Below are 144,179 nucleotides of genomic sequence, written 5' to 3' on the forward strand. Positions count from 1 at the left end.
AGATGTTACGCCCTTTCGCCTGTAGTTACACTCGCTCAAACCGGAATACAACAATAATGAGTATACAACAAAATATGTTATGACTCGATGGGACCACCTAAGCGAGCCTACACAATCTGCTACCACCAAGTAAAGTTTAGTAGTTAATAGGGAAAAATTGTGTTTATTTGAGCACTATAATATAATACGTCCTGCACTGCTGACTCGTCTCCGCTGAGAATGGTCGCCGCGTGTGAAGTCGGTCAGGAGGTCATCAATCAATAGCTTAAAATATATATTTGATAACGTATACGTTTGCAACGTGATTTATTATTCAGTGGTTGTGACGTTCATACGATTAACACAAAGAAACAGCCTATGTTTAAAACCTCTGTTACTCAATAACATGGTGTTAGTGATTATTTTGTGGGGCAATATTTATGCTTATGCCACAGGATCCCTAACAACAGAAAAAGATTAAAGGTTAAATAACACAAGGCTCTGAACGTTTTTGTTCCAAGCGATATTACAAAACTTACAATTTATAAGATAACCTTTGGAATTTTACGATCTACGTAATTTAAGGTGAAATGGTCTCAGAAACTCGCGATCGTGTCCACCCAGATTTACTTTTAATTGCATTTTAAATACGAAAAAAAAAAAAATTTTTAATACACACAAAAATAAGAACTGGAATTCTTTAGGTTTTATACAATATTTTTTTTAGGAATTCACGATTCAAAATACTTTATACGATAAATAAAGTAGCAATTTTTTATGCAAAACCATCAGACTTTGTCCCCTTTATGACGCTTTTTATTGCTAGAGATTAAAAAGAATTCATTGAAAAATATGTCATGATATCAATATTCATTAAACCAAGTCTTTTAGGAATTAGATTTACTGTCTTACAAAAAAAAAATACAATCTTATAATATGCGCTCAAACTGAACTATTCCAGAAGTCTCATATGCCGTTATCAGTCGTGTCGTCGCGACACCTTTCAGCGACGGATTTCCTTAAGAAATTGATATTTACTGTTAATTAACAAACCCACTGAGTTTCTTTCGTTGGTTCTTTTGAGAGCTGAGGTATTCCTTCCCGAGCCGGTGGTATATTTTAAAAATATTTTTATGTCACATATCAAGATTTCCTTTATAACGTTGTATTCGTTTAGTACTTTATTTTTAATAAGGCGTTTGTCTAATTACCTTTATTGTCACTGATAAGCTGAATTAAAATAAACGATAACTACAAACAAGTTGTTCTGCAATTTCACCGAAATTATATTAATATAAGAGTAGTAGTAAAAAACTATAAATAAAACAAATCACTTTTATATACTTACATAATACATATGTACTAGATAAAACGAATCGTCAGTTGCCCTAGAAACTTCGATACAACCGTTTATCGAGAACGCGATGCGTACTATCATTTACGGACGCTAGATTTTGTTTAATGCGATTCGACGTGTATCGGCTTTTGAACATCGACATCGACGAAACTACCACAAAACGAACCCGTAGTCTAACTGTATAATGTTATATTATTTAATGTTGAAACTGATTTTAATTGTACATGAAAATGGATGTGCTTAACATTCATGTGATTGAAATGGAACACGTAAACGTTTTTAATATTAAGTCATAGCGAACAGTCAACAATTATAACGAAGTTTACTATATTCTGATATATTGCTGATGTACTATATTTTAATACTAATTTATAAAGTATAGCAAAATAGTTATAAGTATAATATAATCTATATTTATGCGATATTGTCTGACGTCGTCGTAAAAGTTGGATCGGATTTTGTTAACATTTTCATGGGTTTTCATTTTAAAGATGAAACCCTAATAATTTTTCTAAAACTGACTAACACATACTTAGAGTAACACACACTAACTTAGAGAATGTCCCGTCAAAATCGGCCTAGCCGTTGTCGAGCCGAAACAATTGGACAAATATACATTAAAGTTTATTGAAAGCAAGTGCTGTCGAGGAATTGTTTGACAAGTCAAAGTTATTGCTTGAACGGTAGACATTTGCATTATCTATATTAGGAATGATATATTTTTTTATATATTTTGTATCGTACTCAATAATAACGTCCGGAAATAATAAAAAAATTCTCTATATCAGTAGTTCCCAAACTTATTTTTCTCGTGGACCACCTATTGTCATGTGTCTGTAACCACAGTTTGAGAGAAACACTAAAATATGAACTAAATTTAAATTTGTTTGATATAGGTGCTTTTAATTCTATCCTTAATAACCCTACGAATATTTCAGCAATTAAAATCTATGAATTTGTTTGTGATTCTCTCAAACTGATGACGAAAAAAAAAAAAGGTAGGTACTTTTGGCATCAAGTATTTATAGTGGTGATCAAGTTCATGTCTGAACAAGCATTAAGTATTGTCGGGCGGATAGAGCTTTGCAAGTCTGTACACGAAATTGTACGTAATATCGAATACGCAAGTTTCGACAAGTAACAGTCGCTTGCCTTATTAAAATATTATCTGCTTAGTTAGGTACTTAAAACAATGAAGGTAGGCCCTTATAAAAACTATGCTTACATTTTTGCTCTTTACTATCAAAAGCAGAAAAATTTTCGTTGACCCCAATTAACATCTTATGGACCTCCATTTTTTATTCACGCCTACGTAGACCCCCAGCAAGTCTCCCGCGGACCCCTGGGGGTCCACCTGGACCACTTTGGGAATCACTGCTCTATATAATAATAAGTATGTCAAGAAGCGTAAATACTTCTTCTCAGAAAATTGCACGTCAATTTTCATCAGCAGTTCGAGTTCTATAAGAATTCACTTCATATCTCACTCGTGAAATGTTGACACGTGTTTCTCGGTGCGAATGAATCGCGAAATGCTTCTTTTTAAAACTGTATACAATTTGAAATATTTTGCAAGGTTTGATTAAGTATCAAACAGCCTTCGGATTGCTTTTCAATTTATTACTTACAACGGACGGCCTCGGCCAGCCTCGCCATCAACAGTAAGCTTTTACATAAGCATAAAATTACATAGCAGATAGCAAGTCGAGATCAAAGGTTTGGAGTGTGTATGTACCTAAACAACGCTACTCAAATTCAAGTTGATGGTTACAAGTGTGGTAATACCCAAGACACAGGTTTCCTTCACCACCAAATATGATTACTTATAAACCCATGAAAACATCGTGGTGCTCGCCGGATTGAACCTGAGATTTTTTTTAAGTCAATCGTTTTAACGTAACCTAGCTATCCCAACTCAATAATCATACTACATTAAGACTACAATATTTTAATAATTTGTATTCAATATTAAATATTTGTACTACAATTATTCCGTAAGTTTATCTTGTATAAGATGTGAAATTAAACTAAACTACTATATAAAGAATTAACGTTACATGTTCATTGTAATAAAGCAAGAGACCGTTTAACCTCGCTCACGGAGTTCGCTAACAAATAATAATGAGCTAATTCAGCCGTTCTGCTCTAGGATCAAATAAACCTACAACGTGATGTGTTAGCGCTATAAGTCTCCTCTCCAATGACTATTCGTTAGCGATCGAGCCGCCGCGATCTAATGTTACGGTTTATTTAGGGGTTCGCAAATTTGACCATTTATTGGTAGATGAATAAGCTGATCAGCTTATTCATCATCATTTGAATATTTTATATATATAAAGTATTCAAATTATGCTTTTAAGTATAAATATTATATGAATACAATAAAATTAATGCGAAGTTAGACTACAGTGTTATACTGGCTCAGACGCCCTTTACTCGGAAAACAATAAAACTGAGTATTGCTGTTTAGCAGTAAATATATGTGATTATTCGGTGGAATCTACCCAGAAGGGTTTGCATAAAGCCTAACCAAGTTAAATATTAAGCAATTTACTTAATATTCAATTTAGCAAAGTAAGAAATATTATAAAGAAAAACAAAATAATTTACTTGTTTTTTGTTTTACATACATTAGTAAATTGTTATCAGAGAACTGGATATATAAAATAAATATTATTTAGATTGAAATAAAACTCGTCGCCTTCATTCCTGAGGGAGAGAAATTTCCCTGACATGTCTAACTTCGTTCCGAAAATAAAAATATCTTCCGTATAAAACGTCACGGACAGAATCTGTTTATGATTGCGTTAAAAATCATGCCCTACGTAAGAAAATTACCAAACATGAATAACATATTTTTATTATTTTCAATAATATTTAATATTTCACATTTCTTTAATATTGAAAGCCGATATAACCCAGTGACTCGATAACGTGAATATTAACCGAAGATCGCGAATACAAATCTGGAAAAACAATTCTAATTTGTGTTTTTTTTTATAATTCAGGTAGTTTGAGGGGTGATCCTCACGGTAGCACGGTATGCGAAAGCGATCCCCTGGCGCCCACCGAAGATACCGAGAAACTAAAAAACAAGAGGTGCCCCTATTGTTTTTAGTGGGTATTCCGGTGTACTAGGCGTCCTGGGCACCTGTGAGTCCCATATTCCCCCCTGCTTCACGTAGGTGAAACGCGGAATTCGTTTTCCAGAGAAAAAAATAGCTGAGTTGATGGGAAAATAAGCCAACTGTTGGTAGGAGGTCACAACCACTCATAGACATAAGCACTGTAACAAATTTTAACCTACATCGTCAACGCGCCACCAACCTTGGGAACGAAGATGTTAGGCCCCCTGTGCCGGTAGTTCTGACTCACTCACCTTTCAAACCGGAACACAACAACATTAAGTCTCAGTAACATAGAATAAATAGCTAATCAATTATAAGCTATCTAATGCGTTTTAATATCGAATAGCGATGCGCCCCGGCTTCGCACGGATGCAATTAATAAAATACATGATTGTAGTAGTAACGGGTAAACGCGATGACGTCATTTGTTGTTGAAGTCACGTGGACAGAGTCGTATTGGAGAGTATGAGGACTGTATAACGACACTTGTTTTAACGTTTAAGTAACCGATCAGCCCACACCTCCAAGGTGAAACTGTCGGTTTACCTATTTAAAACTAATTTGTAATTCGTAATAAACCTTTGTTACAAAACTACTATTTTTATTTCGATTCATCGTGATGGACCCCGTACCACTGGTCACCGAAAAGGACAATCGTAACGCTCAGCCATCGCTGCCGCCGTCATATATATAGTGAAAAATTATCACATACAACAAACATACAACAAACTATCACAAACAGTTACATATAAAACAAACAACAATAATATTAATCAAATCAAATCAAGTTTATTCAAGTAAACTTCACAACGAAGCGTTTTTGAATCGTCAATATTAAAATACTGCCACCGTTTCGGAAAGCAGCCTCCAGCGAGAAGAAACGGCAAGAAACTCGCATAGTTGCTGTTTTCAAATAAACAGATTAACAATGCTGTTTTTTTACAATAATTAGTGTCCTGTGATGGAACCCGAGCCTAAATCCAAGCATTTTTTCTAAAAAGTACTCTTTTAATGAATAATAAGACTTATTTATTAATTTAGTGTTAATAAACTTTTTAAATTTCGTAAATGGTAAATTGGTTACATTTCCCGGTATCTTATTATATATGCGTATACCATTGCCCAAAAACGTTCTCTGTACAGTATGCAAACGGAAAGTAGGGGTTACAAGTTTATTCTTATTTCTTGTATTAATAGTATGTATGCTTTTATGGAATACTTTTGTATATTCTTCTGTATAAACATTATATTATCATAAATACATTGTGAAGCAGCCGTTAATACACCTATTCCTTTAAATTTTACGCGTAATTATGTCCTAGAGCTAATATTATAAATAGTTCGGATAGCTCTTTTCTGCAGAATAAATACTATTTCAATATCTGCTGCATTACCCCATAACAACATTCCATATGACATAAGACTGTGAAAATTACTAAAATAAACTAGTCTAGCAGTACTTATGTTCGTGAGTTTTCTTATTGTTTTTATTGCATAAATGGCACTACTTAGTTTCCCTGCTAGGGCATACAAACGGGTGCCCCACTGAAGTTTGGCGTCAAGGGTTATCCCTAGAAAGACCGTCGACTCAACAAACTTCAAGCCTTTCATTATTCAAAATGACGGCAGAAAAATTTGATTTGACATTTGGCAGAGAAAACAAAATACATTTAGTCTTTTTTGCATTTAGTAACAAATTATTTATATCAAACCAACCAAGAACCCGCGACAGAGCACTGCTTACAACGTCATAGTTGTTTATTTTTCTGTCGAATGTAAAAATAAGGGATGTATCATCTGCAAACAGTACAATGTCGCAGTAATATATATAAATGATTTACCTTATTTACAAAATAAGGTAAATTGAGAGATCCACAATGTCTTTTCGGTCTTTTCAGTTTATATTCTGCTTTGTGTATATTAATGATCCTCCATGTTTAGCTGATTTTCTAAAGAACGCACTTGACAATTTATAGTTGTTAATACTAGGTGGTAGTTGATGTAACAAGATCCAATGTTCTGTTATACAAAATATGTCAATATTGAAGTACTTTGAAAATAATTCTATTTCATTTTATTTGCTGGATAAGCTCTGTATATTCTGATGTACAATATTAATAATATATTTACAGTGCTTTTCCGATATAGTTTGATTGATCCGGTCACAGTTTTTCGATTGCTAGATTTATTAAATTTCATTGATATTAACAGATATTCACGTCCCTATGATACAAAATTGATTAAAACAGTAGAAATATAACCCTTTGCCGAAGTCGGTAGTTCGGTAAAAGTTGTTGCAATCACATAAACCTAATTTAGATCGAAGTTCGACGAGTGATAGCATCATCAATCTGTTAGGGATGGTTCGGTTGCGCCGCCGACGGGGAATGGATCGCCATGGACACGAAGATGTATGACCGTCACACGTCACCTCGACCGGCCCACGTAACGCTGGCTACGGTATTGCCATACGACGCGGATTAATATCCGTTAAACTGCGAACACGAACGTGTATTCATTTATTTATTCAATACACTAACTTACAAAACAATTGACGTTTCACGTGTCTTCTGCATTCATCACGTCTCATAAGGTGCAAAAAAAACGAAAATAATAAACCGATCAAAAAACTATATTAACGAAATATTGAACTCATTGTATTGATTAATATTTGTACTCAATCTTCTAACTTTGTAAATTTGTAATATTATATTACAATAAAAGTAGCTGCTTCTCACGTCATTCGCTTTAAACGATGTCACGCATGTGCAAAAATAAATACTTCGTGTGTGCAACTATATACCAGGGCATATCCGACTTAACAAATCATTCCTTCTAAATCCTCGTCGTACGTCTAGTGTTTGTAAACAAATAATCTATATTTCATAGAAGAGTAAACTACTAGCTACACTTTTTAACTTTATGAATGGGACGAAAACACACACAGACACACGCACACACACTACACTTAACTTAACTTAAGACATATGCAGATGTAGTTAACAACAACTGATTGATATCGGTATATATTCCAATAGAAACAATTCGCGGTTGATTGAAGGGCAACTGGCTCATCGCCTATATGGCCTTGGTCGTAAAGGTAATCCTTATGGCCATTAAATTGGAGTTCAAGTGGTACGTGAAGAACACTGTGAATCTTTCGCGTGTCACGTTTTCCGGTCATTTACAAATACCGATACCATCGTTCGCACCTTGTAATCGGCGTTGGATGTGTCTAGCTAGCCTCTCTCTATCGTCAGCTGCTATCTTTTTGATGGCAGTTATAATGATATAATTTTCGCTGTAGCACCAGTATTCACCATTGCTATGGCGGACTCGTGAATCCCGTTGACCCAACCGAGTTTGGGAGGTGCTCAAGTTTCTCGTTCGTCGGCTTCGTCTATCTCTGCCGTTTGCAGGAACTTATCTTCCAGAATATCACAACTACGTGGAGCCGGTCTTACTATTGGATCATTTGCCACTTTAATTTTTGAAATTGATCCGGTTTCTAAAACTTATGCTATTTTTGACAAAGTCATCAGCCCAACATCACCGTTATGTAATATTTTCTTGTAGTAGATGGCGTCAGCTTTCTGATTTTATTAAAGTATGTGTTTTCACTATTATATGAAATGTTCATTTTTATCCGTCAGTAAAATAATGTGCTGTTACGAATAAGGATGTTTTAAAAGCGGTTAACGTCGCGTCGAATTATCGGCGGAATCGATTCCGTAAGTGATGGCCTTCCACGGAGAGACCTCAATAAATACACTCGATGCGAAATTGTATTGTTATGATACGAAATTAATACATTGAGGTATTAAGCGTTTCCTATTAAAATATTAAAGCCCTTATTGATCAATTAAGAGATAATATTGAATTTAGATTTTATATAGATTTTATTGTATGACTTATTATATAATATCGCGTAGTTAGGCCACTAGAATTGATCCCCTCTCAACCTGAAATTAATATTCAGTCTATTCTAAAGCATTCTGTATTTTAGGTTTTAAAATTGTCTATTTGATGTTTGATTTGTCTATTTTAATCGAATACTCGAAAACAGCTGTACGTTTTTTTGTATGATTTAACTGTTATTCTAGTGAGATAGTCCAAATAGTCAGAAAGCCTTCGCTTCTAGAATGCGTATCGTACACAACAACACCTGAAATCAAATCGATAAATATTGGAATGCTAAGTCCTTATTGCAATATATGTTGTATATTCTAGTCGGTACAAAGAACCAGGCATACTAAATCCATATCTTGGGATAAACCTCTGTACACATTAACCAAGCTTTAGTCGTAATAATCGATTATTTCTTTTAAATATTCTGTTATTTTTTATAGTCTTTCAAGTTTTCTGTTTCGATATAATGTCGAAAAATTTAAACCACTCATAAGTTTACTTTTAATTGTAACAAAATAGTTCCACGTATTCATTAACATCGGTTTTAATTAATTGGATTTTGTAACGAAACTTCAAAGCGCGAAAACAATTTCAATTTATGTTCTAAGTTCTAAGGAATGTTAGAAACTTGTACTGGGACACGTATCAGATATATTTTTTATGTTTGTTCTTTTGATATGTATTAAACTATAAATATATAAAATAGAAGCAATGTTAATTAGTTATAAACCTCAAATGTTGCTTAGCTAAGTGAACCGTGAAAACAGGCTACCTGATGGGTTTTTAGTAAGCACCAAGTACCAAGTATATAAATATACTATGTAAGAATAAGAATAATAATATAAGAATTTATGAATAATTAATAAAAATTAGAAATATTGAAGATTTTATTTTTTAAATAATTTATTTTTCACTTTAAAATAATATCGCTCAAAACACGTTTGATTTATAAAACCAAAATTTCTTCCAGTAATGGGGTTATTCAACTTACCCTGGTAAGCCATATCAATCTTCCTCAGCCTTCCATAAGCAATATTCCTCGCCCATGCCTTGCACATTTATAAAAAGGGAGACACGACAAGTTTTAGGCAGTTATTATAAATCTTAGTTATAGATGTTGAAAAATCGTAATGTCATAAATCATGGCAGGGGTGGCGCTGAGGAATTGCAATCCTCCCTAATCACCGCCGCACCAGACGGTAATGTTGCACCCGCATTTATCTCGCGCATTTGTTAAACCTACCCACTGGCTTCTGTCGATGCTGTACAATCTCACAGGGGAATCTTCAATTTTATTTAATTATATTAAAAGAGCAATACTTTGAGAGAGAATAACCGTTTCACTTTGAAGAAGTTTTGTTAAAACTTTGTTAACTGTTGTTAGAAAATGCGGTCTAATTCATTATTTATGATTATAAAATCACTGGTATCACAGTATAAAATATCAAAATAAATTGTAATATTTTACAAGTAATCGACTTGAATGTATTATTAAATACATGAATATTATAATAACAATTTATTATAATCCAAAGGCAGCTTCGAAGATTATATTGCGGAGGAACCTCCCGAGAGGTGACAAGGTAATTACATGAGGATTAGATTACACAGAATAGACTGTTCTAAGAACTTAGTCCACCGCCGTAGCAAGTTAACATCCTAAGTAGCTTAATGCTGATTACTTATATTAATAATACTAACTGTTCCTCGTGCCTCTGTATGGAATTATCTTTACTTTTTGTACAAAAAAAATTATCCATACTTTTTGATTATGTTTAATCTTAATTATAAAATTATTTTTGGAGTGGATCTATTCAAACTTAAAATTAACATCATTTTAATCATTATTTTATTAAAAAACATAATCTTATTTGATTTTGTTTTTCTGTCTTTACTCTAAGTCGTTTCACGCACACTAGGATGACCGTCACTCATACCAATACACGCCAATAATATTCGAACGTGGACGGGCGAGCCTTTGAAAGTGATAAGATCTGTAACTTTGTACCATACGTAACAAGAGTTTACAATTTGAATCACGAATGTGTCATATTATTTTTTGTTTTAATTTTAATTGAAAAGGCACATATAAAGCATATTCCAGCCAAAGGACGGGAACGAAAGGAAGAAGATCAGATGCATGTAGCAATCCCTTACATGTGATACACCTCATATGTCTAACCTGCAAAGTTAGGTTACCTTAATTAAAATCAATAGTACTACTGCAGCACAAATTAAGTTGCTTAGAATGTCTTCTTGAAGATGCAATAAAAATCAATTGAAAGGCCGCTGTTAATGCGGATACACTCGCTAACAAACTAACTGAATTCGACTCTCTATTGACTCAGCTACATTAGGTTATATTTATAAAACTGTTAAAGAAAAAAGAAAGCGGAAATTTTGTAATTTTTGAAGGCACTCGTGGTTGGTAAAGCTTGTTAAGGTATTGATTCCCCTAATTTAGATCTTTATCAGCTCAACTCGTGGTTTTCCTCTTCTGTCCCCATCGATAGTGACACGAAATTTCGCACAAAAAATCAGCATTCATCTTTGCCGACTTCAGCTTATTCTTTTCCAGTCTTTTTCTTCCCGTATGACATGATATACTTTAGGTTTCATGCACAAATTAAATAGCAATTTTAAAAAATTAAAAGTACGAAGTACACATTCACGATGAGCTCTTTTTGACGTAATTGGCTTACGAAACGAAACTGAATAAAAATATATTTAGCTGCCCTTTCTACAACAAACCTAGTGCTGTACGGTGGAGATTCAATTATTTTAATTTTTATTGATCAATATATTTTTAGTTTCAACTCAACTAAGTTATAATTTTGATCATAACATTTGTTGTTTCATAAAGTGTGGATGGGGTCCTATTCGTATTTGCCCATGTCTTCAATTGATAAAACCAGTAAGAATATTTGAAGTTCTCGAGCAGGAACTATAACTCCTAAGCTAAATCTATATCACAATGATACCCAAAATTGCATTAATTTGCATCAAGAGACAAAGTCCAAGTATCACATTAAAAAGGTGGTCGTAAATTAAAATGGGTAACTTTGCGTAAGTTATGGAATAGTTAATAAGAATACTTATTTACAAATATTACTAGTAAAAAAACCAATTATGTATATTTTATAAAAATCAAAAGACAAATGTATTATTTTATAATTTTTTATAGTCTTTTCATGTTTCAAAGAAGCGAAACCCATCACTAAATTGCAGACAGTCGGGTCACGTAAGCGATGGATCTTGAGGCGATCTCCTGTAGTCGTTCAACACTACAACTGTGTTTGAATAGGGATGCAATTTATCTAATGGCCGTTTTTACTGAACTACAGAGAAAAGCAATTTGTGAATTGGTTTTATTTCATTTACTTACTTTAGATCTTTGGTATTTTAAAGAAATAATATATATGATAATGTTGGAGAAAAATCATACTCTGAAGCAAAGAGAAATACGAACAGCACCGGACTCTTTTGTAGGAAATATTGTATAATAATATTTTCTAGTTTATTTTACGGGATAACATTATTTCTTTATAATGCATTCTCTTTATAACGCGCTTATTATGTGATATGTATATTTTTATGGTTAATTAGTTTATACTATTAGGTTCAACTTTTTAAGCAAAATAATAACACTAGGGGCTTATTCCGGTATTTTATTCGGTTTAGATAAACATAACCTCACGATATTTGCCTTCACTGCCGAGCACGAGATGAATTCACAAAAGACACACATGAAAATTAATTTACTATTACTTACTTGGCCATTTCTGTTATTTACATACGTTTAATAGGAGAGTAATTAAAAATTGTTTGAAGAGAATTTAGCTTCATACTTTGAGAAACTGGCTCTTAGCTGGTTTTGTTTAATTTGGCCAGTAATTTTTCCACATTTGAGGAAGTCTCTCTAAGTTTTTTGCGCATACGTGTTTTTGACAATATTTATACTTTTCAAGTTCAATTGTCTGTTCTTATTTATTTTAGAGAGTTTAAATAGTGAATGTGTCGGTTTTAAAAATGCTGAAGGCGTATTAATTTCACCAAGAGTCACATGTTAGGGTAACCATGAATATCTGTCATCTGCTTTATTCACGTAACGAGCATTTCCTTCGAGTCCTTTTTGACGAAAACAATGTATTCTCTTTTGACTATAAAAAATGATACTTAATTGTGATGCTTGGTTTTTCTTTTATAGTATAGGTTGGCGGACGGGCTCATGGTCCACCTGATAGTAAGTGATGACCAGCTCATAGACATTAGTGCTCTAAGAAATATAAACCATCGCTTACCAATCTTGGGTACTAATGGGTTATGTCTCTTGGCTCATTTACCCTTTAAACACAAAAAATACTAAGCATAGTTGTTTGGCGGTAGAATATTTGTTGAATGGGTGGCCTAACCGGACTGCATAAGATTCTACTACCACATAAACTACTGTTCATCCTTAACATTACCTGGAAATAAATGAATCAACATAATAAAGTGACAATATATTTCTAACAATATTCAGAATATCAAATTGTGTATTCGTAGGAGGTCAAAGTCGGCAATTGTATTGAAGAAAAAAGTGCGGAACCTTTTTTTTTGTCTTCGTCTATTTCACTATTTCCGATTTAAATTAAATATTATCTATTTGATGTCTTTAAATCCATCGTTTTCAATATCATTTTCAGAAACTATTGCAATATTCAAAGCCACAGGTGGTACGAAACAGAACTGGTTCGAACAATTTGCCACGGCGCTTTGTAGACGGCGTGTGCATCATAATTTGTGTTACGTAAACTATTACAAAATGACGAGGTATTTTACAATTTGCCTGAGGCAATTCATAACCCAAGCGATTTTCAAGCAGACGATCTTTGCTTTGCGAAAATCTTTTCTCATTTTCCTTTAACTTAGGAGATACAAACCGATTATACCTAATTCATAAAAAACACTTGAACAATTGGTATAAATGCACAGTCGTTTTATTTCATACAATATCAGATGCTAAATACGAAAGTAACCACAAAGTATGTTTGTCAGTTTTTGCCAATTAATGCATCAAAACAATGTTTATTGTAAAACAAATACCAACAAAATTTGGTTCATAAGGCAGCCAACTTCTGCAGCTTACTACTTCAACAGCTTCACTCTATAAATGAGGAACTCGCTACTGACTGATACAAAAACCCAGAAACAACATTATAATTGTGCAACGTCAGATTGTTCAATTAATATCACAATAAATTGTGAAATTGTAAATTTAAGTAACAGCCTATATTTCACTGTTGGGCTCAATATTGTTATCCTTCTTTATTCTGTATGAGATGAAATATTGGCCGAAATCGAAGCCGCAATATATTGTAAGTTTAGACCAATGAGTTGAATACACGGGTATATATATACGGCCAATTAAATGAAGGCACTCAAAATACATTTTCGAATGCACCTTAAAACTGTTTTTCGGTTGACAGAATATGACACTTCAATGTACAATTTTATAGTAAGTAATATATTCACGTATCAGTCTTTTAATAGACACAATTTAGATCTACAGATTTGATCGCAATATCCTTAGCGAGTGATATTCAAGATAATGTGAGCCGCGAGAAAATTCCCTCTTGTAGAGCTATTCTATAGCAGTCTATATGCCCTCTTACACTAAAAAACATACAATATTTGTATAAGATCATAACATATAAGATATTGACTAATATGTGTGTTGATAAAACCCAAATGGTTTGCCTGAATCACGCATGTAACTAAATCATGGACCAATACTGCTAAATAAGATAAACTTGAATCGAATATTATTTAACATTGCTCCAAGAATTACAGACAGGTAGATAGACGACATTATAATACACTCATCAGTTATTTAATTGTATATGCCGGTCAGTTAGCCGCGACGCCTTGTCAACGGACCTCGCCTTAAAACACAACGAAAAAAAAACATAATCATATGAAATCATAGATACATTACGTCTAATTTATACTAAATATCGACAAAGCTTTTAAAATGTTAAATATATAACGAATTAATAGAAAAATATGTAGGCACTATCATCGCTCGCCCCTATCCCAAAGGACTTGACATATTTTAGGGCCAACTGATTCAAATCTTTTTGGAGCTGAACTGATACCAACGGGTATTACAAAGTCTCTCAATCGTCACTTACGATGCCATCGGGTTTCACACTGGTTCTATTTATGACAGAAAATTACACGATTAACAGACAAAACGTATAGATCATTCACCGATAGCGAATACGTCGATACTTTTGAAGTTCTTTTGTTTTAAATCTCTTAATTTCATGCAAATTTAATTGTATGTAATAAACTTAAGAAAATAAAAATGTACAAATGTATTCCATAAAGAAGTCTCTTCCAGCCCACCTTTAAGATACTGTGAGGAGAATATAATATCAAGAATATATATAAAAAGTGAACTCAAAATCATGCTCGTTTCAATACAGGATGCAAAAATCAGGAATCTTGGACGTCGGTGAGACTCCCCAGGAAGTCTCTGAAAATCTTTTTAAGGAGGATAAGTACTTACAATTTTCTCAGATTGTAAGTACACTACCTACGGTCGGGCTTGTTGTGATTGGTGGGTTTAAAAGATAATTCATACATAGCTGTATATATCTAAATGTATTATAAAAATAACATATTAACCTTACAAATTAAAAATACAAAAAGTTACATATCGAATTCATCGATCAATTTTAATTAAGGTATCCTGCAGTGGCGTAGAATAGGTCACGAGCACCCGGTGCGGATTCCAAATTTGCCGTCCTCTTATTTTTGCAATCTATTATAAAAAAATTGTAAATAAATAATAGTTATTGAGAAAGCTTGCGCTTGCATCACCCATGCATAGAACCTGCATAGGTACCTGGGTATTTGGTATTTGGTAACAACAAAAAAATGACGAAAAAAACACTGAAAGAAATTTACTTTTTTTTCTCTAACTGCCACTTCCGCAGCGCCGCCCCCGGCAAAGTGCCGCCCGGTGCGGACCGCACCCTCCGCCCCCCCATGCTACGCCACCAGTAACCTACCAATATTGTTATCTGAATAAATAATAACGCTATTGTTTGAATTAACTTGATTGATCACGTGTTCCAGAATAACAATTGTTTCCGATTATCATAAAAAGATTGCTCCAATTTTGGTAAAATTACGAGGAAAATTATTTCTATGGAATTATATGGACGACTATATTGTTTTCTTATCAAATGTAATAAGTCCTCAAACCATATGAAAAACTCGTGGTAAATTTGGTGAAGTACAATATTATGAAGATCTTACGTTAAAACTTAAAACTATAATATAACATAACTGTTACGTACTTTCCACTTAACTTACAATGACTAAAATATTTATCTACTTAAATTCAGACACTTGTGAATTTGACATTTGATTGAATACCGTATTCAAATCGTGAATAATATATCATACTGTGCTCATATTGTAAACACACGTTGATAAGATAACAATTTGTATTTAACAATTTATTTACTTTATAAATACTATTATAAAATTATTGTAAATATAAGAACTAAAGATACAATAGATGTATTCAATGACGAAGCGCCTCCCCGTGTTAAAATACTGGCATGCATTGGTGTGAGTGAGGCTCGGGCCCACAAGATGTCCAAGGCCGTATAACAGAACGATCCAGTATTAGTGTGCGTGAGATGATTAACAAAAGCGAATACGAATTGAATTATATTTGTAATAACCAAACGATAGTTTGGTAAATAAATATACTCTGCATAAATATAAAATATTTATTACAAAACTATTATACACATAGTAATATGAAAAAAAAAAATTTAAAAAAGGAATAAAAAAAATAAATTGTTAAAATAAAAATATAAGTTGTGGCACATCTAGTTTTTTATCGGTTTTATATCGTAACAAATACGACGGTCGCGAAGACGTTGAATAAGTCGTGCTGGTCGGACTATATTATTTCAGTTCTACCCACACAATATTTTTATAACTATATTATTTCGCCTTACCCTTCAAATATGTAAATACTGAATGTTTTAAATGTTTTATGCAATCTAGTGAGTGTTTGGTTATTTCCGTTTTGTCCCAACAATTTTTGTATTTTTTTTTATGTGTTTCTCATGTAAGTCCTTTTTTGTAAATCTTTTTGAGAAATAAAGATCTTCAGACCAAAACCAAATAGTTTGAAGTGGACGGGCGTGCCTTCGTGATTTGGTCTATATCTCCAATAGTATGCGTATTCCATTAAAGAAAGAAAATAAAATAAAACGTTAAAAATTCTCGTATCTAAAGCAGACAATTTTGTCATTAAAAAAGAAACGAATTCATAAATATTTACAAAATATCATTCACCTATATTTAAAAGGGCTTTAATATTCTAACCAAATATTTCGTCAATAATTATATTATCTATACTCGTATTGCCGCAACTAGAATATAGAAAAAAGAGTTTGTGGTTTTGTGGGGAATTAATTTAATGGATTTATTACAATTACAAGTGTGGCTAACTAATTAGGACGTGTAATGTCAAATGTTATTTTGCATAAACAAATAGGTCCCTAACATTCACTACGTTTAATAGTATAGACATCGTTTTTTAAATATATGTTAGGCATTATTACACTTTATATAAATAATAATAAGTACAATTTAAATTATACTATACAGCTCATGACCGCGTGGAATAGTCGCAAGAATGTTAGCACCATTTAACTTTATATTATAGAAATATTGCACATTAAATGTTAAGTAGTCTCCACTAACCATAGACATTAATGCCGTTAGAAATTTTAGTCCTTCCTTACATCGCCAAAGCGCCATCAACCTTGGGAACTAGTTTCAGCTAAATCGTTTGATGTACTTGGTTTAAATTTCTATTGCCAGTTTTGACTAGTAAGTCAATCAGTAGATAGACTTACTTCAAATAATATCTTGCAAAATAATAATTATCCCACACTTAAGTTAAGTTACGTATCCTGCTATATCCGGATGATGCTGCCTCAGGTCATACATTACATACATTAGCAGCCTGTAAATTTCCCACTGCTGGGCTAAGGCCTCCTTTCCCGTTGGGGAGAAGGTTTGGAGCATATTCCACCACGCTACTCCAATGCGGGTTGGATGAATACACATATGGCAGAATTTCGTTGAAATTAGACACATGCAGGTTTCCACCGAGCACGAGATGAATTATAAACACAAATTAAGCACATGAAAATTCAGTGGTGCCTGCCTGGGTTTGAACCCGAAATCATCGGTTAAGATACACGCGTTCGAACCACTGGGCCATCTCGGCTCAGGGTGTCAGGTCAGGGTGATGTTATTGTAATATCAATGACGTCAAAGGATGCTCAATTTTTAATCAATCAGACCAGGATAAACTGTTCATATCAGAAATAGAAAATATGATTGATTGTTGATGATCTTCTAGAAGATGAACATTTTTTTAATCCAGGTTAACACTCTACCAAGTCAGCTTTCAAACTAAAAAAATTAAATCGACATCGAAAGATATTGAGAAAAAATACATTATAGTGCTAATATGAATTACTAACAGTACCCGCAACTTCTAGAACCGGTTTAAAACTCTTTATCTGAAAGTGTAAAAATGTAACCTTTGTCTGTCATTTGGAGTTAAGCTTGCTTCTTAACTTTCATCAAAATCAACTTAGAAACTTAGCTGTAAAAGCGAAACAAACAGGCAGAATTTTGTATTTTGTATTTATAATTTTAGTATTCATTGGTGACGACTGAACCCTGAGATACATAATCAGTAAACAGAGAAAATGCAAAAATAACTAACAAAAAGCGAATGTCACGCCATAAAGTGTCAAATAATAAAATTGTATTACAACATAAATATTCACAGCGATTGACTTTAAATAGAGTCGTAATTTCGTGGCCGAGGGATTGACGACTTAAAACCACATAAACTCCATTGCAGCCGTAAAAAAGGGCGGAACGAAGTCATACAATATGTAATGGTAAATATAAGAATTTAAAGTGCGTTCAATTAAAACTTGATAATCAAAAAAAACTATTTTAATATCAAAATATACATTTTTAAAGATATCCATATATATTTAATATAATGCAATATTATATTATTTATGTATAGAAATGAATGAATGCTTAGTTTTTCCATTCTTATTTATCACCTACTGGTTTCCGTCCGTGGTTTCGCGTTTGAATTGGTACGCAAAAATCCATGATGATTGGTTCGCGCGTAAAAACGTAACAAACAAAGTCCTAAGTGGGAATACAATCTTGTATCAATTCGATGTTTTTTAATAATTAAACTTTATAAATTAAAAATATTAACGGTATTTTAGTATAGAAACAACATACATTATATTGCAATGCATTGCAAAGATTATCTTTACGTGTCGTTCGTACACAATTCGGTGAGCAACGCAATTCGTTACGTTCGAGAAATTTGAAATGTCGAAACTTTAATTTTGATACTTAATTATTACTTGGACATTTCTTCGACCCCTGAATTCGTATTATCGCTTTGAATTGACAAAAAAAATCGTACGACTCGATAACTGGTAATCCACCTTTGTAGGGCTTAAAGCGGCCGTAGCGCATCGACTGGCGAAAATATTCAGCGTAGTATCGACGCCAGCGGTTAATTACTCCTGAATATTTATTGCTCGTTTGAATAAATCGCTCGCAGCGGATAAACCCTTAACTTGGAACTCAAACATTTTTCTGAGAGCATCAATTTTTATTAAGGCTGTTCGTAGACTGATCGTAGACCATTTCTTAATATATTTTTATTTAGTTTTTATCGATTTTCCTTTCTATATTTGCTACACCGAAAGCGATATGAACCATTGGAATATACTGTCATTAAAATTGAAACAACAATAATCTATTACATCAATAAAGATTTTTTTTTATGTCACCACCGCCCATATACAAAGGCGCTGTAAGAAATATTAACAATTGGACCTTGGGAACTAAGATGTTATGTCCCTTGTGCCTGTGATTACACTGACTCACTCACCCTTCTAACCGGACAACAACAATACAAAGTACTGTTATTTAGCGGTAGAATATCTGATGAGTGGGTGGTACCTGCCCAGACGGACTAGTACAAAGCCCTACCACCAAGTAAAGAATTGCTATCTTTCAGTTTTATTATTTTAAACAATTTGCATTAGTAAGAATTATTTTTTAAGCTAGAAATATATTTAATCTACTTTTAACCTTAAAACCAACCCTGCAATGACAAGTAAGACTAATTAAAATCAGCTACTTTTCAAATGGATTAGCAAACGGGAAAATGATGGTAAGTAGTCACCGCCATCCATAGACTTTGGCACTGTAACCAAAACCTAACATCGTCAATGTGGCAAGAACTTTGAGAACTAACATGTTATATGCTTTGTGCCGGTACTTTTGACTATCTCATCATTCAAACCGGACTACAACAATAATTAATATTACGGTAGAGATTGTGACTAGTGGGTGGTACTTACCCAGAAGGGGTTGTACAAAGCCATACCACCAAATATACGTTCCAAAAAAAAACAACGTTAGTTAGTACTTCGTTAATGTAAATAAATAATATTCCTCATAAATCGTGAGTGTAAGATTTAAACAGATACATTAACCTACTTCAAGATACTCAGTTCGCTGTTGATTAAACGTGCCCTTGTGTAGATAATTGCTCTCCACCATCAACGACACTTACCGTGACCTCGTAAAATCTGTTTGTTAATATATTTCTTGGTTGTTACACACAGTTCCGTATTGATATAAGACCGGCAAGATTATATATTCCCAGTAGATACTCTTCCTCAATAACGGAAATGTTATTAAAATATAATTCGACTTTTACATATCCTGCCCGGATATTTGCTAATACTAACTTTACTTTGTTTTACACTCATATAATCTTGTATTGATTAATAATTATTTTTATTATAAGATTTCTATTAATTCATGATTTGGCTAAATTAACAATACCTGAAAATATATATCAAGGAAGGATTTATTGAAATTGCGAAGTTGGAGACTTTGGTGATATGAGTTTATATTTACTTCAGGTGTTTATACAGCGTCGTTGATCCTTAATTGTGTATATACAATACACATAATGATGGTGTACATAACTAATTTATATTTAAATTAATATATGACGTAATCAGTACCGAGTCTTTTACGTCTACGACAAATTTTACCGCACGAAAATGTATCACGCGAAATGAATGCACGAAAATTATCAAAAAATGTAATATGTTGTTGTTCCTATATTCTGAATTGCCGTTTTCAGTATTTATATATTAATATGTATAAAATATTTTTTTTGTATAAAATAACTTTAAACATTGAATGTTCAAAGGCATCAGGATAACATCTTACAGTATCTACATATGCCCGTCAGATCGCCCATGACGATCTCACACGATCATTTGTTTATTTTTCGAATATCACAACGTAGCCTTTTCTCTGGAAATTCAAGATCAAAAATAAGCATAACAAGCACTCGGAAGAGTAGCTTCTGCCAATGACCAGGGTGCATCACAACAGATTAACGACCCTCAAGTTAGCTCCGACCGACGACGCTCACAACGAACAGTAACAGTGAAGTGTAAAATTCGTATCTATAGTTGATACGTGAGCTTTGTAAAATGTGTACATCGAACTAAGTTCGTATATTCACACTTTTTCTATTTCCGTTTCAATTGGCGTCTTTTTTACATTTATACCCGAGACGAATCCAGAGATTTATATCAAAGATTGTTTTTACTGTAAGGGCACATTCAATTTGATTTTCCTTCGTTCGAAGTATAAATGTCGTATTTTCTATAATCTTAACATAAATCTGGGTAAGATTTACTTAAACCCGGCTTGCCATATTTTACGACTATTTTAGAACAAATAGAGATAAACTTAGCATTTTACGGTTAAAGTCCTTTTTTAAATAAAAATGTCTAATAACTTGTTAATAATTAAAATGTGTTAATTGCTTCATCTAGCATTAGATGGCGTTAGTAGTTGATTGAATCGCGCAATCGTTATGTATTTTTTGGATAATATAGGTCATATTAATATTTATATTAATGCTTATGTGTTCGGGGTTTAATCTTTCATTTCCCTGACTTTGTAGTACTGAGACAAATAATAGTTCACTTAATAGGCGAAATATAGGTTAATCATAAAACCTTAGAGGTACTCCTAAATAATTAAGCTAATTTGTTAGAATCACAATTAAACAATGTTGTGGGTACAGAAATGAATGTAGGTATTTTTATACATGTCGTTTAGAATGCGAATCTATTTTTCTAATGCTAAAATACTTTACTTTTATTTGATTTCTTTAATTCCAATGGAATCAAATAATAATTTAATCTTGAAAGATAAAATCATTAATTGTTTAATGTAAATAAAATATTTTTCCGTGAAAACAATTTCAAACCTATATTTTTAAATAAAACATTTTGTGCAAATTTCTTTGGTACGGGCGGAGCAGAATTTCAGTGTCCAACGACAAATTGTTAATGTTACCAAAGTGACGTCAGATGTGATCCGTGTCTTGTACGATTAAAAACAAACAACGCCGACTTAAATAGATGGCAAACAGGAATCAATCAAATCAATGACCAATTCAATGAATATTAAAATAAGTTATCTAAGAAAAGATTTATTACAGTAATTGAGTCTTGTAAAGTAATGTACGTATAAATCTTCATAAATAGTAACTTCGGTAATAGTAACAACAAGGATAAGCTTATAACACCAAGTTTCAGTTACTTTAATTAAAAATACATTGGTAAAGAAGGCATATTAATCAATATAAGATTAAGCTAATCCTTGTTGACTTCCAGGACGGATTTACTATATACATAGGTATATACTTGTATTTAACTAACATGACTTTGTATTTTTAAATGTTGAAAGGAGTAACTACTGTGTTTCATGCTGGTTTTTCTCGGTAGAATCTGCATTCCAAACCGGTGGTAGCTTCACTTATAGTTTGTTAAATGACGATTGAAAACTGCTTGTAAAAGCCTACTTGAATAAAGTATATTTTGATATTGATAAACTCCTAAATTATATTATTCAATTGAAAATTGTCTACGCATTCATGTTTACGCGCGTGTAGATAAAATGTTATTGAGATATTGGGCGTATAAAATATTTAGCCCTTTATTGGAAGCAGTAAATTACTCTTGAATATTTATTGGTCGTTTAAATAAATCGCCGGCGGCGGGTAAGCCGCTAATTTGTATATCCAAAATCTCGTTTTTATTTGTTAACCATCACAAATCCGAAAACAGATAACGAGAAGCGAATCAAAGTCTGCATAAACTATAGCTGTAATCATTACTCGTATGATCAAAACGAAAATTAATAACATTAAAAAATATTAACTCCACGAATTCTTATCATCTACTAATTTTTTCTCGCGGCTTCGCCTGCGTGGGAGGGGGAGAGCCGATGTTACATACCCTATGGCCTTTTCTGTGTCCCTGACAACGTGAAGCAAATTTTCGTGATGATCGGTTAAGACGCAAAAGCGAAACAAACAAACTTACTTTCGTAATTATAATATTAGTTGCGATAATTATTAAAAATATATATTTCTAATAATTATCGCATATTATAATTTTAATAATGATAATTATTTCAAGTATTCATTCATGTGAATATATTCATGGGATATATGATTATAATATTATGGATTAATTGTTAATATACTATATATTAATGAGAAAAAATATGTACCATTAGCTAGCCAACCGGACAGGAAATCTTATAGTGTATGTGTGTGTGTGTGTGTGTGAGTGTGTGCGTGCGCGCTATTTTATGTTTTTATTAACTATACTTACAAGAAGTCTAACCAACAGCCAGAAAGGCCTTAATGAAACTACTTAAGGTAGCTTCAAATTACTAGTTTATAAAGGCGGACTTATCCCGAAAAGAGATCACTTGCAGTCAACGGTACTGAGTGGGATTAATTCATATTTAACAATTAATATGAACATTAATAAATAAAACTGGTCGTAAAAGGTCACCAACAGGTTTTGGAGCTGTAAGAAATATTAACCATTCTTTACCAATGTAAAGCATGGCAATCCATGCTCCACCAACCTTGGGGACTAACATATTCCTTGTGCCTATAGTTACTGGCTCACTCACTAAAATATCTGATGAGTGGGTGGTACCTACCCAGACGGGCTTGCGCAAAGTACTACCGCCAAGTATATGTGTAAAATAAATACATCAATACGAAAAAATACAGTCGCGAACAACGCACTTGTTGTTGGTTGCAACATTTCGCAGATGCGCTCTCGCGCCTGATTTAAATTGGAAATTGTGTCGATTCCGGATAACAGTAAATTATTTCAACGTCTCACCGAGACTTCATGTTTTAATAAAAATCGGGAAGATTACATTAGCATACAAAGTTATAAGATATGTTACTAAAAATAAAATATTACAAAATTACCATTTTAAATGTAATGTAATTTTCTTTAATTGTAATCATTGTAAATGTAATCTTTGATTATATAAATGGCTAGACAGGATATCAAAGCTGAGGACGCGTAGAATTAAAAAGTGCCCAATAGCTGGACACTGAGTACTCGCACACAAGTAAATTTAACGTTTGACAAGCGTACGTGTCACGCACACCAATAACATAAGGTTGGCTCGTTTGTTTTAATTATTTTGCAGTGCGACACTCACGACGACACGACAAGGTTTTGGAGCATATTCCAACACGCTGCTCCAATGCGGGTTGGTGGATACACATGTGGCAGAATTTCGTTGAAATTAGACACATGCAGGTTTCCTCACGATGTTTTCCTTCACCGCCGAGTACGAGATTATAATTAATCACATGAAAATTCAGTGGTGCTCGCCTGGGTTTTAACCCGAAAGCATCGGTTAAGAGGCACGCGTTCTTTCTGGGACATCTCGGCTCTCGAAAGTACCTACATTTAGGAAACGGTACATACATTAAACTAAATGAGCACTAGGTAGGCTGCCCACGTACCGTCGTACGAGCGAAGATTGCGAGGCGAGATTATAATGATTTAACTAACTTTAACTGTGATTTAACGAAATCTATAATAATATTGTGAATACGAAAGTAACTCTGAATGTCTGTTGCTCTTTAACGTCGAACTACTGAACCGACATTGATTAATTTTGATAAGCTACTTTTATGCTTAACACCAGCCGCGGGCGACAACTAGTACTTAATATGCGTAATGTTTTATTTTATTAAAGTGTATATTTAATAGCACACATTTTGAACATCTATCTGGTACTATTACTGTACTTACTATTTTATTTCGATTTATAGGTGTGAAAGTATATACCTAAGTAATAATACCTATCAAAGGTCCCAATGTATCAATAAATGAGAAAATTTAAAACCAGGTGGCTCATTAGTTAAAACACGGTAATAATATAAAAAATATGACCGAATTTCGACCTAGACTAGCTTACTTAAATAGCTGCAATTTTCTTTCTCCATGAATATATATATTTTTTTAATTTATAGTTTTAATTCATTTTTAATACGTATGACGATATAAAGTACTTGTGTAACTTATTGTTATAGTTTAAAGTTTGTTACATAAGATCGCTATTAATTTCTACACAGGTCAACTACCTACCTACTGGCTACCTAACACTTGCCCAAACAACCCCTTCACAGGCAGGTGAATCTACGAGTTAAAGTTAGTATATAAATGGTCCTAGACCAATATAGCTATAGTTACGCTGTTATAATGTGCTAACAGTTAAATCTACTTAATGTTTTTTTAGCAAACATCTTACAAAGTAATCAAACTCGAATCAACGTTTACAAAGACTCTTGAAAAAGTTTTTAACAATAAACGACATATCGATATAATTCAATACAAATCAAAAGCTTTTCCAAACAAGTATTTATATAGAATATTCAATATTTACGCTTCCATAATAGTCTGGTTGTCGCAGAAGTCATTATAACTTGGGCGGCGTGTGAGAGCGTCTTCGAATGTCGACAATAAAAGGAGCAATGGTTGACAAAAGCGATTTTGCTGTTTTCATTTACTTTCCATTATTCTTTTAACTCGTTTGTCATTCTTTTCAGCCTCGACGCGCGTAAAGAAGAAGAATGACGTCTGTTTCTATTTACGTAGCTAAGTGACTCGGCGTAGGGTTGCCAGGAGCCCGCATTTAGCTGGGTCTGTTTTGGGGCTGGCCTCGTTGGTTTTTGGTCAGTGTAATGCATTTACTCGCACGCAGCCCTCGTAAAGAGAGCGAGTCATTGTAGAATCGTATAATTAAAAAAAATCTTAGTCTATAAATATTATTTTTTTAAAACCGATTTTTGTAATGTGTCTAATTCAATATTAAACTATAAGGCTTAATATAATATTGAGTCCAGAATTTATATTTTAGTGTCTAGCAACCCTACTCTGGCAGAAATAAGAAACATTCGGCGTGGGATCTTCCGATTGTTGTTTGTAGTCTCGAATTTTACACACAATTCCTGATAATGTGAAATGCGTGAAATCAGAATAAACGACCTTCAGGAGAATGTTTTCTCATTCGTTTATTCAGACGCGTGTTACCTCGTATTTACTGACTCGCATTTCAATATACATATTTATTTATTTGTAAAATATTTGTCAGCATTCATTTAGTAAGTAGCTATAATATTATGAAAATTGAACAGTTTAATCGGGATAATGAACCATTTCGATAACAAGTGCTGGGTAATTAAGCGTGATATATATTTTGGCGACTAGCCAAATTATTATCGAGACAATATCTGATCGAAGTTATGTCATGCTAATTTATACTAGATTACTGAGTTATACCTTACTATAGCGTTGTCATAATTTGCCCGCCTCTGCATGATTAGACAGGTTAATTGTATGTAATACGCTGCTAAGCTTTATTGAATAATGGAGCAAACTTCATTATAATAATGCAAATTATTTATTAACTTTGAGTACAAGTATTCGATTTTAAATAAATAAAAACAATCTTGTTTTTAATTCTTCGAAAGAGCAAAATATCGTAATGATTCAATACGTCTCATTATAAAATAAAAGACAGATGGAGCGCTCGGAATATTACAGTGAAGCAACAAATTCCCGGTATGGTAGTGCGAAACGACGTGTCTTTTTGTTAATTTATCAATAGTTTTTTTATGTATTGACCAAAAAACGTTTCGATTCGCTCTACCGGGAATTTGTAATCACTATTGATTTTGTATTTTCTTTTGTTGCTCCACTATAATGTTCGTCTTTTGTTTTATAACCTTTTCATCATCAACCGTTCAAGCTGGCTACTAGACCGAGCCACTAGCTATTATACGAGGTATAGTAATATAAATATCTAGAATACTCTGATTGTTCTTGCTACAATGTTCTTTATTTTGGGAATCGAATCTCGTTTTGCGTTATAGCCTATTCATATTCGCGCCTCACACCCGTCTTGTAACACGAATAATTTATTATACAGCTAAATTCTTCTAAATCCACTTAGAATTGTGATGTCATAAGTGCCTTTGAGATAGCTAATTTCACAGGAAATTATATCTTAATATTAAACTATTTTGTATTCAATGTATGTAGGCTCCTAGACACCGAAATTGCTACTACAATACGTAATATTACTTTAGAGTAACGCTTCCGACATAAAAAAGTTAATTATTTTCTTTGAATTAATGGTATTCATTCATTCTTAAAGACGATTTGTTCGGGCTATTGGTAATCTAAAGACTGGGGTTTAAGCAAAATAAATTTCCGCGAACGTAAACCATTTTAAATATTCCAATAAATCAATTTAAATGTTAAACAAAATATACCTACTAATGAATAAAGCTTATTTCATTATACTGTACAATATTACACATATGTTCTAATAAGTTTATTTCCGATTCTTTTCGGTAGAAATTAGGTATATTGCGAACCAGTGAAATTACGACTCTGAAGTTCTTGTCTAAGAGCCTTTATGAATAACTTAATATATTTTGAATATATTACAGAAAACAAAAGTACATCTCTCCTTGATCTCTCCTTGACCCTACTTAAATCAAACAAAAATACCCAGGCGAAGAGGAACCTTATTTTATTAGTATAATAATAATTATTATTTTTATGTCAAACTAATATTATACATAAGTGTGGCGTGTGGTCTTATATTTATATTTCTTTGGATGAAATAATTAAGTTATTATCGTTACTCATAACGCTAATGTAATAACAAAAATCGTCCTGTTCTTCCAAGACATGTCCATGATTTTTGTCGTGTCCGAGGATGACCTGGATAATTTTTAGCACCATCCTGCTTTTTTTATAACATAGGTTGTTGGATGAACAAATCATCAGCATAAAGTAGCTCTGATGGTAAGTTGTCACCACCGCCCAAAGACAATGACGCTGTAAGAAATATTATATACATAAACAAATACTGATAAAAAAAAACTAGACAACATTAAGTGCTTAAATATATATACAAATATGAATTAAAAATAGTTACTGTATAAATCTTGACCGCGTGGAATGGTGGCAAGAATGCTAGCAGCATTTCCCCGTTGAATCGCAATTCCGATCCTCTGGGCTAAAAACGAACCAGCCCTCCTGTCACCAGTGGAGGCAATAAGGCGAGGTGTTATACTTTTGATGAAGCTTTTTGCACCATTACTCCAAGGGCCAAGTGTTTCGACAGCAAATGGGACAAAAAAGTAATTTGACATAAGACACGAATATTTAGATCTTTTTTTTGCTTCAGCTTTTTCCGCAGCGGCACCGGCTCTTAACATTGTTTCCCGGATATGAGACGGGGCCAACGTGTCCACGCATGTAGCGTCCCACACAAGGGCCCGTCCTCGTTCCCAGGGAACTAATGTTAATCCATCAGGTCTCTTACCATCATCACGACTGATTCCACGAGGCTCTGTAAGAGCAGGAACGTCGATGGTGACAAGAGCCCTTTTTATTGTATCATTGAGAGAACCGTGGCGGAAAAGCCTGTCTGAACTCCTTGGGCAAGAGAGACCATGTAAACCGAAAGTCCACCTCCTTTCCACACGGACATCAGAGCACAGCGGTGTTCCCAGTCGGAGACCAATTGATATGCGGAAACATTCATTATCTAAAAGTGTCCCAAGATTTTGAGAGGGTAATGAATTCAACCAGTGACTTGACTCTTTAGTTAATAACGCTAGAAGCCTGGCACGGTTTTGGGCACTTCTTAAATTTTGTGTCAAACTGTGTAGTTTAACGTGGACCAATGGCGAATCCCAATTTTTTTGTTTTGTAACTTCCTTAGGGATATCATCATTAGGGCACTTTACCTTCCAGGTCTCTATCGCCTCAGTAACATTTGTGATTTTGTCTGATTTTGATTTTAAAATTTGTGAACAAAGGCCTGAAATACTATTTACAGAAGAAAGAAAGGCCGGAAGGGCAACACTTGAAATTTTCCTCACGCCGATGCCACCAAATGGAATGGGAAGTGTAGCTTGAGTTCAAGAATACTTATCAAGAGATAAATTTAGAATTTTTTCTAAAGTTTTTTTAAGGATGGCATCGATTTGATTGGTAAGACTAGGATATTTACAGATTGGGCTTGCGCGTAGAATGTACATTAATTTTGGAACAAAAAGGCAATGTTTTAAGATGGTATTAGCTATATGAGAATTTAAAATGCCCAATCTGTCAACATTGTCCGAAAATATTTTAATTTTATCATTAAGAATAGGCTCTATGCCTTCATCAAATAGTGGTGCACCAAGGAGGCAAAGTGTATCTTTATGAAGAATTTTATGTTAGGTGCAATTTTATTAAATATATCCGTTGCCGAACTAATATTTTTGGGACTTAAATTGTCCGTAAAAAAAAATTCACATTTTGAAAAATTCAACTTAAGACCGACTTTATCAAATTGTTCTTTAATTTTAACTAAATCTTCAATAACATCATCTACTTTACCTCCTATAGTTCCATCATCTAGGTACCAAATATTTAATTTAGATTTTAAATTTGAAATGCAGTTATGGATACCTAAGCTAAAAAGAGCAGGACCCAATGGATCTCCTTGCTGAACGCCTACATTAGAATTAATTATATTTTCGCCAAAAAATAATTTCGAAGGTGAACTATAACATTGCCAAACGTAAGGGTAAATTTCAGGTAAATTAGAGAAGACTTCGTTAAGCAAGGCTGCCCTATCTAAGGAGTTAAAAGCATTCTTTACATCAACTTTCAGAAGCACCTCGGCCTCGTGTCCTTTTAGAAAGGTACGGGTAGAGTGTACTGCTGCTTCACAACCACCTCTGCTTCCAAAATCGAGTTGAATTGGTAGAAATTTGGTTTTTAGGGTGGAAACTATGTGCCTACATGCTAATTTAGATGCCAAACTGTGAAAAGTGGTCCCGATTGCTATTGGACGGATACTCCCGTCTTTTTTATTAAAGGCACAAAGTCTTGCACCATAAAGAAGTGGTAAAAAGGATGAAATCACCTTACCAGATAGCATAAAATTGCAAAGATTAGTTATATCACTCAATAGGGCTCTGCCAGCGTCACCGGCCGAGACACTCACAAGATCTTTAAAATTATTTTAAATAATAATAATAATTTAATCTTTTTTTAAGATATTATACATATATATAATATCGCCAATACGCCACCAACCTTGGGAACTAAGATATTATGTCCTTTGTGCATTTAGTTACCCTGGCTCATTTGCTATATGACAGTAGAATATTTGATGAGTGAGTGATATATATAGATAATTTCTCTCGAAAATTCACTCTGCCAGGCCCCAAATATTATTATTTTTATTATTACTGGAATATCATTTAACCTATTTTCACTAAAAATTAACTAACTAATCTCTAAAATGTTATGGCTTAGCTGGAATGTTCTGATCACTCCCAACTTTAAATCCAAGTTTTTGAATTAGCTATATATTAACTACATACGCGAACATCACGATCCAACCCCTTCCGTTGCCCAATAAATCAGTGCGGGACGGAACGTTGCGCAGACGTGAGGTATTTTGTCCCGGAAACACACACACACACACACGGGTGCGCGCTGCGCGCGGAATATTTATCGGTAACGACTAACGCCCAGTCGAGCCAGATCAACTACGAAAACACAGCCCTCCAGGAGATGTTTTATTGGAATGGTGGTTGGTGTTAGGATAAACATGCTATGTCAAGTACTACTATAATCTATTAGTTGCCCCTCTCACAGTGCAATGTGATACGATGCACATGCACGTGTGATGCACATTGTAACTCAACAGGCTGCAACTGAATTTCTTGATAAAATATGTAATAACTTTTATTGGCCCGACCCGGTATTCAAACCTCAAAACTTAGAATCTGCACTCACACAAATTAGCCACAAAACCAGCAAGGCACAAACAATCATAAACTTCTACTATTCAATCAGGGATCCGCCCAATGTCAACCAAGCTTTGTCTGCGGCACTCCTTCACTGCACAGATTAAAAATAGTGGAATAAAAAATCAAATCATAAATTAAAAACAGGTACATTTTATTGAAAAAAAAATATGTACACATCAAAACAAATAAATAATCTTATGTTGTACAGTTATTAGTCTATAAAACATTAATTTCATTGAAATACAATACTATACATAACTACAGTTACAATAATATTTACATAATACCTCATCGGAGCGTTATTACGATTTCAATAAACAATATAACAACTAATCATGTCGTAAGTGGAATCTAAGTTACATGTAAATAAAAACAGTAAGCCGTCGTCGAGCTCGATAGGTTATAAATTAATTTTACAAGTAAATATCATCTAACAACGACCATCGACAACAAATTATCTATAAAAAATTATCCATGCGTGACATGATCTAATCAATCTAGCTACGATTTTTTAGAAAGAAACATTCAATTTTATTATCTATATAATATTATTTATTGTGATTAAAAAGCATTTTAGAAATGTTTAAAATTAAAAACTCCCTTGTACCGAAAACCGAAGCTCATAGCGACACTTAGAGTGAGGAATTGTTAAATTTCTCGAGGTACAGTCGTGTGATGAACGTTTAATATCAGCTTACGGTATATATTTAAATCTCGAATGTACGTTTAAAATCGATATTCAAATATATTTATCACAATCAATAAAAATTTTGTTCTCATTCGATGACATTTATGGCCTAATGTTTGATACATCTTAAAATGTCATGGAATCTATATCTACTAACAACGCGTATAGGCCTTAAATATTGGTATAAATATTATATTATATTTAGTATCGTATGTATAAAACGTGTTAAAATAATAACTTTTTTAACAAAAAAAAACTATAATCTACTTCAAAATATATTAAATTGAGATTTAATTATTCTCAAATGAAATTTCTTTATTCAAAGTATTAAATATCAAAAATAAAAATATTTCATTTAAGACTTATAGTTCATCATATATCATCTCCTTTGTAAGTCGGTTAAAATGCAGGCATCACCACCGGCCGACCGGACGTTGCATTGACTTTGATATAGCAACACTTATAAACATTCTCAACAAGTACGAATGATATGCGCACCGTTTTATACGAACTCGAACCGCAATGTTGCCATCGTATCAACAGTTCCAGCAACATCAACCTTAAAACTATTGAGTCTTTTATATTGACAAAAGTACTTTAAACATTTTAGCAAACAATTATACTGTCCGAAAGTAAATAAATAGTGCATTTATTAATGTAAAAAGTAGGTCTTGAGGCCCGTTTATTGTCAATTATCTCATCCGCGTTATCTACAATTTAATATGCTCAATATTTTGACTAGAAATCATGTTTTTATTTTCTAACAAAACGTAAAAATGTACACAATATATATAGCACACTCTTATTTAATTTACACGTTACTAACATTGTACAAAATGTCGATGAAAATTGTGATAAAATACCCTAAAGTACCCTCATCGATGCAGGGATGGGGCTAATGGAACCCCGCCTCTCTCGAGACTGACATCAATTCGACAAACGTCCTAACCGCCGTTTCGTCCGACACACCGAGAGACAGAACGGCACACATTACGAATCGATATTGAGTACCCAGAGACACGGTGAGCAAATCTCAACTCGCCGAATATCTTTACACGCTGAGAAACACCCGTCACTATGTGAGCGGACGTTTGACACGAGTGAATTCAAATTTCATATAATGTGCATAATGTATAGACAATCTCTTCACCTGTAACCGCAAAGTTTATCGTCTTAACCTAAAAGTACATTAGTGATTAAATCACGTCTATAACTAGCTGCTAAAATTTCTATCAATTATTATTTTTTTAAAACACCGAAATCTTAAATATTTACATAGACTCGTTACTCTGGACCGTCGCTCCGAGTGTGACCAGCGGAGAAAATTCCCGGGAATTAAAATTCTGCTACTGACGTTTATATTTAGTTGTATAAGCTAGATAAATATGTTCCTATTTAGTAATAAGAAAAATCTATTGTTTAATAATCGTTATCGATTGTGTAGCGAGGGAAACCCTTTAGTACGATATTCAAAAACGATAACCTTATTTAATTGTACGAAATTTTATTAAGATTTATGTATTTTAAAACTTCTTATTGTATCATATATGCTGAAAGATATCATATTTATTATATACTATTTCATTGACGTAATAAAACTTTAATGTCCGACACTAATCGTTCAAAATCTCTACGGATAGTAATGGCTTCCTCTGGAACTCTTCCAGTCGGATGGAGTCTGTCATCGAGAGCTCCTCAAGCGCGTAGAGTCGAGCTTCGCCGGGTTCCTCCTGTGCTTGCTCCTCACTTTGCCGTGAGCCCTGCTGCGCCGGGGCGTCTCGGTGATCTCCTCCAGGGGGACCTCGTCCCGATCCTCGCTCGAAGCTCGCCTCTGGTCGGACTTCTTATCCAACTCCGCCATCGCCTCCTGGATCGCGTTCTCGAGGAGGGTGTTCAGTTTTCTGCTCCTGCTCGGAAAGAAAGACACCCCGTGAGTTCGAGCCTCGGAAGCCAGGCCGCAAGCGCCGGTCGCGCGGGGAGAAGCGAACGAGGTCTCACAAGTCATCGAGCGTGGGTTGTCTTTGGGTTGGGTTAAGTCGAGGTGTGTGCGTGTGTGTGTGTGTGTGTGCGTGTGTGCGTGCGCTCACTTGCGGTGGCGCGTGCGCGCGGCGTGGTGCGCCTCGAGCCCCTCGCTGAGCGTGAGCAGCGCGCGGTGCTCGGCCGCGCCGGCGCCGCGCCCGAACCAGCGCACGCGCCACGCGCCGCCCGACAGGCGCGCCTGCAGCTTGCCGGGCCACGACGCGTGGCCGCGCACGGGCCCCCACACCAGGTCCCCCACGGCGAACCGCCGCACGCGCTCCGCCCCCTCGGCCGCCCCCGCCGCCCCCTCCGCCTCCTCCGAGCTCTTGGAATCTACGACCGAACCGACAGCTTAGCGGCGCTCCCCGCCGACCCGCCGCCTCGAGGCACTCTCGCGAGCGCCGCCCGAGGTGGATTGGACGCGTCGGTGAGACGTTAGGTTACGTTCAAAGATCTCAGGCATACGGGGACGATTAAATCGTAGTATTTGAAGGTAGACGGGTTCATTTATTTTATTTAAAAATATTGCACAAGCTAGGAGCGATTACATTTTAATATAAGCTCGACGATTGCCGGAGGTGTGATTAGAAACAGTAATTCACAAAAACAATGTTTTTACAAATCATCTGTATGCAATCTTAGACATTAGAGGTGTGACCGAGGAAAAAAATACATAAATATTCCCATTAAAAACTATCGATGGAATACTTATATCTATATTCATAGACCGGGCACAGTGAATAGGTTAAATTTTGGCCAAAAATATTGCAATTTTCGATCGACCAAAGCAGTGACAAATATCTGAGACGTTACAAAGTATTCATTCCCTCGGCCAAAAGAAGGTTACAGTAATATGAAAATGTGCTTTACTTACAACGATGAACAGATAGAATGATGGCTTTACAATGATGCGTTAGTAATGGAGTCCCAATGTGTGAGCCAATTTTGTTACTTCGGGAATGGTGCAATGGAAAGCGACAGAAAGCCATCGTGAGAGCGGTCGAACGCCGCACATCGCGTTCTGATTAGTTTCCAGTACACCCTTTATAAACAGCTGTATCTTGTATTAACCCAACCAAAAGAAAACCAATGACCAATATATCGCATTACGTAGAAGCTGAAATATACCATAATACACATCAATAGAACCGTCTCCGGTGATAGAATCATCTAATGGTTGCGTTTCCACTAAAATAATTGACAATTTCTCTGTTAACAACTTTTGCGATTCTCCACAGAAATTATACAAGTGCTACTTGCTCGTTGACAACACAAAAGTTGCCAATTTTCCTTTGGTGAAAACGCAGCTTAACGCATCGAATTCAATTTTGTGTGATCGCTGGCGTACGACAATCGAAAACCAATACAAGACACAACATTACATCAATTTAGAATTTTGTTAGCTGTGACTAAAGCGTGAGATGGTTTCTGTACATATTAGTAGAATTAAGCAAAATTTAGAATGTAGTAAGGGAACAAGAATAGTGTGCTCAATTTGATTAAAACGAACATCTGTATCTGCACTGACCGAACGAATCGGTCAGCAAACTTAAATCTTTGGAAAAAGTTTTTTTAGTAAAATCGTGAAGGTGTGTAAAGTATCAGGAAAGCCGATGAGTAGCGGTCCCACATTTATATGCAGTCGGATAAGCAGCAAAGAGTTAAAGCGTCGTAGACAAGTTAGATAAGAGAAATATACTCACCGTCCCCGGAACCTAAATGTCTGTCAAAGACTTTCTGAACGTTGGAACTTTCAGAGTTACTCCCTGAAGGAGAGAAACGTCTCACTTGCTGCTTATCTTGGTTGATGGCCATAGCGTCGTAGTCCTTCGGCAAGCCGTGCACCATCCCGTAATTAGTCCGCATAATTTTGTCATTCCTGTACGTGGAACCGTCGCCGAAGTCATTTTTCCTCTTATAGCTCTGAGGTCGATCGTAGAGACTCGACGTCATCGGCAAAACGTGTTGGCTGTTACTGGACGAGTTCATGTTTTGGTGGTATTGCATTTCACTGGACTCCACAGGATTGTGAGCTCGATTAAGACGCATCAATTGTATGTTTGATATCATATCTGAAAACGTCAAGGGATAAAATTATATTATGTTTTTTTAAATTATATTTAGTAGTTTATGGAATTAATTTTTTGTTATTAGTACAGATCCGTCCGATCCGTGTACCCAGGTACAACCTATTTGCCAGTTAGACCCCGTAATTGTCTGCAAATGTAAGAAATATTCAGTGAGTCCAGTGCGTCTTCGGGAGAAGGTGATCACTTACATCGGATACCTTAATTTCACATTCCTATTCATAAAATAAAATGAAAAACATCGAACGTACTTGTAATCGTCATATAGTGAATAGAACAGCGTTTAATCGATAACGATCTATGTCCGGGTAACTCGGGCAGAGAGTACTCACGGTGCGAGTCGGCGTCGGGCCGCTCCGCCCAGCGCTCGCGCGCCTCCGCCATGTCCTGCTCGCTGCTCGACACGCACTGCACCATGGCCTGCGACACACACGGCTACACGTCAACGGGGGCCACCACCGCACCACTCCTGGCGCTCGGTCTACGCGGGGAGGGTGACCACTTCCGACATCAGGACATTCGGTTCCGAAAGAAGGTACGAGGGGCGTTCGATGTATTCTCGGTATCGAGGCGATATACTAATGCTAAGGGTAATTTAATTATCTCATTAGTTAATGACACTCTTTGAGGGTATAAATACAAAATTTCATTTAATTGCCACCATTAGTATTCAAGATATCATTGCGAAAAGATAACTATGATGACTGATTCGACAATGATGAAAAAAAATCGAGCATCGCGCAGTGATAAAATTCCTCACAAAACAAGGAAAAACTCAAAAAATTATCCATGAAGAAATGGTGGCTGTTTACCAAGATTCTGCGCCTTCATTATCTACAATTCAGAAGTGGTCAAGTGAATTCCAATCGGGGTAGAGAGAGCATTGAAGACGACCCCCGCGCTGGTGGGCCAATTTGTGCCGCTACTGAAGAAAACGTCAAATTAGTCGAAAAACTTGTACTTGAAGATGCCCGTGTAAGAGTGAAAACATTAGCAGAAATGACTAAGCTATCCGTGGGTACCATTCACACAATCCTTCATGAGCGCCTGAATTTGTCAAAGGTCAGTGCAAGATGGGTGCAGCGAATGCTCACCGCGCTACAGAAACAAGTGCGAGTTGACTGTTGTAAGTAGTTTTTGGACCTCTGTGGTGAAAATCCGCAAGGTATTTTCGATCGGATTGTTACTGGTGATGAAACGTGGGTTCATCACTATGACCCTGAGAGCAAGCAAGAGTCTATGCAGTGGCACAAAAAAGGATCAGACCCGCCGAAGAAGTTCAAAGTCACTCCGTCCGCAGGAAAGCTCATGGCCACGGTGTTTTGGGATTCTAAGGGAATCTTGCTAATCGAGTACACCAAAAAAGGTCAAAGTATTACTGCTGCATCATACGCAACCACCCTGCGTAATTTAAAGGAGGCAATTAAAGAAAAAAGACGTGGAAAATTAACCGCAGGTGTGTTGCTGCTTCACAACGTGCCGGTTCACAAGGCGCGCCTTGCCCAGGCTGCTGTGCGGGAGTACGGATTTGAAGAAATCAATCATCCACCCTACAGTCCGGACCTGGCCCCTAGTGATTATTATCTATTCCCTAATCTTAAAAAAGACTTTCGAGGAACGCATTTTTCGGACGATGAAGAGTTGAAGGGAGCAATAAACGAACATTTTTCGGCCCATGAAGAAAAATATTTTTCAGAGGGAATTGAAAAGTTACTTTTACGAACAAATAAATGTGTTGAGATTTTAGAGGAGTATATTGAAAAATAAAATTTATTCAGAATTTTCCGCCTTTTCCTTCATACCTATACCGAGATTACATTGAACTCCCCTCGTATAATGGGTCCATCCCCGTGTCAATGTCTACGTCTCGAGCGGCGCACACGAGTATGGCGTTCGATGGTAAAATTCCAAAAGGTGTCGCGGAGGGCGCGTACCGAGGCGAGCGCGTCGGGCTCGGGCGAGCGCGTGGTGGTGTCGGCGGCGGGCGCGGCGGGCGCGGCGGGCGCGGGCGGCGCGGGGGGCGCGGGCGCGGCGCGGCGGCGCGGGCTGCCCGCGTCCAGCGCGCCCAGCGGGCTGAGCGTCGTGGTGTCGGGGGGCGAGCCCGCCGCCGTGCTGGGGGACTTCCCGCCGCGCTGGCCCAGCGTCTGCGTGGACACGGAGTGCCGCACGCCGTAGCCGTCGGGGGCCTCGCCCCTGTCGTCCTCGGCCGGCCGCTCGAAGGGGCCGAGGCTCCCGTCGTCCTTGAACTCCGCGGCGCCGCCCTCGCCGGGCGGCCGGCCGAACCTCTTCGGGTTCGTCGTCGACTTCTGGCCGAGGAGAACGTTGGGATCTATGCTCAGTCTGGAGTTTCCCCCCTGGAGGTTCATCGACGACATCTGCGCGTTGTGGGAGTTGGACACGAGCGTCGTCTGCTGCTGCACGATGGTCGTGTTCTGGACGAACGTGGAGTTGGCCCTGTTGCTCGTCGCGGATATGGGAACTTGCTTGGGGGACAGCGGGACCATCAGCGTCTGGCCGAGCTGATTGGTCTGAATGAACTCCTGAGTTTGGACGTTTCCCGACCTCATCTGTGGGCTCGTATTGAACGTGACGTTCGTGGGGCTCAGATTGGCGAGCAGTGGACTCAGTTGACCGTTGAAATTAGGGCTATTGACCATGACTTGACTGTTCGGAGAGAGAAATTGGGCGCCTGGACTGTGCTGCGATTGTATAATCTTGCCCTGTTGATTTTGAGCTCTGATTACTACTCCGCTGTTGGTACCCGCGGTGAACAGGCCTGGGTTCTGCACCGGCGTCAATACGTTTTGGCCGTTAACGGTCTGTAATTGAAGCTGCATTGGCATTCCTGTAGAATTATCTTGAATGATGGCCGTTCCGTCTGCAGTCATGACCATTCCACCGAGATTCGGCAAGATGAACTGCTGAAAGGCTGGGAAGTTCGACATGACATTGCTCGCATTGTTAATTAGATTCACGGGCTGTAGTAAATTGATCTGTTGTGACGGCGATGTATTAGCTATGATTTGTTGCGATCCGAAGTTGTTTGCGTTCCCCTGGCCGTTCATCACTATATGCGCCGGCGTGCCCGACTTGCCGGGCACGATGGTCAGCGCTTGCAGCATCGGCGTCGGGGATATGTTGTTAGTCGGAGACAGCTGAAATCCACGAGGTGAAAACTGCGGACTAGAATTGTGCTGCGGTGAGGAGTGGTGCACCATGAGGCTGTTCGGGTTCTGTTGCGGTGCTGCAATTTGCAATACGTTGGTTATGTTAGGTGTTTGATTCTTCTTTTTCTTACTTCTTTTCTTTAAACTTTCCGGTGAGAGCATAGCAACGCCTTGAACGAAGCCCTGGCCGTTCTTAACTTCGATCTGTCTCGAACTATCGGTAGTTTGCTGGCCAGAAACTATTCCGCCGGTTACTATTTGCGGCAGCACGGTGTTTTGTTGTACAACTTGCCCCTCGACAGTCATCATGGGGGGCTGAATGACGAACGGCGTCTGCAATGTATTGACAACTACCGTCGGTTGATTTACCATTGGTTGTACTCCTCCAACGGCGGGAACGACTTGAGTTACAGATGTGGTTACGTTGGTCACCGCATTTGACCCTATCGGTGACAGAGCAGTTGTATTCTTTGGAGGAGGCGGCGGCATTTGATTGTTGGATACGATTATTTGTCCGGTTGAAGAAATTAAAATTTGTCCAGGAGTATTCGAGCAAGATCTTCTTTGAATGATCGACGTTGGTTGTGCATTGCTCGTTTCAGGTTTCGATGGCAAACTACTGATAACGTTCTGAACCATTTCAAGTGGAGACTTCGTTATCATGTTCTGAGCGGTCGTACCGGCGATGTGTAAGGGATAACTAGTCGGTAAATTGACAGAATTCAAGAACGGATCGGGTTGGTTATTCGGTATAGCGTAAGTCGTGGCCATGTTCACACTAGGCGGTGGAGGATGCCTAACAAAGTTAGCTTGTGATGCGTTAATAGAGGTAGTTGCAGTATTAGCTTTTCCTGCGAGAACCGACGTTACAGTATCTCGAGTAACGGAAAACCCACTCGCCATTGTGGTCACAAATGTCTGTATATAACAAGCCTGTATCAGAGAGTGCGCCGGGCCCCCTCCCAGGTGTGGCGGTGGACAGTATCCTGGCATTGTGTTTTCTATTCTCTTCTTAGATTCTAACCTAAACAACTCTTGCTGATTTCTCAAGCCCGGTTTGACTCCTACCATTGATATGTTATCCACTTCCATGAGATTTTTGTTAACATTATGATTTGATATGAAATGCATCACTTGGTTGCCAGAGATGGCCTGGCTGATGGGCGGCCCGGGCGAGCTGTATGGATATGTGTGACTACTGCCGGGTGTGGAGGGGTTACTGTTAAAGTTATCCCTACTCGAACTTGGATTAGAATAGGCCGGGCTCGGTACGGGGAATGTACAATTATTCTGTAGTTGAGGAATACTGCCACTACTGTGAGGAGTGTCCGTGTTCCGAGAGCTACTAGATAAAGTCGGCGAAGGCTCGGGCGGTTGTAACGTGTCGTTGGGAGACACGTTGCTGGTGCTTACAATGCCAGCTTGAATCGGCCCGCAGTTATCATTCAACATGAGATTTCGCTCAATGTATGTTGAAGATGTTACAGGATTATCGTCGAATCCATGTTTCGGACTAGATGTGGCTACACCACTTTCCAATTCTAATCCATAAACATTGGCGTGTTGTTTTAAATATTTCGTTCTTGTATCTGATGTATCTGAACAGTTTCCTTTATATGAAACGTTGCACCCTTTACAGCAAGGTGGAATTGTGTTTTCGGCACTCTTTTCAGGAACGAGACTACTGTCGGGAATGTTGTTTGGCGATGGTGAAGAATTTGGTACAATATTATTTCGAAAAACATTCATAGGCTCACCGGGCCTGCTCATGGGCTTACAAAGTTTATCAGATTGATTCGTTGAATTAAACGTACTGCCAGTATTTTCAAATTGATTAACATTATATCGCGTATTAATTCCTACTTGTCTAGATATTGTGTTATTTAGCAAAACTGTTTGTTGTGCTAAATATCCATTGGGATCATCCATAAACGACGGAACGGTATTCCTCGAGCCATCATCACAGGATTTTCCCTTTGGTTCTGGCATTTGTCTCATACCATTGTTTCCAAACATAATTGGTTTATCACTTGGAATTGACTTTTTCTTGGGTGTTTTATTGTTACTTTTAGTTCTTTTCTTGAGTTCAACACTAGGCCATTGTTGGCCCATCATATTATAGTGTTGCGGTAGTGGCGGTACCCGCGAGCACATAACTGGATTTAAAATTTGTTCGTTACCGGAGTAAGAACCTGCAGAGGATGAAGATTCGTCCATTGTGTTCAAATTGGTGTCATCATAATCGAAGTTTTCGACTTTTTGTAACTTTGGGCTCGGACATGGCATAGAGTTAGGAGTATTTGAGTCGTTTCTTTTGACTTGCCATGGAGGAGTTTTTGCTGAATTCGTTTTGACGACAGTTCCGTTTTGTATTACCAATTGACCTTGAGGAACATATTGGCTTTGCATCGGCGGCTTGCTCTGATTTAAATTATCTGATATCTGCGTCTTGTACCCTTTCATAACTTCAATCTGTTTCTGGTTTCTTTGAATGAATATTTGCTGCTGTTCGTTTATCTTTTGCATAACCTCAGGTGTAAGGGGTTGGTTTAAACCACAAAATATTTGTGATTCTTCTTCCTTAGGAGTTTGTTTATTGGTCTGCAGATCATTTTCTTCTTCCTTATGCTCTTGTTCTATTACATGCGGCGTTAGGTTTAATGTATTTTTCGCATTATTAGAATGCTTATTGTAACCAGTATTGACACCTATGACTTGTCCATTCGTTCCAAGGACTGGCAGTCCCATATTGAGAGGGTTACTCAAAGGACCTGGCATTTGTGGGTTATGTTTCTGTCCAGATTCAATGTTCTCTGGGTGTTGAGTTATCCAACCACTACTAACAGTGAGATAGTGTGAGCTTCTTTGCACAAGAGTTTCTTGTTTTATATCTTCTTGTACTACGTTTGACATGTTCTGTTGCGAATACGGCAAACAATGCTGCATATTGCTGGGTCGTTGTGTCATAGCGCCCGGAGACGCCGTCCTCTTTTGATCGACGTCAGGCTGAAATTTTTTTTTAAAAAAAATGAGTAAGTTGATAAATATATATTTTAATAATCCTCTAAAAAACTATAAAAAGCAAATCCAGAATAAAGTTCTACATCATACGGTATAAATAATAAAAGTCACAAAATTATGGAAATTCGTATTCGCTACCGATATAGGTAATAAAAAATGTCTGCGCGGTAAGTTCTTGGCAAGAGTTCAAGTCTTATCGCGGCTATGAATACGTAACGAACATGTACCTTGAACTCGTTGAGGGGTCTATCCCTTTGCACCATCATTTGTGACACGCTCATAGTCGGCACGTATCCGGGACGTTTCTTCATTTTCTTCTTAGTTTCTGGTAAAGCCCCTGAAAAAAGAAACAAAATAATTGTTATTGTAACTGCTGTAATTTGAAACAATTTAAAATATCTCATTCGATCCGAAATATATTAACATTTACTAAAACATAATTTTCAATAAAAAAATCTAATATCGTAAAAGAAATCCTCTCGTAATGTCCAATCTCTTCACATGAACTATTGAACACAGAGAAAGGTCGAGAGGCGAGCGACCGTATGACTTTAAACTGTTCTCTAGACGTCCCAACAGATTCAGACAATGCAAGACTTTTGATGACAACTTCGTCCTTCTCATTAAATGACGCATTTCAGTAAACATCGCCTTAATATACATAATGTAGATAACATCTTTAACATTGTACTCGAGTAAATTGCACGGAATATAATAACAGTTTCGGTTCGACTTAATGACATTTTAAATTGTTATGTTAATGTATTTTCGGCGTTACGATGTTGATTGTCAGCTCGGATGAAGTTCCAGTCGGTAATTACACTAATCGTTTGTTAATAAACGTGAACTCATTCGTACAAAAGGTCAAAGTATATAATAAACTTTAAATTAGTTCAAAACATTTATTAGTGTTAAGTAGATTTTCATAATCCACTTTTACCGAAGATAAATACTCTAAAACAACAACATTGACTAATTAACAGCTTCATAAAGACCTCAGAGGGCGTGTAATACCGCAGCCGCAGTGAAAATTCGCCATTATGACGTAACCCTTTCAATAAAATAGCGCTGTGGCTCTAATCGACAAAAGCTTTTGAAGCAAGTAAATACATTACGAAACAATTGTTTTATGATTAACTTCCACTCTCTACTCATTTGTTTTTATTTAGAAAAAATATAATGTCTGAATAAAATAAAACGTATTAAAAAGTAATTATAATATATTTATAAAAATAAAAAAATATATATGTTAACTTTTCCAATGCTTAAAAGAGTAATAAAAGCAACTTTAAATAGTTTATTGTTATTAGCAAGAAGTTAAAACGTATTAAAAATGTAAACTGATCTTACATTTAAAACAATCCAGTTCCCCATAAACGGCGAGACGATACAATCAATAAGAAAAGTTAAAAAGAATCGTAATTCGATAGCGCTAAATAATAAGCGAGCCCGGTATAATGGCGTTATCTATTTGCGCATTATCTGGCAGATTTGCAATTAAAATACGAGTTGTATGCGGAGCCCGGGGGCGGGGGGTGGTCGCCGAGGCGCCAGGGTGCAGGGAGTTGGGTGGCGCGAGTCAGATCAATAGTCGACGGGGTGCGCGCCCACGCCGCCCTGCACCACCGCCGATTGTTTCAAATTACGCCCGCCTTTGTTCTGCCGCTGATCGAGTCGCCGACGTTTTTGTTTGCCTAAACGGCCCACTTCCTTTACGGTAATTACGCAATCCTGCGGCTCGCCGTGTATACTTCCCGATTTGTCCACTCCGACCGGTAATCTCCTTTCGGCTTCGGCTATGCTTTTTAATGTACGTTAGTAGCAATTTAGTGATACTTTACGTAATATTCTTTAGCATATTTTTATGGGCCGTAAGATCCTTTTATGATAAGCTATTTTAAGACTTGGAGAGGGTATTACGTCATCCTACCGTTTTTATCTTCCCTGGCATACTTTATGATATAGCACGATAATAAGGTTATTCCTATACAATAATATTATTTCAAAGATCACCTGTATAATAAAGTAATATAGTAATAATAGATAACAAAGGGATTCCCTCCGTACATCATACGCATTTATTCAGAACGGGTTAACGTAATAGAGTGACTCTTAGTGCCTTTCAGAGCCATTGACATAATATCGTATAACATAAAAGGATAAAAACTCAGAGAAAGGAACCGGGTAGGCTACTTGAAATAATATTCCCGTGTATAAAAAAAGCAATAAAAACTTGCTCACTTGAGTTGAATAAATAGTTAGTCTACAAGTTTTATAAACACATAATAGTCTATTTATGTCACGGGGCGCGGGAAAGCTTTCTCTTTTAACGTATTTATTATAACCGAGGTCGTATAGTATCTAATTTATAATAAATATATAAACAAATATTAAGTTTAAGCAACTAAAAATGTAAAAAAAAAATATTTTCGTTGCGTTACCATTTTATAGCCTAAAGTATGGCTATTAGGCCATCCGGTAGCTTATTGATCACTACCAATATTAACCAATCTTTAAATCGCCAATGCACCACCGACCTAAGATGCTGTCCCTTGTACCTGTAGTTACACTGGCTCGTATTGCTGTTGGGTGGTAGAAGTTTATGAATAGGTAGTACCTACTGATACGGGCTTACAAAAGCCCTACCACCAATTGCATTTATTTTTTAAAGAACCAATTCATAATAAAAGAAAAATTAACTGGGCTGCCATAAAATCGGGACATCATTAACTAAAAAGTGGACTATTTATAACGGAGTGCTGTGGTCGAGCTGACCTGCCTGTCTGTTATTCGTGACATTAGCGAAATATATATATCATAACTAGCGCTAATATATTAAATAAAAAAGATCTAAAAGTTGACAAACATGTAAACATTGAACCTTGCACGTATTTTCGTTATAGCTTCCAATAATTCATATAGCATCCATTAAGAAAATGTCGTTCTTGCACCACATAAAGATCTTTGTTTATACCGTTATCATAATGCGAAGAGGTATCAAGTTCAGTGGAGTTAGCATTCGTTTATATTATAGAACTAATAATTTCTTACGTGGTGAAAAACCTTGGAAATGAAACGATCGCCTCGAAATATTACCGTTTCAAACAGGAATAGAAATAATTTGAATATGAATACAATTGTTGAACTATATATATACAAAAAAATTAAGTTTATTTCAATTTGATTTGATTGTCCATACGATTAATTTATAATATCCTAACCTAACCACTTTCGGTCGGCGGGCATACTCGACGGAGACACGACGGAGCCAACCACGCAGGAGATGGGATACTGCAGTCGTGCGCGCAAGCACAGTCGCACTCTCTATTCCCTCTCTCGGAGTCCGAGGGGACGGCACCGACATGACCGACTTTACAAGCTTTCCGAGTCACGGGAGTATAACTGCCCACTTTCTAACTCCGGCCTGCTATTGAGTGGTCCATGATAAAAAACCTAATATTCTCGTAACGAATTCCTGGTCGTGCAATGGTCCGGGGACTACAGTCTACATCCGTGCAGGCCAGCCACTAGGACGGGGCAATTATTCGATCATCGATATATCATAAGTATTTCTAAACGTTTTGATAGATATCGAAAATTAGTTAGATTACTGCACTGCACATAATGAAACTAATTAAGTTCGCATTCTTGCCGGAATATCTACTTTAATATTATCTTTCTTAAAAGTGGTGGATTTCCATCCGCCACATACAAATTTACCTGCACTACCACCACGAGGTAAGTGATTACAAAAGCGAATTACACACAATTTTCCTTCTTTATTTTGTAACCATTAGACTATTTCGGATCCCTATCTATCCAAAAATTAACTATTAATTTCAATCTATAAAAAAATATTACCGATTAAGACATCGCACTTACTTGTTTGGGTGGATGTTGCATTCCTGCTGACAAACGGCAGTACATTGTATTGCAATGTCTTAGTGTGTAATTTGTTTATTGCACACAAACACAAACAAAGGACAAAACATTCGAGATCCCTCTTTTCGCACATTAATAGTACAGGAAGAATTCAGTTGAGACTGCAACGCGCTGAGCACGAATCGAAATAACTACATTAGGAACTAGTATATTAACACATGGAATTAAATATGCAAACTAAGAAAACATAGATAAGTTTGAATAAAACAAATAACAAGGATTTTTATCTCCTGTATCGCCTTCGCCTACCGTTGGTATAGGTTATTACAATGTTGCATAGAATCTAAATACACAGTATTACCGTTTAAGGGGCACTGAGCAGGCGCACTACGTAAGTATTGAACTCGCATCAACATTCAATTGCGTAATATACTACAAGAAAATTATTAAAACCTTACATGAAACGATTATTGTCATTTGGAAAAAATATTTAAGAGTTTTCATCATCATCATCCCTTTAACAATATAGACAGTAAATTATACCTATATAAGGAAATAATAAATAAATAATTTTCAAAGCAAATTGAACGGGTCTTCGAAATCTGATCTTATGATCTTGATATAACAAGATGAAGATCATTAATTGTACACCTAGCTGTCGAGTATGAAAACTATTTCTCTTAAAGATTTTGTCTATACATGCTGATACGAATTGTTTTTTCTAACTATATTGTATATAAGTACAAATATACATCTTACTGGTTATCCGTCCTTATTTTACACGGCGTATGGGTTGATGTTCTGTTGTGAACGTTAATTTGTATGCTTTAGAGAGAGAGAGAGATGTTTATTTGAATACAAAAAGATAAGTTTCAGCTAATTTTTACGCATTTTTATTTATTTAGGTAGGAAGGCCTACTGGCAAATAGATCACCTAGTATGTAGTCATTAGCGTTCATAGATTGGTACCGAAGTATTTTAATAATTCTTTATATTACCAATGCACCTCCAACCTTGGAGATGAGAGAAACATGTTATATCCCCTGTGTCTGTAGTTACACCGGCTCACTCACCCTTCAACACTAACACTTATTAGAAGTTTCTAATTGACGTATTAGGTTTAAACATATGTGTGGCGTTGGATATAACGACGTCAATAAAAAACCGTCAAAGTTATTAATTAAATTGGTTCAGGAATATTAAAAGAAAAAAACTACGTTACGTTTCGAGGTCTTTGACTTTCTTTAGTTTTATATTTTCTTTAAAGCTTCATGAATGGTTCTGCGAGTTAGCTTTCACGTCTCACTCTCTATTTAAACAGCTCGGCGTCTCAGTAAAGCGGAGGTAATGTTCGGGTCGTTTTACAAACTCGTCGACATCATACAATTGAGACTGCATTTAGTATTCCTAGTATCATACTGAGACGACTCAAAAACTATGCACATAAAATGTTACGGAAAAACCTAGTGTTCCGACAACCAAATCCAAATCATAAAGACTGATCAACTAAAACCAAGACAAAAGAGATTTTATATGTTTTTATTTATTTATTTGACACGCAAAACGTTTAACGACACAATAACAAATACAAATTATAAGATACTATACATAAATCACAAAAACGTCTGTCCACCGAAAACATATTTATGTATGATATTACAGAGCAGACGTGGGTAAATGTTCAAGCTGGTGCCATCCACCTGTAGTCCGTTGGGACGACAATCTAATATCAAAGCGAAAGTTCAAGAGCAGAGCCCACGCATTTAACATAAGTATGTAACTTCCCATTGCTAACTAACATGTCGAGAATTTAGTGACGGAAAAAACACAAAATGACTTATTGGTAGAGCTGTGAGCAAGGTCGCCTAGGTGGCTAGGTGCCACCCAGACTTCACATAGTTAGCCGCCAAATAGCAATACATAGTACTGTTGTGTACCAGGGGCCAGTGTACTACAGGCACGAGGATATAACTTCTTAATTGAAGGAATGGTTAGTATTTCTTAGAGTTCAAATGTCTATGGGCAGTGGTGACCATTATTCTTGTCTTTTTTTAAGTTGACTAACCTTCTCGGGCGTACGCAGAACGACTCGTAGAGGACCAACGTTCAAAGATTCATTTTTATATTTTGCATCTGTATTTTCTTAAACAAAATAATACTATGAGGTAACCAATTGAGGTTTACTCTGATGAGGTTACCCATTCGCTTGTCCGCCTATCTATTTTATACCGCATAACCTGTAATGTCGTAGCCTGAGATGCAGTCGCTTGGCATCTTCAAAAAAGTTTATGTTAACAAAGTACTATTAAATTTATATGTATCCTCTCAGGTAATCAACAAATACTAAGTCCACACTTTTTTTTCATTAATTTAATCTCGTATTGAGTGAAATGCCTTATTCACGATGTTTTTTTTTTAATGATATTTAATTTTATTAATAGATCAAGTTATATATAGCTGTGACATCTTATAGAAATGTATACCGTGCGCCAGGAAGGATGTATTGACACGGCGGAGTCGGAAACTAGGTGTTCCAAGTTTACCTTTTCTCCTCGTGTCTACACTATTATTGTCATGTTTCTTTCAAAGAGGTTTATTCATACGATATATTTTATTTAAAAATGACATGACTACGGTCTGTAAAGTCAAAAAGCACTTATACATGAAAGTACGGCGGAGTTACTTGAAGTTGTCAGTCTTCGTCTTCTTCGGTCTGAATTGGTTGTAAGCTTTACATTTTCTTCAAATAATTTCAACTCGCTCTTGTTTCTCGAAAATTTTACTCGTCTATTTTTGGCTGTTAATATAAAAATGTACCTTGATGTTTCAACATAGAGATGTATCCACTATATATAGACTCCACGTAAATTGGAAAAACAAAATTACAATAATAATCATGTTTAATGTATATTAGATGTGGTAACGCATTATCTAGAGTTTAAATGTCAATAAATACTTGTTGTCTACAAAAAAAAATACATTCACAATAAAATATGCGATAGGTAAGAAACAAAGTAAAAATCGAAAAATGGCACAGATTTGAATTCTGTAGATACGATTGAAAAAAGCAATTATCGATGTACCATTTACAGCATAGAAAAAATATTATGAATTAAATAATATATTGACATTTTAAGATATTAATTTATATGTAAATTTACTACCGATAGAAAACAGACCTACATCAATGAATACACATTTGTTAATTATATAGAATTAAATTCATTAACGTCCCACGAAAATCAACAAATATTGTTGATTAAAAATATGCTTTATATATTTAATGTATTTTTGACATAAAAAAAATAATTTACTAATCGATTCAGCCAATGTTGGTATATAAAAGATCTGTAGGGTAATATATATAGTACATTACCGTAAAGGGTCAAGTTAATCTTTAAAGTGGATGCGACAATATAGTGAAATTAACATAAGTGAATAAAAACACGGGTGGTATAGTTACGGGTGCGGGGTGTCGGGCGTCGCAGGTTGTTACACCCGGACGGATGACGTAGTACTTGCCCACCTATTCAAGCCACTGCCGCCCACCCTCCGCCACTTAACAACAAAGAGATCGCTCTACCCTCTTTGTTACAAGGAACAACTCTTCCCGGCTACCACTTTTCAGTGTTGCCTCTCTTAAAAATAGATGGCAATTTAACTTTGAACGTTTCCCAAGTTACTTTTGGACGTTTTTTTTATCTGTGTCACTAAATGGTCTGTCTTTGTTTTTCATACACGATAATCTAGGGTCATTAAATACAAATGTCATTTTATTTATATATTTTTACGTTAAATTAGAATTTAAAATAAAACAATAGGTATTTAACAATAAGACCGTGACTTAAATTAAAATTAAAAAATATTTAAAAAAAGAACGTCCAACTAATAACGAACAAGTAATAGACAACAAATCAATGATATTGTAAACGGAACGGTAACAGGCATAACACGGTGTGCTATCGAAGGCACCGCTCGTATCCCGTACTAATCCCATTGGGTTCACACTCATGTAATTGGATGAAAGAGGGATGAGTACGGAGATTGCACCGGAACGCCAGCCCGTCCGCTAAGAGGATAATAACGTACGAACTAAAGTCAAACAACGCATCGCTCTATACTTCGAAAGGCATTGTTCGACTCTGTTACGTAATAAGATTGAAGAGCGCTTCCTAGCGCGTAAGTAACCGATTCCACATTTATACATACATTATTCGCGTTACGGTATCATTAGATGTCTTCACGTATGGGACTCGTAGAGTTTATTCATGCGATACATGTGACTGTATAAAGAGTTTGACAACATTACAAAGCTAGCATTATCATGTACTTAAACAACTAAGCGAGCAACATTTTTGTACGCTATTTTTAACTGTATCGAATCTGTTAATCGCACTACCACCATTCTCAATAGTAAACGAGATTCAAACGATCTCGTAACCATAAACAAAAAGAAAACCTCAGGGTTTATTCCTCCACGTTTGGCGAGTTGATGGATGTACATACACACAATATTCGGATTTCATCCGATAAACGCAGGGCTTCGTTACGAGGTTTTGATTGCCCTTATACACGATGTTACGATTAATTACTAACCGCCAAATACAGACGAAACAAATTATGAACACAGATTACATAAAAGCTGCTTATTCGGATTCGAACCAACGAACTTCTAATAAAATTCACTTATTTCATCTACTTTGTCATTCTAATACAAAAACTTAAATAATTATATTCATAATATTCTCTGCCGTGTATTTTCCAAAATTAAACTCGCAGTCACTCTTGCTGATAAACAATATCTATGCAAAAATCTACGTCAATCCTCTGCACCGTTGCTGCGTGAAATGTCAAACAAACTAACAAACTTTCGAATACACAATATTGTTCGTTAATATTAATAACTTTTTCGTACGAAACGCATACATTATTTAGGTAACCGTCAGTCTGAAGTTCCTGGCCCGAGCGTTCGATGGTACGATAAAGGTTTTTAATTCGAACATTAGGGGGACGAGACACTTTTGTTGCTTACAAATTAATATAATTATTATAGATGATAGATGGCCCAGTGGTTAGAACGCGTGCATCTTAGCTGATGATTTCGGGTTCAAACCCAGGCAGGCACCACTGAATATTCATGTGCTTAAATTGTGTTTATAATTCATCTCGTGCTCGGCGGTGAAGGAAAACATCGTGACGAAACCTGCATGTGTCTAATTTCAACGAAATTCTGCCACATGTGTATTCCACCAACCCGCATTGGAGCAGCGTGGTGGAATATGCTCCAAACCTTCTCCTCAAAGGGAGAGGAGGCCTTAGCCCAGCAGTGGGAAATTTACAGGCTGCTAATGTAATGCTAATGTAGATGATGACGATTGCGGTCACGGTGGCTAATCTCAAGGGAGACCGGCCAACATCGCATGACATATTAAAGTGCCCAAGCGTGTGCGCAAACACAGCTCTCTGTTTCCTAATCCGATGGAACGGCCTTATTACAGATACTAGAATCTAGCGTATGATTCGTTTTTATTTCGGACGTAATTTGTATTCGTACATTTCTAGCAGTAGCTTCTAAATTACTAGTGTTGCTTTTTCATACTCATATTCCGATTTTGATATTAATATTAAGTCCCGTCAGCTAGAAAATAAAAATCGGTCAACAGCAAGAGGAGAAAATTGTACTGAACTGTTTTCTTCGTCTATATATTAAATCATATAAGTTGCATTCCTGTCTTTGCACAATAACTATATTCTAATAAATTTATATTTAAATTTACCTGAAAACTAGGTATTTGTTTTTTCATCCTTACCGCGCTGTTAAGTTATTTCAAATGCATATTTTTGTAGTGTATCACTATTTATGACGAACGTCAAAAGTGTAAAATCTCACGCGTCACGCAATTCACGCTTGCCACGTCGATATCGATAGCTCTAAGAATAAGCTGCTTATTTAGTAATAATATATACTTAACCCTCCTCCAAATAAAAAACCGCAAGTATCAATATATATTTACCTAGCATTTTACCCAGGAATAGATTAGTCTTCAAAGCCTTATATTAATCGTTTCTGAAATCCAATTAACCAATTAATACTCTATCGAGACCGAAGACAAACTCCGTCACATCATCTACGTATTTAATGAGTCTGTCAAGTCCAGAACGGTTACTTAAATGCTCTTAATACACTATTATATTTTAACGTTCGTTATAATTATTGAGACAAGATGTCCCCAGAGGCTATAAGATGGATGGAAAGATCAAAAGATTCCTTACTCAAATGTTTCCATTGGACACGTTGACCATTTATTTCTAGCTCAACTAAAATGATGCGAATGTTTCAACCAGCTTGCATTGGAGCTGCACATCCCATGAATCTGACTTTCTTATCAGAAAAGGTGATTTTTTGCCAATAATGGCTAATAATACGAGTCACCTGATGGCTATGAAAAGAAAATTACTCGACAGATAAACCCGATTAGCTTTTTATTCCATCCCGCCTAGAAGCTCGGTAAATACGGCTTTTTATGGTAGGCATTAGACCCGCGAAATAGTCAAGAGAACGAGTAAGTGTTACCAATCGAGACGCAATTTTACTAGCAGTGAATCAATATAAATGTTAGCTTTATAGTTATTTCGATATGAATTTAGTATATTATCCTATATAATCCCTATTTAATCAAGTGAAAATATAAAGAAATAACACATAAATTTATTTTATATCTCCAAATTTTTTCTTGGAAATTCTTTGTTAGTAAAATATTCCGTAAAATACTTTCCTCGAAGTATTCTGGTAACTTTTCGTTATTTTCTTTGATGTTACAAGTTGAAATAGTACATAAGGTAGATCAGTAGCATAGTTTTGAAATTGTTTGGTAGTAGCTAGCTTTTAATGGGTCAAAGAAGTTATTTGATTTTTCTTAGAGGCAGCTCGGAGTTGGGTAGTTGTCAGTTACATGGTTCCTTGCCTCGGAATACACTTAAATCTGTTTATTCTGCGAGCGATATCTCTCCGGACGTTTCTGTTCGTCTTCACATCGAACTACGAATATGATGTAATAGAGATTGCACCTGTAGAAAAGACTAGACAGTCTGACGTGGATGAAATCAAAAGAAACATAGATCAGTAGAATTTTAGCTCAAAACAGTAAAATATTAAAAGCTTGCATGAACAGTCAAAATTATAATTGACCGTATCATAATATATTGAATTATTATGGATTATACAACAAAGGATAGGCTTTTAGAAATATTTACAAAGGATTAAATCAGGTCACAAACGACCAACGTTCAACGACCAACTGGCCATTGCTTCGATATACTTAAACTATGATATAATTAAAATTATTTTGTTATAGCGTCTTTGTCTGTACAGGCACAAATTACTGTTGATTGTAATGCATTTATAAACATAAAAAGTATATAAATTTCGCAGACGTCAAATCAATTCAAATTACAACTTAATTTAAAGAGGCTCTGTAACAGAAACACTTGAACAATTTTACAAAATGATAAATTCAATGTAAAACTAAAACCAACGGTGAATGTACAGAAAAGAACCGACGACGAAATCAGTAGTTAATCTTTCAAACGGATGTCTTTATTATCTTTACACGTGCACTAAGTGTTTTGTGCAGATTACTGCGTGTCCATTTTTTTTCGTGTTTTATTGTATGGCTTTATGCAGGTCCCACTGGTTACCACAACGTCAAATGACATTACGATCGATTCAGTGGCTTAGTCGCGATGAGATATCAAAGAGACAGACACATTTCCTTTCGCATTTATAACATACGTGCCTTTTGTATCTCTTCTATTTGTGATGCGAGTGAGAAATTATAATATCATATAGGATCATTTTATCGCCTGTCTCTTGGTAATATTTTATATATTATTAACCTCAATATCCACGGTGGCTTCGTTAAATGTTATGTAGTTAACGTGGCGTTAAATCTATGTTTACCTTTCTTCTGGTCGATTGCCTGTGGGGGCGGCGTGACGGGCGACTGGACGCGCGACTGCAGCGACGCCAGAAGTTTCCGTTTGTGGTTACACAACTTGGTCAACTCGGCGCCCGCCGCCACTTGATACGGCTTGCTCACAACCTGAGAACAAATGATTGACATATTTAGAGGCGATCGATGCATATTCACACATATAGTAATGTTTAATATTTTTTTTAATTTGGCAACAGAGTCATTTGATCGTTTTCTGGGATCCTGTTGTAAAACCATATACAAGTTATTGACTGTATGCAGTCGAGTAACAGATGTAATAAGTTTATGCTCGTTTCTTGTATCAATGTTATACATATGTATCACATTTTCTCAGAAAATCATTAATATTTTTTCCGTAGGTATATACATAACATTACAGAATATATATACATAACATTACAGAATATATATGCAACATTTAATATATTGAGCTCTTTAAATTAATGTTTCAATGATTATTTAGCTCCTAGGTTATTGATGGCGCGAATAACCCTTTCCAGCATCAACAGTTAGGCCAAGAAATTCAGCTGACTCAACTGGAACCATCGATTCCCCATTTGATAAGTAAATCAAGTTTTACATCGCTCACATTTTTATACGTAGGTACTAAATTTTAAAATTTTTGATTTTTCGAACAAATTAAGTTCAGTGTTTTTTTCCGGATTTGAACTTTAGCTGAAGATCAGTTAGGATTTATTTGTCGTAACCACTGGGCCATCTCGGCTTTATTAAACATTAGTTGCCTTGTAAATATTAAAACTAGTTATAGCCGGCATTTAAGGTTCAATCGCTGCTTCAATACAAGAACGATCATTTATCAAACAAACAATAGGTATATATCTCGAACAAGATTAAGAACGTACTTGATTACAAATACAACTGTAAATAATCATTTTCTAATTCCTTAGATTACTTTAGTAACCGTTATTTACGTCTTATTTTCGAGATTAATTGCGTACAAATTGCTTTTAAAGTAATAAAACATGATGTAATCTACGTTTAAATTAACATTAATAACGCAAATTTCTTAATAATGGGTCTCGGCAGAGCAATTCTAAGCTTAGCTTATTTATATAAACGACTTAACGACGCTGAAAACTTATCGTACGCTGAAAATTCTGTATAAATCTTTTTTTTATTATAATTTATTTTAGATAAAGAAACGGGGCAACTGGACAACCCTATAGTATGGCCACTTAGGAACTGGAATGTAAATGTTCTTACATTGTCAACGCGCCTCCAGCTTAGGGATCTAAAATGCTAGTGTTATGTCCCATTGACCTATTAAACACTGAATTATTCATCGTTCAAATCAGAACACAACATATTTCTGTTTGGCTGTTGAATAACTGGTAAGCGATAGGGGTATCCAATCAGGCCAGGCCTGCACAAAGACCTACTTACCTCCACAACACATTATACTAGTAAAGTCTATACTAAGGAGATTAACCATTCAATCTGTCTGAGTGTGACTGTAAAATTGTATTTATTATTAACATCAACTTATACAAACTTTTTTATCGTATTAAGAACCGCACTCGTGAAATTTTGAGAACCACAGCGTCAAAGACAAACGAAGCGACAGCGTATCAAACGATACGCTATTTAATAGTGTTATCCTCGAATATATGTATAAATATATACGTTCATAAACGAATTACCAGACATCACGAGATTTCCGAAACTAAAGGTCCGATTGTATTGAAAATTAGCATAATTACTCCTTTGGCGAAATATATACTCACTAAGAAAGGATTTTAGGAAACTTCTTAAAACCTTAAGTGTTAAGCGATAACTTTTACATGGTTCACCAGTACGGTGGCTGGACGGACAGCTAATAATTTTAGTATAGTCAATGTCGCTTATCACTTACAGACATTTCACGGTCGCGTTCTCCGGCAATTGCGACTTAACATACTAACAAACTTAATTATAACGATATAATAATCGAAACACAACACATATAAAAATGCAACAGCATCGTCATCAAATTCATTACATAAGATTAATAAAATCCATTCAATAAAGTCGACACGCAGATGCACCGGTGGAAGTGTGATTGCGTTCGACATTCAGTACGGATGGCCGCCCCTCTTGCATGGCTGCGCACACAAATTGCCACGGCATTTACTGACACAGCTAAACAACAACGTACTCGCTGTATTATATGACATCAAACATTCTGTACCGGACCCGAATTCCACTGGGCGTACACTCAAACGTTTACACGGCTATTGTGACTTTGTACAGTCAATTTTGTTTCATAAAACGGACCTTTACACTTTAATCCATGTAATATTTCAACGAGTTAACATACAATACACTTATTTAAGGATTACAAAACTTTATGACTTTCAAAAGTCAAAAGAATATCAGTGAAAATAAATAATAATTAAAGCAATATTAGGGTTGAAAACACGTCGCCCAAAAAGTTAAATGCAAAATCGTTGCATTCAAATAAGACCATCATAATGTAATAACCATACCATACAATACAATGACCATAATAAAGACAGCGAAATCTTTGTAAGAAGTTAAATTCAAAAGCATAGAATAGCTATCTAAAAATTGTTAGGCAAATATTCAAATGTCGAGTCCTTTATTTACGTTAGTTCCATTGATAATATTTGAGGTCACATGACATGCGTTTTGGAGTTACGTTTAGACAATGTCGACATGTCGCTGGCTGCACTTTTCGATTGCGAGGCTCACTTTAACGCTATTGCGGTTAACACACCGCATGTTCACGCCTCCCTACTTCATTATTACTTACTTATCCCAACACTCGTATGTTGAAACGACGCGATACTTTTGTATTTGCAAATGTATTTATCTATACAAATAACTTTATTAAGAGGTAACCGATATTTGTGCCGATAAGTGTGCTGTGGGGTATAAATTATATTTATATCATATGATTTTCTTTATTAATAAATTGCACGCGTGCGAAGGCGGAGCGTCTCGCTAGTTTATGGATAAAGATGATGTACATTTTTAATTCGTCCGGATAGTAAAGATACTTATTTACAACCGGATACTTAGTAATATATTTTCATTAATCCACGTTGCCACGTTAATGTATTAAATATTACTGCACATTAGTATAAATTTAAAACTAGCTAAATAATACGTATTTTACTAGACATCACCTACAGGAGATATTCTTTGACGTAAGTATAGAAATGAAAACGATTTCGAGGCTCAATTTAACGCTATTGTAGTTAATACACAAAAAGGCATGTATTTGTTAAAACAATGGCAATGAATACATAACAATAAAATACCCACATAAACAATACCACATTTCTAAATAAAACAAAATATGTATCAATATTTTAACTATAAAAATCGTAGTGAAAATAAATTGATGTATCGATCGACTCGGTGTTAAAAATAAACATCATAGCGGGTTTGGAGCGACAGTCGCACTGGACACGACAATTTTTAATACTTAAATATAACTTATTTAAACATAAAAATAATATATTGGTTAATTACGAAACAGCTTAACATCGCAGAGAATAGCGTGTTATCAATAAAATAATGTAATAAGTATAACAACAATCGTATCCTCCACTATGTAATTTATATGTTTTTAGTAATTACATAATTTATGACACTTAACTTCAGATTCTGAAATTCTGATCACTGTGAAATTAGTTAATTTTGAATAGTTATTGGTGCAGGGCAGCCGTTGACGAGAGCGGATCAATGAGCGTTCAGTATTTAGTTAACTCTTAGGATAACAGCGATTCCGATTATAATTAAGTGCACTGTAAAGTAAATTGGTAACGCTTTGTGTCCCTGGTAGAATATAACAGAATAGAACCACTCTAACACCAACCGTGGTCGTCATAAGAGCGGACAAACGAATTGTTTCTACCTTCTTCCGAAACCCACCAACAAAGGCATTATCAAAAAGAGTTCATCTCTAACAGACGGTACCTAAGTCTGTCAAATCACTTTATTATTTAAGATTTGAGTTGAATTTAAAAAAGGAACATTTAAGCAGTAATAAATTTACATATAACCACGCTCAGATTTAATCCGAGTTATGTTTAATACTGAAACGTTATTTATACCAAACGACAAAAATTATTATAAAGAGCTCCGGTGGACGGAAAAAGGTAAACAAACACAAGGGTCATAAGCTGACTTTACATGAAAACAAAATGAAACTTCTTTCCCCTAAAGGTTAAAAACTTCTCAGAAAATGTAGCACACGACGATAAAAATATGATGTACTTATAAGGGTTCAAGCATCTACGAAACCTTATGAAACGAGGGTTCGTTGACCGCAGCGCGATAATCAAAGACGAGGAAACGTTTTTTTATTTGCAAAGTTCAAAAAGTACAAGAATTAAAAACACAACACTGCAGTGAGATTCAGTCGCATTATGAAAATTTAACGCATTTGAATATAGCCCTTACATCGATATTATAAAGTCGACAATTACATAATCGTAATATAAAAAACTACTTACCACTTATTCTTTTAAAATCAACTGACAGGAAGCTGATGTTGAGGTTTATTGGACTTCACTTTCTTGTAAGCATTTAATGAGCTGGAATTTTATTTTAATGTTTGTTTTTTTTAAGCAACGTTACCGTAAGATTGTAGTTATTATATTTAACCGTTGCAAAGTAATCATGTAGAATAAGGGAATTTAATACGTCTCTATTTAAATGTCAACGAGGTGACAACTTACACTGAACATATATTTATGGTATTTTTTCATTCATACCAAAAATGGTTAAAATACGGGAGAGGTTGTTAAAGGGACGACGCTACTTCGGCGTTTGTTTGCCTCATGCTAAGCTATTTTTATCGAAGAATAAGTACGCTATCATTTTATCGCATACCGGTTTAAAATATATATATATATATTATGTTCGTTTAAGGCTCCATGAGCGATCGTCTTAGTAACAATATATATTTCTTTACTCACATTCTTAATTTGCAGCAATACAGTAATTGAATTGTTTTAACACGCTTGTATCAATGGCTATCAATTTGATATCAGTTAGATTATTGAGGAAAGATAACTCATAAAAAAATACTTTACAAAAACTCCGAAAACGCAAATGATTAAAGACCTCGCTATGTTTATCTTTATGGTATTCTTTGACATTTTAAATATATTAGTAGTTACTAAATTAACTATAGACAAACGAATGTTACTCTCAATTAGGTACTTTAATCATTTATTAGACACATTCATATTTATATCCTTTCGCATTTCAAACGTGAATATGATAACAAAATGTTAGACAACAAAATATCTGTCAGTCCTTATGAATACATAAATTATATTATCACACAGATACTTATAGAATAAGAAGAACTATTATGTAAGAACAAACCCGAAACTCAACTCAGAACAAGTTCGCAAATATCAGAAAGTGATTTGTGATAATGCCTCTAACATCAAATCAAAATGGCGTTTCATTAAGATGATTAGGTCATCATACCCATTTCGGTCACACCGACCAATCTGAAGGGAGACCGGCCATCGCCGCAGGGCATGTTATAGTGCACAAGTGTGTGCGCAAACACAGGCGCAATCTCAATTCCCTCACTCTTATAATCCAATGAACCGGCAACGGGAAAGAGTCAGGCACAGGACCAACGGATTAACATGCTTTCCGAGGCACACGATCACTCCTGTCCATCTAGGCTCCGGGTTGTTACTGGGAATTTTTGGACAAAAAATTTCAATAACTTTTTATCGGCTCCATCTAGGGTTTGAACCAACACCTTCGAGGTTTGTGGCCCTATAGTTAGCCACTAGACTAGAGGCAACCGAGGCAAGTCAGATATATCAATATAGTTCATATCAACAATAAACGTGGAAGAGATGAAGTGAGTGGTTACAGATACTCAGCTGATCGAAACACTAAACATAGAATTGCTAACTGGTGTTGATTTGAATGTTTTTTTTAAACCGAAACTGAAATTATTTCTTGACTGTATGATATACATCACAACAGCCAGAAACTCTACTACATAGATATTCAGAATTGTTGCTATGTAATGTAATTTATGCGCTGCGAAAGTATTTGCCTAAATTTTGATCAAGAGGTCCTTACAAATTTAACCTTTAACTTCAACACATTCAGACATATGAATATAGTCGTAAACGTTTATTGAATTAAACAAATGGGTCACGCTGAAGGGTTACATTCACATACACAATATATCGCGAACTTCGTCTGATCGATTCGTTCGATGTGTTACTGTTTTCTAGAACGCCAAGACAAATTAATAAATACGGTCATATTCGTTATCTGGGTTAGACAGACACGAGTCTTTGTATAATATACGTCCCTGCCAAGTTTCACTTTGTAGCATTTCTGAAGTATTTATTTATTTGTTCATTGTTATTGCAAAATAATTTTCACGAGAAATGAATTACAAACAAAGAAAAATTAAAAACGAGGTCAGGATTTACTCTATTATTTTTACGACTTTTAAGTTCAAAATTGGAACAAAATATTTACATACGATCTTTTGCATTAGCACTAACGTTATGCCTTCCTAATTCCTTTTACGTAAAGGCCGACTACGTCCTCGTAATACTTAAAAGACAATGTCTGTCTCAGCAAGCGTCGAATTTACGTTCATAAATTACATTGACCAAATAAATAATTACATTTGCGGATTACACAATCGATTTTATGCATTAAATCTCATCTCTAGCTATAAAAACTCTTTTGAGTAATCAATATAATTTATGAGATGTAAAGACAAACATCTTTAACATTAATGGTAACTTCAAAGCTACTAATATAAATTAAGTAGAAATTAATTAAAGTTGTTTATTAATAGTATAGTCGAATAGTAATATATAAGATTCGAATTAAATTTTTATTAATGAACATTATAGCTCTTAAATTTAAGGTAATAAGAATGAGATTCGTAAAGTATTTGCGTTCGACGTTATGTAATCCCGGTCATTATATAGAAACAATCAGGTTGATGGACGTTGCAGGACAGCGGCGGGCACTCCCCGCTCCGAGCATGACAATCTAACGACCATCCACTAATTAATAGATACGTTTCGTCCCTGAATAATTCATTGTTTTCCGTTTCGTAGTTTCATCTACAAATTGATTCACCGGTCAAATTAACGTCACAAATCCACGTCATTGTTCGCAGTGTCCGTCGTTCGTTCATTAATAATAATAATCTCGTATAATATAACTATAAATATTTATCGTATCATAACTCAACTGGCAAATATTTTGTTGAGCGACTGCGAAAAACGAACGTAACAGACGAATAATTATTAAAAACGGTAACGAAAAATATAGCTAGCTTGTTAGTCGTTAGTGATGAAATTAGAGCGATTGAGCGAGTGCTCTACCGACATGAGATTAGTAAAGCGACGACGTAAGGAAGTCGCTTATACTTCTTACGGGTCCAGTGTCGATGGGCGAAGGTTACCGGTGACCATAATTACTTTCAAATAAAATAAAATACATTTTATTACATTCATATTTAATTGTAACAGATAATATAAAATTGTCAGCTTATTGGTATAATGTGTATACGTTGCTACTCTGCGATGTAAGTCTTTCTCTACTCTGTGCCTTAATTCCGATGTGTTATGCCAATTGATACTACAATAGGTATCCAAACAAAAATAGTACTTTTTATCAACACGACAATTGAAAATGGGAATTTACTATTAGTAAAAACTAACCCATGTTATACTTCATAACAACTTTGTTATCAATCTTAATAATATTTCATTAAAAATTGAATATGTCTGGCCGATAGTAGCCAGCGTCCGCATAAAATAAAAAAAAAAAAACAAGTGACAAATTCGTTAAGAATTTTTCCAATGAATTCAGGAATTCACTCATATCGACTTTATGCGATGATGAATGTTGTGCAATTTGTCTGACTCGTCGTCAAGCGCTCTTCACTAATTAATGGTGACATTTATTGGTGCCAAACTTGTCCGTGCTGTATGCGTGTGCGGCCCCCACGCTCGCGGAGGGAGGCGAGGCAGACCGGCCGCCCAAAGTTCGTTAAGCGATTCATACTTGGCTTATACTGTAATAACGTATGGTATGCTCACGAAATGAGAATATAACTTCAATTTAAAATAATTTCAAAAGATTACGTCGCGTTAACAATAAGAGGATTTATATGTACGTATGTTATTACTCAGCACGAAAAGGGTACACAACTCCAATGTGTCCCTTTAATTATACACTCGTGTGTAAATGTTTAAGTGTGAAGGGGCGCTAATACGAGGTTTATATATGTTACCACAAACTGCATGAGTAATTATCTTGTTGTCGAAAGATAAGTGGCCGCAGAGCTTCGACTTTCCCCTCCGGTAATCTTTATTCAGGTCGAGTCTCGACAAACACATTCGCCCACTAAATGTTCTTCGAAAAAAAGAGGAAATAGCGATCGTTTCTGAGCGAAATTTTCGGAACATCAACAAAACGAATGTAAGCTAACATTGAAATAACATTGACTTACACTCAACAACATAAGCGACTATTTATAGCTTCATTTTAATATATTCTATCGATATCAAATCGGCCATACATATTTATTTACAGTCGGTAAGGTTTTTAATAAGAAAGAAAATACAAATATTGTCTTTAAATTTACTTGACTAAAACTTCGTGTAATCATAAAAAAAATTGGCAAATTACCTTACCTACTTTGTTTAAGTAGACAACACTAGGAATTTGAATTGGCCTTTTTCAGTGTCGAATCATACAACCGGCCGGAATATAGATTTCATCGAGACGAAGCGACAAGAAAATATATTAGTTATTATGCTTTTAATCAATATGCCATACATCACAAGAATTTCGAGACTAAAGGTCCGATTGACTTGAAATTTAGCAGTTACTACTTTCACGACGTAGACGCAAGCTAAGAAGGATTTACAGGCAAATTACAACTTTAAGATGGAGGAAATGACTGAATGAACCATATATAAATATATTTATATATCTATGATAATCAACTGGTAATAACTCCCAAACTTTTTTACCATTTATAAAATCTTATTTGGTAGTAGACTTTGTTACAAGCCCTTCTAGGTAAACACCACCAACCTCAACATTTATTCTTAAAAAATATTGGTTACAATTTCATATGACGCAATGGCGTAATGTCTATGGGCAGTGGCTACCACCAGCCCACACTTGGTTCAATTGCCTGTCCGCCTAACGATAACATAGAAAATTGTCTTATTCATAATACCTACTCTTGGTTCTTCGTATTACTTTTAACATTAAATTTAAAATAATAAACCGAAAAGCTATTTTAAAGTCTGTCGTTTTCCTCGAGTCAAATCAACAAACAAATAACAGTGAAAACTTTCCAGACCAATTCCATCATGATTCAGAATAAATAACGGAATTAGAATATCGTTCCCCGAGACATGATTCCTTTGTATACTATCTCAAGGAGCCGTTCACAGTTTCACATGCGATATGGCTCATTGTTGTGTATGACTCCATTCTATTCGGCCATCGGTAGATCTCACAATGGTCAATAAACAAAGGTGTAGCCTAAGCCGCCTCGGCCCCTATCGCGCCATCGGATTGCCGAAGCATGTCGCGCCAACTGTCTCTGAGCGCAGTTTATTGCGGCCTGTGTGGCGTGTGGCGTGTGGCGTGTGGCGTGTTAACTTGTGTAACAAACGCCTTCTAAATTGTATGAAAACACCTTTAGTTCGATTGTATTCACACCCGACGAAATTTAGAAAGTATATTTATTCTAACGTTGTTTAAATTTAAACATTGAAAATTATTATTCACGTTGATACAATTCGTAACACTTCAAATAATAGCAATTATTTATATTAGTACATATTCATTTCGTGTGGATATAATAACCAGTAGCAAATATACTTAGACTTTTATGGTTAGATGATATCATCTAGCTAGAATTTTAATTATTATTTCGAAGTTACACTTTAAGAGAATCATTTCTCTTATATATATTATTGTTTTTTCTAATTACTACAATTTAATTTGAATAAGTTTAATAAAATTTCGTTTATATCATAGGGAGTGGGTACGTACCCACCGCGTCATTTGCAATATTATATTTTATTTATTCAACATTTCGAAATGGCCAAATCTTAAAAAGAGACCAATTTAAATATTTAATTCTTACAAGGAATACGAAGATGATAAAAATCATGAAACAAAAGATGAAAGTATCAATTTATGTAAACGGATGAGCATTTTTGGAATTAACGACCGACGACGGCTTGTTCCGCATTCGACCATTCGCTAGCTTCACGCTCTACGGAGAAAGTATGATTTATTTGAAATAATACTTATTGATTATTATCTTCTATACTTATAAAAGATACGTTTTTTGGAACGCTATTAATTATAATTTACAATACCAATTGGTATAAATAATACTTATACCAAAAGATAGACGTTTCAGAGGTTTAAGTATATAAAATCCAGTATCTTAAAAATACCAATAACACTCTTTCGAGGACACTCAATGAGTTTATGAAGATGGTGCCTGGAATCCACGACTTCAAATATAGACTCATATATTTGTGTTGCATATGAATATGAGATGTCTATAAAAAAAAACTTAAACTGTAATGCTGTCTGGTAACAAAAATATGGAGTCAAGCTAAAATAACAAATACAAATTAAAAATAAGATACAGGAAAAGCATATCTGAAATACAAACATAACAACAAAAAAAAAAAGTATATATCATACTATGTATTTAATTAGTAGTTGAGATTCACGGTTTCACCTATTGACGCGACGAACTTGAATTTCTATGCTCTTGTAGTCATGAAACATTTATACATAAAACAATTTAATTTAAGAAATAATTGTAAGTTTTATTCTTTATATATTGTTAATATTTACGAAAATATTTTAATTAATACCTAATCCTTAAAATCGTTTCAATTGTAATATTTGTCAAATTAATAAATTCATAATCCACTACGATAACAATCTACTGAATAAGGTAAAACCCAAAGATAAGCTAAACAAAATAAACTACCTACATCAATTAATCACTTGACTTGAATATAACTAAAGTATTAAAATCATATTTTCTTAATAAATTTCATGTCTATAAAAAAAAAATCGTAGTATTTGAGTCGTGAACGTCTATGTGTAACTAACTTAAATTGTCCAGAAATATTAATACATTATTGTACAAATATTCGAGATTTCCTTTCGAATTTCAAACGTTGCAAACACATAAACAGCCAATTATTTTAGTGAAAACCCCCCTCAGGTAAAGGTAACAGACGATACTTGTATAGTTAAAAACGGAAATGTACACGATATTCAACGTTATTATTTCAAACAAGACTTGATATCTGATCGTAACGTTAAGGACAAACCACTTTATATGGACACATACATGGTCTCTATTCCTTGCAGCTTAAGGACTGTAATAAAACAAATATAATGTCTTTGTGGTCCATCGTATTCTGCTCGGTCGGCACTTTCACCTTACACGTGAAAGTTGCCATCGACAGTTTAGAAACCAATTTAAACGTCTTAAATACTCGTTCTAAGCAATACACTTACTTATTTAAACGAACGAGTTGCGCTATTCTGCAAGTTAATAATTTATATTTGATAGCGCAAATTTTAATAGTCACTGTGAATGGCATATTCGAACATAAAATTACCGAGTTCAAACCTAAAAGATATCAGTCGGTTAAAGTTAGGTTTTTGAGGAATATTTGTATTAAATAATTGGCAAATATTCTGCGCACTTTTACCGCATGTGGGTGTAAAATAAGCCAAACTACTAACATTAAATGTACATCGATTGTAATATCTACTACTACAAGTAAAATACATGTACATATTTTTATCAAATTCAGTATCATATTGAATTTATTCTTAAATTTATATAAAACCTTTTTTGTAATACGTTGAATTTGTAATTGAATAAAATTAACCTAATTATTGTTTGGTACAACATTAACAGATTAACAATATACTCGCATTTAGGTTAGTATATTACTTTAATAGCATCGTCAAAACAAAGAAAATTTCATAGAACTAGATATTATATATTGCGGTTTAAAATTCAACAACAATCAAAAACGATTGACCTCGAACAATCTGTTAAATGTCACTCGAAAGCACGTCGCCACGCGGAAACACGAGACCTTTAATCCGCAATGAAGAAATGCCACGGCAACAATACGGAACAATCGTCGATAGCGATCATTGAAATTACAAGTGTACAGAACAGTGTATTCCAATTGCAGCAGCAGTAGAGAAAAACAAAACCTAGATTTACATTTTACGTAGATATTAATAGTTCTTGGTTAATATATCTTTACTTATAATAAAACACTGTTTCACTTAACTACTTGTATCCGCTTTAATTTAATCCCAAAATTTCGATTACCGCTTCAACATGTAGTGCCTGTAAATTTCCGACTGTTGGGCTAAGGCCTCCTCTCCCTTTTTGAGGAGAAGGTTAGGAGCGTATTGCTCTAATGCGGTTTGGTGGATTCACATGTGGCAGAATTTCAGTGAAATTAGACACATGCAGGTTTCCTCACGATGTTTTCCTTCACCACCGAGCACGAGATGAGTTATAAACACAAATTAAGCACATGAAAATTCAGTGGTGCTTGCCTGGGTTTGAACCCGCAATCATCGTTTAAGATGTACGTTTTCTAACCACTGGGCCATCTCGTTACAACTTCGCCGACATTCATATGTCTTTTACGAATCCACGATGAATACCATACATTATTCTCGAAGTCGAACGATTACATCATATCAATTCAAGGTCTAAATTGTTTACTTATCTTTAGTCCTCCTGCCATTGGAATAGACTTGAGTTGTAGGCGAATCACGACTTGGAGGATTTGCAAAAAAATATATACAAAAGATCTGACACTATTTACGATGTGTTTATTGTATAAGTATTGCATAAGGCATAGAATCGTTCGTCGTAAACAATAATGTAATGGTCCATAAACGTCCAAGCATTTGAACGTGTTGCTGAGATGATATCGCCGACAGTTGGATCAACGACTGCCTCACGACCATCCCACCACGACAAAATCGATGGAATATATTCTTGAATATAAACACTTAATAAGTATATGATACAGTACTTTTATGTTCATATTATATTTAATAATATATTTTTATATGTACTATGTTGATCATATTTTGTACTTGTGGGAAGGAGAGAGAACGAACTGACCGCCGACAGCTAACGTTAGTTGGACATTCAGAAATAATGTTTTTAATAAAAATATATATATATATAATTTATGTTGAATGTTTAATACATGTAATGACTCTGTTTATTGATGAAAACTGCATTAAAATCCGTTGCGTAGTTTTAAAGATCTAAGCGTACAGACGGCGGGAAGCGGAAATATTTTATACTAAGTAGAGATTGTAATAGGATATTTACATAGAAAAGATTCATCAAAAGTTAAGTTATTGTTGATGATTGATGTCGGGGAAAGAACCTAAATTACAAATTATATTTATAATTGAGAGATATCAAATGGGTTGATATGATTATTATATGTCAATCGAAATGATATCACAAAGATTTGAATTGTTAAAGTTTAGTATCTTGACTAATTCCATGTACAGATTGAATTGAAAGTAAACATTTTATCTAGCAAGACAATCTTTCTAGTATTTTTAAGTGAAATTATAACATACTATATATATGCTTTAAATACTACCTTCGTGTTCGTAATTCAGAATAAAATATAAATAGTTTTAACGAAGAAAAGTTTTTTTTTTATTTTTAAGAACATTTCGTTTATTATTCGATTATTTCGTCAGTTTATGGTTAAAGAATAAATTATGGAATATTAATAATCATATTAAGTACATTTCATAACATTTAAATACTTTTTTTTGATAATTAAATGAGAATCTCGATATTTTACAACCGATCTTTTTATTTGCTTTCAAATTTGAACGCGGATGCAACAACTAATTTGCAATGAACTCGTGTCTTTTCAAAGAATATTTCTCGAATTTTGTGTATGGCAAATATTAATAACATTAAAACATACTTGAATACTTAATGAGATATCGATCGATAAATTGATACAATTTATTGACGATTTGTAAATTAATATTTGTTAATATTCTACGCATAAATAAAACTTCGTGTAAAATGACCTTAAATATTATTAGTCCACTATTTATTTAATTTCAGTTTAATTATGATCCTTTGAATATTTATGAAATTATTTCTCTATATATTATGCACTCTTTTATTAAAGTTAAAAATATAAAAATACAAAATACTAGCGACTGCCCTGGCTACGCACGGGTGCAGTTTATTAATAATGAAAAAAATATGATATAAATATAAATTATGTCCAGCATTTAGAAATTATCTAGCTTTCTACCAGCGTAAATTCTTTAGAATTCAATCATTTGCTTCGGATATTAACCCTACATACAAAACCAACACATTTTACCTCTTTATAATATTAAAGTAGTGTTCAATGAATAAATTAGTTTGCAAGTATATATTTTATGATTACATTACATCATAAATACAATTTAAAAAAAATACTTAAAACCATTCTCGTATTTTTTGCATCGATTTTGAACAAATCACTACATTAGCATACTAGATCGTATCGTCACGCGCACCAAAAAGTGCACAATTTTATGAGTAGAACTGGTTTAAAAATGAAATTATACTTAGTATCAAAACAAAACAGCTCAGGATTTGAACCACACAAAGTGAAAAAATTACGTATGATATGTTTACGGTTTAAGAGTTTATTTCTTATACAAACAAAGTTCACTGACATGAGATAAATAAATAACTCGTTAGAATACAATGTAAGTTGTAGTGACTGATGAAATTACGTAATTAAGAGATCTTATAATATTGTAATACATTTTAATAACGATTTATTTACAATATAATTATTTTTTTCTTAATTATTTCCTTTGGTAATAGATTTTATAGTTTTAAAACCATATTTTAGATTAAGATTTCTTTGATTTTATTGACGATATTGAATAAATAATAACATTAAAGATTAAATAATAATACTCGCATATACGCTTCAGGTTTTGATTTGAATCTTAACGGCAAAGCACCGAGTCGCATCCACGGAATTCAATCCATCAACGACAAGATCGGAAGAGATACCAGTGAATCGAATCGATGTTGCTGAATGTGAAATCGAGATCTCGACGAGTGCATCTCAAGACGAATGCTCTAAACAAAGAGGAATCGATGAGAGGGGGCGTGCGGGGCGTCGTGGAGTGCACCGACCTCCCCCTCCGGGACGCGGTGCAATTTGTACATTTCAAGTGCACACAAAGGCAAGGCGAGGAGGTCGCAGAGCTTTGACAGAATTAACTTGTCCGAAGCAAGCGACAAGGTAAGCGTCAGCATCACCTTTATTGAATCGCACGAACGAACGAGAGAGAATTTTAGTTGCATGCAAATTTCTACTGCATGCGACATAGCCTTTACAGTCGGGAACTTACCGACTGTCTATAAAGTCAGTCGAATGACTGTCTATAAAGTCAGTCGAATGTAAACTTCATTTTCGGGCGCACATTTTAATGTTAAGTCATTATTTCAATGAACCGAAATGTTTATAGATAACAGTGACTTTAGCTTGTTGTATGGATCCAATTACTTTACTAAATAATATAAGGAAATGTATAACTAAAAAACACACACAGATATATCCAATATTTAAACAATTCATGAACAAAATAAAATCTGCAATCATTTAAATATGACATATAATTATAAAACTTTCAAGCAGACCACTCGTAGAGCTGAGACTTAATAAAATTAAACAACATTAAAAATTGAAGGGTTCTAAACATGTTTTTCACGAGATTATCAAAGCAAATAAAACTCGTACGCGTTGCAAAGAGAGAACCCACTGTAAACACAAAGTGGGGCAGCTATAACGACTCACTTGTTAGGCAATGGGTGTGCTCTGAATAACTACATAGAATAATTTCGACGATGCCCTGTCGTTGAAATCATACGTCGTGAATCAAACGAAATATTTAATAGATTTTATTTGGTTTATTTATTATGAATATTGATTGACATATAATTATTTTTTTGTAATAATATGAATGGGCGGATGGTGGCAAATAGGCGACCTCATGGTAAGTGGTAACCACCGCTCATAGAAATTGGCCTCGTAAGAAATATTAACCATTCCTTACATCGCCAATGGGCCACCAAACTTGGCAACTAAGGTGTTGTGTGTTGTGCTTGTAATTACACTAGCTCACTCACTCACTATACGTGGTGAGTGGGTGGAACTAGACAAATCAATGAGAGAACACGTGAATTAAATTCACGGGTCAAATATTAGCAAGCGAAAATGATTCTACATAACATGGTTTGAGTTAACAATTCATCTCTTAGAAAACATCGCGAGGATACCTATTACGTTTCGCAGAGGATCAGTTCGGTGGTTTTATTACACACTAAAACCTTCTCGAAAACGCACTGCATCTTCTGGTATAAGTTTAACAGTTTTTCAGCTAGGCGTTACAAATAAACCTCTCCTCGTTTATTAATATACCTAGGTATATTAATAGTTTAATTATATTCAGTAACATTGCATACATCTAATTCACGGTCATATTTCCTAATCACCTATCCATTTGAACCTATAACGTTATAACTCGATCAATTACCTTCACGATGATAGTCAATTAGGTATCTAATTAATTTCTTAATTAGTCACAACTAACTTATATCACGCGCAATGATTTTTTTTCCGTATCCATTTAATATATCTCTTGGAAACAAAACAAAGAGTTTATTAAATAACTTTATTATACATTTTTAAAAATTAATTACACCCATTTATTTTATTAATTTATTTAAGAGAAAATCTAAAAAAAATTAATAACGTTGAGTGATTTCAGAACTTAACTTTTACGTTACAATTAGTTATAAATTAATTATAATACCTAGAGACCGTACGAAAGGTCGTCACATGTTTAACGTCATAATGGTAAAGTGCTTATGATGACGATAGTGACTAATAAACCTTAAACAGTACAAACCCAACCGTTTGCTATCGATGAATTCTTCCAAGCTACACATTTAGATGCAGTTTTCACCATCATTCCGGTAATTTTGTTATGGGTTCTTCGCTCATGTCAACGTGTTATGAAATTAAATGATGATCAATTGAGTAGTTAAGGCGTAACGTTACAAATAAATAAATAAATAAACAAACTCATATTCACACATAAGAAAATGGGTCTAATTCAGTTCGCAAGATTTAAACTGAACCAAGTAGCAAACATTGCATGTTTAAATAATGGCAATATAGATAGCTTCGCTCGATACTGATTTACATCATGATATACATATATAATTATTTAAAAGAATATGACGGACTAATTTTAGACAACAAGAAGAGATAAGTGGTAAGTTACAAATGAATAAATCATCATCGTATCATTTCGTCGTATAGGGGCACATTTGACACTGTGACGTCACATACGATCTGGAACAATCGCGTCGTCATTACTTACTTTTATTCTCATAAAGATGTTATATATAAAGGAAATCAAATCATTCATTCGTTTATTAATGAATGAATGATGAAATATTCAAACCAGTTTATGTTATTCGTTTGCATAACGAAATTTATTTATTGGTGATATAACAGATTATCGATTTTATTCATTTCAATATTGAATGACATGAAACGTTGACGAACTCTACCCGAACCGTACTTTGAGTATGCCGGACAGTACAATAATATAAATAAAATGTATTGATTGATTTTATATAATTTTTACCCTAGACTTCGGTCCCATTAATATGAATTGATAAGTTTTTATATGTGTTAATACTTGTAGGGGTTTTCTAGGTTTTATGAAAATAAAACACAGTCCAATAATTGGTACACATCAATTTATAATATTCTGACAGCGTAACGTTGTGCCAGGAATTAATAAAACGACCGAATGTGCTCCTTTGGCGCGTCCTACCATCTTTATACAAAAATAATCGGAAGTCAGTTTACGAACTAGTGAGGTTAAATTATTGATCACGGCGTAATTTATTACTATAATGATTAACATAAATATAATTGAGAATAGTTATTATATGGCTCAATAGCTGGGCGCCTATGTGCTACTTGTTAACATATGACTTGCAATGTTTTCTTATTTTATTTAGGTAATGAATTAGAATCACTGCCTCTTACACGTGGTTAGAATTTACACGTTTGTTTCAGATGGCGATGCATTTTTATGATAAGGGTAAACTTGTCAACAGACAACAGAGACACGAACCATGTTTACAAAAACCTGCTTGTTTTAATATATTTTTTACGCATTTTAGATGCACATTTCACGGTTACTTAATAATACGTTCGTTGCGAAAAATGAATAAAACCTTCGATGAATAACTTGAGATAAAAAAATAACATACTTATATTAGCTTAACTTGTACGAAACTAGCGAAGCGAATTTTTAAACTAATTTTAAAATACTTTTAATTATTATATTTACTGTCTTTTTAGACTAGTGGCTAACTAGACCTGGATTCAAAGCGGAGTCGTGCCAGTAAAAGTCACAAAAGTACAAAAGTACACGAAAATATTATTAAGTCAACAGGTGTTTGTCAAGGTGAACATTAGGTAATATTTCTTATTCAATTGCGAAAGTCATATTATGTTAATAAATATTTAATTATTGCAATCGATATGAGATTATTTTTTTAACATATAACCAATCAACGACACCTACATAATTGACACAGATTAAATATTTTCATATAAGAATTTAAATCTAAATAAATGAATAAAATTAATGTTTGTCTATGATTTTGAAATTAGTTACTATTTATATTAAGTTAATACGGCTCTCGCCAGGTAACAACAACGAATATTGCTATATTTGTTTGTTTGTTGGGGTAATATTGAAAAAAACCAATAACGACAAATATAAATGTTATGGAAACGGTACATATTTTAGGATTTTTCGAAATTCTCCTTGGGATGAAGAGGCATAGAATTGCTTTTATTCATGTACTTAATATGTATAATACGGCTTGTATTGAACGTGATATTATAAATGCGAAAGTAACTGGTATTTGAATTGAATAGTGTCATAGTTGAGTTTGGTATTAAGCGAGATTGAACTCCAAGGAAGGATCATGTTAAATTTTTGTCCAACACCTGTTAACCAACCCCTATATCGGAAATGGAGATTCGGACGATAACTAGTTGGAAATAAAAAATAAAAACAACTGAATCCAAAAATAATAAATATTTCAGTTACAATAAATGTCCTATAATATTATAACTAGTGCAAGAATACTTGAAAAATCTCATCTCCATTGATCGTCTTGACCCACACACACACACACACACAAACAGTTGAAATTTCAATAAAAACACATAAATAAAACCATACTAATCTACACCAGTCAGCATACAGAGACGACACGAAACAATACCGAACGTCTGAGCTAAATAATTCGAAACATGTTTGCTTTCACATCGAACCGCATTGTTAACATTACTCATATGCGACGGTGACGTCGTACGTCACAGATGGGGAACCAGTTCGAAACCGATCCCACTAAATACCGATAGCACCAAAAACATTTATGGGCATTAATTACGATCTTTTGTCCACTGGTTCGCTGATGTCGCCTATAAACGTATCGAAAAACAAACCGACACTTGTTTTATTTTCTTTTTTCTACATCGTCGTTTCGTGGAACGGAGAATTCGCCGCAATGTATAATTGTTTAAGAACCAAGATGGGCCAGTGAGGAGCGCTCGTATCTTAACTGAAAATCGAGGGTTCATATTCAGGCAAGCACTATTTTATTTTCAGGTGCTTGGTTTGTTTGTTACTCACATTTAGAAACTCGGTTAAAAAATTATACGTTTATTGGGTAAAAATTTAACTTGTGGTATATCTGTCGCAAGCAATACATTCTATCCAATATATCTTCCGTTTCTAATATAAATTTGCGTTTAGTTGAACGGCTAGGCAGTTAATTGAATAGCGAATAAAACAACTACATTTGGTTGACTGCAACATATCCACCTGAGCAGCTTAGTGAAATAAACTCCAGATATTCTCCTTCAAAATAAATACTTGCCTAGCAGCAGGACAGTTACAGTCTGATAATTTTACAAATGATTCAAACCAATACAAAGGTATTCATTGAACGGTTCCAATAATTTGTAATCGTTTACAGTGTATTTTGATATATTGTGAAGTATGTGGTGTATTAGAAGATGTTTCACACTTGTTACTGGCATGTGTTCGTAACCACAGTTTGAGAGAAACGCTAAAATAAGAACTTAATTTATTTTTTATAAATATTGGTGTATTTCATTCTATTCTTAGTAAACCTTCGAGTATTTCGGCAATTAAATTATATGAATTTGTTAATGAGTCTCTCAGACTGAATTAGTCTTAGATTTTGAACCATTTTTATTTAATTTAGCGTGTAACGATGGGGCCGACACAAAAATACTAGAAAAAAAAAAAAAACAAAACATTGAAATAACTTTCTAATTAATTTTTATATCGAATTAAACATTAACGATAAGACGTAGTTTATTGTCGCATTCGTTTGTACCTGTACTACCCTGTCATTAAACCCGCCACTCACACGACTCAAATCTTCATTTACTTGTTCGCGTTAATTGGAACGAATACAAGACACGATAATTATAAGGTTTACGTCGAAAAAAGGTAAATTAACAAGAGCTACAAACGAGAAGGAAAAATATTTGTTTATCCATTGAGAACGAAGTAATCACGGCCGTTCTGACAAATCAACTCTAATTGCAAGCTATTTATTACGAATAGATTATTGTATTAAGGTTAAAACTTTGCTGTCGACAGATCAACTTTTACGAAACATAACGGATACTGCGGATATTGGCAGTTAAGATTATATATTAATCGTAACATATAGACATGCTGCAGTAGCCAAATACCTATGATTTGGCAACTATTTCGAGTCTGTGACTCATTTCATCATATTAAATGATTTAAATAAAAAATATATATCTTTATTCTAATTTAATTTTTTTTGTAAAGTTTTATTTAGATTCTAACATATCACATAAGTTATTAAATTGCTTAGTTAATCAAAAATATGGACAATAAGTTTTTAAGCAAATTATAACAACAGTAGTAACATATTTGTAAATTTTTAATGTATTATAGTGATAAGTCATAAATGAATAAAAAAAGATCAAAGTTACGATTAGGACATCGTAATCAAATTGAATCCAGAAACATCGATTGTTGATGATGAATTATAATACAACATGCAGATCACAGACAGACCAACTAATAAATTCAAATAGTACATAATGATAATACAGATACACAAATGGCACGGACACCACATCTATGGAGATTCAAATTATCGAATAGATAAATTAAACAAAAAACTATGATACAGATATGGGCACGAAGATATCACGTCACGCATACATTTAAATACGCTAACTTCCTCACAAACAGTACACACATAGTTGTTGTGTTCCCGTTTCTAGGGTGAGTAAGCCAGGGTAACTACAGGCACAAGGGACATAACATCTTAGTTCCCAAGTTTGTAGGCGTCAATGTCAAGTGGCGGTGGTGACCACTTATACTCAGAGGGCCCATTTATCTGTCTCGCTTCTACTAATTACTGATACTCACGCATCGAGGTTTAAAAAAGTCTTATAATCACTCTATAAAATGACATATAAGCGACGCAATTGATCATTACGTAAATATTAAAATGGCATGTTCAAGAGATATCGAAACAATCTATTAATTCATCATAAACAGGTTTACATTGAGAATGATTTTATTAATATTGTCATCCATTAATCATAACATTGGACAATAAAAAAAGCACTAAAGATGGATTTAATATCAATAACATCATTACCATAATGTACCACTTTTTGTTTAAACCGTACCATAAACATTCACAAATGGTTATAAACGACACATTTGCGTTCAGAGAGATCGTCAATGCGGCTACAAAAAGTATTATTATCCGTAACCGGCTTCTGCCAAATCATTCCCATAGCGAAAAAAGTTGACTGACTCAACGAGCTAACTAGTATTAAAGACTACGTATCCACTTGTCGTTTGCCCGTTCCATCGATTGTATATTTATTGTGCCGCGGCCTCAAATTGTATACGACATCACTCAATGGCTTTAGCTGCAGCTTTTGTACATAAAAAAAAACATAGACAAATCTGAGGTAGAGTCCATTAATCTTAAGTTGCCATTTTTACTCCTTTTTCAAAGCAACATACCACATTTTTTCGTAATTTAAATTTTTCTGACAGTTTTACACGAATGAATTATTATTAATTTCATCTATCGGGTTATGTAGATTTGCACAATAAATTAAATATAAAAAAAATCACCGAATAGTTGATACATTATAAACTTTTTATTTTTAGTATTAGCGAGCGACTTACTTGATCACTTTTGATATCGATTAAATTACGACTGGAATCGATATAAAACAAAACACAGTCGCTATCTGATATATAAAGGCGTTTGTCAAACGATGAAAATAAATAAATAAATATTACCTTAGAATCGAAACTAAAGGCTGTCTCCGGTCTCAGAGGGCAGGGCAGGCCGCACTTACATGTACCCGTCGTTTGCAAGTACTCTCGGAGCTGGGCTAGGTTACTCAACGCTGTTCCACTGGGACTGGAAGAAAAACATTGCGGTTACACAGTTGCGCTTGAATTAATAATAAACCTATTAAAGTTACACGAACTCTGAAAAGAGTTCACACAACACATATACAAACACTTGATAGATCACCGACGACAAAATTGCTTATTATTATATCAATTAATAAAAATAATTTCTGTAACTTGTAATGAAACTCATTAATTATCCACTAAGCTAGACGTTAAGAGAAAGTAATATTAAATGTTCATAATATATTTGTACAGACATTCAATTAAAAGACAATGCTGATATTGAATGAATATATATTAATCGTAAATGACTTTATCAAATGAGAACAAAGACCTAATAGAACTAGACAGAGTTAATTAAAAGGCGGGGATAGACTTAAAGGATTAGCGCCACATGTATTACTAGACATCACAATACAAGATGGACTGTCTTTACGTCGTATTTATAGAAACCACAATCAAACTTTAATAGTGTGGAAATAACTAGAAACAACACAGACATAAATTATTTAGAAGATGAATTAAGAACGCGGAACCTACAGTTAACTGAATTGAAACTGAATCGATTCAAATCAATACATCGTTTAAATCAATTCAATAAAACATACATAAATTATTTCAAACACAAGAAAAAAGTGAAAATAATAAACGTAAAGGCAAATTGTCTTACATCACAGTTATTTTTTAATTTGAAACGTGTTTTAAGTGAGTCGATCAAATAAGAGAATCGAGATTACGTGATTGCGAATTCCGACGCGGCCGCCTTTTTTGCAGACTTAGTGAAAATCGTGTACCATTACATACCCAAGTCACGATAAATATTTCAAAAGGAATTTTATCGGCCAGAACGTATCCCACTTTAAAGTTGAAAAGAAAAAATACTTTTCGGGACGACTGGAAAAAATTTCTTCGCATGACATTGAGCTTACGAGTTTATAATGTCAATATTACTTTCCTTAAACAAATTAAAGACATCTTTAATTTAAAAAAAAAATGTGGCAGTTAGACCAATAAATAAATAAAGCATAGGAATTTCATTCATAGAATACATAGATTTGTCATATAATTATAATAATATACAGCAACGAAGTAAACAGCATATGCACCACGCATATACGAGGAGCAGCAGCAGAAAAAGAAGCGACGGCAGAGCAAACATGCCGTTGGCCGTCTCGATACGTTATGGCTTACTCTCACAGTCACACCAACAGATGAAGCACATCAAGATACAAAATATCAAGTAGAATTGGATTCAATAAATAACGAAGACAAATAAAAACATTATACAAATTTAAAAAACGAAAAAAAAATACAAAGACGATAATACCCGTTGCCTGTGTTATTATAATTATGCAACAAAAACTTGTCATTGCGGTTACAAGTATAATAAAGTGTAAATTATCAAGTTATTATTATAAAGGATACCATTTATAAAAAGAATGATAATAACTGACATTAAGCCAAGCAAGCTTCTCCTTGCTGATTTAAAAAGGACGACTTATTTTATCATAATGTAACTTGACATTTATCCGGTATGATTTTATAGCATTTACTTTTGAGACAGTATATTTTTTAAACGTCTACAGCGATACGGATAAAAGAAAAACAAAACAATCGAGAATCGTATTATTTTTAACCGTTCACGTTGATGTGAAAGACGAGACAATTAACAATTCGTCTTGTTGACGTTTCTAAAAATACTTATCCAGCCAGTACTGGATGTACACTGACGACAGTCATACTTATACTTGTACTGTACATTGTTCGAGCTAAATTAACTAACATTTAAATAGTACATTCAATAAGCTCTGCTCCAATTACAAGCTAGTAATACATCTATAATAAACGTTTCATTATATTGGACATAGTAGATGTAGATTCTAATTAATATAGTGAACTGGGGAGGGTGAGGTGCAGTGACTCGTGTAAGCGATTGAAAGGGTATTCGCTAAAAGGGAACGATGCAGGCTTCTAGTCATCCATGTTCGCTGCGTCCTGTGATCAACTGACTGCTGCCAAGTGACTACAACAGTTAATTGATTTCCGAACCCTATTTGACTTTATCTTCTATGTTTTTAACATATACAAAGGTATTTCCTTTTTTACTTTTATTACTCCTGAGCCGATATTGCCCAATAGCTAAAACAGATGGAACTGCCACATGGATCCACTAACCAGCTTTAGAGCAGCGTGATGAAATATCTCCATTAATACTTCTTCTCAAGAATAGTTGAATTTTGCCCAGAAGTGGAATATTTACCGACTTTTAATTTACGTTCTTTCTGTCTATATGATTAATAAAAAAATTGGATTCTGTTCTGATTACAGTATGAGTAATCGCAAAGGAATTATTCCGTGAACAATCTTTATCTAGATGTGCCACACCTCGCGGAGCTATTAACTCTAATTTGCAAACAACACAATCCCTTTACGATGACAGAACATACCTTGTCAGCGTAAGTACTCGCTTCGCTTTACAACAGCCTCTTTCATAAACGCCTCACATGATAATTCACGGTGATTGTTCACGGTCTGGAACACGCGGTAAACGTGAGCCGCGACCACAAAAAAGGGATTTGTTTGCTTTTTTTGATTCTGTTTGTTTTTTTTTTTTTTCGAGGCCTATGCGGCTTTGACCACTATATATGCGTGTTCGCGGTCGGTCAGCCAGTGTGCGGCGAAATTTGCTTTTTGCATCGCATGAAACGTTTGGGGGAGCGTGTACATAGACAGCTGCCGATAATAATTACTTAGCACACGAACCCTTTTACACCTTGCACGCGTTGTATCGCTTAGTTTCCGCCAAACGCGGGCAATTTATAACTTTTTAACATAAATAACGTGTATGAGTTGTACGAAACGAAATACCGCTGACTAAATAAGCATGTTATTACGGTATCGTTTTTGGATAAATTAATTCATATTACTTAAATCAATTTACCCGTTAAGTCACGCAATTCGACCCTTTTAGGTTTTTAATATTAAGTTATAATTATGTCAACTTGTGGAACTTAAACGAAGTCATTTAAAAGATACGCTATATTTCTCGTATCGAATCTAATGGAATTTAAATAATCGCTAGTTTTCCTGGTGATTCGCAGGAATCGTCCGTCTCAAATAGGAATAATGAACTATTGAAAACGATGATTCAAAGAGACGTTTCCAAGAAAACGGCGCCGACAAGAAATGCTTAAGCAATTACGAACATCTGTCGACTGATGTCCTTGATGTTTAGAACGATACCTAGACTGTCTGAATATTAATATTAATACTCATTTGACTCTTTATGGATGCCGGATAGACTTTCACGTCATTAACTATTCATACTTTAAATAAATGTATATATGTTTATATATATAACTTTTTCTTGTGCGTGTACAAGACACGTGAATCTTAACCGAAGATAATGAATATAAATTCGGCCAAACACAACTGATTTGCTTTATTTATTTGTAAATCAGCTTGGCGGTGAAGTCTAACATCCAGCCGGGTAGGAAACCTGCATGTGTCGAATGAAATGATGTCGATGCAAAACATGTTCCAAAAAGTTCTCCTTGAACGGAGAGGAGAGCGTTTGCCCAATAGTGAGGCATATACATGTATTTTTTTTTTTCAATATTTCCAAACATACTTAATAGGGATCGACTTATATATTTGCACATTCATGGTTATTATGCGTAACGTACAATAGAGTTCGAATATCATTTATATTGGTTTAATCATTGCTTTTTATGTTTTTACTAAGAAATCACTTGTTTATAGTAATTTATCAATAGTTCTGGTGGTGATTATTGTTCGAGAGTCATTGCAAGTATACAATATATAGTATAAACAGATATTGAGTGCAATTAATATGTTTAAAAATAATTTGTTCAAGTAAATACTAGTATAATGTAATATTTAAAAATTTGTTTGTACAACTTGAACAACAACCAGTAATATTTAAAAGATATTTTTGTATCATTATGTTATATATAGAATGATAAAAAAAAATATATAAAAAATTCAAGTAGGCTCTTACGATAACTTTTCAATCTTCATTACGAGATTAAATGTGAAGATACCACCGGTTCGAAAAATACATTGTATAGAGTATGTATGTATGTAACTTTATTATCGTATTAGGGTGGGTAGGTACGCATGGTACGTAAGCCACTAAACCCATTTCAATGAAACTCAACGTGGCGATCCTTAGATCAACAGATTATACTTTAAACAGGCTTCGACTTCACAAATTAACGTGATTGTAAGAAACATTTAATAGCATATCTAACAAGACATGAGTAGCACTTTTCTATCGTTTAAAATTCTCACAATTTTTTTTTTAATTACATTTATTATCGACTAAGAATCATTTCATCATTGAGCTGATCTGACGAGACCCAAGAGATGAATAGTGGATAAAACTATAAATATTACTCTCATAATAATTAATTACTAACTAACATAACTCTGACTGTGGGCTCGTTTGGTTTGTTTCATTACGAGTCACGTAGATTGTGTTTTTTTTTAACGACAATATGTACATACTAAGCAGTGATGGTTCTGTGATTACAAGACGCGAATCTTATCCCATGATACTGAGTGAAAAGCAATACTGAATTAATGTGCTTAATCTGTGTATATTTATCTTTTGTTCCTCGTGAAACCGTCACGGGGCGTATGAGAATCAAAAAAGTGTAACCACCCGCATTAGAGCAGCGTAGTAAACAGCAAGTGAACTCCAAACCGTCTTAAAAGGAGAGGCTTTTGGTCAGCAGAGGGATATTAACATTACTTACTTTTTGTAGGTATGTTTAATTCGGGCAAGTTACCAAAGTCTATTCGTAAAACATACGTCGCGACTTGCAACACTATAATAAAAAAAAAAAAAAAACAACAAAGTTGCGATTTTTGACATCGTGTGTTTTTTTGTTATTTATTTATTGTTTATAGTTAGTTTTCAAGATTTAAATTCTGTATTTAAATACCTAAATATTTGGTAGTTTTTAATATGACATCCAATATTCGTATAATGCTTCTATATTCAATGGTAACATGAATTTGATACTTTAACAATTATGTAACAAAACATCAAGTACCGACAAGACACGTATTATACGTAGTGAATAATTAGTAGGTGGCGAATGTTATCATAGCGGATTAAAGCGAATTAGTTACACGATATACATACACACATAACACGAACGAGCTACATTTTCATACCATTACAAGAACTAGCCGGCGGAGGTAAGTGGAGTCAATAAAATAGCATATTTATTAAACACTCTCGTGTTGATCTTATTCCATGCGTACAATTAGCGTGAATAAATTACATCAATCGAATGGAAAATTACTGGTTCAACACATATTTACTAACATTAACATAAGATTAAGTTGCAAGCTGTTATTACATCTAATAATAGCAAAGATACGACAGACCACCTGTTAAAGAGGCCGCGAGTATCTTCACAAATTGTAAATATGATGCAATGCATGTCGAAACCGTTCTAGCGGGCCTCGGCGAAACGTATTCGTTTGTTGAGAGCACAAGACGTATAGAATTCGATATTTAAAATTGGTACATATGTTTTTTTGAATAGGTACGCAGACGGGCAATTGGCCCATCTGATGGTAAGTGGTCACATCCGCCCAAAGACACAGCGTTGTTAGAAATATTAACCATTCCTTATATCGCCAATGCTCCGCCAATCCTTGAAACCGGAACCCAACAATACCAAGTAATAATTTTACGCAATATTTATACAAATATATTAAAAATAAATAAATAAAATATTTCGGGTCGCGAACACGAGACCATAGATTCCGCAATCTAACACGCTACTAGGCTACAGGCCAATATATTAAGTTCCTATGACCCAATTAACTCTAATACTATTTCTTATCTGGTGGTTGTTTTACCAAACCACCAAAAATCAATGAAATTCTCGACCCACACGTCTGACAGTCCCCTAGTAAGCATTGCTACTGAATATCTGATGTGTGGTAGCACGTACCCAGACGGGCTTGCAAAAATCCCTACCAAATAAATGCATGAGGCAGATTCTAATCTGACACACAAACATGTTTCCTGAAAATGTTTTTTTTTTTCAACATCAAGATTAAGATCAATTATAAACAGCAAGAACATAAACATTTGATGCGTGCCCGGATTGAAACCCGTGAATTTTTTAAAACGCGTTTTCTTTTCGCTCGTTCAGCTCGTCAGGTATGATTTAATACTTAGGTAGAATAACCATTTACCGACTTAAATAACAATAAGTTAACGTTATCGTGAAGCCATTAACGTTGCAAGTGTAATTACAATTATATCTTATAATCTTAACAGATCCGACGGAATTAAGCAAATATAATAAATTTATATTTGGCCTCGATGTAATTTGATCCAAATCTAATGATACTGATCTATATCTCATAGTTTTGTGGCTGGAGATATACCCCTTAATCGAATATAATGCAAACTTATTTAAGGTTATATTGTGGTATTACGAGTAAAATTAAATTCGTACATTTATATTCAACCTAACACAGAAATCCTTCTCAAATATCAGAATACATATATGTCATTAAAAAAGGCAATCAATACAAATATTATTCACAGCCAAACTTCAGAACCAAATTTGAAGAAAGCTGGTATAAAGCAAACATGAATCTCGGCTGCAGTAGTTGTGACACTGCAGCCAGAGGCGCAGGAAAATGACATTACATATGCCCATATTCTGGAGCGGGCCGAGCAGCGTGTCAATCTCCAGGATCTAGGGATTTGCGTCGGACTCAAGGTCAGGAGGTCGGCCACGGGAGCCAGGGTGTTGGAACTCCCGAAGGCACAGGCGGAGAAGCTAGCCGAGAAGCTCCGCACTGTGCTGGACGGAATCGCCAACGTTGTACGGCCCGTGAAGCGGGTGGACCTCAAAGTGACAGGCTTGGACGACTCCGTCACAAAGGAGAAGGTGCGGGGATATACAGCGTGTTCCCAGCTTTATTGGGATGGTCAAGGTGACATGCCCCGTAATAGCAGCGAAAAAGCTGTCCGATGCCGGTCGTCTCCTGGTTGGTTGGAGTTCGCCCAAGGTGTACGTGTTGGAGGAACGCCCGTTGCGCTGCTTCAAGTGCATGGGTCTTGGTCACACTAAGGCGCTCTGCCCATCTAAGGTGGAACGAGGAGGACTGTGCTTCAGATGTGATTTCGAAGGACACAAGTCAGCTACCTGCACCGGAAAATTGCACTGCGCAGTGTGCACCGACGCTGGCAGGCCCTTCGAGCACTTGATGGGGTCAAGGGAGTGTCACCCATCCATCACAAAAGGAAAGGTGGTCGACGGCACCCAAACCACCAGTAAAGGCGGACGGCGCCAAGCTGAGGAGGAAACTGCCATGTCATCATGAAAGACAAGCTAAGCTTCCTTCAGACGAATGCCAACCACTGCGCCGGGGCTCAAGACCTGCTACTGCAGGCCATGGTGGAGTGGCAAATCGACCTGGCTGTGGCCTGCGAGCCCTACTTCATCCCTTCCCTACCTCACTAGGTAGGGGATTTGGATGGCACCGTGGCGATCCTAATTCGGAATGGAGCGGGTCCTCCCCTCTCACTCATTGAGAGGGGGTCGGGCTACGTAGTGGCGGGGTGGGGAGAGTACGTAGTTGTAGGAATGTATTTCTCACCCAACCGCAGCCTGGCGAATTTCGAGATCTTCCTCGGCTCCGTCAGAGCTGCGGTGTCCAGGCAGTCGTCGAAACCGACAGTGGTTCTCGGTGACTTCAACGCAAAATCACGTGCCTGGGGAAACCCTGCTACGAATCCACGAGAGAGGGCCGTCCAGGTGTGGGCCCTACTCTTCAAACTTTCCCTGCTTAACAGAGGGCAGGTGCAGACTCCTGCGGCTGGTTGGGGAACTATTTCCTCACCCAAGTGAGCACGTTCCACCAAATATGGACCCTCGCTTCGTGACGGTTGTCAATGTGGCTCCACCACATATCACGGAGCAAGAGATGGAGATGGCACTGGACGACTAAGGGCCAGAACCACAGCGCCGGGTCCAGACGGTGTTCCAGGACGTGTTCTTCGTGACGCTCTGAAACAACTAGGAGGGAGGCTTCGGGAACTTTTTGAAGAGTGTCTTTCCAATGGACAGTTCCCGAAGCTGTGGAAAGACGGAAAGTTGGTCCTGTTGCCGAAGGAGGGGCGTCCACAAGACTCTTGTGCTGCTGAATCAGACGGGCAAACCTGGCAACAGTGGAGGCTATCCATCCCCACTTGAGTCGCTGGGTGGAACGAAGACACGGCACACTCTCATTCAGGCTGACGCAGGTGCTTACCGGGCACGGCTAGCAGTAGGTATCTGCACCGGATAGCGAGGCGAGAGTTGACACCCTCCTGCCACGAGTGCGGCGCGCCTTCGGCCACGGCCCGCCACACCCTGATTGAGTGTTCCGCATGGGGGCCTCAGCGCCATTCCCTGGCGGCCATTGTAGGCGGAGACCTCTCGCTGCCGAGCGTGATAAAGGCTATGATCGACAGCGAGAGATGCTGGAAGGAAATGGTCTTATTCTGTGAAAACGTGATGACACAGAAGGAGGCCGCGGAGCGGGAGCGTAAGAACAGTACTGCCGACCCGCTTCGCCGAAGAAGACCGGGGGAAGGCGTCTTCGTTATGGACACCTGGGTCTCTGCCCCACATATCCCCCCACAACATGTGGGAGAAACGCGTAATGCGTTTATCGAGCGTAAAAAAGACATGAATCTCAATAAGACATAATTTTATACCAACACCTGACGACCAACCCCTAAAATGAGAGAGAATCCACGAGCGACAAGTAGTATAAAAATTAAAAATATATAAATAGTTTAATTGTTTTTTCATAATAATATACAAAACTGTCTTAAGTCTAAGTAACAAGTCAAGATTGCAACAATGTTTCACTTAAAAATATAAATAACTTTAATTATTGATAACGAAATATAATTATAATTTTATAACCTACTTACAAATTATTTAATGATTACGATAACTTGGTATGCAAATGTACAACAAAAAAATATCTTTTGAGGCTTGGCAGCAACTTAAAGCAGATTTGTAGTACCTAGATATTATTTTTAACAAAAAAAAGACCCAAATAATGACATAATCACTTACACTGCAATACTATATTATAAAATCATCAAAGTCGCGATTTTTGTCAAATCGATTTTTTTTTTATCTTTTCTTTAATGTTCATAGTTAAAGTTTGCAGGCGCACAAATTTTCGACATCGTAGTTTTTAATTTGACATTCATTAAATAAGTGTAAATCCAATCACTAATTACCAAAGTGTCATATAGGACGACATATAAGACGGTTGTAGATAATATAATTAAGTATATGTGAACAAAGACTTTTCGTACAAATTCGTCTTAATTAAATTTACCTCCACATTCTAAGACGATTGTCAAAGTTAGATTAAATAATCCGACTAAATACTGGATGTCGATTGGTCGTCTATCGCGTCATCGCTGCCATTGACCAATAAAAATTCAGATCGAAGTGAAATTATTTGACTTTAATCAGCGTTACAGAAACTGGGATATCTCTTCTCAGTGTAAATAATTCTAACACAATAACATATTACACAGGCGCACTTATCTGCTAAACGATGTGCTGTTGATTTTAATGGAATAAGAGTGTTATTATAACTGTCTCTCTTGATTCTGTCTTGTTCTCTGTCCTGCCTTGATTTTTCGTCTCGCATGACAATTGTTTAGAGGAACGTTCTTCAACGCTTGTCAAGCCAAGTTTGATTGAACACGCTAGGTTATTTGCTATCAGCTTATTAACCTTTTCAAAAGAGATTTGATGATGATTGGATTTTTTTACTTTCAAGTCTTTGAGAAAATAACTTTACTCCTAATAACTTAAAATAGAAAATTGTGTACACGGTAACGCTTTATATAAGACAATGAATATACTGATGATATTCCATTCATCATCATCACCTAGCAAATCATAGTCACTTTCTGGAATGAGAACGCTTCCTAAGCACGCCATATCGTTTTCGTTTCTCGGCTTCCATCACCTTTTTCAGGTTAATCTACATAAAGGATACTACGCTGCGTTTGCCGATCCGCGATCTCTACTCTAGGACTCACTCGCTTCAACGGCCATTGATCCTTTGTCATACGAGACGAGCTGACTACAACTTGAATCTGCAAATTTTGAAAGCTATGTCGCTATCTCCGAGGAATGTTATTCTGATTAACACGCCAAGCTACGTAATGGGTTTGTGGACCATTAACAATATAAGATTAAACAAATACAAAGTCAGTTATTATTATTTAATTAATAACGATTACCCCACAAGTAATAGACAAGACAAACGAGACAGTATGACCATAAGAATCGCTTCCTACGAAATAAGTTAATAACATTTGTCCAGAAAACAAATAACATTCGACCTGCCGCTGTCATGTAATGGACATATAAAATAGATGTAGAACTACGTGCTCGGTGATTGATCTCATTTCCTTTGTGTTCCATGAGCTAGGCATATAATGGCTAAAATACTTTGGCACTCAGCCAATTCAACTGCCATACATGTATTAAAACAGATCGAGATTTATAAGATATCCATATAAAATTTTGGATAAGATTGTTATTGAAAATTTACTTCATGATACAACTAGAGTTAATAAAGAAGTTTCTTCGTTTCTAAATAAATAATTAATACTTGTAATCAAACAAAGCATAGCGTACTAAAATTGTATTACTTAAATCAAGAAAATTACCTGAATCAACCTATTCAGACTAAATGATCAACGCATCCCAAATCTGTAACGGCTGTGTCAAAACAATTACTTAAAAGGTTCTAACAACATTATCAGAGCGAATGTGACATATTTGCTGATTGATATTCGCATCGGAACTTTAGACACTGGTACGAGTTCTTTGATGGGCCGACTAACGTCCTTTATCGTACGACCCCGACCCATATCAACCTTGTCCCCTTCGCATGAATAAATACAAGCTCAATTTGTAGCTCGCGCGCCTAACCGACGCATCGGTATACCATCACCGGTCTTAAATGAACCCAACCAATTCGACCAGATCGTTACACGTGAAGAATAAAGTCGAGAATTGTTTATTCAACAATGGAACGACGATTCTCGATATTTTGGACAAATTATGTAAAACTTGATCGCATTCGAATGTTGTACCCCTTGTTTAGTTTTGTTTAATAAATCGTATGATGACAAAAAATTGGATAATATATGGTAATTTACTTTAAATGGTTCACTTTATTATTTATAGGACCTATCTTTACATAAAGGTCGAGCTGTAAAAGTAATAAGTATGAAATAAATGGAAAGTTAGTAATTATTAAAATGTGTCTTTATAAGAAGTATTTATTATTTAATTAAATGACCAATATTTTGAAAAATCGATGTACCCTTATTTAATAATTAATTTATAATTCGTGGGTTCAAATCCAACCGTAGTAAAGTAATAATGGGTAAGTGGTTTGGTCGTGAAAGAGCAACAGACAGACAGAGTTAATTTCGCAATTATAATATCAGTATAGAAGTATAGATATTCATTGTTACGATTGGAATAAACTATCACAAATCGGATCGTGCCCAAAAATACCAACATAATTCACTAATTTCCTTTTACCTTTACAATATTTCGCGAGAGAGACTGATACACATATATGTATCTCTTTCTGTCAACATCGATTTACCATTCGAAGAAAGCAACAAAAAAAAATAGTCAGTAATCATAATTTAATTTTAAAATAAATTAAGTATATAAAAATACATTTTTATTTTCTATTAAGCATGGTTGAAAGAAGAATTATTTACAGACAGATAATACTAAACAGATATCAAATGGCGCGTCGCCCTAATGGAGGGGGATTATCAATTTGAATATCAGGAACGAGTTATTTACATAATACATTTGTGAGGTCGTTATTGATGAAGATATTACGTAATAAATGAATTAAATTTAATTTGCAAACATAAAAAGGAAACATGTTTATAATTTATTGAAACTCGATCAGTCTTTTTATTGATTAGATGTTCGTGTGTAGTTATTGCTTTTTTTATACTGTACACGTTATATGTCAAATAGATGTTCGTATATATGTTTAAGGGAATGGACTTGACACTATCCGACCAATTATCAAGATAGTTGGTATATATATATATATATATATTTATATATATATATATACATATTATATATATATATATATATATATATATATATATATATATATATATATAATATGTATTTTTTGAGGAAGGTATATACATATACCGATTACCATGTCTATTGTTTTATCTACAGGCAGGAGATCTATCAGGTTTACTAAGTACAAAAATGAAAATGTTTTTTTTTGTTTATGCTTTCTTACCTATTCATTCGAATGAGTTAAAATTGTATACAGTTACTGTAAGCATTTACGTGAAGGTCTGCATATAATACTTTAGTAAAAGAGATTGCCTCCATGTGACGCTGTAGAGGCCTTTAGGGCCAACGGCAATACACAGGCCGGTGAAAAAAGAGATTTAACTTATATTCTCCCATCATAACAATTACTTTTGATAGCAAAAATAATTACATGTGCGATTTGTACTTCATTTCTCGAATTAATGATTTTTTATAACATTATTTTTTATTTTATTTAACGTAATTTTTTTATGATAATAATCAATCAAACAGTAATACAAGCATTAGATATTCAAAACATGAATTCCATTATTTAATACGGGTAATCTACCCCGGAACCGAAGTAACAAAATGTCATTTAAGAGTTAGAATATTAAACAAAAGTTTAACAGTCGACAGTCGACACGCATTAAACTAAATCCCACTTTTATCGTCCATAAACATGTTTTTGCATAGCCGGTACAAAATTAACGATTCTTATCGGCGACCAACGACTGCATTTCCTATCAGAGCGAAATAGCCCCGACCATAAAACCTAAAAGTAAATGACTAGTCGCGTGTGACTCGGCCGTGTTCTTATATTATTTGTTCGGTAGGACGAAGTGAGTCACATCGGGAAACCCTTACGTGACTCAATACGCAATCGCATTGTAACATAATTACTTTATTGATATATGTTGTATCATATCGCTTATTCGATAAACATGCAATATTCAAATTAAATTCCCTCATTTCGTAACAATTTGCGGTAACCGCGTTTACATACCGACGTTAGTCTATTCAACGGACGCACGTCGCGACTATTGTGCTAAAGGTCAGAAGGTCTATTTCGTCTCACGACAAACATTTTTGCATAAGAAACAGGTATTTTATCTCCTAAATATCGCAGGATAAAAACATTTAACGTATCGTTTTATTAATATCGTCGTGGAATTAAAAAAATATATAAAATTTTAATCGATTTGACGTTTTAAATCAAGTAACAAGTTGTGGTATAATTGAATCAAACATCCGGTAGAATAAAGAAATACATAAATTATATAGAGACAAAAAACTACCTAATATAAAGTCTGTCCATATAGGTAAGAATGATACCTTTATTTACACACGAGGAAAACATACGAAAAAAAAAAGATAAACTTTGTTTCGGTAAGTCGTCAAAAAAAGCGTAGATTAACAGATGATCGTGCGACTATTTTACTGTTAAGTTTTTTATTATCATTTATTTTAAAAAGGCACAATGCAGACAATGTGTAAAACTAGTATAGGAAATATAAAACAATTCCATACACCGTTAATACCTCAACAACTACGGAACCTAACACTGGCTCTCTAACCCTTCGAATACTCTCGAAAACAAACTTCATTTTTTAATCCCACAGGGGGACAAATGAAACATACTCTAAAATCAAGTCTCTAACACTTTTCCAAATCGGTCCATGTTAAGCGAGCAATGTTTATACAGGTTTAACCTCATTACGTACGTACGTCACTAATTTAAGACATTCATAGGCGCCATTACCTACGCTGTGATTATCAAGTGTTTATCTTATCACGTCTGTTATGCCACAAGCAATCGTTATTCTTATTTAAAATAAACATCCTTAGAAGCCAAAAAAATAGTCGCTTATCGTTATGAGAAACCGTTAAAATACTAACTTTAATGTTTCAGAAATAATATAAAATATAATTGACTTTTCTAAGGGTTTTCTCAATTTTTCTCCGACCATACATTAGCACTGAAAGAAATATTTATCAAAAAGTGCCACCAACCCTGGGAATTGGGAATTACACTGCCTCACTCACCCTACCGACTGTAACACGACAATACTAAGTAGTACTGTTTAGCGGTAGAAAAGGAGATGAGTGGGCGATACCAACTCAGACAGAGTTGCACAAAGCACAAAATAAACATAAATAAAAGGATATAATGGTTCAGATTAAGCTAATAGTTGAGAACATATTTGTATAGATGGCGGACAATAGAGCTGGCACGTCACTCAACAGTGCGTCAACGTTGTCGTAACATCTCGTCGACAAGTCCCCTCAAGCGTTCAGTTGTCAGTCAATACACAATCAATGTGACACCACAAATAAGGTATTCAATACGAAGGGGAAATAAATCCTGTTGTTACGTTTACCCTATTTACCGATTATCGTGTTACAAAACGTCCCTACACCCTATTGGCTTTATATGGTTGCATTGTTAAATAATACAAGGTAATAAGTAACTTCGTTTCTTCATATGCCAGCAACGTAAGTAGTTGGAAAGGAGAAGCTACTGGGCTTTTTGCTTGTTCCTTTTAGTATTATCTACATTCCGAATAGTTAGTAGTTTTACATTTAATTTAATATTGTAACACGACGATTCTAAAGTGTGCGGTATAAGAATTTGTTTTTGAGTAACTGTTATCAAATTAAATATATTATTTTCGTTGTTCCGTATTTTTAAAGTAAATATGACTTATTTATTCCATCTCGATATATATAATTTGTAATTTAACTGACGTGTCCTCAATTTTGTCAAATATCAAATTGCCAGTAATAACCGCAGCAACACGGTTAGTACGTATCTAATAAACACGTCAGTTATCGTAGTAGCGGGTGAATGGCCTACAAGAGGCACACGAGCTGCGCAAGCTACCTGCTTGCACCGATTTGCTAATTATACTTAACGATATATATTAGAAATAAAACAAAAGATTCATACCTATATTTACAAGCTATTCTCAATTGTTTTTATCGAAATGCTAACCTATTAAAAACACTAAAGCCCTTTATGATAAATACCGGTTTTAGAACGTTCGGAATAATTAAATACCCAAGATATATTTAGTAGTTTCTTCAACATGTCTACACTGACATGTGTATGGTGTAAACAACTCGTCTTAGCTCTGAAATTAAAATTAATTAATGCGAAAACCGTACCGAGAACGACACACGAAATGTCGTCTAGTCAAGTTCAGGTCTTCAGCGAGCACCTGCCACTCGTCGGAACGGTGGCCGGTACCGAACGCGTCCGGCCCCGAGGCCTGAACGCATGTCCACATTGTAAAACGTAAATACATTTCGTTAGATTCGCTTAATAGCCTTGACTCGATCCTCTTAGCAACGTCTGTGGGAACAAACCGAGAGCACACGTTTCGTTTTGTTCTCTCCGTCTGCAGCCCATGTGAGCACGAAGCATCCGGCAGACTCACATTGTAACTTGACATTACATTGAGTGTTTATTTGTCAGTCTTTGTTATGCGATACATGATTAATGGCGGCTACACACGCAGAGAGACAAGATGTTCTGCATTAAAATAATATAATATTAGTATTGTTAAACCGATGTTGTATTTGATATTAGCTATTATTAGTTTTATAAAGTTTTTTTTATCTTCATGTGTTAGTATGCATGAGTCAATCTTGGAACTGAATTTCAAACCAGTTCCAACCAATTGAGCTGAAATTTTGCATACAATTTTGGTTGTGATATAAGAAAGCTCGCTCATTTTATACATTTTTTTTTTATAATTCTCACAAACCCAAGACGGTTACAAATACAATTTATGGCTTAACGTAAGCATCGTTATCTCACAGCTGTGTTATAAAGACGCAAACACGTATCGATGTGATGATCATTATTAAATAGCGATACAACCTTGCAATTATATTGATACTTATATAGATCATTTAATTATTAATAAGAATATCATAGCATTGTAGAAGATAAAAACATATTTGACATAAACTGTCAACTCGAAATAACATTAAGACAAGTCTATAGAGTAATAAAAATGGCGTTGTCTCGATATGTCAATATGGAGTAGTCCAATAATGTACAGAATAGTCAACGTGATGCTTTAAATATTATAACTTTTCTTTAGGCTTAAAAAAATAAATAAAAATAGAAATCAATGGATCTCTATTAATATTATAAATGCGAAAGCAACTCTGCCTTTCTGTCTGTTATGATTTCACGGCTAATCAGGTATGACGCTAGCTTGATAGGACAGGCTACTATTTTAGTTATAATCTACGACCGCATCCAAAACAAGTGGACGAAGTCACGATCGAAAACTAATATAAAAAGGGAAACTCAAAACGACACGACCGCAAGTCAGTGTTGAAAGTATATAACACATTTATTAAGCTTCATAATAATTAGGTAACGTTAAAATAACTTTTTTAATTATTATATTTCAAGTATATAAATTATTGAACATAGTACCAACTAACATTCGTTGCATGCTATATAAAGGCAATTTAGATTTAATCAGTTTGGCGTTATCCGTTCAATCGCGATTACCTAAAACCAAAACGCTACCGCAAATCTATTCGGTTCTCGATTAGTTTGTCAACCATGAACAATAAATTATATATTAATTCATTATTATGTTTACATTTGGTCTAGTCTAGTCTAGTGTCTAAACTTATAAAGCCAATTATCTTCAAACCGAAACGGGCCAACAGAAGAACAAAAATAAGTTATTTCGTTTGTTCAGTTAAAAAAATTTCAGGGGTAGGCCGCAGTCTAGTAATTGGTGTGTTTACACTACCGTGATCGGAAAGCGCATAAAGCCGTTGGTCCTGCGCCTGAACTCATTCCGGTCGTGTCGGTTCTGCCGTCCCATCGGATTATTAGAGTGAGAGAATAGATAGTGCACCTGTATCTACACACACTCGTACACTACAATACGTCCGGCAGTCGCTAGCCTCTTGAGAATGGTCACTGTTGCTGAATTTTGGTGCTGACGACAATACTATGTAATAACTGTTTAAGCATATGAAATAATGAGGCTTGTTTTCGTCTCAGACTTATTTTTATTCATTCGCATCGAGCGTGAGATTGCAAGTTTTCTTTATGCTTTTGTTTTAATAATGTGCCCTTGTTGTGTTATCCTCGATTGATGTTGTAGATTTTCTCGATGTTCATAATTTCAATAGTACGAAAGCCACACGAATCCGAATCATACTTCATAGATTTTTTTTCCTGTTTTTATTCCAATATCTTGTAAATATTGTTGTAACTACCGGTCCAACTTTAACGTGTAAGTCGATGTACGTTTATTACAATTTATACAAGATATTGTACTAAACAAAATACCGACTTAATTTCAAAACAAAAACGAAATTATATCATTGAACGCATATCTGATATTTTAGCGTCCGTATCGAATCTTAATATCGATTAACACGAAGCAAAAAGACAAAACTCGCATACATTTTAGTTTATTTGTAAAAACAAGTTCAAAGTCTGCAAAAACAATATACTTAACGAAAACCAAAAAGTAAATTCTCATCAACTCATCTCATCAATTGAATGTCTATCGTTATTAACATAACTTGGAACTCATGAGATAAGAATAAATCAATCTGTGATCAATGACCGAGAATAATCGCGTACAAGATAAACGAAATCATATCAATATAATAGAGGTGCATTTAATTCGTTTGATTTTCATGGTTTCACGCAGAAACAATTAATCGGATTAATTATATCAACCTGCATAATATTTAAAATTTTAGTTTTAGGGCAGGCGTCTGTTACATAAGTGAGTTTTGCGTTTTTTTGTTCATTATATTAATGTAGACATTATCGATCCGGGCGCTTACAATTTGACCAAAACGATATTACCAACATACAAATTAAAAAATATATAAATTTCTACGGTGACTTGCAGTAACTATACTTAGGTTTTAAAAATGGGACAAATATCTATAGTCATCTTTACTAATATTATAAATGCGAAAGTAACTGTCTATCTGTTGGTCTTTCACGGACAAACCACTGAACCGGAATTTAATGAAATTTGTATGAAGCAAGCTTGAACTCCAAGTAAGGACACAGACATTGAGACTTTTCATACCTAACACTTGACAAGCAACCCCTAAAACGCAAGAAAAGTCGCGGGCGAACAATACGTTTCATAAAAATTAAGAGATAATAAATAAATTAATGAATTAACACGCGGAGTAATTAAGCGCAATTCGTAGTGATTTATCTCATAGTATGCCGGTCAGCTTGTATACACTACACAAATATAAATGGTAATAAAATTACAAAACGCGTTTTAATAATCACCACAAACAAAAGTTCAATTAACAAGACGAACAGGCGTAACGAAATACTCGTATCGTATATTTGTTAAACTGCTCGGGTCCCAGTCTCCACCCAGCGTGGGCAGTGTGCCTCATTATATGCGGCAATAAAAAACGTTCGACTGTCTTACGTAACTTGTATTATTTCCGTGTCTGAGCAGCGACAGAGGTCAACGCGCATATGATCTTATTACACTACTAATCTTTTATTTTGAACGATTAAACACTGTAGATTATAAATTAAACTCTGAACAAGTTTGATGAATTAATCGAAATTTGAATTATAACTCAATGTATTCAAAAAGTTGATCTTAAATAAAATAAAAATAAAACTAACTCAAGGTTATTGTTCTCATTATATGAAAAGAATCGAGTTGAAACTTTGGACTAGGAGTAGCTATTGCGAGGGGTCTGATAAATTATCAATGTAGATAAGGTGACCAGGCATTACAATGTATGCCGGGATAATTCCCGTCAGTCATAAATATATCTCAAATTTTGATACGATCTATTAAATTAGACGATCCCAACTAGTTATTTAATAAAATGATAACAAAAAGTAAACAAGAATCTATAATACCCAATAAAGTTATTTTATATTTAGTTTATGACCAAAAAACAATAAATGATTGGTTATTAATCAGCTATTGTTTACTTACTACTTTTCGCTACACACAATTGTCTCGTTGGTTTAGTGGCTAACATGTTAGAGACCAGATCGCAAGGTTCAAATCAAGAACCAAAAAAATCAACCTAATTTTAGGAAAACAGCAGTGGTACAATAGCCTAAAGTTGTCGTTCTGCAGCTAAGCTCTCTGCGGTCGTCGGCCTACCGTCTATAACCGACTAAGAAAGTACTACGTAACTATTAAAGTATTATGCAGTTGGGGTTGACTGAAATTTGACCCAAAAGGATATTTAATCAAAGTTGACCATAACAGACAGCAAAAAAAGTCTTTGATTTTTGACTTTAAAAATATTCGCAGATTCCTTTACTATCAAAATCTTGATAAGCTACATCCGAAATCTAATAATAATATTCAATATTAACCACTCAAATAAACATGGAATCTGTGTTGAATATTTAAAAGAATATATATTTTTAGATTGAATTCTCTAAAATATAAACATCTCGTAAAAAAATTAAAAGTATAACGAATATTTAAGACCTTGAAAGTACTCGGTATATTTATAGCCGTTCACAATTGCGTCGTTGACCTTGGGCACACTTTTATTATATATTATAAATTTTATAAGCAAACTAGATACGTATTTTATTGGTTTCAAATGGTTTATTGTGTTATAATTCGATACAAAGTCCTTGACAATAATCAACAGTACAAGTATGGCATAATAATATATGTAATTTACATTCATATTATTAATGCGAAAGTAACTTTATCTGTCTGTTACGCTTTCACGGCTAAACACTGAATCGAATTTGATCAAATTTGGTATGAGGTAAGCTTAAACCCCAAGGGAGGACATAGGTTACTTTTTACAACTAAACCTACGATCATCCAAATAATACGACGGAACGCGGATACGGAACCGCGGACGAGGTCCAGTCCAGTCCTATATATATATGACGACTGCGTGGTCGAGTAGTGTGTGCACATGTGTATCGAGTCGATGTAGAAAAAGTTCATTAGTTTTCTATGTTGTCTTGGGTCTGGGTGTTTGTGGTACCGTCGTTACTTCTGATTTCCATAACACAAGTGCTTTAGCTACTTACAGTGGGATCAGAGTAATGTATGTGATGTTGTCCAATATTTATATGTATATATTACAAATCGGGATATAATTTTAACATCGCGAAATGTAATTTAATAGGACCCTTGACATTTAAAATGTATAGGGAAATTTCGACTTTGTGTTAATAAATCCTTACTGAAACAAAGTAGATGTTTCAGTAATAAAATTCCTGAACTCTTTAACTTTGTCGAATAAAACATTTTAATTTTGTGTTAAAAATAAAATTAGATCATAAGCTAGTATATTAATACAAAACTATCATAAATTATGTAATTGATAATATCTACATAATAATTATTAATGAGGTTAATTTCATCCAACAATTTCATCGAAACTCCTCATATTTTCCTAACGATATTATTCTTTACATCAGCGTTCGAGATGTTAATTAATGAGAATAGTTAAGCACCAGTACAGACAAGTGTTCTATTCACTGGACCATATCTGTATTCTATATAATAAATAAATTAAAAAGTAAATCTGACCCAATTTGTACAGCACCTTAGTTAAACTATCAACAACAGTACCACATCTATAGTCTATTCCAATCGATGAAGAAATAAAGATAAACAAACGTTTACGTATTTCATACGATTTGCTCAGCTATATTGTACACTAGTAATTCTTGATTGATATATATTTATTATAATATGTTCAACATCATTCCACTTAACTACTTCTACTCCTTCAATTTTACAGCGTCGTCAATGTTTAAAACGCAATTTCGAAAATCCATAATAAATATTACAGATTATTCAAGCTCAATTCAAGCTGACGTATACATTGTCAATTCTATGTTAAATGTTGTTTATTTGGCTTTCGTCCTCTCGTTGTTTGAATAGACTATAGATATTTCATTCAAGTCATTCTTACATCTGATTAGGAAAAACATTGTTACCGATGATTAGCAAAATCAAACAAAATATCAAAGTATCTATCAACATAGTCTTAGCATCAATTTGAGAGTCCGTGTTCCGAAAGCCGTATTGTAGCGTTTGTGTAATAACACAGTACACTATACAATCATGGCATATCAAAAGGTTAAAGTTAAAAAGAAGAACAACATTATTTTGAACAAAGTGTTCTGAATTTAATTGGACTTTGTTTTTTCATTATATTGCATTTCACAATAGCCATTCATCAAGAGCGAAGACCGTAAATCTCAAATTAGGAACATTGTAAAGTTTTATCGACTTCTAACGACCGCAGGTAAAGCTCGAATTTCTTAAAGAAAATACAATAGGCGACTAAAAAAAGTGTATATTACTTACGTAAAATTTCTTTGTTAGGATTTTTGTACTCGTTCCTTTCATTTTATACTTTATCTCGACTTAGTGACATTCCACGTGATTTGTAACAGCGATGTGCCATAAATTCAGAGAGTGACGTAATTGAACCGTTACGTTTTAAAAAAAAATTGGACAATACCGTTAGCACACTAAGGCCCATACATCATGCAGATACTAATACTTCAACGAAATAAAGAACAAACGCAAAAGTACGCTCTAGACAAAGTATAAAGAAATCACAATTGCCTATTTTGCGCAAAAACAAAGAAATTTGAAAATGTTCACACGGCGGGCGGTGAGCAGCGGCAAACGCAATGAAATTACGAACGAGACCCATTGTGACTTTTGTAAAGAAAGTCGGAACGAATTGTAAATCGGATCAGAATGCCCGGTGACGCCCATCGAATACGTCGAAACAATTGATGCCCCGTGTGGTTTCTGAATACCGAACCTCACGATTGTATGACGTTACAAAAGATGCCAAAACTCCATAGAGTTTAATAAATCCCAAATTTAAAAGAAGCTACCTCGGCTTATTATTCGGACTATAAATCAATTGGGCAGTGGAAGCAAATAAGATAAAAGATAACTTAAAAGAATTCCTCGCTGTCGAACAGCTGTGCGATGAACGACAGGGAAATACTTTGTCGTTTCTGACAAACTGCTTGTAAAGTATAATAAAACTATATAACTGACTATATATCGGATTTTCCTATTGTACATCGGAATTTAGATTGTGTTATTGTACGTTCCTACCACTCATTATTCTATCCATTTCTTTCTTTCTTGTATGTTCTGGAAAAATGTCTTTAAGTGTTCAGACATACTCTCTAATGGTATACTCTTAATAAAAAAATAATAATTCGAAAAGTATATTCGTTTAATAATAAGGCCAAATCTGAATTAATTCTCAGACAAATACACAATCTAAAAAAGCACTCAAATCTATTTGTGATGGGGCCGTAATTTAAACGTTCTACTTAAAGAAATATCCTCCCAAATACCTACTCTACTTTACATTTAGATTTAAGGCATTATACACCGCCCAAGATGCGCGAGTAACAGTATTGTTCGACAAAGCATTGTGCTGCCAATGACAGATAAGAGCAATGTAATGAGCTCTGCGACCTACAATGGAATCTCGCTAGAATGCCCCATGCGAGACTTCGTACATAAATTTAAATAAAACGATAATACCACTAACGATACCTATTACTATAAATCCAAACATATTATCATTTAACAATGTGAATATAATCATGCGAGTTAAATCTAATTTACCAAACAAGTAGACAAAATAAACGTAAGCGCATCAAATACTGGGAGGATAATCTTTTTCAAATGAGCTCGTTCCTGTTACGGTCGGTCGGCTGTTTGTATAAAATGTTGTACTCTTATATTAAACAAAACGAAAACGATTTCAAATACACTCGATTCTCGTTTCATTCGCGAATAAAGTCGCCATCGTAGCATGAGTCTGTACATCTCGAACAAAAAACCGAAGTGATAATCATTACAATTTAAAAGCGTGAACGTTTGAGATAATAATTTTTTCATGATAATTAACATTTTTATTGATTCGAACATCTTTTTTATTTATTTAATTGCTTTATTATATACCATAAAACGTTATCGGAGTAAATCTTAGCAATTATTATAGTTTTAGATAACAGGATTACAGTTAAAAATTACATCTCTTGTCACTTGCGCCAGTACCTACGTCCGCACAGCTGCCCGACTGGTTTGTCCACTTGTGCCGGATTGATTTAACGTAAACGCACGATCTCAACCTCTTTCGTCTGTATGCTCTCCTGGTACTTCATTATCGATTTATAAATCATCAATACCATCTAATAATTTTATTGAAAATTAATTGATTAATTTATATTCCATAATTTCTTTTATTATAATCAGATTCAAGTGGATGTTATATTGTATTATGGATATCAGATTTATTAATTATAAACTCTATTACTAAAATTCCTACATACTTGTTTTCAACTTTTAAGATATTTTGTGACATTTATTAATTATAAATTGTATAGATTAAAATCTCGATTTCATGTTAGATATTATGTGTATCATGATACATAAAAAATAATTAATTTATTGGTTGATTAGTCTGTGTTTAATTTGCTTAAGATAAAACTAGTATTAAATGACAGAACATTCTCCTTTATAACCTGGCTTTATCTTGGAATTCATTTAAACTATTTATCTATCTAGGATCTATATAAAATAGTATTTTTCTTCACAAGACAACAAACTAGTCTTGGTACTTTTATGTATTGCAACTAAGAGTCAATCAATAATTCTCATTTACTATTGACAATGTGAAACATACTTAAAAGCATATTATATTTTTTTATATACTTTTAAGCTGTTGATGTTTATAAATGAAGCTTGTTGAAAAACTATTATGGTATAATTCATGGGTAACAATTGCCATATATGTGGAATAAATCTGAGGTCATGAGATTGATTCAAATAGTAAGAAACATAAAGAGATTTTTATACACAAAAAGTCATATCATTTATATATTTATATCATATATATTCATAAATAATGTATATTATTATTATATAATTGGTTGTATTGCATTATGTAATTAATGTCAGAGGACTGTATTATGTAATTACTTTATATAATTAGATTATTAAGTAATTAATTATGATACTAATGACAAATTTAATAGTAAATATATACATTCAAGTTTGATAAGTAAAAAATTCAGATTTTTCTTTTTGTACTTGAGACTGTTGGGTAATATTGTCATTTAACAGAATATAAACAAACATGGGACATTTATATTGTATATGTTGTAAAATATAATTGCTAGCAATTGTCTATTGCCATAAAAAATGTGTTTTTTTAGCAACTTTTTAATGTACTTGAGTATATTCACCATGAGTAATAAAATAACAAAAAAAACGATTTCTTTTTTAAATAAAAATAATATGATTTGTTATTGGAACAGACTATGGTTTAATTCATAAATCATAATAATGTTAAAATTTACTTGTACAACTTAAAACATTCAGTAACTAAACATTATGTTTTGGTTAACAAATAGTTAGTTTAATTAAAAGTTTCCTGTGAAAATATAAACATTTTTAAGAATATCGCAAGATACATACCTGATATAGAGAACTGATGAACCATTTACAATTCTCCTCCAACCAAGGGGCACAGTTATTGTTTGTGGAAATTCACTATGCACATTCCTCACGTCAGGCGTCTCTGATGACTGAGGAAGTACAGACGATGGCAGCACTGCCAGCACCACACCGTCAGCTGTCCGGACAAGCTGTGGTGCACTACCACCATCTCCTTCACTAACTATCGACCTACTCACACCGATTTGCTGATTCAGTATATTTATGCTCTGATTCACAATAGATTGATGTGACACACTTTGTTCTAACAACTGGTAGTTCACAAAACTCTTCCCTACAGATAGCTCTCGCTCACCGGTGTTCATTCCATCATTATCACCACTTTGCACCACACCATTATCATTGAACTGGGCCTGACCATGCACTCCTATTGGTAACATAGATGGCATATTATCACTCACAGGACCACATCTTGTCTGGTATGCACTTAACTCTCCTATCTGCAATGGTAACCTAACATTGTATGAATCTAAGTTACTCCATTCGGGATTCTCACAGTCCGTCTTCACAGCTGTACTGCTCGGCCTATCAATAGCCTTATTATCATCATTTCTCATACAATTCTCTTTCAGATAAGATTGTGTAGCAGTGAAATATTCGTCCCGGTGTGCTGTGATGTTCTCTGATGACTCGAAAGAATTTAGTTTGGCTTCAGAATCATTAAATGGCTTATAGTAAACTGTACCAGGTGTGCTTCCTTGGTCGTTTTGTTCAATTTGCTGTCGATAGAGCGTGTTCCTGGGGAGAGCGAGATGCTGAGACACGTTGTCGTGGAGGTAGAGCGTGTCAAGCGGTGGATGGGTCTGCGGCGGCGGGTCTGGGCCCGCGGCGGCCGCCTCTAGCTGGCGCGCCTCCGCCACGTACACCAGCACGCGCGGCGCGCCAGCCACGCCCGCTCGCGGCGCGGCCACACTCGCCGGCTTGCCGGACATCTCGTACACACATCACACGCCACATAAGCCACCCGATTACTAGCTGAACGCGACCAACCGATAATCTGCCGATGTACCAGCAGACGAAAAGTGATACCACCTTGCATCGCTTTCCACCCTCCGATCATCGCTCGATGCCCTCACTTTGTTCCAGAACCACTGCACCATCCTCGATTATTCGTTTCTTGTGCATTAATGTCATCAATCTTATCTTAATTGTTTTATGGCGGGCAAAACAAACAGGGTCTAATAGTTTTATGGTGGAGCCTTTTTCGGCCCCATTTTATAAAAAAATAGGTCATAAAACGTTTAGAATCACTTTTCACTACTGTATTTTAAATCATTTAGAATCCATATTGACACTTGCAAATGTAAAAAGGTCACAAAATGAAAAATATTTTCTTCATCTTTAATGTAAGACAAGTTCCACGAACTTTATAATATTGTTTTTGTATGTCGTTTTTAATACTATAACACAAATTATTGTTTTTCATTAACACTAAAAACACAAAAAAAAATCTGGGATTCGCAATGCGATGCCATCAAAGTGAAACACTGTAAAGAACAACGAATGAAATCACCCCAGCTATGATATACGACTAACAGTTAAAGGTAGTTAAAACTATTTCTTCTGAATGTTCCTCTATAAGCTTTACGATCAGTTGGGTTATAATAAAGTTATGGCTACCTAGTACAGATAAAAGAACCAATAAAATCCTGTAAATATTGTTGCTGTCCTACATCTGATTGGTTAAATTTACTGTTTCTACTTTAAGTACTGGCTATAATGAAACTACATCGGGAGAGACAGGGATAAAAAACAAAAAAGTGTTTTGCTTCTTAAGACGGCAACAACGCGAACTAAAATGCATTTGAACTGCTTTATCGACATTAAAGCTAAGAATACAATATTTATAGGTTTTTCGGTAGCTTATGTGGTGGCTGAAAATTTTCAAATATATTTTATTAAAAATGTTACTATTACTTTAAGAATACACATGAAAAAAATAAATGTTTTTATGTAGACGTTAGTGTAAATTCGAACAAATAATATATTAAGGAATGATAACATATAAGAACCGTATTTATCTCAAAAGTATACATGGATGAAAAACATATCATTTTAAAATTCGATAGAATTAATAAATCATTCAATAAAGTCTTATTATTTATATTTTGACAACACTCATATGATACGTGAATTTAAAAAAATGCCATACATTTTATCATTTTTTACATTACGACATTTGTGACTTATACTTAATAGTAATTGAAATGCATAATAAAAAGAGAGATTTTCGTTATTTATCGCATAAATTTGACCTAATAACAGACTTAAACTTTCCTAATGATACTGAGCTTCCTTAGTACTATTTTTCATAAATAATTCGCCTGTTGAAGCAATGTAAAAAGACGAAAATACTTATTTTATGTGTAGGTTTAGTTTGCCTTGGTAAAATTATGATCATATTACATAACATATAGTTAAATTAAATGGTTACAGTGCTAATTGTTACAGTGACCAAAATCTGTTCAATGTTACTTTGTTTATAAATACTATATTATGTATTTAGAGAATAATGACTATCAAATGGCAATACTATTATAAGTGTCAATTGTAAATATCAATTCAAACTTCAAACTTCAAAGCAGAATGTGTGTGAATGTTATTTTTGAGCCTGCCAATTGTGTGTTTTAGGTTATAACTTCTTTTTACGAATTGATTATACTAATTCTGTCTTTATTATTATCTATATTTTTAAAATATATAATATACGTTACAATGAAACGCAAAGTTAAAGATTTAGATGACGAGGAAAGCAGGTAATTTGATTGTTTTTATTTTTCTCTATTGTCGTTATGAAATAATAACTACTGAAATTTGATGTTACCGACTTACATTAATATTCTATTATTAATAAATTTCAGGCTGTCATCGTTGTTGTTTAATAAATCAAAAAAATTCGTTGGCAATCTCTCAACGTCTGTGAAAACTGAAAACGATTTGGATTTGAAACCCGCATGGATTGACGACGATGATGACCAGTTCGGTGTTGATATTATTCCTGGGACAAAGAGCAAAGCTCTTTATGTTCAGAAACTTAAAACAAAATATGAAACGTTGATAGGGACTCCAAGTTGGGCTAAAGTATCAAATGCATCTAGCGACAATCAAAAGTCAGAAGAAATACTGCGCACTGTAGGCCATTTGCAGAAACCAAAATCAAAAGGCCTTCGAAAAGATAATCTAGAATTCAAAACATTTCCGAAAGTTAATTCAGAGACTGGTAACGAAGGTCCACGAATTTCTACTGTTGTTTTTCATCCTAAGATCAGTGTTGTACTCGTAGCTGGGCAATCTGGTATTGTTTCACTCTTCTCTATTGGTGGTGATGTCAATAACAAACTACATAGTTTTAATTTAAATAAATGGAAGGTTATAACTGCTCAGTTTACACCCGATGGCTCAGAGGCATTTATTGCATCAAAATTTCAACACAACTACTGTGTTTACAATCTTGTTAAAGCTGAACCTAAATTAGTTCAGTTACCAAAAGTAATAAAGAAGCCAAAATTATTTAAGTTATCTCCAGATGGCAAATATATAGCTGTTAGTGATGGCTTGGACGAAGTATTCATAATTTGTGCAAAGTCTAAAGAACTGTTGAGATCATTGAAACACAATATGAATGTTGAATCATTGATATTTAGCCATCATTCTGAATTACTTTATTGTTATGGTGTTCAAGGAGAAGTTACAGTGTGGAATCTATCAACATATAGATCAGTTCAGAAGTTTTATGACAATGGCTGTGTTACAGCATCCTGTATAACAATGAGCGATTGTGGGCAGCTTTTAGCTACTGGAAGTGGTGAAGGAATTGTTAATATATATGAAACAAATAATTTAACTACAAGAGAACCATTGCCGCTTAAAACAATTTCAAATCTGACAACTAAAATAACAAATCTTAGTTTTAATCCTACGTCAGAGATCTTATCAATGTCATCAAGCTACCTACCAAATGCAGTAAAGCTTGTACACATACCTTCATATCATGTATTCCAAAATTTCCCAAATCAAAATTTGCAACACGTCGAGGCAGTAAACTTTTCACCTCACAGTGGTTATTTGGCTCTCGGTAATAATAAGAGTTGTGCCTATTTGTACAGATTGAAATATTACAAGAATTATTAGAATATAATTGCTGAATTTGTAAACAGCATAAGTATGGTGAGTGTAATCACCATAGATCATTGACTCTTGGGTATTCTGGGTAACCTGTTAGTAAAATGTAAGGATAAGTTGAATAATTTACAAGTGTTTTAACTTAATGTGTAGTGCAGAGCAGAGCCACAAAGATCAATGGTGATTATGTTACTAATTTTATGTCTGATGTACATTCTGCAAACAAGAATTATTCCATATTGTTGCTTTGGTTAAAAATTTTTTTGTGTCAATATACCATTAAAATATATTTTAAAAAACTATACAACTCATCCTTAGATATCATTGATGTTTTACTAAGGTAATAAATAAATGAAAGCCGAAAATGATTTTTATTGAAATGGCATTGTTGCTGTTATAATAACATGGGCCCAATATGTTCCAATAGTGTTTATGGTGTTCACCTAAAACTTTTTACAGAACACTTTTGTATGGCATATTGTTGGTATTAAATGTAGCAGTTATTACATTCAAAATTGTTTTATCTCAAAATTAACAGACTCAACCATTTCTCTGCCGTTAGGCACTAAAAATGGTGCCCCTATTAAGCTTTTATTAACATTTTTTTAAAAAACAAAATGACTTATTTATAGTGAAAAACTATTATAATATTGTGTTTTTAATTATACATTTTTGGAAGATAATTGTTTCCCTAGTGTAATTATAGTGCTGGGTGTAGTATATGTATATAATTATTTATTTTATACATAAAATTTTATACCTTATTATAATATTGCAGCATTATCACATATTGAAAGTAACACAATTGTTTTTTTAAACTATTTAAACGTAAAATTAGTTTGATTAAATCGTAATGGATTTATGACAACTAAGTATTAATTAATATTAAGGATGTTTAATTTCATTAAGCATGTGAAAACTTAGGTACTTATCCAGATCATTTTATTATTTAAGTTTGGTCACCAAATATTTTACATTTGAACAAAATCTGTTCCTGTTAGTGTGGTCCATATTAATAAAACAGTAATTATTTTATAAGTTACGACATTTATTGTTAGTAGAATTCATTTAATATAATTATTTTTCCTCTCCTTTTTGTAAGGCTTATACAAGTAAGGCTGTTTTTTTCCAAGATTTAATTTCGTACATCTTTTGTTTTCTTATTGTGATAAACGCAAATAATATAATATAATAATTAGGAATCATGTAATTTGGAATGAATTGAATTGAATTTGCATTTAACAAATGTTATGTGTTATTGTAATTTTATTTACAGCAATACAAATTCTTGATTTCGTATTATGACTAGTCGAGATAAATTCTCTCGATAGCTATGTAAACTATAAGTGATATAAAAAATTGACCCCATCCACAACACAATTTATTATCACAACAGTATCTACAAAGTACAACCCAAGCAAAGCATACAAATAACAAATCATAACACTATTGTTTCGGTTATCACCGAAAGATGGCGTGACGTGACAATTGACATTAAGAATTTAAACACATTTTTATAAATTAAATACATGTTATAATAATTATGTATACTTGGATTTTTAAATGTTTAAGTGAAAAAATTATTATAGGAATAGTGTTGCTTATTAATTAGACGTTTTAGAAGAATATTCATATAATTGAAGAAATACGTGATTAAAATTTAAGTTTATGTTATAGATGAAGGTGATGATATCAAATTAAATTTTTACAAAATGTAACATATCATCTTCATCCACTTATGTCTTCAATTTTTTAATTATATTTTCCTTAAAATTCCATTGACCTTTATCTTTCTAAATACGATGTTAGCTTAGATCACCCCAATTTGCACTGTTGCCTCAGGCGTCATAAGATATAAAAATAGGTATTAAGTTTCTGACTGCCAGTCAACTGTCAAGTGTCTTCCGTCGGAACTCGGAAGTAAACAGTATAATTTAATTAAAACTACAGGATCAGGAAGGAAGCTTATAATTTATAGACTCTAGTCAAAGGAAAAATCTTTGAGTATCACAGTAAACAAATTCTGGGTATAAAACAATAAAACTAATAATTTCAACACTGAACAGTTATAAACAATAAAAAAAAATAGAATACAGGGAGATTTGCTTTCGAACTCTTAACAGTAAATTGCGAGAAAACTGGTATCGTAAAATGGAAGTGAAATTTAGCAAATGCTTGAAATAATGTACTGATGCGAAAACCGTTTTGTGTTGTTGGGTGTTTCATAATTAATAAAAATCATAATAACTACACAGATAAATAATACTTACTATGTTTTTAACAGTCTCAAGAGGAAAGTCTTGCTATAAACGTTTCCTCCTTAGAATTACAATAATATAAGTGAAGGATAATCGGAGTTTGTTGTTGTTGCAGCATGCGGTGTCATTAATCCCAAAACTTTTAAGAAGAAAATATGATTAACTATGTTCATACCTAGTTAATTTTCATACTAAGTGCTGAAGATAATCTGCACTTTCACTGATTGTTCTTCGAAGACTTCACCATCATCGGTGGTGCTGCGCTCGGTATTTTTACACCTCTTAGACTCTGGATTAAGACGAACCTGCGGAAACTCAACATTTGATTGATTCTTCAATTTAAATTTACATGTAGTCTTTGAATTATAGTTGAAGTATAAATATAATTATATCTGATAACATGTAAAATACACTAAAAATATAAGTCCAAATAATATTTGAGCGCTTAAAGAGTGTTAACAATATTTTATATTTTTCTGACAGAGGCTATTTTCACACTCAAAATTATCTTTACTGGGCTGCAGACTATTACGTTTAAAACATGAGAAACCTCTGCATTCCTCGACCCCTATTTCTTTGACAGCCTATAAGGGCAAAATGTATCATTAAGTTCCGACATACACATGTTTCAAATATTTTCCTTTCGCAACTGCAAAAAAATCCTTTAACCGAGTGACATGGTATAACAAGACGGGCAATATGCCATACATCTAATCACTCATTGGTCGTCTTAAATGAAATATTTATAGGGACACTCATATCGCGCTGATGTTACCTCGTTAATGCATGGTCAATCAAAGTTTTTCTATGATACATTTACCATGATTGCTCATTTGAAGTCCTCTGGGAAGATATGGCTGCTATTCCAAGTTTATTTTTTAACTTTTAACTACCACCTTCAATGGACATCCACAATACCAAGTAGCTTAAAGTCTCTTTGCCGGCCTTTAAGCTATGAGTTGGCTTTTTTCATGAAGTTTCTCAAGTCCTATCGGTTTGGAAAAACCGTCGTCAGAAGTTGGTTGGACAGTGGTTGTGCGAGGCAGAAAGTGCCTTAAAAATAAAGCTGTTGTTAATTTTAGGACATCTAGCTGGTGCGGGCCATGTTAAGACGGCAACGAATATCACTATCCCATCTCACCCCCTGGGGGGGGGCGTTAAAGTTGTCCCGAGCGAATATTTACCGGAGAACGGGCAGCAGCGTATTTTTTTAATACTGTGATCACGTTACTGCGATTGCCAACCCACCTGCCGAGCGTGGCGATAATGGCATAACCCCCAAATGAACAACGTAACAAAACTGGCCCCTAGTTCCCGGCAGCCCTGCTATTCCGAACTTTGGTAGCGGTGGGCCATGGAATACCAAAAATTCCCGCCAAAGACCGTGTTACCAACACCGACGATTTCTGGTCCTGGCAACTTATAATCGAACTGGAGGAAGTACTGAGCAGATTACACTGGGATATCATAGGATTATCTGAAGTCCTATGAGAGGGGGAGGACACGATAATCTTGAAGTATACGAAATAAATTCTTAAATTACCTATAGTTAAATATTTATCGATTATTTACACTGCGTTTTGTTGGGTTAGAACAGAACTTGTTTTCCGCATATTAATCGTTACATATACATAGGTAATCATTTCACCTACAAACGATAATAGCTTAAAACCTGTAATGTATGACATCGGACACTTAGTATCTTTTATATGTGGACCCAGGAAGTCCACCCAAGGTCACGGTCGAATATTTCGAAACATTAGTATTATAATTGCAATAAACGAATCTTTTGACTATTAGCACTTCCTGTTTATATACGATTTGTTTACAATTTATTTCATTTAAAGAATTTATATATTTAATTGTTAGATGATAGCTTCGGAGAGGAATAAATAAGCGCTATTTATGTTTTCGGAAGTTGTATAACATTTATTTAGACCACAAAGTATTTCGTGTGAGCTTTAAATCGAAGTAGATTTTTCGGTTTTACGAAGGTCATTGTGTCATATAATTGTGTTTTAAGGTCAACATTGTCGCTGAAATAACAAACAACCTTTACTTTCGTTTTTTCCCATTCAAAAATTTGTCACAATTTTTTTTTAAATTAATATTTGGTCGGATTTTCCTCTACCGCACCACTTAAACTTTTAACTTTTTTTATGATATATGTTGTCGGACAGACAAATGGGCCACCTGATGGTGAGTGGTCACCATCGCCCATAGACATTAGCACCATCAGAAATACTTCGCGTCTATTCAAAAGATTTTTTAGGAATTTCGAAACCTATGACTGGTTTTATTTTGATTCTATTTCATTGTAAACTGCAAAACACTCAACTACATTTGGCGCCAAAGTGATGAATCTTTATTTAAATGAAATTATTAATCTTAAATAATTTACTTCATTATTTTTTTATATATATAAAGCCGTAGCACCGCTCTCTAACTGACCAGTACCTTTTTTTCTGCTCTCTAAAATAATTCTTCAGTAAATTGCAATCAAGAATCCTCTATAATTTTCTTCACGGCTAGAGCTCTTCAAATTGAGACCATAACGGACTTTTTATGTGCAGCCATCATCCCATAATCACTGGAACAAAAATCGGCTTACGCTATTAATCAGCAATATTAACCATCCCTTACATATCCAACGCGCTATCAAACATGGGAACTAAGATGTTATGTCCCTTATGCCTGTAATTACACTGGCTCACTCTTTCAAACCGGAACACAACAATATGTCAGTTATATATATCACTTAAATAATTAATCCGTATCAACTACGAGATGCGATTTCTTAGAAGATGGCTTTAATTGACGAAGGAAAGCGAAGTCGGTTTGAGGAGAAGAAAATAAGTAAAAAAAAAAAAAGGAAAGAATTTACGAGTCTCGCGCTTGATCGGTTTTACACAAGGTGTACAATATATATTTTATCTATGCAAATGTAGCAACTCAATTAAAAAAAAAATAACGCACTTTCCGTGGTACTAAAAATGTTTACCTTTGCACGACCTTCGCTGTGGTCACTCACGAGCGAGTATCATAACAATCATTCATGCAAACTCGATACGGTTTTACCCAAGACATTTATTGGTGTTCACGATAACGGAAGATTCCTTCAAAGAGGCGGTCAATATTTCCATACATTTATGACAATTGTGAATGTGATTTTTAATTTATGCATTTTATGAGTTCTGATTAGTTTTGGGGAATGTAAATCAAAGCATTATTTAGACAGTGTACTTATTAAAGGTTGTGGCCTTAATAATATGGTTCCGTCTGCTTTACGCAGTTCTCTTATGATTTCGTCATTGCCCGGAGCTTTGCTGTTTATAAACTGTTGTTCAGCTATTGTTTTTCTATTCATTTGAACCCAGGACTTTGGGTATACAATATAAAATTCAAATTGTTATTTTCTCGTCCAATTTCGTTTATTTTAGAGGTTGTTTATAGAATTGACACTATTGACGTATTACCAATTATCACTTCACAAGGTTCACAGTTACGTGGCTTAAGCGTTTTTTATTAGACAATGACGGTCGGGAAAAAGACGAGTAAATATTTACCAGACTGATGTAAATAAGAGATGACACAAGTGTTCTATTGTCAGCTTATTTTAAAATATCATGAATATAACTTGGCATTTATTTATACACAAGTTGAAAATCATGTTTATCATAACCACAGTCTAAATTTAAAGCGGGGGAAACTGCCAAGCGGATTCACTTACATAATAATATTATATACTAAAACCTGATACAATAGGAAATGCATCTTCTAATATATATTTTATGTATATTGGTTTTGTAATATTTTCACAGGCACTACAAATAAAGATCTCCTATATACATATATAAAAGCGAAATACCATTCAATGATTAATCACGAAATCTCAGAAACTATAACACTAAATTCGCTTAGTACGGATTTTACGAAAGTCCACCCCTAAGGGAGCAAAACGGGAGTTGGAAGTTTGTGTTTTATAAATTTCACGCGGGTAAAGCCGCAGGTTCAGCTAGTTTATTAATATAATTTAATTATTGTTTTATTGACAGCGTAAATAAATTTGCAAATACCAAATTGGATTTGTATAAGCCCATCTATGTAACTACCGGCATAAGGGACATAACATCTTCGTTCCTAAGTTTGGCGGCGCATTGTCAATGTATGTAATGGTTAATATTTCTTACTGCGCCAATTTCAGTGATAATGTGTTATATTCTTGTGTCTTTTGTCCAAAGGCACACTTCAAACCGGAATACAGTTATATAAATTATTGCATATTGCTGTTTTTACAATTGATGAGAGAGTTGTACCTAAACGAGTTCTATAATTGGCTTTAGAATGCTCAGCCTGAATATTAACAATTACTATCGCCTCCAAATCATTTTGACAGAAAATATAAGATAAAGTTTACGACTCAACAAGGTCAATAAACCCTTACTGGGGCATGCATGTTTTTATAACAAAATCACGCAGACAAACTTTATTTTTTTCCACTCCATAAATTTAAACGGGCAATACCGATTCGATAAAAGATTACTTATGACCTTACTGAAGTGTTAATTATAAAGTAACTTTTTCTCTTTCTGTCTCCAGCAGTTGGATAATCGAGAGAAGAAGACGGAGCATTTTGTAAATATAAAATACTATACAACGTTTCTTTATGCAAGATATACTATACCAGATCTATTTTAATTCTTAAAGGATTTACTAAGTTTCTTAGTTGAATCTATTCTGAATCTGTGTTAACTTAGCTTAATAATATAAAACAATGAGTTCGAGGCTTGAGTTTGAGGCTTCTTTTTCCTTAACAATATAAACTTGTAGATACAATGGTTATTTAAATACTTAAACCTATATTTAACTATTAATAACTTCCTTACATATTATTTATTAACTCGTGAAACTTTAACCTAAGGTCAGTTCATGGAAGTGGGGAGCGTAACGAGTGGAATACTTTGAGTTAACATGCATTTTTAAATTAACTATGTATATCCGCTTATTATTAAATACGATACGAATAATCAATACAATAATCATTTTTAAAGTATGCAAGCTATTATTCAATTTAGTCTTCCTACATGTAAGAAAAGCTAGCAAATGATTCTGACAATGAATATTTTCTCTAATTGTGAAGATTTGTTTGAAGTTTTCTTTCTCGCATCTGAACCTGTGATCAATAATTAATATTCATTATTGTTAATGACTGACCAATCTTAATCCCCAGCAATAAATTATTAATTTAAAAATCAATGAAGTATGATCCTTTTTTTGTTGGTTTTAATTAAAAATTTAATTTATGTATAGTCACAAGAGGTCACAAACTACAGTCAAGAGGCGTATGTTTTTATTTAGTTCTATATTTCAAAGTTTCGATATATTATTCATAGAATTTATTTGCCACGAAACATCTAAGTGATTATCCGGAAATACTCGTAAAAATCGTAAAATAGATGTTTAATAATTAGTTTTTTATATTTATATATATTAGTTCCGTAATGTATGAAATTAAATAAGTTTTTTTTTGTTATTTTGCTTTACTTAACTTGATGATTTGTTTTAAATATGATAATGTACTGTTTTCTATCATTTCTAATAAGTTGAAATATTATTCCTTAAAAAATGAAAAAATAAATATTTGAATAATGACTGTGAATTCTTCGTTTTTTTGTACTAATTTAAGCAAGCATAACTCTTTATAATTCTGTTTTTTAATAACGGCTATTATATTTTACGGCTATTATTTTGTTTTGTAAATAATTAGTGTATTTTTTATAAATTATTATACTGTGATAGTTGATTATATATAATGACTTGATGTCGAGTGGTCATTTCCACCCATTAACTTTGTTCGAATGAACTATATAAAACATTCCTTAATGCGGTTTCAAACATGGGATCTAAGAAGTTATATCTCGTTTGCGTGTAATTACCCTAGCGCACTCTTCAACTAGTTTGAAGTTAAAGATAATTGAATTGTAAATAATAGGCACCGACGAAGTGGTACCCTACCTCATGGTATTTAAATCAAAAACAGGAGTTGTCTGATGTCACCTCCCATTCAAATAGCACCTCATTATTTTTACAATATTAACCTTGAATTGGTTGTACAGAAAGACGTATGTACATAATGATTATCATACGATTGACATAAAGTCGCCTTCTGAATTTATACGGCCATTCCCAAATCCAAGCACGGTATGATTCACTTGTAATGTAAGGCTTGCCTTCAAGATAACGACGTGTAAGTTATGAAAAACATAAATCGAAATATTGATTCATTTATTCGACCTAGAGACTTGAAACATTCCGGTAACTGTTTCTATATAGTTGTTAAGAGGGTTTTTCTGAAGGACTCTCATCATCAGTTTTAAGGTTATGTTTTAAGTATTAATGAGTTTAATTATTGGAAATATATATGTATCGTAACGTGTTTAACTTTAGTACTAGTATTTTTTTGATGATATTGGTAGGCCGATTGGCAAATGAGCCACCTTATTATTATCATCATCAATATTAATCATTGCCCATATTACCAATTCATCACCAACCGGGAGTTAAGATGTTATGTATCTTGTGCCTTACATCGGTGTACTTACACCGGGTCACTTAACCTCCAAACCGGAACACAACAATGCAAGTATAATAAAATACACGATGATTGGGTGGTACTGAACCAGACGGGCTTACACAAAACGCCGCCACTAAGTCCAGATGTATTTGAACATACTAATTATATAAGTTATAATTATTGTATTTAACTAACATGACTGTATTTTTAGATGTTGAAAAAGAGTAACTATTGTTTTTCTCGCCGGTTCTTCTCGGTAGAATCTACATTCCGAACCGGTGGTATCTTTGCTTAAAATAGTTTGTTAAATGACGATTCAAAAGTGCTTGTAAAAGCTTGCTTGAATAAAGTATATTTTGATTTGTTTGATTTGATTTGATATAATGTGTATTTATCTATGATGTCAGCACCTAATTCTGAAGGTGCAATTGAATAATAAGTTTCTTTGTTTATTAATTTGTATTCGAAATTCATCACGTTTTTGGCGGTAGAGGAAAATATCATCAGGAAACTGGATGCCGCATGTAATTCTGCCATGTGTTTCCGGTGTTGTAACACTTATCTTTTCCTATTAAAGGGAAAAGCCATTTTCTAAGCAGGGTAAAGTTTATAGGTTACTTAATAGATTAAACTTCCCCTTAAAAAGGGAGGAGGCAAAACCGTTGGATCAATAGGCTGTTTCTTTATTTTATAGACTTGAGTGACCAGTTGCGGAAGTATAGCGAAAACGGGCGATTTCCTTTTGTTTTTAATGTTGTTTTTTTCTTGTAATATATTATAATTTCTCCACACACGTGCTGTCTGCGCCATCGTTATACCATTTTATTTATAAGTTTAATTTTATTTTTTTCTTTTAATGTGTCGCTTTGTATTGTCAGAATCATTATCTGAATATTTGGTTCGCAAATTGATGTCAAAATGGCTACGACAATTACTTCTTCATTGACTTGAAGTTCGTCTTTTGTTAATTTAGTAGTGTGCCATGGTTTTATTAGTCTTTGTGGTATTTAGGATTATACAGCGGAACTGGATGGCTTTAGTTGATATTGGGGCGTCAGAATTTTTATTCATTATGATTCATTAGTAGTTCGAAGTTAAGTAAGGTCGAATTCATGAAACCAGTCTATTTTTCAAATATAAATTTATTACATATTATTATAATTAATTTTATAATACTTATTAATATTAAATAATTCGTTAAATCAATAAATATCATCCTTCTAGATGAAATATTTTAAAGTACAGTTATAACACCAAAACATATTTTCACGAAATAATAGTTTTAAAATCATATTATTATTCCTCTCACGTGACCTTAAATGTTTTATTTCTGTCCTCAGTAATTACACTGGGTCACTCCTTTACCGGTAATACAATGTAAATATTGTACATCACATGAATATATCTGAATAATTCATTTACTCTTTATTTGTATGTAGTTATATTTAAATTGCTAATTGGTTGAAATGTATAAATAATGGTGAGACGATTAAAAGTGTATTGTTTTGTATACGTAATTAATATGTGAACTTTACCTCTTCATTTGCAATGGTTTTTACTTAATGTGTTGTACAGTAAAGAGTATTTGTATACATTCACAGTCTGAAAATTTCCTACTGCTGGGCTAAGGCGGCCTTCGTGGATATGGTTTGGAGTATATTCCACCACGCTGCTCCAATGCGGGTTGGTGGCAGAATTTCGTTGAAAATAGACACATGCAGGTTTCCTCACGATGTTTTCCTTCAACGCCGATCACGAGATGAATTATAAACACAAATTAAGCACATGAAAATTCAGTGGTGCTTGCCTGGGATTGAACTCGCAATTATCGATTAAAATGCACGCGTTCTAACCTCTGGGCCATATCGGCTCAGTACTTGTATCAGTGTGTGTAATTAATATGTCCTGACCGACTTCGTCGCGGCGCGGCGGTCAATCTCAAATACGAGACTGGGAGATGTTAAGTGTGTCAACAAACTCAAGTGCATCCGACAATAATAATTAAAGTTCAAATCCAACTATATGATAGTCAGTACTTTGTCTGTTGTTTGAAAGTATTGTACTGCACTGTACTGCTGAAATTTGCGTGATTGAAAGTACCTACTTGGTGACAGGGTTTTGTGCAAGCCCGCCTAGGTAGGTAGCACCCTCACATCAAAAAATCTACTACTAAACAGTAAGTAAGTAAGTATTTTTGTGTTGCGCCTTCAAGGTCTAAGTCAGTGTAACAGGTACATACAATAGACAGAATGTCTTAACTCCTATGGATGTTGGCGTATTGGTTGGTGTATCCATACACATGGTTAGTATATTTCTCATACCATCAGGTGGCCCATTTGCCAAACACTACGTAAGCTAAAAAAAAAGGAAGGTAAAACCCGAACCTTATGATACAGGGCCATCCCATTCAGTGATTATATTATACAACATTTAATTATTATTAATACAATTTTGATATTAAAATTTCATTCGTTCATTAAACGGGGATGTAGCTCAGTGGTAGAGCGTTCGCTTTGCATGTGAAAGGCCCCGGGTTCGATCCCCGGCATCTCCAATTATATTTTTTTTATAGACTTAAATTTACACAAAGTTAAATGAATTTAAAATCGCTTTTGATTTTCTTCTCTGAGTCTGAGTCTGAGTGTCTGTACCTTACGAGTATACATAACGTTTTAGGAACGATATGGCAATAATTCTATTAATTACATTTACTACTAAGATAACTTTTGTGTAACGTAAGTTTATGGGGGAAGGTTGAGTTATGACTCCGATTTACTCAACTGCTTTACACGGGACGCCCGGTAATTGTTTACGAAATTTGTGATGAAAGAAAGAATTCATTATAAAATAAATAAATATTATTTTCTTATTTTTATACCAATAATATAGTATACACAATACGTACAAAATGGGAGTAGAGAGCGTCGGCCGAGATCGGGCACGACAGCACAAGAGAGCGTTTGTCGTTAAACTCTCAAGCGCGACCAAAGAGGATTAAAAAAAAACTATTTTCAAATTGCAGTTATTTTTTTTCGTTTTTTTTTCACAAACAGCGATTGCATGACGTTCAAAACGTACGACTGAGTTAGGTGTCCAATGTATATATATATATATATATATATATATATATATATATATATATATATATATATACCTATGTATGTGCCACTATACATATGTACATAAATATGGTGATGATAATCTGAAGAAAAGGTACTCAGACATTTTATCGCTGTTAATTATAACGTGTCTAATCAATCGTGAACTTTTAAAAAGTAAAATTTTAAAGTTAATTGGATGTATATATAAAACTAAAGCAAGTCCTCTTCTTTTTAGGTTTTGAAACTTGGAGTAAGTTTCAAAACGCTTCATTACGCAGACTGGTGGATATACATATTAAAATTTCGTTCAAAAAGTTTTCCTCGCGATTCACCCGTCGAGCACAAAATTACCTATTATAAACACTAATTTAGTACATGAAAATTCCACTTGTTTGACTCCACGTCAAGATCCAATATTCTAGCCATTAGACCCTCTCAGCTTGTTGTTAATTAATTTTAGTGATGTTTGAATTAATTTTATACATATTTCCATTTCTTAAGCTTAATAATACTTGTTCGAATAATTAATTTTAATTTGTTTATTTGTAATTTTATTACATGCGCTTATAAATTTAATTAACTCATTCTTGTTTAAGTTGGCAATACTAACTATATATTTTTGTGTATAAATTTAAAATACAATTAGTTTTCTAGAGAGTTCTATGTAGGAATTTTATTCTATTGTGTATCGTTCAGGCCGGATTATCTATTAGGCAGAGTAGATTATCAGTTCTGTATCAACTTGGGGCCCCTACGCAGGGTATAAATTGCGAAATAAAATTCGTTGTTAATATAATTGTAGGGATAAATATTTCTCCTGTTTGATTAAGATATAGAATATCTTTCTAATAAAGTGAACAAACACATGAAACACAAAGAATAAAGTTATTACGAAAATTTAATAACAGTCAAAATGGGTAAAGGGGCCCCGAGACATTCTTCGCCCAGGAGCAACATGCTGAATCTGGCCTTCATACAATCCGGTCTGTTAATCTGTACATCGAAAAGATCGTAATGCCATTGGTTCTCATATGGGAAGGATCATAAGGCCTGCATCCCAAAAAATGTACATCGAAACGTAAGAAATAAAGTTGCCATAACTAGTCAGGCGCTACATTATCTAAGGTTACACTTTTAGTAAGTGGGATCCATTAATTTGAATAACAGAAAATTTGCAAATAGCGCCTCCTGAAGTCGGATGTCTAACTTTGCCAGCTGATTTTAATACATTTTAGGGACAGTTTTCATGCTTAAATATATTTTTCCTCACTTCCTTCAAGTCGTGTCTGAAAGCCTATTGGATTATGAGAGCCCTCCCACTCTAATATAGAGTACGTCTACGTATGTGTGTGCACGCACACTATTACACTGTTATATGTGTATACGCAAGTCTTTGAGGTTGCCGAAATACGGTCAAGAGGACAGTATACTGTACCGTAGCATCAATCATTATTTTCGGATGCTTTAAACTTCTTAGTGGAATAAAAACTTAAAAATATTATAAATATAGTAATAATTTTTTAAGTAAAGTAAATTTAAACATTGCCTCATCGGACTTATCGACATAGTCCTCCACTTTCTATAAGAAGAAGGTGGAGGAACAGTATACTGGATAATGAGACATACAGACAGCAGATTTCGTCACGATGTATTCCTTCACCGCCGAACACGAAAAGTATTACAAGCACAAATAGAGCTCATAAAAATTTAGCGCACAATTAAATTTTTCCTGGATTTGAACCCGCAATAATCGAATAAAATACACTAGTTCCAACCACTTGGCCATCTCAGCTAATAAATACGTAAACGCAGTCAATGTCTAAACAAGTAATAATTTAAAACAAATTGCATATTTGGCTCAATATATCAAGGCAAGGCTTGCATCGTTTCGTACGCAATACAATCCAGTATATTGCGACTCGTTTTCAACTTCTAAGCAAAATTAGACCTTGTGCCTGAATACATAGGGCTTAAATCAATTTTTCGTTTATTAATTTAGATTTATTTGGCGCTGATTTACAAGTTGCTGAAATAAATGTATCTATGAATAAACACTTATATTAAGTAACTGTATCAGTAAGTTGTATTGTAGTCGCTTCTGAATTCGGACGGATAGTAATTTACCCCCTGGTGCATATTACATAAAGTATTTATATATTGGGTTATTCCACCCGGCTGCTCCGACAGACGTAGGTTCTCTCACGATGTTTTTCTTTTGGCGCCGAGCGCAGGATGCATTACAACCACTAATTAGGTGCATTTAATTTCAGTACTACTGTCCTTTTGACCTCAAATCTTCGGTTAAGTCCCGCATTCTAACCACTGGAGCATATCGGCTAATATTTTGTATAAATAATGACATAATTACATATAATAATCAATATCGTGTCCAGTGCAGATTTGCAACTACTTTTGGTTAATATCTATCTACACAGCTGTGATTTCATTCTAATTATTCTTTACAATAATATTAGTACAACTGGATTTGTAAAAACTTTTTGTATTTCACAGCTCAATTCGTGAGTAAGTTTCTAGGCTGTTTAATAACATCACTAATAAGAATTTATTTATAGTATTATACCGGATAGTTGATATACAATTATAAATATAATACTGTTGTACATTTCTTTATTTTTTTTTAATAATGTGTTATTGAATGTAAGTTTTTCTTTTCTCTCGTGTATGTACAATAAAGAGTTATTATTATTATTTTTATTTTCAACATTTAATGTTTCTCCTCTTTCGAGGGGGTTAAAACCTAAAACGCGGGCCACAGCCAAGCGTTAAGGAGTGTTTATATTAAGAACGTGGACGATGTAGTTGAAGATGTTATAAACTTTCGGGTGATACGGCAGGTGTTAAGAATTGTGGCTTTCTGGAGCATGTGGAGTATATATGTTGGCATTTGTAAGGTGTTCAGACTTTTTGTAAGGGATTTTGGTACGATACCTGTCGATGAAAGGACTATTGGGACTATGTGTACTATTTGTGCTTTCCATTGTGTTTTAATTTCTATGGCAAGATCTTGATATTTACTTAGTTTTTCTGATATTGTGGTTTGTATGTTATGTGAATTAGGAACAGCTATGTCAATCAGATAAACAACTCTATTGATTTTATCGTGAATGGTGATATCTGGCCTATTATAATGGATGGTTTTGTCAGTTATTATTGTTCTATCCCAGTAGATTTTATGGTTTCTGTTGTCTAATACACTTTGTGGTTTATATTTGTAGTATGGTTTCATTTCTGTTATAAGTTTATATTTGAATGCTAAATGTTGGTGTATGATTGCGGCCACTTGATCATGTCTATGCTTATAATCGGTTTGTGCGAGAGATTTGCAAGCCCCCGTTATATGCTGAATAGTTTCAGAGACTGTGTTACAATGTCGGCATAAGTCAGTTGGTTGATTGCGATCTTTCATGATGTACTTCCTATAATTACGAGTTGCTATTATTTGATCTTGAATAGCGAGCATAAAACCTTCGGTCTCAGGAAACAGTTCACCTCGTTTGAGCCATTCGTTCGACTTATCTTTGTCGACGTAGGGTTGGTTCAAATCGGCTAGATGCCTTCCATGTAGTGTTTTTCCGGCCCATGCCGACATTTGTTGTTGTATACTTATGAGGTTTTCATTTACTTGAGTGTTTTTGTCATGTAAGTTTAGTGGTGTAAGTTTTTTATCTATTTCTGTTGCGTGTTTATGTAAAGGTGAGTGTTCGGATTTAACATGGAAATATGCTCTGAGTGATAGGATCTGCTTATTGTGTAATTTTTGTACGTCTATCAATCCTCTTCCTCCTTCTTGTCGAGGTAATGTGAGCCTCTGGATACAAGATTTTGGATGATGTTTCCTATTTTTAGTTAAATGTGTGTTTATTGTGCGTTGCAATTTTTTGATGTCGCTTTTTGTCCAATGTATTATTCCAAAAGAGTAAGTAAGTAATGGTATTGCATATGTGTTAATAGCTTTTATTGTATTTTTAGAGTTGAGATGTGTCTTTAATACGAGATTTAGTCGATGAGAGAATTTTTTAAGCAATTCTTGTTTTATTGTCGTTTGTAAAATTTGCCTAGATTGTTTAAAACCAAGGTATTTGTATGTATCTTGTTCATTCATTGGCTCAATTTGTTCACCGGTTTCAAGTAGGTAGTTGTTGTTAGTAAATTTTCCTTTCGAAATTGACAGAATTTTGCACTTATCGACTCCAAATTTCATTTGAATATCTTTTGAAAACTGTTCAGTAATTTTTGCTAACTTAAACAAGGTGTTTTTTTCGGTTGAATAAAGTTTTATGTCATCCAAGTACATGAGGTGCGATAAGGTATACTGGGAATTATTACTGTAAAGTGTAAATCCTTCATTGGTTTCATTCAATAAATGTGAAAGAGGATTGAGGGCCAAGCAAAACCACAAGGGGCTAAGAGCGTCCCCCTGAAAAATTCCACGTTGGATGCGGATTGGTTCAGAAGTTAAAGATTTCATGGAAGATTGTTTTATTCTCAGTACAGTTTGCCAGTGTTGCATGGAATTTTGAAGAAAGGATATTAATTTTGGGTTTATTCTATACAGTTTTAAAACATATATTAACCAGCTATGTGGAACCGAATCGAATGCTTTTTGATAATCTATAAACATAGTATGAATGTCTGTTTTTGCTTTAGCGGCACTATTTAAAATGATTGCGTCAATAGTAAGTTGCTCTTTACAACCTTGACTATTTTTTCGACACCCCTTTTGCTGTTCGGCTAAAATATTGTATTTAGTTAAGTGTTTATGTACTTCTTCACTTATGCAAGCTGATAGAATTTTATATATGGTTTGCAAACAAGTAATTGGACGGTATTTATCTGGATTTGTAGTATCGTATTTGTCTTTAGGTATTAAATATGTGATTCCTTGTGTTATGTATTTCGGTAGTAAATGCGGCGATTGAATAAATATGTTTAAATACTTGTGTAAGTATGAGTGTGTGCTAGTAAATTTCTTGTACCAATAGTTATGAATATTGTCTGAGCCTGCGGATTTCCAATTGTGTGTTCGTGTAATGACTTCTATGAATGTATCTATTGGTATGAGTTCAAACTGCATCTCTGGAATATTTGTAGTCGTTTCATTAACCCAGTCTGTGTGTTCATTATGATGTACCGGGTTTTCCCATCTGTTAGCCCAGAATTCACGAAATATTTCTAAAGGAGGTATTTCTAGATTTTGGTCAATATCTTTACCCGTCGATATTAAATTTCTATAGAAATTTTTTTCGTTGTTAGCAAATTTATTGTTTTGTACTTTACGGGCTGTACATGTCAAATACCTCTTGAGCCTACTTGCTGTTGCATTGAGTTTCTGTTTCAAAGTATCTAAGAAGTGTTCTACTTGTGTGTTTGTGTTTTCATGTTGTGCGTGTGTTTGGTATTGTGTTTTGATGACTTCTACTGCAGCTACTACTTTTCGGTTTCTATTTCCCCTAATATATTGTGTTAATCTGCCTATGTTGGCTCGTAATTTCCCTATCTTATTTTCTAATCTTCTTTGCCAACTAGGTTTTCTAAATGATTTATTTTGATTACTGTTTAGGTTGCTTTGGGTTGAGAATGACATTCTGGCCCCATTACATTTAGCTGCAGTCCATGCTGCCGAGTAAATTATTGTTTGTAGAGTATTAAAATCAGTATCAGTGTTAACAAATTTTGTTAGTATCATTGTATTTATGTATTTTGTAATAAAACTAAACTTTTTAGATGTCTTTTGTTTAGGGATATATGGTCTGCTAGTTGGTTCGGTACTACAAAAATGTTCTTGAGCACGTAAGAATGTATTCTCTATTTCAAGGTTTACTTCTAAGGTAGTATCGAGTATAGATTGAGTGCTGTTGAGTCGTTCCATATCGTTAATAAAGTTGATCCCGCCTGTAGTTTCATCATCGATAGGTGTTGCTGTAGTAGAATTAGTGCATGTAAATGTAGTGTTTTGTATATTTCTAGATTGCAAGTTGATTTCTAAGTTGGATTTTAGTGTATAGTTGGGTGAATGGATGTTTTCAATGTTACTTTGTTCTCTTGTTTGTACCTGTTCATTATCTATGTTTTCGGCTAGCGTATGTGTAAAACGTAATTCATCAGCTACTTGTTGTTTAATTAGAGTTAATCTATCCTCTTTTATATATTTGTTATTTATTATGGCTCTCCTTTGATCTGCTAATCTTTGCTCTGTAATGTGTGCAAGCTCTGGGTGTAAATTTATAAACTCTTCGTGTAAACGTGTCCTATAAGCAGTCTTATTGGTCTCTAAATGTGTGACTCTGAAATATATTTTAATAATTGCTTCATTCCATTCGTTTGTCCATTTCATGCGTTTTCCTGATAGTATCTTATTGGATGTTTGAAGATTTGTAGAGTTTTGTTGTACTTGGGTTTGGATAACTTGTAATTCTGCTTTAACTTCATCGTAAATCTGATCTATTGTTTCTTGTGCTAATAGTTTTTTTTGTATAATAGCTCTACGCTGGTCGCCAATTCTCTGTCTGCTTACTTCCATATGTGGATATTTGTCTATAAATTTGATATGTAATGAAGAAAGATATGAGTTTGTGTCTGTTTCTAAATTTGTAAGATAAAGGTACGTACGCAGGATAAACTTATTCATTTCTGGACTCCATTTTTTACGTTTTTTAAAGTTACTGGTGATGGGCTCGGGTTCGTTGACAAATATTGTCTCCTGCGCAACATCCGCCAGTTGTGCACCGTTTGATGATGAGTGTGACGAAGACGCACACAAAAATGGCGCTGAAGATGGTATTGATGGAAATAGAGATATGGAGGATGAGTAAGAAGTCTGTGAGGTCTCTTCTTCTACCGACGGCATATTTTCCTGTATATTTTTATTTATTTTGGACCTAGTTATCATATTATTCCCACGAGTAGCTGGGGACCTAACGGTCAATCACAGCAGAGCCCCGCATTCACTGTGATAAGGGTAAATTAAATTAGAGGTCCCCTAGTCTCTAAAGTTCGCATACTTACGACTAAGCCCCCCCTTAGCCATGGAGCCCTCGGCGTATGCTGTTCCACCTTGGCTTGGGTTGTATCTCTCTTGGTCTGTCTTCTCATCTTAGGCCAATCCGACAGGAGTAGCTCTATCGGTATAGCCCTAAGAATCATTGAAGCGCGCAAGCCCCATCACGTCGGCAACGTAGAGATACGACGATGGGGTTATTATTATTATTATTATTAAATATATATCTATAATCGTATGAAGGCCTGGTCATATCTCACAGATAGACATATCACCTTATTCCAAAGCGGGTTTCTTGACGATGCTGCTGCAACAGCAACATTGTCGATGCACATAATATTTGGTTCAAAACCTTTGCAAGTATCTTTTGTTCTAATTTGTATTAAAAATTGTTAACATGACAGATAACATTTTAAATTACTTATATGGTGCTACGTTTAAAAATGTTATTCTAATTACCATAAAAACAAAATAACACACAACAAATTTCAAGATTATTTATAAACATATACTGTATAAATACAATTAAATGATTTTATCGCTTATTTTAATAATTGTTGCTTAATGTAATTAAAATTGAATACATAAGAAGTACCCAAGAAACGATGGAAGGATTGCGTGAAAGACGATATGGTTAGAAAGAATGTTATTAGTGAGATGACGTCCAGCAGAGAAGTATGGAAGAAGAAGACATGCTGCAACGACCCCAAGTAAAATTGGGATAAGGGCAGGAGGATGATGATGATGAAGAAGTGACCTGTGTTTGCTGGGCATTAAAATCTGATATATTTTATTTTAGTTCTACCAAGAACGATCCACTAACTCGCATTGGAGCACCGTGGTGCAAATAAGCCCCAAAAACCTACTCCTCAAAGGCAAGAGGAGGTTTTAGCCCAGCAGTGGAACATTTACATAAATCTAAGACAGTTTCAAACATATTTTCGCTTTCGCCCGCCACTTCAGTCTCTTGTAAGGCGTAGGTTTTAAGTATTAAAGGTAAGACCTATGTCAATTTTTAGGGTTCGATCTTGCTATATAATAACATAATTTATTATATTTATAATGTGTTATAATTATAAAGAGTAATTTAATAAAAAAAAAAGTTAATAATTAATTTTAATGACTTGTATAATTAGTTTCTCATGTCATAAGTAGTTGTATTATAATAGTAAAACATGCTAGAATATATTCAATGCAAAATAAAACAAAGTTGATGATAAAAAAAACACTTTATTATGTTGGAAAAATTATAAACATATTTAAATCTATTTAAAGCTTTGAATGGCATTATAAACATTACATTACATCATATACAAAAGAATCAGATTACATAAAAACTGGCTTCTCATCCCGACTTCGTCCGGGTAAAATGAGAACTTCATTTGCTTCCCACTGAATTACACTCAATATGTACAGACACACGAACCCTACAGAAGAATTACATTTATAAAGATGGAAGAACTATTTCTGACAGTTGAATTTGTATCCACAGACACAACAAGATTGATTGAAAATGAAACAAAAATATAATTATTGTCTATGGCACAGTTTATAAATAATAAAAGCTGCATCCTCATTGGCTATTTAAGCAGAGATTACTCTCGGATCACGATTCCAAATTTATAAAATGAATGTCAATGAACTAACACATTGTCAATACAGCTTAATAAACGAATACTCTAAATTGCTTACTTATGAGTAATATACATATTATAAATAAATTAAACATGTCTTTATTGTATAAAAATAGTTCAATAATAAACCATATCATTTTCAATTAACCTTTATTAACACTTTACAATGTTATTTGTTTATCATCTCGAGTTTTGTCCTTTACTTACAAATAGTGTGACTGATTCGATACACAATTTCCTTGCTTTATTTACTTATTTATTAATTTCCACAGATATTTAATGAAACGTTCATATTGAGATTACAATTTCTCAAACATTTTTGGTAATCACTTTAAAAAAAACATCGGTTATAACGGTTTGGTACCAACATGGTCGAAGTCAATTTCATAATGCCTTGGTTAAGTACCAGGGAGGTTTTAACTACCGTCCCCCTTACCGTTATTTGGCGGTGAGTATTTTAAGACGCCGATTTTCATAACGGTCAATTTTCCGTTATTTCTTTTCTTTGACATCACCTGTGCCTGGTTTATTATTTCACGTACCTGAAAATAAGAGGATAATTAAAATAAGCTGTATTTTTAATTGAACTATTGCCTCTGAGGACATAATATCCGTTATCTAAAATTTAAAAAAAAACTGCTGTACGAATCATGAAAGCCAGGAATGGTGGCGAATGCTAGCATGTCTCCATTGAAGAGCAACCTCGATTGTATGGGCGAAAAATGACATTAATTAAATTTTTTTTCGTAGTTTCAATTCTTGATCGAATTACTATAACGAATAAAACTATTCATCGTTAAGAAGAAGAGGAATAATTATTCTTTATTCTAAGTCTAGAAAAAATGTGCCACCAGTTGGTGGGTAACTGACGATCAAGTGGTACCGTAGCGGAAGCGAAACCTAAGTTTTAGTAACATGGTTATTTAAGCCTACAGTACGCAGTGATGTGTAGTGGGTACATTGACTACCTGGTTAGTCTACTGGCTAGATAATCAAGCCATAGACCCCGAGGCACTGGGTTAATACACCGTATTAATATGGCCAATAAAAAATATTGAGTTTTTGATAAAGTCTCAGTCGAGCCCAGAGTCTGGCAGTGTTTGTTTGTTGCACTTTCATCTCATGAGAGGTAAGAAGAGCCGCGGGCCCAGCTCACCGCTCCTGACGTATATAACCATCCCATCGGGTTCTCAGAATCGGGGAATATAGGGGTGCATTGTGAATTCGCAGATACTTGCACTATTTTATACAATTGATACGTCGACGGGCAAGTGTCACTATGGATAAAGTTTTTTAACGATTCCCTTCATCGTCAGTGCGCCATCAACCTCAGGTATGATGTTGTTAAACTGTACTTGTAGTTATACTGGCTCATTCCTCCTTCGAAACGGAACATAACGATACTAAGTATTGCTGATTTTGATAAAGAATTTGTATACTACGTAATTTAATCTCAAACACGTAAGACGGAAGGTGTATTTTTTACGAACAATTTGAAGCCTTATTGATATTGATTTAGAGTTTACTTTAACATTGTCACTGCTTCTTTAATTGTGTTGTTATTTGAGCATTCATAGTGCAGCGGAGCTGTGAGAACAAAATTTACTCCACGTGGACACGATCTTCAGACATGCGACATTGACTGCAATAATGAATGTTAACATTGCCTGCCTTGTGTTTCTAGTGGCTAGCGTGTAAGGTCACAGATTCCAAAGTCCTGAATTAAAACCCAGGGTTACCAACAAAAAGTTACCGGGTTTCTTTCGTTGAGAATTTCGTAATAGTTATAGTCGGCAATGTTTACACTCGCATGTCCTGGATACATCTCTAATGCTCATCTGATTTATTTTTAGTCCATTAATCACGCGAGGAATAGGTGGTTGAGGTATAAAAAGTATTTAATAAATATCACGTAATGAACGGACGATTCCTTAGTAGAGCGAGGGAATACTTGTACACTATAATACGTTCTGTGGCGTCGGTCGGATTATACAAATCGGTCAGTAGGACGAATATCGTTGGTCTATTTTCAACATTACATGATTGGGTCGAAAATCGAATGACAAATGCAATTCTCACCGAACAACATTGCTTTTCGGATTTCGCTCTCTTTAAACCTTGAATTTAATTAAATGCATAAAATTTCCGTAGTTTAAAGTTTCATCTGTATCTTCGATATTGCAAAATGAATAATAATTATATTGCAGTAATTGGCTGCATCCTGACGAACTTAATAAACTTTAATCAAACTGGCTCTATCAGCTACTCGTATCCAAGGGTAGCACTTCCGCACACATGAGATAAAATATTTATTATCAATTATTGAAATTGCATGCTATAAGAGCTCATTCAGACAAGCGGTAAATACGATGGCAAGCCATGTTGTAATCGTGCGGTTTGAGCTGCAAAATTTTGTGATTTATATTGGGATAACGACGATTAGTAAGCGATTGGTTCATAGACGTAACATTGAAGTTCAAAGTTGAAAATCGAGGAAGAAATACTTATACAAGAACAGTTTAACAGATTAAAAAAGGCATCAGTGTGTGCATCTAAAATTTAATAATAATTTAATAATTATTCCGATGCTATACGATTTTGGAAACGTGAAATTGACGTCGTCAATAAACGCACGCTACACGATAAGTTACATATAACATTTAATTATTATATTTAAGATTATTTCATTTTCGAATGACATTCTAAATGTTAATTTAAAAAATAACACGATCGATAAATTCGTAATTCAAACTTTTATAAATAAAAAAACCTTTAAGTCTGAATAAAATTCTTTTATCTGTGGTAGGAACCAAAACGGTTATGAGCTACTCATTTTCGTAATCATAATTGTATAAGAAGAAATGTAGTAACGATGTGAATATTTGGTGCTATTTAGTAGTCAGGTGTGGTGTTACGTATTAAGTTACCAAGGGCAGATCTTCCGGAGCATATAAAACACGAGAAAGTATAGTTTCGACAGTCGGCCTATTGCATGCGTTTCAGACCAGTTATCGATGCAACCAAGCAAGACTCGAGTTCATTGCCCTAACGTCTTCATATATAGACGATATATTAATTATTTTTTTAACAACTATGAAACGCTTAGCGTTGTTTTATTGAAACTAGCGTTCGTCGAAAATCGAAAATCGATCTTATGGACGTCTATCAAATGCTCTAAACGCTAACAATGAACGAAATGACAGTTGTTAGATAGTTGTAGTAGTACGGCTTTTCAAATGCTAGCAAAAATAAATCAGAAAATCGGTTGGTCATAGTAGACAAGATACTAAACTATTTCTATAAAGATAGTAATGCATTTGTTTTTGATTTATAAAGATTTAATTACAGCTCAACAGTGTAACGTTAAATGAAACACGTGACTTCAAACCTAAGATTATCGGTTCAAATCTGAGCAAGTAATACTGAATTTTTATGTGTTTAATTTATGCTTATAAATCTTCTCGTGCTCGCCAGTCATTCACTGAATGTAACTTTAGTGGTTGTTTAAGTCTAACCAAATAAATAAGGGACGTAATATCTCGTGATTGGAACGTTGAAAAGGCAAAAGCGGTATCTATTTATTTTAGATCAAAGGCTACGAGTGGAGTTGACATATGATCAGGAGATCACATCACATATACAAATATAATCTACATAAATTAGAAATGCAATTTTTTTCTTTATAAATTTATATTTAACAGTCTGCTTAAACGAGTATCATTATAACAGATAAGATCGCATCAAAAATATATTAACATAAATTATTAAATTGGGTTCTAGAAAATTCAAGCGAAAAATAACAGTTCAGCCACGAAAGGAAGTTAGTCAATAGTCCTTGTTAGAATTCAGTTACGTTTTATTAATTCGCGAAGGTTTGAATAACAAATCGTTATCCAATGAAATACCTTAAATACATTGTTGATTTAATATTGATCTATATGGCCCTTTACAGCATATGATTTAAATGAATATTATCGAAGATATTACAGATTCAAAAATTGCCGAACGTAGCGTTTGCGGTGGTACCGGCCGCCCGGGGCGGGGCAGCGTGCTATAGTCACGTCGGAGGCCGCGGTTCTCCCTGTAGCACTTTGAATTTAGCAGCGATCGGAACCGGTTATTATCGGAGCTCTCTAGCGAGGGAAATAACAATCCATACTTCCATACTAATATTATAAATGCGAAAGTAGCTCTGTCTGTCTATTTGTCTGTCTCGCTTTCACGCCAAAACTACTGGACCGATTTAAATGAAATTTGGTACACAAATAGTCTAGAGCCTGAGAAAGGACATAGGCTACTTTTTATTTGGAAAAAAAGTGCTGTAAAGGGTTGAAAAGGGGGATGAAAGGTTGTAAGTTGATGAAAGTATTGTCATGTTTAGAATTTTTAGAACTAGAAGCATAAAAGTTATATTTTAGGCTGTACACTTATAAACTAACATATCATGGCACCCACTCAGGAGCGAATTTTGGATATTCTACCCCTAAATGCGTGAAATAGGGGTTGGACGTTCGTATGGAATTTTTTAAGCTATTTTTTTTTATGAAACTTTATTTTTGGGATACTAATTAAAAATGATTATATACGTATTTAAGTGTTTCTTGATATTCTACCTCTGAGAGGATGAAATAAGGGATGGAAGTTTTATGGAAGTCCGTCATTTTTTAAATTAAAAACAAAAAACTGTTTTTTGGGATACTGATTAAAATGAGTAGATTCGTATTTAAGCGTTTCTGGATATTTTACGCCAAAGGGGAGAAATAGAGTTTGACATTTCGTATATAGGATAGTTTGGAAGACCGTCATTTTTGAAGTTAGAAGCATAAAACTTTATTTTTGAGCTACTGATTAAAAATGAGTAGTTACGTATTTAAGCGTTTCTTGATATTTTAGGCCTAAAGGGAAAAATAGGTGTTAACATTTCGTATTCAGGTTAGCCTGGAAGTCTGTCATTTTGAAGTTAGAAGGTCGAATTTCTGGATATTCTACCCTAAGGGCTGAAATACACACCAATGTGGTATACAAAGAGGTATTACATTAACGTAACATTTTAAGTTAATTTGTAAATATATTCATATTCTACGCGGGCAAAGCCGCGGGTAACGGCTAGTATACATATATAATGATTTATTCTTCTCTGTGCGTCAATCATGTGCACGGTTTTAAACTATCGACGCGCTATCGTAATTCCGTTGATTATTTCAACTTTTTTTTCAGGTTTATTGAACTCAACAGTTGAAGTTAATTTAAAAAAAAAACTTGTTAATTTAAATAATTATTATGTTAGGCATGAAGCAAATGCTATTAATCTCACTTATTTATAATAAAAAAAAAAACATATTAATAGATCTCATCGATTGAACGAACGATGTTAATAATAATTAATAATAATAATTTAATAATTAATCTATATTATAGTTACATAAATATTTTTTTGTCACGCAATTGTGAACAGGATGTAGTTGACGTGTTAAGGTCATCAGTAATTATGTTAATAATAATAATCTTACTAATTATTGCTCTTTAAAGCGCTTTTTAGCTTTACAGCTATTTAAATTTATTTAAATATTTAGACGTTATTGATTACAAGCAGCTGCAAGGTATAAAATGCTCTTAACATTGTTTGATAGCGTAAGAGAAGACATTCACGATGGCGACAAATATCTATTCTAATATTATAAATGCGAAAGTCTCTCTCTCTGTACTGTCTGTACATCTTCATGCTTAAGCCGCTAAACCGATTTGGACGTAATTTGGTGTGGAGATAGTTTGAGTCTTCATGTACATAGGCTACTTCTAATTCACACCTCGAGGGAGTAAGATGGAGCGAGACGGTTTGTGTGCTATAGTTAAAACTGTAAATTACGCGCGGGAAAAGCCGCTGGTTCAGCTAGTTTAAAAATAAATTACTCGTAAGTAATAGAAACTATATGAATGTAATTATAAATCTGCCTTACATAAGAAAAATGCTGTGACAACGGTAATTAAATGAAATATAGGTTATATGAATACATTTTAAGGTTTGTATTCAGTTGGAGATGACCGCAAAGATTTAACTATTCCCTTGACTCTTTGTATTTAGAGAATAAATTATTTACGCTGTTCCGTAAAACGACTTTAATTATTTATACTATTTAAGTCAATGGGTTTCCGTATCGTGTTTTTAATTTACCGCCTAATTTTAATCTTATACAATTTTAATACTCTATTAAGAATATGTCAAATCACTAACTCCCTGATTTCTCTAATAGGAATGGAATTTTGGCTATGTTGACCTAATTAGAATTTTGTTCAAATCGTCTTATTCAACAAAGAAGGATTCAATTTAGTTTACAATTGGTGAAATAATAAAATAATAGACTCACACACACACATACCATAGTGACTCTCGCTCCACACGGAAGCAATCCAACCACACCCCTGTGTGTCAATGGGTTACGTCCATTTAGTTTAAATGGGACCGTCTCTATAAATGGTAATTATTGAATAAAATACCACGATCGTCGTTAATTTTGCGATACGTCTTCTAATAAAAATATAGGTTAAATTGATAAACTAAATGTACAAAAAAAACATAGGCTAAATTGATAACCTTCTTCTTTTAAGTTGAATAAAATGTAAAATTTAAGACCGAGCGTCAAGAAAACGCAATTTTTGTAACATAGATTATGAACCCATTTAAAGATGAAAAATATTTTGTTATTGTTTTCAACCAGGATTAAGACTTGGATTAAGAGCTCCATGTATGTTGTTACGGCCAGATTGACATCTAAACCTTTTTTGTTTAAATAATATACTTAAAAATTAAATTTAATATCAATATTTTAGTACCTATGAATTAATTTAAAAAAAAATCTATATAATATAAAAATAGTTAATTTTATCGTAATTTAATTGAACGTAATTATTATTCTTGATTTATACTGTTTTAACATATAGTTTAAATAATTAGGTTTCTTTCAATATATAATAATACAGCTATAAAAATTAATGCAATGTAAATATATCATCTTGCCTATAATGGGCGAAAAGTAAAAAAAAAAAACTACATTTTAATCAAATAATTTCACAAGCAGATAGAATGAATATATTTTTATTGAATAAATATATCTTCAAAGTAAATACAACAAATAAGGCTTAGCCGTTTAGTTATCTTTTACAGGCAAAGAATTCATGATATTTTTTTTGTACTATTAAATAAAATAAAAAATACATTTTACTATTACGGCTGTCCTTTAAATTTTTTGTCCGCTAAAAGGTGCCCCCTCTTTATTACCCGTTTCTCATAAATGGTAAACAGGACGGCAATCTGATATAACAAAGATACAAAGAGAGCTGACCTTTTCCGAGGCTCGATGGTCAACAACACTGCAAATTTCAAACAATGACATACTGAAAATTTCTGTATAATAGAAATCCCCCTTTATTTTTACTATTCTGACCCAGCATTTGATCTCAGGTCGATAGCGTCTACACGGTACAGTACAGTCTTATAAACTAATCACAAGTCCAACGACGCCAGCTGATTATAAAACAAACATTATTATTTACATAAGACGTAGTAACATTATTTCCTTAAATATATAAATAATTAAAACAGTTTCTGTGTAAATGACCGCGTTGATTGATGGCAAGAATACCGGCAGCATTTACTATTGTTATGTTCTGCCAGACACGATTTCGGATAACATATATATGTTATATTACAAACAGCGTCATGCAAAGTAATTTTCTTACTCGTACTTAGTGCTAGTACATCTTCCATTCGCCTCATGTATTTTTTATAATATATTTTTCGAAACATCGCGTAATATCTTTGAAAGTACTCGTGTAAATAACAAAATGTATATGGTATTTTTATTTAGCTGCCCGATTTCGATTCGGTTCCGACTTTGTACGGATTAAAAAAGAATTATATTTATAGCAGTACCAATTATACAAATTTCATCAAAATCGGCAGGACAGCCGTTTAGGAGAAGTTCATTTTCATACACATTACTAGGGATGTTATGGATATGTCATTTCAGATTTGGATACGGATGTGGTCATATGAAAAATATTTTACCGGTTTCAGATACGGTTACGGATACGAAATTATTTCAGATTATCCGATTGCTTCGGATAGTTCCGGTTACTGATATTGGATTATTTAGGAATTGTAAAAGAAAAAAATTACAAGATATTAATTTGATGTTGTTTGTAGGCTTTTATTTAGTAGAAGGTGTAATCACAGAAAAAGAAATAAAAGCTTTAAAGTACAATTAGCTAGTCTCTTCAAGTGTTAGTAGTAGTTCTTCAATACTATGCAAAACAAAATTATTATAAATATCTTTTTTATTGGGTTCAGTTACGGTTAAGGAACTTAACTGTAAGTTACACATTATTATGTCATTCATTACTGAACTCCATTAATATATATTGTTCCATTTTTACACAAAAATAATTATAACTATATTCCTTTTCCATGAACCTTAACTTACAAAACTGACATCACAATTTTTCATGTATCTGTTACTGTTATAACAGCGTTAGCCAAGAAAGCGACGGAACTAACAATTTTCTTTCGAACTAGGTTGACATTAAGAGCTAACAACACGCTATTTGTTCTAAACACACTATTCAACAATCATTACCTACATTAATGTTATATAATATCAAGTTAAACTCTTTTAATATCAGTATGATTGTACAAAAAGTTTTAATAAATATTTGCTATATTTAATGGAAGAAGTTTAAATATGTCGCGAACCGCTTTTGTTTCTGAGAATTATTCAGTCAATATTTTGAATCCTTCTTTTAAATATATTTTTGTTTCTCTCTCGGAAAAAGGCAAAAGTATTTCAACATACAGCCATGACAGGGGTCAAGTCGAGATAAGTTGGTTTTTTCAAGAAAGTAAGACAATGGCAGAGGTCACTCTTGATAACAAGTCTCGTGTCTTTAAATGTGAGTGCATTGACCTTTTTAAATAAAACTGAATGAATGAACGAAGGTTATAGACTCGTACCTTTACATTGACCTACAAATTGCGCAGCAAAATATTAGTCTGGCGAAATGTTGTATGTAACGTTTGTCCTGTTGCCATTGAAACATATTAACATATTCTTTACACAAGAAGGTTTATTAAAAACAATTTTGAATTGTATTTTATTAAGATCAAATTCAACAAGCGAAACTTGGCATATATAATATACAACGACAATGGTTCAGTACCAAAGTGGTTAAGCATGATGATAAGCGGTTCCCAGTAATTGGTAGTTATAGAGGCGACCTTAGACGTTGTCATTAAAAAAAAAAACTGTAATTGAGAATACCACAAAAATGTTCGAACCTTGCAAATTAATATTTTAATCTCAATTTTTCAGCAACGATAATGATCGCATTTGAACAACTTATTGGACACTAGTATAACATACAAGTTGGCATGGAAGTTTTAACATATATATTATTACTATGCTATGTCATATAAAATGCCGTATTACAAAATGCGTTGAAACTTAGCGAGTTTTACTTGAAAAATTGTTACCAAATTTATGAACTACTTTAACTAATTTATGTCTATGAAATATTTCGTTTAGGCAAAAATATACGGACGAATGTACACATTTAGGTTTACCGAATTTATTCCCAAAAAAAAACAAAATAATTGTTTAATTTTATTATTGATTAAAGATTTTAATTTGATATTAGAGTTTGTTTGAACATGCTGGTCTTAGGATCTATATTAGTCCGTTTTGAAATAGTTCTTTTTGCGTAAGTCAGCTCGTATATTGAGAAAAGTTTTATATTGTACAACATCCCGTTTCGACATAAGAGGGCGGAGCAGTAACGCTTAAAGTAGAGCAGCTTGTTGAATAGTATAATATAAATATATATTTACGTATATTTAATTGTACATAACACAATTTCCCCTGGGGAATGAATAATTCGACCGTCATAACGTTTAAAGGTTGGGCGAGTAATTGCTTGAACAATTTAGTTCGTGGGGACATGACATTTTCGCTCCAGGAATAAAAATTATATCGTTTATCTCGAAGTAACTGTTGTGACAGGCTTTTGGGTATATTATTAACGCCCGTGGATCTATTTTTGTCTGGCAACTTCATTATACTATGAAAAGGAAAGTAGACAACACAGCTAGTATATTTTTTTGTATTTTTCGTGTTAAATTCTCTCGACTGACGTTCGATTTTCATAAAAAAAAAATCGGGGAGTTCGTTCAAAAATAGATACTTACAGTTTAACTTATTTAACAGTCCGGCCCTTTATTTAGTGAGGCAACCCATTTGCGATTAAATAATATACATATTACCTTTTTTTGTTTTTTTTTTTTTTATGGTATATGTTGGCATATGGGCCACCTGCTGGTAAGTGGCTCCACCGCCCGTAGACAATGGCGCTATAAGAAGTTTTAAGGTAAGGACATTGCCAATACGCCACCAACCTTGGGAACGAAGTTGTTATGGCCCTTGTGCCTGTAGTTACACTGACTCACCCTTCAAATCGAAATACAACAATACTGAGTACTGTTGTTTAAACTAACATATAATCTTTGTCATCTTCAAATAGCAGACGAGGATATATAATTCTTATATCGTGCCTTCTATTATTCTTTATTTAATTTGTAGGAAATTAACAAATGTTAGTCATTATAATAAAATTATTGTTCCTAACAAAAAGTTAATAATTCATTCTTAACATCTATGAGTTACAGCCAAAATACTATATTCTTAAATAATTGTAATCTGTCGGAGTTACTTAATACAACCCATTGAACAGTCATGTCAATATATCCAACTTAATCTGAACACGAAAAGTCACTTGAACGTAAATAGAATGCATGAGCGAAAAAAATGTTTGAAATAGATTCAAAAATAAATTCCTGATAGAAATGTATTAAAGGCGTGCTGTTATTTACCCAGTCAAGTCAATTTACCTCGGATTAAGCTTTTAAAATAAACATAAAAAGGTGGTTTTAGATACAACGTAATAACACAAATAAATAAAAAAAATATATTTTGTATAAAAAAATACATTTGTTTATTCTATAAAATCAAACCAAAATTAAAAAAGAATTTTCTATATAAAAAATATTTGTAATCGTGATCCCAAATAGGTATACCATTCAACTATCAACTTTGTTTCCAAAACCCAACATGATACTCATTACGGCTGTTAATTTTAGTTGTCAAAATACGGACAAGGACCAATAAGTTTTCGAATTATTTTGATTAAGGCTACGTGTGGTCGATAAAATTTTGCGGCTCATTAGTGATTCTCTTTTGTTTGATTATTATTATCAACAGGACAGAATTTAATATTATATTTTGCGCAATTATCTGGGTTAGAAACTCCGAGCGCTCTGCATCTTCTTCAGTTTTATGTATATTGGTACAGTAGTTTTGTTACTTAGACATTAAAAAAAAACAACTTTTTTAGTACAGTTTATATGATTATTTTAGCATTTGCATTAAATTTAAATTAAGCTAAAAATATATATGACTAATAAGTATATTTGAACAAAGTAGCAACGTTTTAGTATGCCCATTTAATATGATTGATGTCAATGGAAATTATAGTTGATAAATCCAAAAACAAATTTATTCAATAAGACAGCATCACAGTTAGTTACTGGTATATAAAGTAATAACTACAACTAGTTCGGAAAAAGAAATACTCCGGGTATTTCTTTTTCCCAGAAGAACGGTAGAAACAATTTCAGCTGATTGTTCTTGTTAATATTTGTAACTGCTTACAAATAACAATTATGAATATCATAAAGAAATAAGAGGCGAACATTTCATTCACAAAGTGTAATATATATAGACTAATCGTTTTACAACCTTTTCGACACAAACGTTTTATATTTAACATTTTGGAGATTTAGTAAAAAAAATAGTCCGTGCGAATTAATGGATGAGTTTTATTATTATTTACTTGGTGTTAGGGTAGTTGCACATTTGCAAGTCCGTCTGAGGAGGTACCACCCGCTTATCAGATATAATATCGTTGGAACACAACAATACTAAAGTTTAAAATATAAATATTAAAGGTGAGTGGAACTAATGGCTCAATCAATATTAGTTCTTAGCTGTCTGTTTTAGTTCGGTGAAGCATTGGCGATGTTAGGAATGGTTAATATTTCTTACAGCGCCAATGCTTAAGAGCGGTTGTGGAAGCTTAACACCGGGTGGCTCATTTGTCCGACCTATGTGTATAGTAGGTATAAACAGTTTCGATCACAAGGATACTAGAATGATTAAGGCTTCTTCGCAGAACAGTGACCACATGGTGACATTGATCATACCGATTTTTGATAATTTCATAGAAATATTATTTGTTCTGAGGAATAACATTACAAATGCATATACTACTAATTCAAGTCGACGTTCAAAACCTATTTTTTTTCGCAAATTTATAATCATTATCACAGAGTGTCCCAGCTCTCGACCAATGATATCGCGCCAATTTGATATAAAGCGTTGTTTATTTGGTTTTTGTCCTCTTTTGGTTGGAAAAGGCTTTAGATACTCCATGTTTAGGTGAGCGGAGTTGACAGGATACGAATATACATACTAACAATAATGACTATATATTTACACCATAGTAACAAAATAACAATCGCAGACTAAGGTAACATACGACGTTCAGTATGAGTTTGTAGAGTTGAAAATCGTATACGCCCTTTTGATTCGTAAATACTTTATAACTTAAAACATTATCGGTCTTACTAATAAACGTTGTATAGCGCATAAATAACTTATTGCTCTCTTTCTACCATCAGTAATTTAATATTTGTAAGAGCAAGACAAAGCATTGTATAGCTAAAGAACCGCTAAAAACTATAATACTAATATTTGTAGTTTATTTATTAAATGTTATAATTTTATTTAGTAAATGTTGCATATCACTTTTCGACATTTCTACTTTGAGTTTATAGTTCACTCTTATAGAAAAACGACCGTTAAGACCTAATTGCAGTGACTATGCAAAATTATAATTATAATTCGAAGTTAAAAATCAGATTGAAAGAGAATATTATATAATAAAAATATTATAATGAGACTTACCAAATGTTTAGTTGCGAAATACATTTCGGACCAGGTTTACGACGAACAAAAACGGATTCACTTGAAGCGAATCGAAAATCCACCGAATATTTTACGACTCGAATTTGACGAATTCGAACAAGACGAATTGTTGCTACACTTGCTGTCTTTTCTTGACAAAGCATTTTTATGCACACTCCTCTTCCCGTCTAAAAATCTGTCGAACACTTGTCTTATAGTTGAATGTTTTCTGTCGAACGGATTTGGAAACATGTTTACTGGTAACGCTTCGTGCGTGCCGTGTGACGTTGTTTGAGCGAGTGTGGTGGCGTGGTCGGTTGGGGGAAGGCTCGGTATCGCTTGCGAAACTATAAGGTCAAGTGTAAATGCCTGTAAGAAACTTGTCTGCGAATTATTCTTATTTTAAACTAAAAGATATAATTTTATATTATATTTCTTTGTTTATTACATGTGGCTAAGGTTAATATATTAATGGATTTGTCTAATATTGGAGCGGAAAGTAGGTTCAGCATTATAATGTAATGGATTTATTATTAATAAAACTAGGTAATATAAATAGTGTAATCTAATAATGGACCATCATCATCATCATCATCAGCCCATATTTGTCCACTGCTGGCATAGGCCTCTCCAAATGCACGCCACTGTGGTCTTTCTTCGGCAACTCGCATCCAGCTCCTGCCAGCTGTCTTGCGCAAATCGTCACTCCACCGTGCCTGAGGACGTCCTACACTACGTTTGCCGAGACGCGGTCTCCACTCTAGAACACGTTTTCCCCAACGGTTATCCGTTATACGACAAATGTGGCCAGCCCACTGCCACTTCAGCTTACTAATCCGGTGGGCTATGTCTCTACGGACTTCACATAACCCTAATATGTGCCACCTAATTTTCCCAAGTTCGACCTCGAGTTGTGCTAGATGCGAGTCAAGCCGTAGCGTGCGTCCGTTGTACGTCGCCAGGGTCACTCGGTTGTGGTGGCCTCCCGTAGCCCGGTGATTCTTAGCACCCCCCGCCCCGCCGTTACCATCGTCGCCACCGTGACGAGGAATAGCGGGACCGCCGGGTACTGGGGAATGTTGCTTACGTGTGTTCAGCGTTTGTAGGTATTGCCCATAATCGCCACGTTGGGCAGGCGGGTTGGCGATCGCAGGACGCAGCTTCTCGCATCGGTGATGCTGCTGCCCGTCACCGGCCTGTGGTATTTAGCTACGCCAATTTTTGATAGTTATACCGCCATCAGTCTGTCGCCAGAGCCTCGTTCGCTGGTCGGCAGGATGCACCACGAGCAGGTGAGGTTGGCTTGGGGCGCTAAGGTGTAGTTTGCGCCCCCTTACATCCCACAATAATGGACCACATATTTTTTATTGGTCACTATTGCTATAAACATTGGCGACATAAGAAATTATAACAATTTCTACATCGCCAATGCACCACCAAACTTGGGTACTGATATTTTATATCCCTTGTGCCTGTAGTTCCAAGGAATTACTCACTTTTCATAGTGGAAAACAACAATAAGTAATGTTGCTTACTGGTAGAAAACCTATATGAGAAGATGGTAACCTATAAAGCCGAATTGCACAAAGCCGCTCCCCCAAAGGTAACTGTAGATGACAAGAGGAAGATCTTTGGACAGTGTACCTTATTGATAATATGTTGATCGATAAAAAATAAGGGCGAATGGTAGTAAATATTTACAGTACTAATAATTAAATTATCTGATTAGAAGGCTGAGTGTACGATACGTATTACACGACGAGTACGAGGTTTAAGGGTCGCAATAATTTGGGGTGCATTTTAAGTCTAACGTTTTACTTCTTTTGCAGCCACTGTCTATGAACTAAAAGAACGGCTTGGTAATCTCCTTTCGAAAAAATAATAATTAAAAATTACTACCTACATAGTTTTAAATAATTTTATGTTCACATTATTTTTCGATACGTTTTGTGTTGTTTCAATATTGCAATTCATTTACGGTTTTATTTACTTTTAGGGTTCTTAATTTTTGAATTTTGTTTAACAGCTTTATATTATATCATTATAGGACGGGTCCTTTATCTTTCTATCTTACCTTTCATGGTTACATTATATACGGGTCTCAAACAATAACAAAAGCAGTGTTTTTTTGACCGACTTAAAATGTTTTTCGTGTCCCCGTACGTGTGGGCGCTCTTTTACCAGATATTTCTCAAACAATTTTAATTATTAATTTATGCTGATGTAATGTGTTCTATATATTATTATTGTTATATATTTTATACTATGTTGTCACAAGCAAATGTCACTTAAGCTGGAAAAACTTCGTGTAATCGTAAACACCATCGAAATCATAACCAATATATGTAGAATTCATCTTCAGTTATGATTAACCCGAGATAAAATATTTGTGAGTCCGAATCGATAAGAATAAAAATGAATGCGTGTTATAACAGTATTATTGGACGTTATTATTTATTATGCTAACAAATAAATGCTATTTATGGATGAAACATTTTAATTAAACAATACAAGGATAATAGTTAAACAATAATTAGTTTACATACCTTATTATTATTTATGCTGTTATTGTATTATGGAAATATAATATGTTTATTATTATATATTATACTCATGCAATTACTAACAATTAATAACAAATGTTTATGTTTTTTTTTTAATTTTGTTATGGAATCGCAAATGTCCTTACATTGGTGGCGGTGGTGATCATTATCATCAGACAATTTGCCTTTGCGCCAAACTATACTATAAAATAAAAAAATGTATTTGGAAAATATTCTAGATATTCAACTAACTTCTATGTTAGTTGAATATCTAGAATATTTTCCAAATACTTTTTTTTACTTTATAATTCCATATACTATCATTTTTACCACAAAAAAAAATCTTAATTAAAACGGGTGATTTTTTAATAGAAGCTCTATTTCTGCCATTGCACTAATTTGCATTTATTACAGAAATCATTCTAAAAGCCTTGAGGCGGGAACCCGTAGATATGAAGCAATTTTGGTACCTTTTTAAGTGCTTACATTAATTTTACTCTTACTTTGACCAGTAGCTATTCTTTTCGAGTAAGTCTTTATCTTCCTATACTATTATAAATATCTTTGAGGTTTCCTAATTATAAATATAAATTATCCAAACTGATACTTAGTGTAAAAAAAACGAAATTATTTATATTTTTTATTCACAATGGTCATATATGACCGAAAAATAAATGTCGAAAAGCTAATCCTACAACGTTACTTGGTCCGATTGAATTTTAACCATTTGTTTAGATATAAAAAAGCATTATTAATAAAGAGCGTGTATTTATTAACGCTTTTATTAATAACTTTTGGAGGAATTCGCAATTGTTATTTCTGTTTTTTTGTTTCATGCCCAAGACATTAAATATATAACTGAAAAATAGTAGCAAGAATTTTCATGTTCTTAATGTATGTTCCTAATTTATTTCGTACTTGGCGGTGAAGAAAAACATCATGAAGATGCATGTGTCAAATTAATTAAATTCATAGAGCTGCGTGGTGGAATTAGCTTCAAGCCTTCTCCTCAAAGCGAGAGGAGGCTTTAGCCCAGCAGTAGGATACAGGCTGTTATTTTTATATAAAGTAAAAATAAATTAGATAATGGCACTGTATAAATTATTCAAATCAAATCAAATCAAAATATACTTTATTCAAATAGACTTTTGAATACAAGCTTTTGACAAGCACTGTTGAATCGTCATTTAACAAACTGTTTAACACCGGCTACCACCGGTTCGGAATGTAGATTCTACCGAGAAGAACCGGCTAGAAACTCAGTAGTTACTCTTTTTGAACATCTAAAAATACAGTCATGTTAAATACAATTATACAGGGTCATTGGCAACCCGACGCACCCCCAGGAGGTGATAGGGGCGACCACTCGAGACAATCTCAATTCTAAGGAAAGTCATTGGTGTGCCATCAACCCTGGGAAAGTAGATGGTTTGTATCTTGTGTTATAAGTACTGGCTCATTCGTCCTTCATACTGGAACACAACAATACAGATTACTGTTGTTTGGTTGGAGAATATGTGATTAGTTAGTGGTACTCAATCGGTCAAATAAATAAATTCGCCAAGTGAATTAAATCATAAATAGAAAGGCAACTAAACTAACAAAGACATAAATAATCGGTCTTCATTTAAGTTAACTTTTCTATAGGTTATAAATAAATGATATCCATTAATTGATGAAGTCACTACAAAAAACAATAATTTAAATATGGAATGCCGCTTTGAAAACAAGAAAGTCGTGTCCGGTTTTGGACGTCGTTCGATAGTGACGTGATCGTGTTGTTTAACGATTTTCAATTTAATAATGACGTCAAAACAATGGAAAATTTATAGGACCTAGTTTGATCCCCGTCTATTCTGAACCGAGCTGTAATTTCGGATTCTATACAAATTTTAAACAAATAAATAAATATTGGACATCATAACATACATTACTTTGATCCCAATGTAAGTAGCTAAAGCACTTGTGTTATGGAAAATCAGAAGTAACGACGGTACCACAAACACCCAAATCCAAGACAACATAGAAAACTAATGAACTTTTTCTACATCGACTCAGCCGGGAATCGAACCCGGTACCTTAGAGTGGCGTAACCATGAAAACCGGTGTACACACTACTCTACCACGGATATCGTTAGAGAGATTTTAGTTCCTGTGATGTATATTGAATATTATATGCCTTTGTGTATTTAAGCAAGTTTATTATTACTTAAATACATAGTACAAATATACTTTTAAATGACTTTCTAACTAAGACAGTAACGCAATGACATTTTACACAGGAATTCTTTATGGAATACTAGCTGTGCCCGCGACTTCGTTCGCGTAGTTGTCGGAAACACTATCATGATTATCGTTTGATTGCTCACGTTGGTTTTTGTTATTATAATCGTCAATAAGATTTAATAATATGTTTTACAGTACTTCAGCGTAGATTATATTTTTAGTTTTATTTTCTTGTGGTAGAAGAACATACTGATTTTGCCCGCAACCCGATCTTGACAACGCGACATATAGTTGGCCTATAAATTATCGCAGCACCTATTTTTAACTTCAGGGAATGTGGTGGAAGGCCGCTCGGGTTTAAAGAATTGAGAAACTCTTGTGGGTAATGGACAGCATCTTCTTGATCCATTACATTATCAATAGATGTGTAGGTAGTTATATCGCCTGGAAGTTTGGTTAAAATTAGGTCGTTAATTTCGTCAACGCTACTATTTCTCGCCGCCAATATTGCCCTTTGACACATCCATTGGTAATCTTTATTTTCTATTTCGACG

The 144,179-nt window shown here is 34.3% G+C and overlaps 2 protein-coding genes, 1 long non-coding RNA gene and 1 other non-coding gene across 6 annotated transcripts; 2 read left to right on the forward strand and 2 right to left on the reverse strand.

Moving 5' to 3' along the window:
- Positions 1-30,902: 30,902 nt before the first annotated feature.
- On the reverse strand, positions 30,903-102,758 carry LOC113392194 (uncharacterized). Of its 3 annotated transcripts, XM_064215441.1 has the most exons (9): positions 101,041-102,758; positions 76,227-76,350; positions 53,597-53,738; positions 41,982-42,091; positions 37,501-41,739; positions 35,899-35,986; positions 35,183-35,551; positions 33,548-33,812; positions 30,903-33,367 (listed from the first exon to the last, which is right to left on the reverse strand). In XM_064215441.1, the coding sequence occupies exons 1-9, from the start codon at positions 102,009-102,011 to the stop codon at positions 33,142-33,144; spliced, it is 6,534 nt and encodes a 2,177-aa protein (XP_064071511.1). In that variant the 5' UTR covers positions 102,012-102,758; the 3' UTR covers positions 30,903-33,141. The 3 variants fall into 3 exon arrangements, with proteins under 3 accessions (XP_064071511.1, XP_064071512.1, XP_064071513.1); XM_064215442.1 differs by lacking the exon at positions 33,548-33,812 and having other exon boundaries at positions 33,214-33,367; positions 101,041-102,755; XM_064215443.1 differs by lacking the exons at positions 30,903-33,367; positions 33,548-33,812 and adding an exon at positions 34,262-34,596 and having other exon boundaries at positions 101,041-102,755.
- Positions 102,759-103,653: 895 nt separating this feature from the next.
- Positions 103,654-105,305, forward strand: Wcd (wicked). Its single transcript, XM_026628518.2, has 2 exons — positions 103,654-103,835; positions 103,941-105,305. The coding sequence occupies exons 1-2, from the start codon at positions 103,795-103,797 to the stop codon at positions 105,208-105,210; spliced, it is 1,311 nt and encodes a 436-aa protein (XP_026484303.2). The 5' UTR covers positions 103,654-103,794; the 3' UTR covers positions 105,211-105,305.
- An 11,210-nt stretch (positions 105,306-116,515) lies between these two features.
- On the forward strand, positions 116,516-116,587 carry Trnaa-ugc (transfer RNA alanine (anticodon UGC)). Its single transcript has one exon. It is a non-coding gene; the product is annotated as a tRNA-Ala (tRNA).
- Positions 116,588-125,371: 8,784 nt separating this feature from the next.
- On the reverse strand, positions 125,372-139,208 carry LOC113392210 (uncharacterized). The gene is made up of 2 exons (XR_003368390.2): positions 138,857-139,208; positions 125,372-126,328 (listed from the first exon to the last, which is right to left on the reverse strand). It is a non-coding gene; the product is annotated as an uncharacterized LOC113392210 (long non-coding RNA).
- Positions 139,209-144,179: the final 4,971 nt, after the last annotated feature.

The sequence above is a fragment of the Vanessa tameamea genome, chromosome 7, assembly GCF_037043105.1.
Source record: "Vanessa tameamea isolate UH-Manoa-2023 chromosome 7, ilVanTame1 primary haplotype, whole genome shotgun sequence".
NCBI classification, from domain to species: Eukaryota; Metazoa; Arthropoda; class Insecta; order Lepidoptera; family Nymphalidae; genus Vanessa; species Vanessa tameamea.

Coding starts and splice junctions, on each gene's coding strand:
- Wcd (XM_026628518.2), top strand. CDS start 103,795: ATGAAACGCAAAGTTAAAGATTTAGATGACGAGGAAAGCAG. Junction 103,836..103,940: donor TTAGATGACGAGGAAAGCAG/GTAATTTGATTG, acceptor AATAAATTTCAG/GCTGTCATCGTTGTTGTTTA.
- LOC113392194 (XM_064215441.1), bottom strand. CDS start 102,011: ATGTCCGGCAAGCCGGCGAGTGTGGCCGCGCCGCGAGCGGGCGTGGCT. Junction 35,552..35,898: donor GCCCGACGCCGACTCGCACC/GTGAGTACTCTC, acceptor TGACGTTTTCAG/ATATGATATCAAACATACAA. Junction 33,813..35,182: donor ACATTTAGGTTCCGGGGACG/GTGAGTATATTT, acceptor GTTCGGTCGTAG/ATTCCAAGAGCTCGGAGGAG.